This window comes from Salmo salar, chromosome 06 (assembly GCF_965601325.2).
Source record: "Salmo salar chromosome 06, fSalSal1, whole genome shotgun sequence".
NCBI lineage: Eukaryota > Metazoa > Chordata > Actinopteri > Salmoniformes > Salmonidae > Salmo > Salmo salar.
In genome coordinates, this window is record NC_138296.1 from 59,679,091 (window position 1) to 59,823,269 (window position 144,179).

General features: G+C 43.8%; 4 protein-coding genes across 4 annotated transcripts; 2 read left to right on the forward strand and 2 right to left on the reverse strand.

The window, feature by feature from the left end:
• Positions 1–4,515: 4,515 nt before the first annotated feature.
• Positions 4,516–49,243, reverse strand: cnksr3 (cnksr family member 3). Its single transcript, XM_014204872.3, has 13 exons — positions 48,994–49,243; positions 33,412–33,575; positions 29,257–29,459; positions 25,647–25,734; positions 24,713–24,754; positions 22,922–23,041; positions 22,690–22,749; positions 22,499–22,567; positions 22,082–22,228; positions 20,854–20,981; positions 20,419–20,615; positions 18,786–18,872; positions 4,516–6,413 (listed from the first exon to the last, which is right to left on the reverse strand). The coding sequence occupies exons 1-13, from the start codon at positions 49,043–49,045 to the stop codon at positions 6,091–6,093; spliced, it is 1,680 nt and encodes a 559-aa protein (XP_014060347.3). The 5' UTR covers positions 49,046–49,243; the 3' UTR covers positions 4,516–6,090.
• Positions 49,244–52,688: 3,445 nt separating this feature from the next.
• Positions 52,689–107,690, forward strand: LOC106607674 (serine/threonine-protein kinase D3). Its single transcript, XM_014204873.3, has 19 exons — positions 52,689–52,951; positions 53,410–54,236; positions 79,871–80,009; positions 82,111–82,242; positions 82,764–82,921; positions 84,190–84,382; positions 84,576–84,653; positions 85,050–85,230; positions 85,537–85,660; positions 85,902–85,979; positions 88,604–88,880; positions 99,462–99,514; positions 99,670–99,742; positions 100,232–100,338; positions 100,775–100,936; positions 101,122–101,220; positions 101,426–101,693; positions 103,644–103,729; positions 103,957–107,690. Exons 2-19 carry the CDS (start codon positions 53,934–53,936, stop codon positions 104,128–104,130), a joined length of 2,685 nt encoding a protein of 894 aa, XP_014060348.1. The 5' UTR covers positions 52,689–52,951; positions 53,410–53,933; the 3' UTR covers positions 104,131–107,690.
• A 1,589-nt stretch (positions 107,691–109,279) lies between these two features.
• On the reverse strand, positions 109,280–117,361 carry LOC106607905 (protein arginine methyltransferase NDUFAF7, mitochondrial-like). The gene is made up of 7 exons (XM_082976158.1): positions 117,281–117,361; positions 115,486–115,687; positions 115,207–115,265; positions 114,975–115,088; positions 110,751–110,894; positions 110,014–110,118; positions 109,280–109,513 (listed from the first exon to the last, which is right to left on the reverse strand). The coding sequence occupies exons 1-7, from the start codon at positions 117,359–117,361 to the stop codon at positions 109,280–109,282; spliced, it is 939 nt and encodes a 312-aa protein (XP_082832284.1).
• Positions 117,362–130,422: 13,061 nt separating this feature from the next.
• Positions 130,423–139,473, forward strand: LOC106607675 (CCAAT enhancer binding protein zeta). Its single transcript, XM_014204875.3, has 16 exons — positions 130,423–130,800; positions 131,694–133,216; positions 134,425–134,656; positions 134,876–135,029; positions 135,250–135,338; positions 135,571–135,624; positions 135,817–135,919; positions 136,092–136,160; positions 136,249–136,315; positions 136,480–136,586; positions 136,710–136,776; positions 136,938–137,128; positions 137,428–137,523; positions 137,621–137,685; positions 137,856–137,937; positions 138,329–139,473. Exons 1-16 carry the CDS (start codon positions 130,627–130,629, stop codon positions 138,487–138,489), a joined length of 3,234 nt encoding a protein of 1,077 aa, XP_014060350.3. The 5' UTR covers positions 130,423–130,626; the 3' UTR covers positions 138,490–139,473.
• The last annotated feature ends 4,706 nt before the right edge of the window (positions 139,474–144,179 follow it).

Here is a 144,179-nt window from a genome sequence, read left to right on the forward strand (position 1 = left end):
TGCCACCTATTAACCCTCATAAAAAAACACCACCCCACTCCACTATTTTAACCCCATTTAATCCTACACCAGACCGACGGCCTGGAGATGGGACACTACCATTCAGCACCCCCTGTAACTCTTCTGCAGTAAAATCTCATAATCCCAAGTACTTCTCTGCAGCTGCCACCACAACATCTATTTTTTGTGACTTTACATTCCATTTCTGTGGTACAGTTGATAACCATGGCTATGAACGCTAAGAAACCAACCTTGCTGAAGCACATATTATTCTCATCACTCTCCATTGGCCGACGTCTAGTCACAGGAATTCTCTCAGGTACCCTCGCCCTGTACCCATCTTCCTCTACTGCTCTTTTCACTGCCTCAGCATACGACAACTTCTGTACTACACTGATCTTGGCTACCTCAACCTGCCTTTCTCTCACTAGACACATCTGATCTCCAGCCCCATGGGTACCCCTACAGTTAACAAACTTTTCCCACCGATACTACACATTCCTTTGTCTCGTGCCCTCCTGCACACTTCTCGCATCTAGGAATCTCCCTCCTACACACTGCTGCAACATGACCATAAGCTTGGCACCTAAAACCCCGTAATGGGTTTGGGACAAAAGCTCTCATGGGATAACTGACACATCCTAACTTGACTTTGTCCGGTAAAGACAGCATCAAAACTCAGCAGGGCACACAGTGTCTTCTCCGTTTCATTACGCTCTCCACCAGGTCTGCGTCGCACCAGACGGCGGGCGTCACAGACACAGGGAATCAACATTTTCAGTTGATGCTCAACACTTAATGCCAGCCCAGTTCTCACTACTGTCAATGGCGCCCTGCTCCGGAGAGTAAAGCAAGTCACAGATCTTGTTCCTAGTCGCGTGGTCCTGAACTGCAGAATTACAAAACAATCATCACAAGTCCACTTCGAGTCATTTTCACCGACCCAACAGTCCCCAACATCTCCTCCACTCCACCCAACCTGACAACACATATGGATCAGCCAAAAGGCAAGGATCCGTTCTCTCCAAAAATCTCACTCCCACTGGGCCAGAATCTTCTTTATCATCATTGGGACATTGAGGCTCGACCTAGGCCGTCTTCATCACACCGGCCACCCCAAGTAATTCATACTCACTCTAGTCAGATTCAGTTTTGTCTGCCACCCATCTGTTGGGATTTATCTAATGTCCTCTCTTTGACTTCAGCATGGTTCTCCTTCCGCTTTTCACTCATCCACTCAACAATTTCAACAACCTGATCACCTAGTCAAGAGAAGGTATTTAAATATAGCCTACTAATCTACTATCTCTGCCTAGGCTACCTTTTAGCTTATGGAGTTGATCAGTAATTGTATGTGATTTATGAATAAAATGCAATTCTATAAATTCAATCACATATTATTCTTAATCTTGTATTTGGTTCAAAATTGCTCAGTTGCTGTTTTGTCATCGGCCACTGGGTGTCGCCGTAGTTCTTAAAGTCTGCATACTACCGGTAGGCTACTAGGGACATGAGAATCAAATGAATGCAGGTTGAAACACAAAGGCCTTACTCTTCAGGTATATGATCACATTACATTACTTACATTCCTCTCAAAATATACTTTATCTGGGATTTGTGCTCCATTTTGAAACTTAACCCCTTTCCAGTTGTGGGCTGCCTGTCTGACCTGTGAAGTGTATACCAGTGAGTTAGTAAGCCTAAATCCTTGATTCCAGACCAGGGGCGTTTCTAGGATTTGAAGATATTGGAGGCTTAGCCCAAAGCCATTATGGGGGTCCAGGGGCATTCTCCCCCGGCCCCCCCAAAAAAATATTTCAACAGCTAAAGGCATGAATTTGGTACACTTTGAGATGACCATTGAGAGATTAAATGTTTTACTGATAACTTTCACCTTCCCATCTGCCACAGCAGACATTGCCAGTACTCAATTACAGTAGCTACTGTAGTTCTCTGTACTCCGGAACACTCTCTACTCTGGAACACATACATCTACAGGATATTGCCAAAAACCACTCAACAACTTCACACACACACACACACAATTACTGTGCAGTAATTAGAATTCACAGAGCAGCTCAAACGGACAACTTGAAAAAGCTTGAACCAAGTTTATTCAACCCACTGGGTGCTTCAGCTGTGAACTCAACATACAAGTCACAAAAGCACATATTTATACCCTCCGACCATGAGTCACCTCCTTGTACAGTATGTCTTAGATAAACACTCCTTCTCTGTTGTTAGGCAGAAACTCAGTGGGTTCCTCTTACTGGTATTGTCATGGCCCTGCCTAAGTCTAGGACCCTCATGGGTGTGGAAGTGTGTGTGTATGGGATAGGACTGTAGTCAGATGGTCTTCGGGGTGGGCCCCTATGGCCCCCCTCCCAGCAGCGTCTTCTCTCTTCAACTGTTGACCTTATCTCAAGTTGAGTTCCACATCTCTCATTGTCCTAGTTCCACAGCAACTGGCCTGCGTTATCAGGAACTGAAACTAGACCGGAACTGAAACTAGACTGTTGCGCTTTGCCTCCTTCTTTCTATTATTCGTATTAAATATTCCGCAATAACAAGCTTGAACAGAATATTAACTTTTGTAACTTCCACTTATCTCACCCAGTAACTTTCCATAGACAAAGTTACTATTCACCCTTCATTAACCCCCAACATATACATTTCTTATACATGTAAAGTAATCAATAAGTTCCATTCTGGTAACATGAATAAGTATTTGTCAAGCCAGAATCCAACAGGTGATAGAGTCTAGTGTGTGCTCTCCCCTCCTCTGCCCCTCTCCATCGCTTTCTCTGTGTCATCTGTTGTTGTATCTCTTCTGCAGTGGTGTAAAGTACTTAAGTAAAAATACTTTAAAGTACCACTTAAGTCGTTTTTTGGGGTATCTGTACTTTACTTTACCATTTATATTTTATACTTTTATTTCACTACATTCCTAAAGAAAATATAGTATTTTTTACTCCATACATTTTCCTTGACACCCAAAAGTACTCGTTATATTTTGAATGCTTTGCAGGACAGGAAAAGTCCAATTCGCGTACATTTCACGTAGTTACCTGGTCATCCCTACTGCCTCTGATCTGGAGGACTCACTAAACACACATGCTTTGTTTGTAGATTATATCTGAATGTTGGAGCGTGCCCCTGGCGTTCCGCAAATTAAAAAAAACAAGAAAATGACGCAATCTGGTTTGGTTAATATAAGGAATTTGAAATTATTGATACTTTTACTTTAACTTTTGATACTTAAGTATATTTTAAACCAAATACTTTTAGACTTTTGACTTTTACTCAAAAATAATTTTATTTGGTGACTTGTACTTTTACTTGAGTCATTTTCTATTAAGGTATCTTTACTTTTACTCAAGTATGCCAGTTTGATACTTTTTCCACCACTGCTCTTCTGTTGCTGTCTCTTAGTATTATATATTACTTCCTCTTGTCTACCCTCGTCTCTCATCCTGTCCTGGAAATTCAAATTCTATGTGAACCATGTTTTACTTTTCCACTGTCTGTATTTCACCTCTTATAAATTATGCAAATAAATACCACTCATTTGAATCTATAGACCAGCTTGACATGATAGTCTACTGTGTGCTCAACCCACCTCTGTTCTCTCTCCATCTGCCCTCTTCTGTGTCTTTTCTGTTGCTCTCTGTGTCTTAGCTGTTGCTGTCAAAATCAAATCCAATTTTATTGGTTGCGTTCACATATTTTTCATTTCAGCGAAATGCTTATGTTTCTAGCTCCAACCGTGCAGTATACCTATCAATAGAAAACAATACACACAAATCCCCCAAAATACAAATAAAGAAATGAAGAAATATCAGAATGAGCAATGTCAGAGTCCGGAATACACTGAACAAAAATATAAACGCAACATGTAAAGTGTTGCTCCCATGGTTCGTGAGGTGAAATAAAAGATCCCAGACATTTTCCATACACAATTGTTTTTGCACAAATTTGTTTACATCCTTGTTAGTGAGCATTTCTCCTTTGCCAAGATAATCCATCCGCCTGACAGGTGTGGCATGTCAAGAAGCTGATTAAACAGCATGATCATTACACAAGTGCACCTTGTGCTGGGGACAATAAAAGGCCATTCTAAAATGTGCAGTTTTGTCACACAACACAATGCCACAGATGTCTCAAGTTTATGGGCTATTGTGTGTATATTGATGAGCTAAAACATTTTTTTTTCATCCATTTTAGAATAAGACTGTAACGTAACAAAATGAGGAAAAAGTCAAGGGGTCTGAATACTTCCGAATGCAGTTTCTATATATTTTACCATCAAAACCAAGCCCAGGCTTAATGACGCCACTGTTCCAGACTGATTGTTTAATACCGTGTATAGTCCTTTCTGTGATCAAACAGTGTCAGAGCTTTAAGCAACATCAAACTCTGTGATAATTGTGATAATTAAAGAGTAATTGCAGAACTTCAAAAATGACTTTTCTGATTATTGTTGAGAAGAACAAACAAAAAAGACGCAACCAAAAGTGAATTGCACATTTTTATTATAGTTTTGAAACTATTACAGAGGTATTCATATGGCAAAGCACTTGCAAAGTCTTGTGAGTTGCTAGACATTTATGCATAAAACTTGTCCTATGGTGCAGAAATATATTAAAGAGACCCATTTATTGGAATTACCACAGTGATTTCCTCCTTTAAGACAAGCTTCACAGCTCTTCCATATGTTTAGTATGTATGGTTACTCTTGCTAAGGCACTGTGTCTTCCTGGTCATGATATTATGTTATGGTTTCACAGTGAGTCACACCCAATGATGTATATAAACCCTGGATTGAGTTTTCTATGTATTGGCTATTGAGAGGCTTTGAAGCCACCATTCAGCCATATTGGCACTCCCCAGTAGGAGCAGTCCTCCATAAGAATTGGCGGAATTCTACAGTATTGCAATTAAAGGTTTCAAGGACCAAGGCACTGTATTTAAGTATAAAAAAATACAATGTTTTTAGATGTTTAAATGTTTTATTTCTATGTTTAGTTCTTATAATATAATTTTAAAGTATGCATTAAGGTGTCTGTAATATAATAAATGTGGTAAAAACTAAATGTAGACATTAATAAATGCATTTCTATATCTTCCTAAGTATTGTTTACAAAGGAGGAGGAATGCCAAGATGGAGGTGCGGTGGCTTCAAAACAGCGCCCCCTGTAAGTGTTTAAACACGTCAATGGTCACACCTGCTTTATTGAGGACCAGTTAGTGAGATAAAGTAGTTACAGTACACGTTTTTTTAAATGTTACCTGAACTTCACAAAAATATGCACGCACGGACGCTCACTCACACACACACTCACAGACGCATGCACGCACACACACACACAGACTGACTGTTTGTTACAGCACTGGATCAAGAGTTTTCCTCATACATACAGTAGCTTAAAAAAAGGGCAACTCTGGCAGTTATATCAGGAGCATAATAACATGGAACACTATGAAGAGAGAAGCACACTAGCTCCAATAAAAATGATAGGCATTATATCTATATCAACTTCCAACTGAAATCAAATCAACTTTTGAAAAAGATTTAAACATATTTACAAGAAATCTGTAGACAGACACAAACTAAATAACTTAACAACGTACACATAGGAGAGTTCACCTACAGACGCAAGGCAAACGTTTCCTAAACCTGAATTATAATCCTTCTCATGATAAGGAGAATGAGCAGAAACAGAAGGTCCACTCTTTTCTATAATACTTTTTCATACTTGGCATTTTCTTTAACTCCTCCACAAAAGATGGAACACTGTCAGAATCTGTCAGCATATTGAATCTAAGCGGAAAATGTGTCACCCCAAGGAGTTCAAATGAAGCAAGAGATCCAAACAAATGGTCTACCACTACATTATATGGTGTTGAAATGAAGCAAGACCTTCTGTCAGAGCTTCCAAAGGCTGCTTAGTGTTCCAAGTTCCAACAGAACGTTCCAGGTTTGGTACGTGTTAGTCAGAATACTGAGTAGAGAAGCCAGACCATTATTCGATGATAGCAAGGTAAAGGCACTGTGGGGGGGGGGCACGTTCCACAAGGTCGAGGCACTCGTCAATGACTCAGCAGCCTGAGGCGGGCTAGCCAGCCCCCCAGGATCGAAGTGGGTTCCGATGGAGGATGTTTGGGAGTAGCAGCAGCAGGGATCACAGTCGTAGCTGGGGAATTTTTGGATGATGCCTCCCGGTATGGGATGGTGGTGCTGTTATGCAGGTCAGCATTGATGAAGCACTGGGAGCCCCTAATGTGGTCAATGCCATGGATCAGCTGGCCAGACCGTCCCTCCAGGGGTCTGTAGGGTAGGGGAAAGTATGGGGCCTCCTCAGAGATGGTGGCGATCCGCTCGTTACTCAGGTATCTGTGGAGGATGTCCTCTCCTGTAGGGGTAAACAGACAGACAGACAGGCATCTCAATCAATCAAATGTATTTAATAAAGCCTTTTTTACAATCAAAAGATATTGAATAAAGCCCTTTTTACATCAGCACTTACACAACACCTGCCGAACCCTCTCTGTTCAAGGTTAAGTCAGTCTAAGAAGAAGTTGAGGCCAAAATCAACAGTGGTTATGCTGGGGCTTACCCTAAAGTTAATGAACAACGACTTAAGAATTCAAGGCACGCAGTCCGAGCCGGCCTCAGTTTGTTCTGCAGAGTAAATAAGCCTGTGAAATGGCCATTCTGATAACAGTAGATTAGCCTCAGTTAGGTTCCGTCCCAAATGGTACCCTCAGAGCTAGCACATAACGTTCTGAGAGCCATATGTTTCTTAGACGTTGATGAGAGTGTGGTTGTCCTATGGTTATTTTGCATGCAACCTTCCCACAATGTCCTGGGAATGGTGCAGGATACCCAGCTAGCACAAAACATTCTGAGAAGCATATGTTTCTACGGTGGGAATTTCAATACTTCAGCGTAACGTTTCCTAATGGTTTCCTCAGGGTTCTATTTTAAAATAATTTTCTCAAATTGTTCAGAGAATGTTAAGAAACAACGTTCTTCTGTGGGAATTTCAGTGCTTCAGCATAACGTTTTATACAGGTTTCCCCATGGTTCAAGTGGAAGTAATGTTCCCAGAACGTTCAGAGAACGTTAAGAAACAATGTTCTTCTGTGGGAATTTCAGTACTTAAGCATAACGTTTTCTGGTTCTATTTAAAGTCATGTTCTCAGAACATTAAGAAAACTTTTCATAAAAAAACCCAGGAAAACATTAGTATTGTTCAAAGAATGTTCTAAGAATGTTATTTAAAAACATATACATTCAGTTCTCAGTGCCAACAAAACCCTATCCTGTTAAGTGTGTTCAGGTGTGTTGGCCGCACCCACTAATTGGCCAGACCTGAGCTTAATGAATGCTTGTTTACTTTGAAATGGGTGAATAGACTAAAATGAACAGCTTTGTATGAGTTAAAAAAACATGTTATGATAGCTCCATCCTTGTGGCGCAGTGGCTTAATTCCATGGATCGAGAACAGAAGATCATAGGTTTGAATCTCACTGATGGTGTGCTAAAATAAATGTTACATTAAAAAAATATATATTAAAAAAATTGAATATCTGAAACATTCAATATATTTGCAGTGAAGCCGCTCAATAACTACATCATTCCAGTCATCCAACAGACTCCCATTCAGAGCGACACACAGAAGCATCCAGGGTCAATGCTCTGCTCAAGGGCACGTTGACAGATCTCCCACCAGGCCAAAAAACATGAACCTGGACCCTCCAATATCCCTCCACAGTTCCCCAATAGCTGTCCCTCAACCATTTGAGGCCCCTCCCACAGTCCCCCCCAAGAATAAATACAAATAAATAAAATAAATACAAAAATTAATACAATTAATTCCATACCCCACTCCCAAGAACCACCCAAAGCAACAACAACCAAGAGAATGAACTAAAGAGAAAAAAGAAAAAGACAGAAGAAAACAGCAAACAATGCAAAAAATATCTCTATGCTGTGATGTTTAACGTACAATTTCAATCTATCTAATTGAATAGAATCCACAGATTGCGAGTTGAAGATAAATAGTTTTACTAAGAGTATTAGTATATTAGTAATTGACTGACTCTCCAGATCTCCTAACAGTACTATTTCTAGGGTCAATTTTAGATCAATGCAATGCTTTTTCAGGCATTCCTGAACCTGAGACCAGAAACAGGCTACTCGAGGGCAATATCAAAATAAATGGTCTATTGATTCTGTATCCTCACAACAAAATCTGCAGAGCTTCGATGATTTTATGCCCCAAATATTCAACAGTTTGTTGGTGGCAAGAATTCTATATAATAATTTTAGCTGAAATGCACAAAGTCTAGAATCTTGCGTTGTTTTATATATCAACTCATACACGCTGTACCATGGAATCGGTACATCAAAAATCTCTTCCCAACTATTTTGCAATCTGTATGGCACAGTTGACAACATCCTAGTCCTCAAATGAAACTGGTATACTTTCCTATTTATGCTATTTTTATTCCTCTGCCAGTTTTGATCCTTTATATTGGACAGACAGACCAGTTCCCTACCTCCTCCCGCTGCCACCTGCCTCCTCCATTTTGGGGGTAATGCTGTAATCAATTGGTTGTACTCTTGGATTGAACAGACCTTCCCGTACAATTCTGATAACTCCATGAAGGATATAACTCCACTATTCCAATTTACAATAACATTTAAGAACAAAATACCCTTTTCAAACATCTTTCCCATAAATACAGGTATTTTATCAACCAGCACATTTGAGTTCAACCATAATATTTGTTGTAATATTTGTTCTATCTTTTAATGGGGATGAAATTGAAATTGTAGCCAGCTCTGCAATGCTTGTTTGAAAAAGAGAGATACTTTGAAAAAAGTATAATTTTCAATTAATCGAAAATGAGACATGGCAATCTGCACAAAGGCAAAAAGGCCATTTTTAATCAATGGATGAGTTTTTCTTACTTGATAACCATTTAGGGTTCAAGTAAAACTTTTGAATAAGTGAAGATTTTAGAGAGAGGTAACAGTAACAGTCAGTATATGGTGTGGCCACCAGCTGCATTAAGTACTGCAGTGCATCTCCTCCTCATGGACTGCACCAGATTTGCCAGGTCTTGCTGTGAGATGTTACCGCGCTCTTCCACCAAGGCACCTGCAAGTTCCCGGACATTTCTGGAGGGAATGGCCCTAGCCCTCACCCTCTGATCCAACAGGTCCCAGACGTGCTCAATGGCATTGAGATCCGGGCTCTTCGCTGGCCATAGCAGAACACTGACATTCCTGGCTTGCAGGAAATCATGCACAGAGCGAGCAGTATGGTTGGTGGCATTGTCATGCTGGAGGGTCATGTCAGGATGAGTCTGCAGGAAGGTTACCACATGAGGGAGGAGGATGTCTTCCCTGTAACGCACAGCGTTGAGATTGCCTGCAATGACAACAAGCTCAGTCCGATGATGCTGTGACACACTGCCCCAGAATATGATGGACCCTCCACCTCCAAATCGATCCCGCTCCAGAGAACAGGCCTCGGTGTAATGCTCATTCCTGCGACGATAAACGCAAATCCGACCATCACCCCTGGTGAGACAAAACCAGTCATTAAAGAGCACTTTTTGCCAGTCCTGTCTGGTCCAGCGACGGTGGGTTTGTGCCCATAGGCGACTTTGTTGCCAGTGATGTCTGGTGAGGACCTGCCTTACAACAAGCCCTCAGTCCAGCATCTCTCAGCATATTGCGGACAGTCTGAGCACTGATGGAGGGATTGTGTATTCCTGGTGTAACTCGGGCAGTTGTTGTTGCCATCCTGTCCCGCAGGTGTGATGTTCAGATGTACCGATCCTGTGCAGGTGTTGTTACATGTGGTCTGCCACTGCGAGGACGATCAGCTGTCCGTCCTGTCTCCCTGTAGCACTGTCTTTGGCGTCTCATAGTACGGACATTGCAAATTATTGCCCTGGCCACAGTTGCAGTACTCAAGCCTCCATGCAGCATGCTTAAGGTACGTTCACGCAGATGAGCAGGGACCCTGGGCATCTTTATTTTGATGTTTTTCAGAGTCAGTAGAAAGGCCTCTTTAGTGTCCTACGTTTTCACAACTGTGACCATAATTGCCTACCGTCTGTAAGCTGTTAGTGTCTTAACGACCGTTCCACAGGTTCATGTTCATTAATTGTTTATGGTTCATTGAACAAGCATGGGAAACAGTGTTTAAACCCTTTACAATTAAGAAATGTGAAGTTATTTGGATTTTTAAGAATTATCTTTGAATGACAGGGTCCTGAAAAAGGAACGTTTATAGATAGGCACGTTTCATTTTGTCTGGTTTAGCGTCCCAGATAAAGCAAAATATTTTTTTGCTCATATGATTTGAAAAAACGAATCATCAGGAGTAGGCAGCGCCATAAGTAAGTGAGTAAACTGAGATATGACTAAAGAGTTAATCAGGGCAATTTTTCCATAAATAGACAGGTATTTACCTCTCCATGGTTGCATGATCTTGTCTATTTGGACAAGTTTTCTATTGAAATTCATTGAGGAGAGCTTATTTATATATTTTGTGATATGAATACCAAGTATGTCTACTTCACCATCAGCCCATTTTATAGGTAAACTGCAGGGTAATGTAAAAGTCATAATTAGGTTTTAGTCCAGAGAGTGCAGAAAAGTTATCTAGATCTTCAATGAGACATTGCAGGGATCTAGCTTGCGGGCTTAATATAAAACTTGAGTTTCTAATCTAATGGCCATAACAAATAGATATGGTGACAGCGGACACTCTTGTTTAACTCCTCTTGACAATTTCAAAACTTTCTGAGAAGTAGTCGTTATGTACTATTTTACACCTGGGGTTGCTATACATTATTTTTACCCATTTTATAAGAGAATTACTGAAATTGAAAAAATCCAGGCATTTATAAATAAAATCCAGTCTTACTTTATCAAATGCCTTTTCAAAATCCTCTATAAATACCAGGCCTGGCTTCTTAGATGTTTCATGATGTTCTATTATTTCTAGTAGTTGTCGTATATTATCTCCAATGTATCGTCCATGTAAAAAAGCTGTCTGATCAGGATGAACAAAACCTGGTAAAACCCTTTTAATTCTGAGTGCTAGTATTTTTGCATCACCACATTGAAGTGTAAGGGGCCTCCAGTCTTTTAGATAGACTGGATCTTTATATTTGCCATCTGGGTCTTGTTTTAATAATAGGGAAATCAGACCTTCCTGCTGAGTGCCTGACACACTACCATTTCTATAGGAGTAGTTAAAACAATCTAACAATGGAGCTTTTAGTATATCAAAAAAGGCTTGATATATCTCTATCGGTATGCCATCAAGCCCTGGGGTTTATCCAGACTGAAAGGATTTATTGTCTCAAAAAGTTCTTCCTCTGTAATTTAGCCTTTGCACTGATCTTTCAGTACATTTGTTAATTTTCAATTTTCTATATTATTTGGAAAGAATTCCTTACCGTAATCTTCATTTAGTGTGAAAAGATGAGTAGGAAAAGAGAACATCTGCCTAAAATAATTAGCTTCCTCTTTTAAAATATAATTCGGAGAATCATAGATGACTCCGTCTTCAGTAACGAGTTTCTGCAAATTATTTTTGCTAGAGTTCCTGTATTGGAGATTCAAGAATAATTTTGTGCATTTTTCTCTATATTCCATCCAGTTAGCTTTATTTTTGTAATAGATTACATTAGATCGTTCTTGAATACGTTCCTCAAGTTCTTTTTGTTTTTCCTCTAACTTATTGTGTATCTCTGTAGTATCGTTTTTATTGCTATTTAGCTGTACTCACATTAAGCATCTTCAATACAAAATTAAATCTAGAATCGGCTTCCTATTTTGCAACAAAGCATCCTTCACTCATGCTGCCAAACATACCCTAAAACTGACTATCCTACCGATCCTTGACTTCGGCGATGTTATTTACAAAATAGCCTCCAACACTCTACTCAGCAAATTGGATGCAGTCTATCACAGTGCCATCCGTTTTGTCACCAAAGCCCCATATACTACCCACCACTGCGACCTGTATGCTCTCGTTGGCTGGCCCTCGCTTCATATTCGTCACCAAACTCATTGGCTCCAGGTCATCTATAAGTCTTTGCTAGGTAAAGCCTCGCCTTATCTCAGCTCACTGGTCACCGTAGCAGCACCCACCCGTAGCACGAGCAGCAGGTATATTTCACTGGTCACCCCCAAAGCCAATTTCTCCTTTGGCCGCCTTTCCTTCCAGTTCTCTGCTGCCAATGACTGGAATAAACTGCAAAAATCACTGAAGCTGGAGACTCATATCTCCCTCACTAGCTTTAAGCACCAGCTGTCAGAGCAGCTCACAGATCACTGCACCTGTACATAGCTCATCTGTAAATAGCCCATCCAACTACCTCATCCCCATACTGTTATTTATTTTATTTATTTTGCTCCTTTGCACACCAGTATCTCTACTTGCACACTCATCTTCTGCACATCTATCACTCCAGTGTTTAATTGCTATATTGTAATTATTTTGCCACTATGGCCTATTTATTGCCTTACCTCCCTTATCCTACCTCATTTGCACACAATCTATATAGACTTTTTCTATTGTATTATTGACTGTATGTTTGTTTATTCCATGTGTAACTCTGTGTTGTTGTTTGTGTCGCACTGCTTTGCTTTATCTTGGCCAGGTCGCAGTTGTAAATGAGAACTTGTTCTCAACTAGCCTACCTGGTTAAATAAAGGTGAAAAAAAACTATTAGGATTTCCCTTGTTAGTCTTGTCTCTTTAGCCAGAAACTGCTTTTTTATTATTGATGAATAATGAATTGAATGACATCTGAATGTACATTTAAAGGTATCCCAAACAATAAGGGGATTTTCTGAACCTATATTATACTGGAAAAATTCAGTTATAAATTATTTTGTCTTAGTTACAAATAAGTTGTCCTCCAGTAAACTTTGATTAAATTTCCAATATCCCCATCCATGTGGAAAATCTATAACAGATTTGTGAATGCCAATTAGATGATGATCCGATCGCATTCTGTCTCCTATTAAAACTTTTTTAACCTTTGTTGCAAGAGAGAAAGAGACAAGAATGTAGTCAAGACGACTAGCTTGATTAAGTCTCCTCCATGTATGTCTCACTAAGTCGGGGTTTTTTAGTCTCCAGATATCCACTATTTCTAATGTTTCCATAATATTTGTGATTTCCTTAAGAGCACGATGATGATAGTTTGTAGAGTGATTACCTTTATGGTCCATTGAGATACTTAACACTGTGTTATAGTCTCCTACCATAAGGATTTGATAATTTGTGTAAGTTCAATAAATTGGTATAAATGTTTTAGAAGAAGTGTGGATCATCCTGATTTGGACCATGTAGATTAATGAGCCAAATCTCTTTTTCGTCCACTTTCATATCAAAATTCAAAAGGCACTCACACATCTGAGCAATCTTATTGCAGGTGCATGGCAACAGTTGAAACAGGATGAAGGAAAAAGGAAACCGCACACTGCTCTTGATAGTATCACTGATATTTAATAAGCTTACGTATCGGCCTCACTGCCTTCGTCAGAGCTTTTGTGAATTTTCTGAAAACAGCACCTCTATGTAGACCTAGCCCCACCCACATCCATTCCACGCATGGAAAGGGGTTGGAGGCAAAGGAAAAATAAATAAGTGCTACCAAACATAACAATATGCATTTCACAAACACTACAAAAGTGTATAAATAAGACGCATTAAACACGTCCATAAAACCACAATGAGGACATATCAAGTTTTCATTAATCATTGGGTACATCGCACGAAAAAGGCTGTGAGGCCGATACGTAAGCTTATTAAATATCAGTGATACTATCGAGCAGTGTCCACTTTCATATCAAAAGGATCCACCTTCCTTGCGAATCACACCTTTTGAGTTCCTTTGTCCATGACAGAAAATTATTTCACCACCCCATTCCTTTTTCCATGCAACTTCATCTAAGGATGTAGAGTGAGTTTCCTGTAAACAGTATATGTTATATTCCTTTTCTTTTAGCCATGTAAAGACTGATCTTCTTTTTGTATAATCTGCTAAACCATTACAATAATAACTAGCTATAATTATTTCACCCTTTACCATAACTAGATACTATTCTCAGTCTAAATTGACCATAATTAGTGCTTGTAAAGTTACTGCCATCAGAGGTATTATGAAGGTCAAAACTAGAGCTTTCAAATGTCTGATATTTAGAATTCAAGAAATAGGTTCTAGCAATATTTGTTTTATTCCCTTGCCTGTTTGCCTGTGAGCCAATGCCACAGATGTTAGAAAATTGAGACAAGATATTATGTGTCTAGTAAATCTGAGTAGGTTGATGTGTATGATATTGGATGTGATTTAGTGAGAGTGTGTACAGTTGTGGCCAAAAGTTTTGAGAATGACACAAATATTAATTTCCACAAAGTTTGCTGCTTCAGTGTCTTTAGATATGTTTGTCAGATGTTACTATGGAATACTGAAGTATAATTACAAGCATTTCATACGTGTCAAAGGCTTTTGCTGACAATTACATGAAGTTGATGCAAAGAGTCAATATTTGCAGTGTTGGCCCTTCTTTTTCAAGACCTCTGCAATATGCCCTGGCATGCTGTCAATTAACTTCTGGGCCACATCCTGACTGATGGCAGCCCATTCTTGCATAATCAATGATTGGAGTTTGTCAGAATTTGTGGGGTTTTGTTTGTCCACCCGCCTCTTGAGGATTGACCACAAGTTCTCAATGGGATTAAGGTCTGGGGAGTTTCCTGGCCATGGACCCAAAATATCAATGTTTTGTTCCCTGAGCCACTTAGTTATCACTTTTGCCTTATGGCAAGGTGCTCCATCATGCTGGAAAAGGCATTGTTCGTCACCAAACTGTTCCTGGATGGTTGGGAGAAGTTGCTCTCGGAGGATGTGTTGGTACCATTCTTTATTCATGGCTGTGTTCTTAGGCAAAATTGTGAGTGAGCCCACTCCCTTGGCTGAGAAGCAACCCCACACATGAATGGTCTCAGGATGCTTTACTGTTGGCATGACACAGGACTGATGGTAGCGCTCACCTTGTCTTCTCCGGACAAGCTTTTTTCCGGATGCCCCAAACAATCGGAAAGGGATTCATCAGAGAAAATTACTTTACCCCAGTCCTCAGCAGTCCAATCCCTGTACCTTTTGCAGAATATCAGTCTGTCCCTGATGTTTTTCCTGGAGAGAAGTGGCTTCTTTGCTGCCCTTCTTGACACCAGGCCATCCTCGAAAAGTCTTCGCCTCACTGTGCGTGCAGATGCACTCACACCTGCCTGCTGCCATTCCTGAGCAAGCTCTGTACTGGTGGTGCCTCGATCCCGCAGCTGAATCAACTTTAGGAGATGGTCCTGGCACTTGACTTTCTTGGGTGCCCTGAAGCCTTCTTCACAACAATTGAACAGCTCTCTTTGAAATTCTTGATGATCCGATAAATGGTTGATTTAGGTGCAATCTTACTGGCAGCAATATCTCTGCCTGTGAAGCCCTTTTTGTGCAAAGCAATGGTGACGGCACGTGTTTCCTTGCGGTAACCATGGTTTACAGAGGAAGAACAATGATTCCAAGCACCACCTTCCTTTTAAAGCTTCCAGTCTGTTATTCAAATTCAATCAGCATGACAGAGTGATCTCCAGCCTTGTCCTCGTCAACACTCACACCTGTGTTAACGAGAGAATCACTGGCATGATGTCAGCTAGTCCTTTTGTGGCAGGGCTGAAATGCAGTGGAAATGTTTTGTTGAGATTCAGTTCATTTGCATGGCAAATAGGGACTTTGCAATTCATCTGATCACTCATCATAACATTCTGGAGTATATGCAAATTGCCATCATACAAACTGAGGCAGCAGACTTTGTGAAAATTAATATTTGTGTCATTCTCAAAACTTTTGGCCACGACTGTATGATGTCTGTATAAGAGTAAGACTATAATTTGCATGGATGAGTGTCTGTGTGTGTAACATGTATTGAGTATAGCCTTAATATTCATGATGATAATTGTATTCCATATTGTATCACCATCATAGTTGCATCATAATTACCTTAAACATCATTGAAAAACATATCCTAGCATTTCCATAGCAATTGACGTTTCACATGATCATGAAGGAGACCTTGCATTACTAGAGAGTTGGCTTCACTATAGTACAAATGTATTCCGTACAATATGTTATTATTCCCCAATGCCCCTATTCTGATATCTTCCCCTTGCTTGTTGTAAACATTTATAAACTTGTAGACAAATACATAAAAAAGATAGACAAACAATAAACACATTCAATCATAAAACAGTTCTCGGCAATGGAGAGAGAGGGAGAGAAGAGAAAATAGAAAAAGAGAGTGAGAGAAGAGAGTGAGATCAGGTGTGTGTGTGTGTGTATGTATAAGTCCGTATGTGTAAGTGAGCATGTAATTGAGTACGTGTGTGTTCATATCCACTTCATGATGTTCAGATATTTTTACAGTTCCCAGGTTTTCGTAACCTATAGTCCCTGTAGAATTTAGTACAGCCATGGTGTTATGGAGCTGTCTCGGAATAGCTGTCCATCTATAAAGAGACTGTCCACAATGAGAAAGGCACGCTTACCCTTCTCCCTTTGTACCGGATACAGTCTCTTACGACGACGTTCGTTTATCTCCCATGGAAATTGGTCATTGAGACTGAATTTGGTCCCTTTAACCTGTTATGGCTAGGGGGCAGTATTTTCACGGCCGGATAAAAAACGTACCCGATTTAATCTGATTATTACTCCTGCCCAGAAACTAGAATATGCATATAATTATTGGCTTTGGATAGAAAACACCCTAAAGTTTCTAAAACAGTTTGAATGGTGTCTGTGAGTATAACAGAACTCATATGGCAGGCAAAAACCTGAGAAGATTCCATACAGGAAGTGACCTGTCTGACAAGTTCTTGTTCATCTTGGCTCTTTTTATTGAAGACTCAGGATCTTTGCTGTAACGTGACACTTCCTACGGCTCCCATAGGCTCTCAGAACCCGGGAAAAAGCTGAATGATATCGAGGCAGCCTCTGGCTGAAACACATTATCGCCTTTGGTAAGTGGCCGATCAGAGGACAATGGGCTTAGGCGCGTGCACGAGTCGACCCCATGCTTTATTTTCTTTCGTCTTTTTACCTAAACGCAGATTCCCGGTCGGAATATTATCGCTTTTTTACGAGAAAAATGGCATAAAAATTGATTTTAAACAGCGGTTGACATGCTTCGAAGTACGGTAATGGAATATTTAGAATTTTTTTGTCATGAAATGCGTCGTGCTTGTCACCCTTCTTTACCATTCGGATAGTGTCTTGAACGCACAAACAAAACACCGCTATTTGGATATAACAATGGATTATTTGGGACCAAACCAACATTTGTTATTGAAGTAGAAGTCCTGGGAGTGCATTCTGACGAAGAACAGCAAAGGTAATAACATTTTTCTTATAGTAAATCTGACTTTGGTGAGTGCTAAACTTGCTGGGTGTCTAAATAGCTAGCCCTGTGATGCCGGGCTATCTACTGAGAATATTGCAAAATGTGCTTTCACCGAAAAGCTATTTTAAAATCGGACATAGCGAGTGCATAGAGGAGTTCTCTATCTATAATTCTTAAAATAATTGTTATGTTTTTTGTGAACGTTTATCGTGAGTAATTTAGTAAATTCATCGGAAGATTGCGGGGGGTCTGCTAGTTCTGAACGTCACATGCTAATGTAAAAAGCTGGTTTTTGATATAAATATGAACTTGATTGAATAAAACATGCATGTATTGTATAACATAATGTCCTAGGGGTGTCATCTGATGAAGATCATCAAAGGTTAGTGCTGCATTTAGCTGTGGTTTGGATTTATGTGACATTATATGCTAGCTTGAAAAATGGGTGTCTGATTATTTCTGGCTGGGTACTCTGTTGACATAATCTAATGTTTTGCTTTCGTTGTAAAGCCTTTTTGAAATCGGACACTGTGGTTAGATAAAGGAGAGTCTTGTCTTTAAAATGGTGTAAAATAGTCATATGTTTGAAAAATTGAAGTTTTTGTATTTTTGAGGAATTTGTAATTCGCGCCACGCCCATCATTGGCTATTGGAGCAGGTGTTCCGGTAGGGGAACGTCTAGATGCCTTCCCCTGCTTTTGATCAGCTCCTTTTGTTGGTAGTGTTCAAATTTTGCGATGTCTGCATAATTAATACCAAAGCAAATTAATATCCATGTGTCCTATCTGTGCTTGAAGTTTAAAACAGTTAACCCCAACTAAGGTAGCAGTGTTATTAACATTTTTATCGAAACATGTTCTCAGAATGTTATTAAATAACCTATCATTTCTGTTCTCAGAACGTTAATAAAACCTCCCAGGAAATCTTTCAGGGAATCATAGTAAAATGTTCTCAGAACCTCCCTTTAACCTAAAAATGAACGTTCCCAGAACAGGCAAAATGTTCACTTCCGTTCTCAAAATGTACAAAGAAACGTTCAGTTTTACCGGTCAGGAAACGTATAGCTTTGTTCCCAGAACCAAAAACATACGTTCCCACAACTTCCAAGGAACCAAATGTGCTAGCTGGGCTATTCCCTAAATAGCCAGGACCTTATGGACTCTGGTTAAATGTAGTGCACTATTTAGTGAATTGGGTGCCATTTGGGACACAGCCTGAGTTACTGCGCTGCTTTGTTTTGCCTGTGTTTTAACCAGGCAGGTGTACTGTAGCTGTAGCATGCTTACCTTTCCTCCCTTGAGGCCAGGGTCTGGAGGACGAATCCGACATGCCCAAACACGTGTCTACAGGCATGGACAGGGGCCGCTGTTTACCTGTAAAGTAGAGTTCAAATGTTCTGTAATTACTACTTATGCCAATATCGATCTCATCAATCTTTCTGAATGGGGGTGTAGGAATTGTTTCTGCTTATAATTTCCAACATTTTAGTAGGCTATTTGTTAGTCAACTATATTTAGATACAGGCAGCTTCTCTTCTGTCATTATATGTTGCCCTAGAAGACTAAATAAACACTTGCTCACCAGAATAATGTCATAAATGATAGAATGAATGCATCAATCTAGTTAACATCGGTATAGTTCTCTCTGTCATCTCTGCTTCTTTCACCTAGCAAAGACATTTAGGGACCGGGGAGAAAATGTAATAACCCCTCAAAATATGTTCTGTGCAGAATTTGGCATCAGATTGACTGGTCATAAGGAAATAGAAAGCTGTGAAAAAGACCCAGCATGTTTCTGATAAGATTTCTGAAATACTATCAGCTTTTATGATGCTGATAAAGATAGCATCTATACAGATGGTCCCTAACTGCGCATTCACATTCTCTCAAGATCCTGAAAAAGACTATGTGAGAGGTTATAGACCTACAGTCAGTGTCCAGATTTCAGTTTCCATTTAATTTAACAGTAGGCTACAGTTCCCTTGATGTGTCATAAGCCTATTTGAAATCCCAGTCATATGACTGTCCCGAGTGGCGCAGTGGTCTAAGGCACTGCATCACAGTGCTTGAGGTGTCACCACAGACCCGGGTTCGATCCCAGGCTGTGTCACAGCTGAACGCGACCGGGAAACCCATGAGGCGATGCACAATTGGCTCTGGGGAGGGTTTGGCAGGCCGGGATGTCCATGTCCTTATGCATGCGGGCCGGGCGCAGACACGCTGACTTCGGTCGCGTGTACAGTGTTTCCTCCGACACATTGGGGCTTCCGGGTTAAGCGAGCAGTGTGGCTTGGTAGGGTTGTGTTTCGGAGGACGCATGGGTCCGTACGGGAGTTGCAGCGATGGGACAAGACCGTAACTACTGATTGGATATCATGAAAACATATCTATAAAATGTGTATAGCGCCTCACAATCATCACACAGAACATAGGCACTGCTGTCTTCCTCTTTTACCACTTTCCCAAATCCTCCATTCTCTTTGTTTTCAACTCTCCATTTCACGGCTTTTCTCTTATTGAATTAAACTCCGACATTGTCATTTTTGCCTCAGTGGATTGACATAACTTTTTCTTTCAGTTCCCAAAAGCTTATGGCGATTGGCGTGTAGGCTATTTGGTGCCCGTAAAGCTAGGCATACGCACTATTGCCAGATAGCCCCAAAATAATGAAAGAAAAACCTCAATGTAGCCTATAGATATAAATTGCACCGCTACCCACCCGCCCGTCCTTCATCCACACAATATTTCATGACCCTAAACCCACCCGCAGATATAACCGTTGGGACTGCAAGTTATGAGTCAACCTACACGTCACTAGTTCCCACAACTTCCAAGGAACCAAATGTGCTAGCTGGGGTGCTTGTTTGTGTGTGTTTGTGTGTGCGAGCGAGCGTGCATGTGTGTCTGTTATGGTACTGACCCCTTGTGGAGGTCCGTTGTCTCAGGCGGGCTACTGGGGCTGGTTGGATGTTGGGCTCAGGGGGAGGACAGACTTTGATCTTGTTGTCATAGTCTGCGATGGTGAAGCGTCGTCTACCCTCATCCAGGAAGGAGTTAGGAGACTGAGAACCCTTTGGTCTCAGTTGGACCTTCACACTCACTTTAGGCTTCCCATCCCTTAGATGAGTGGCATATGAGGTGGAAAAGAAGGGAAATGTCAAGGTCAGCTAACAGAGCACTAATATGAATTCTAGAGGAGGCTGGTGAGAGGAGCTATTTATTCAATTCCAGCCATTACAATGAGCCCGTCCTCCTATAGCTCCTCTCACCAGTCTCCTGTGATAAATTCAATGATGGGTACAAAGACAGAGAGACAGACAGACTGAATAAGTGACTGACTGACTCAGACACTCACCGTGGGGTGTATGGGACAGTGGGGGGAGGAGGGATAAACAGGTCCAGATTGGTCTGCTTCTCTTTCTTCATGAGGGCTTCAGAGGGGGCATGTTTTGGAGACTGGACCTTGGGCATACTGGGGGCACTCTAATACACAAAGCAACAAAATACTTGTTTTTAGAAGAAAGATCTGACAAAAATGTTGTCATATAAAGTCACTGATAACCTGGGCAGAGATATGTGTTAAATGTGTGAGGCAGCTTAGCTGTTAAAACCAGAAAGCCTTCTCTACAAGTACACTGTATCAGCTAAATGAAACAATACCATTACGTAATATGCCGTTATTTCTAATTAAGCTAACTTTCGTTTGGTAAATCCACCAATAGTGGCCTGGTTTAGTATGACTGTGAGGACCTGAGACCTGGCGTGGACACACTACACTTAGCAGACGACTTATTACACAACAAGGGTATTTTTTCATCTTTAATTCCTTCCTGCCCACTTCAGAGGTTCTCAGCTCGTTCCCAAGGCCCAATATTGTCCCTAACGCAGGAATAAAGTCCTTTTTTAGATTACTGTAATTACACAAACAGATCTAAAAGGCTTTACAGGGTCCATTTTTTGTGTTTGTCTCTCTCAAAACCAATGTGTGACCTTTGTTAGGTCTGGGCGGAGTGTAGCCTCTAACGGTGAACTAAGAGACGAGGTGTAGACAGTCAGGGATTGGTAAGACTCTTAGACTAGAGATCTCTCTGGACTCGAAGATTAGAGGGTATTCAGGGCACCACTGACTCAGCCCACAACTGACATTTAAGCACTATGCAATCTATTTAAAACACACATCCTGAACACAGCCTATTAGGTCACATTAGACCCATTGTCTTTGTGAACATGAGTCACGTTCAAAACATGTCTGACATCAGTACATGCTCAGACTTTGTGCTATTCTTTTTCTTTTTTTTAAGAAAGAGGGGAAGAAGGCTTTCATTGTTCACCCTTACAACCCACCCAGTGGAAGACGCAGCCTGGTTGGCTGAGGAACTGAGGAATTGGTCCTCTCTTGTCAAACCCCACCAAAAAGAAACAGCTTTGGGATACCAAACACACACATTTCACACCTATGATGGCAGATGAAAATACATCCAGAATTGATTCAACACTAGGATATCAACGGGGGATAAGGGGAGATGGTCTACCTGCCTTACAGGTGTTCTTCAATCAACTGTGTGTGTGTGATGGGGCTCTACCTGCACCAGGGGGGGCCTCCAGCGCATGTTCTTCAGGGGGGCCGGGGTGAAGCTACAGGTACCCGAGGGCCTCTTCTTCACCACCAGACTAACGCCTGCGGTGTCCGCCTTCAGCTTACCCACCAGGTTCTTCAGCTGCCAGCCCACCTGGAGACACCAAAGACAGACAGATAGGACAGCTCGCCAGACACAGCCAGCATCACAACCCTCATCATAACCAACATCATCACAACTATCAACAAACCCCATCAACAACCCATTTCCATTAGCGACTGTACTCTCACGCTGCAATGAAACGAGCTGATCATCTGCCTTGCTTTCTTGTTGGGCAAGATTAAACAAAAAAACGAGATCTCTCTCTGCCCTGGGTAAGTGGTACAATTGATCAATAGGGGGTAGCGAAGAAGAACCACCTACCACTGTCTGCTTGTTGACCTGGATGACCTCGTCTCCAGCATGGATCCTGTGTGTTCTGTCTGCCGGAGACTGGAGGACAGAGGGTGATAGATAGAGGATGAGCATATAAACATCACAGGAGTTCATTCACCCTGACTGGATCCCTCCAGACCGTCTTGGACTACTACTGTCAGAATGGATGGGATACTCACATGTTCTGTGGTTCCAGTGATGACGTGAAGCCCATCGTAGGTGGATTTGATATACATCCCCTGAGAAGATCCAGGACAACATAAGGAAGAAGCAATCGATCTCGGAGACTGAGATATCAAACAGTACATCTAGCTTGGGCTGATCATGTAAGATCCCTATGGGCCCTGGTCAAAAGTAGTGCACTATATAGGGCATATGGTGCCACTTTGGACGCATGCTAACTCTTCTCACCAGTCCTTCTCCAGGTCTGATGTTGGTGATGTGGACCTCCTCCAGACAGGCCATCTGACTCTTCTGAGGGTCGGAGGTCATCCTCATTGTCTGCTCGCAGATCACGTTCAGAGCCACAGACTGGAATGGAACATATAACGGAAAGCACTCAGCTACAATGTCTCATAACACCAATAGATTTCACTGGATTGGGAAATAACCATGGTTGTTGTAATCTCGTTCACAAGACACTGCCTCCCAATGTATGCGCAATTAGCCTGGGGACAAGGTTACAGTCCTTGTAAAGAGCTATTTTGGTGAGGACTTCGGTGTAGTGGATCTCTGGTGTGTGGTCATTCATGGAGCCTAAATTCAGGAGAGGGGAGGGACAGACTGTAGTCACACACGTCCTGACTGGATTGGCTAACGGCTGATAATGACTGGGTTTCTTTCAAAAGGCATTTAAGCATGGGTGTTACTTTGCCTTGTGCTTGTATCTCTGCACACTGCCCTCATTGAATTGAAAATGATCATTTTTCACTTCTTTTGCTTTGGATTTGTCTTCTGATAAAAACGGGTCGTAGGAACTTCAATTGCACCACAAGGTGTCCTAATCTCGTCAGATGGGTAGGGTCTCCGACAAGGCATGATGCCATAACGCTGTCATTACTTGGTGTGCGAGGCTGTAGTTCGGACCGTCAAAACAAAGGGAGCTGTTTGTTCCTGGAGAACTCTACAGAACACTGAGGCCTGACACAGACCACGGAAGTCTGACAACGACTTGCATAAGCATTGTACAACTTGGCAGTAAACAGCCTAGCATGGAGGCTGAGGTGATACATCGGGTCAGGCTCTGAGGGAAACTGCAGATAATCCAAAATAATATTATCGGCTAGTTAATGAAGTTTTTAGCTGACTGTGTGAACGAACGGCCCCTTTGGCAGTGTTATCTAACACAGGATGTGGAAACAGGGCTTCTGTGGACCATCACGGAACTGGGATGCCTCCTAAATGGCACCCTATTCTCTATGTAGTGCATTACTTTTGCCCAGGGTTTATAGGGTCAAAAATAGTGCACTATATAGGGAATAGGGTGTCATTTGTATAAATAAAGCCCTACACCCATACGGGAACACAGCACACAAAACAAGGATGACTGTAAAAGGGAAGTGCTTGTTTGTTTGTGTATGTGTGTTTGTATGTGTGTGTGCTTCCCTACAAGAATAGTAAACAAACAAAAATGTTACCAATTGGGGACATTTTCTTAGGTCAAATGCTATTTCTTGGCGGTTTAGGGTTAAGGTTAGAACTAGCGTTTGGGTTAGAATTAGGTTTAGGGTTAGGAGATAGGGTTAGTTTTAGGGTTAGAGGCTAAGGTTAAGGTTAGGTTAGGTTTTGGGGTTAAGGTTAGGTTTAGGGTAAGGGTTAGAGTTAGGTTTAGGATTAGGGGTTAGGGAAAATAGGATTTTAAATGGGACTGAATTGTGTCCCCACAAGGTTAGTTATACAAGACTGTGTGTGTGTGTGTGTGTGTCTGTGTGTGTGTGTGTGTGTGTGTGTGTGTGTGTGTGTGTGTGTGTGTGTGTGTGTGTGTGTGTGTGTGTGCGTGCGTGCGTGCGTGCGTGCGTGCGTGAGCGCGTGGGTGCGTGCGCATATGTACATGCATGCCTGTGGGTACTGTATGCGTGAGTGTGCTTCCTTGCGTGTATGCCTGTGTGTAATATCTGTGTGTGTTGAGTTTATTTTGAAGCTCCAGGGCTGAACCGGTAAACAGAGTCCAAACCAGAGATAAAAAGAGGAACCATTACTTACTACTTGTAGTATCTTCTCCTCCATCTCATAAACTGTGCAGTCCTGCAAATTAAGGACAGAAGTATATGTGAGAAGATGTTAGTCAAAACACTCCAAGCTACACAATACCAGTGGTGGACAAATATTTGTGAAATAAAACACTGGGGAGTGAATGCAAACAGGAATGCAAAAGTTGCACAAATATACAGGACGATGGTTCTTGTGGGCACTTAAATAACATCTCCCTAGAAACAGTGTGACAAGATGATTGCATGACAGTTCCTGGACACTGCTCCGACTCTGTATCCTATTCCCTATTTAGTGCGCTACTTTTAACCAGGACCCTATGAGCCCTGGTCAAAGGTAGTACACTAAACAGTGAAAGGGGTGCCATTTGGGACACAGGCACTATCCTTCACTATGGGTTTTGTGGAGGACAGCAAAATTGGGCTACTAAGCACGTTTTGATCTTTCCTCCTTCCACGTGCTGCTGGTGGAGGTCTTCAGTGGAAACATATGTGCTTTAAACTGTCAGTAGTCCTGCTCTCATTGCATCCTGTGGTGTGTGTCTGAATAGGGCACACCTTCAGCTAACACTTCCTATTTGAACTCCACCTGAATGTGTAATAGAACCAATAGCCTCTCATTCAGGGTTTTTAAGGTCTTCTTTCACAGACGTTATTGTAAGATGGGCTAACTTTGAAACCACAGAGAATTTTCTCAGAGATGTTTTGCTTTTACATGACTTAAAAAAGCTGCCATTTTTGGTTCGCAGAATGTTCATGAGAGAGGCCCTGTGTGTATTTCGGTGTTGACTAGCAGCATGAAAGAAATTTACTGAGGGGGCAAGATCCATCATGCTAATTTCTCAAACCCACAAAAGTTGTTACGTTATAGTCTCCCCAAAGTCCTATGAAACCTCATGAGAGTGAATAGTGATGATTAGAGAACGAACCTTCTGAACGGTGGAGGTGAGCTCCAGACACAGCTGAATGATCCGGTTCTTAGTGGAGGTGAAGTCACTGATCCCTGTCAAAGGAGTCCTGTCATAGACACAAACCAGAGGAGAGACATGAGTCAGTCACCTCCATAAAACACACCACAGTTAGGGCTTTTACGATGGCCTTATTACATGACCGCAGTCAAATTCCACGTGACCGTTTAGTCATGGTAATTAGGCTTCTCTAAGCTCTGATGCTGCTGCTGGTCATTAGTAGTCTACCAAACTTGCTAACTTCCTGGTACTCAGCACTCTATTGTCCCTCTAATCACTCTGACATCAATGCATTTGTTTTCAATCAATCCATCAGCTTTATATAGACTAGGCCTACTATATTTATTTAATCAACTTTCCTAATTGCTATGCTTTACAACAGGAGTATAGTCTACCTGGCTGGCATGAAAATGAACCATGGGAAAAGGATCCTTCATTCGCTATATAAGTGCATCAACGACATGTATTTTCCCCCCTGCCCCTGTTTCAAGACAGGTGCATGATAATGGTCCATTCTAGATCAAAACAAATTGCACACATACATTTATATTATTTAGTATTTGTAAAGGCAAAATTACATTAAGAATAGTCTGATGGGTGACAATATTAGCCTATCACTTGTGAATGATGTATTATCACTTGTGAGTGATGCCCAGCGTGTGCAGTAAATCAACAACAAAAACATTAAGCACATTAATCCGCTTTACAACCAGTGTAGAGCCTAAGAGACAATTTATGTTTTTTTTTTCTCTCCCCAATTGGTAGTAGTTACAGTCTTGTCTCATCGCTGCAACTCCCGTACGGACTCGGGAGAGGCGAAGGTCGAGAGCCATGCGTCCTCCGATACCCAACCTAGCCACACTGCTTCTTGACACAATGCACATCCAACCCGGAAGCCAGCCGCACCAATGTGTCGGAGGAAACACCGTACACCTGGCGACCGTGTCAGCGTGCACTGCGCCCGGCTCAACACAGGAGTCGCTAGTGCGCGATGAGACAAGGACATCCCTGCCGGCCAAACCCTCCCTAACCCGGACGACACTGGGCCAATTGTGCGCCGCCCCATGGGCCTCCCGGTCGCAACCAGCTGCGACAGAGCCTGGGCTCGAACCCAGAATCTCTGGTGGCACAGCTACCAGTGCCTTAGACCACTGCGCCACCCAGGAGGCCTGACAAGTTATGCTTGATCCGAAAATGCTGTCAGATTTTCACCATAAAAATGCACCTTTATAATAAAGCATTACATGCAAAATCGCATTTGTGGTAATTTTTGAGAATAGTGTTTTCCCGCTAATTGATTGCATTTTGGAACATACGCGCGTATAGCCTACTGCCGTGTGCGCATTGCTGCGCTTATAATGTGAAGAAATAGCCTAATAGTTTATCAACCTTTTAAGCTAAACGTTCTGATCTGTTGCATCAGCCACATTGCTTTAAAACATTTTGATGTGAGTGGTTGTATTAATTTGGGATCTATCCCATCCCACAACTGTCCCAGACTTTGTTTGAAATATTTATTTATTGCACAGAAGGACAAGTTGACCTATGGGGGATAGTGGGTTGTCATAGGCTAGTGCGTTTGCTGTTCGTAAGGCCTACTCATCTTGTTGACTGACAGAAAGTAGGCTAGATGTGGACAGCTCTTCTAACATCTTCAATATGCACCTCGGAATTTGCATCCCCAAAGTGTCTGTCTTCACTTGTAGCCTACTTCTTAGCTGAGATGCCTGTGAGAATGACCCGATTCACATGAAGAGCATTTTGATATCGGAGAGAGCTATATGAGTGAGAGGTGCTTCGGGGCACGGCAGCCGGAAGAAGGGAATTATAATTATTATATTCAGCCCACGGGCACTTTAGCCGCAAAAGACATTTTACATTTACGTCACTTAGCAGACGCTCTTATCCAGAGCGACTTACAGTAGTGAATGCATACATTTCATACATATCATACATTTTTTTTTCTCCATACTGGTCCCCCGTGGGAATCGAACCCACAACCCTGGCGTTGCAAACACCATGCTCTACCAACTGAGCCACACGGGACATGGGACATGAGCTTTTTATGGGGCATTACGGTCAGACAAGGGGGATGCCGCCGGGAAATTCAGGAAATTCAAGGCCTGATGAGAATATTATCAAGTGCTTGTCAAATTGTGAATGAGACACTGATGAAATGTGCAGCCTGCAAAAGAAACAAAGCAGACATTATGCCTTTCATGTGACTTTTTTCAAATCATAATCAGAGTCACATCATTCAGCCTTGGAATGTTTTAACAATTTTAACATATAGCCCAAAGTTTGTATCACAATTAAGTTGTATAAATAACTCTAAATGAAGCATATAGGAGGACCTGTTACTTTAACCGCTCAACACAGAGTAACCGCATGTGCGCACTTCCCTTGAAATCTTTTGGAGAAAATATCCTTTCTATTTTATTCAGCTTTGTTCAATTGTATTCTTCATTCTATTAAAATCATAAAAAATTATACCACGGAATTCTAAGCCAATTTTGTCTGCTAAATGAACTAGTGTAGCCCACAGCCATATGGCATAGCAATATCAGGGCCTAACATAAGGACAACTCAGAGTACGCAATACATTTTCTTCATATCATTTTAGACCTATCTAAAATAAACAATGGATTTATTGTGAAGGTGTAGGTTATGTTACATGGATTTATTAGACTTTTTAAAATGTAGATGTTCCAAAGGTCTGCATCAGTGGCTTGTAGGCTGTGTGTTGAAGCCAGGAGATGCTAAATGTGTTTATGTTAATTTACGGTCAATTACAGTGAGACCTGCAGTTATTTGCTTGACAATCTCCGGCTGAAAACATTTCATGACAGCCAAAGCCCTAACCACAGTCAAACACAACACAGTAAACTCACTCCACTTAAACAAGTAATACAGGAATCCTCTCAATGCGTGTACAAACATAACAACGTCAGCCATACCAGAGAAGAGACAGGATGGTTACAGACAATAAAGTAAACAATGCAAATAGTATAGTAACACCCAACAGTAGGTGTTACAAACATGGCTAACAATACCAGGTGCAAATCTGGAAGTGGATATGAGAATTCTATATAATGTATCTGTATAATCATTCATGAGTGTTGCTATGTAACAGGTGCATGAAAAAGCATTTAAAAAACAACAACAACTCAGGTATGTGATTGATTTGCAATTATTGTTGTTGATCTGATGAGAAGTGTTTTTACTCATCATGTACGTAGGCTGCTCTACACACCCTCACATGTTTTGAGGGGTTACTGATCATAACTGCTGTGATCTGTCAATACAGATGTCTTATTTCTCAGCTGAGATCCTCTGGAGTGTGTCTCAAGCCGATACAAGCACAGGAAATATACCTGATGTCGACCCTACATTACTTCACTTGGAAACTCTGTCTGTTTTGACTAGCAGACAGTAAAAACCTTCCTCAAGTCAGGACTTTAACAAGATAACATGTACGTTAACTTAAGAGCCTAATAGAACGCATTCCTTCCAGGTGAAATGCTAAGCGTGTCTGTGTGTGTGTGTGCATATGCATGTGTGTTCCGTCTACCTGTCCAGCCAGGCCAGCAGACTCTTGGCGGCTCCGATGAGCTCCACCACGGCAGTGAGGAAGTCGTTGGGGGGTTTGTGGGAGTTTTTCCTCTCGTACGACGGATTCTTCCTGCGCTCAGACGCTGAGTTCTGGAGGTTGTTGGACGCCGCTCTCATACGACCCACCAGAGTCTTCAGGTTGTCTGTCTCCACCCCGTAGTTCTGAAAGAATGTTCTTAGTTTTAATGACGGTGATATGTGGTCGTATTGTTCACCCTATTTGAGTCCCTCTGGATAAGAGCATGTGCTAAATGACTAAAATATAATGTAAAATGTGTGGTAATATTCTCATAACACAACAATCATAGATAAAAAAAATACACTCAGGTATTTTGATTCAGTTTACACATAGTCGCATAGCAAAACTGTCATTAGCATGATGATCATTTGTGCTGTTATCAATTCCGTGCAAAACCACATGGCTTGGGTTCAGCCAACATTGGCCGTGTCCCAAATGGCACCCTATTCCATCTATAGTGTACTACTCTTGGCCAGAGTCTCATCCCAGCAAACCAGGTTGCGGCAAATATTCTTACAGCAAAAAAAAAAAAACTGTCCATTCGTGCTGATGATTATAGAATGTTTGCATAAAACCTTCGTCTGATGTTGCAAGGACGTTCCTAGAACACCTATAATCTGATTCTACAATATTTCATTTAGGGTGCAAAAAACAGTCACCTGATGTCGCAGGAACGTTCCCAGAACACATTATGTCTGTTCTTTAAAGATTCCCTGAATGTTTATTTACGTTGTGGGAACAGTCTGGTGGGAACATTGTGGGGACATCACGAAAGATTTACATTTACATTACATTTAAGTCATTTAGCAGATATGTTCCCAAAACACAAAACGGTCCAGTGGTGTGGATGATTTTACAATGTTTAATTATTTGAAGTAGTGCACTATAGACAGAATAGCGTGCCATTCCAAACTGATAAGTCCTCCTACATTCCTCAGGGCCAGTCACCATGGCAGCCTGTGCATGACCCATCATCTGACTACAACATATTCCCCACCATGTCTACCTCAATTACCTCAAATCACCAGTGTGTTCTGTGAGAAAGTGTGTGTGTGTGTGAGTGTGAACAAGGAAAAGATTAGAAAGAATGATGATCGACCCTTCCACCGACAATATACTTAAACGCTTGTTACACCGTTTGAACTTCCAGGATGTTATGATGTCTAAACACAGCTCTAAGGATTTATAGCAGGCTAACACCTGAAGATCACTGGCCCTGTAGCACAGCTGTGGTAGACAGAGCTAAAACGGCCTTATTTAAGTGCAAAGAATTATAGGATGGGAGAGACCAACAGCCAGTCATCGAGGTCTGATTGAGATCAAACGCTCCGATCTCTGATAATCATTAACATGATCACCAAACACACACACACACGCGCACACGCACACACTGTACACACACACTGTACACACACACAAGCCTCCAGCTAAACAGCTGTTCAGCGCGTTTGTTTCTATCCTGAAGCATAGAAGCAATGAAAACATCTGCAGCCAACGGACTGCCTGTTCCCGTCCAGGCACTGAAGAGGGGAAAAAGGGAGAGGGAAATAAGCTAGGAAGAGAGCGCGTGAGAGAGGGAGGAAAAGGAGAAAGTGTTCTGTCGACTCTGAGATGTACAGCGGTTCTGATGAATGGGACACAGTTGGAGAGGAGGTCTGCGTCCCAGATGGCATTCTATTCCCTAGTGGGCTACTTTTGACTCGGGCTCTGGTCAAAGGTAGTGCTCTATGTAGCGAATAGGGTGCCATTTTGGATGCAGTGGAGAGTTGAGGCTGGGGATGGAGCGAATTATCTGACACCACCGGACGGAAACCGCAGGAACAATGCTGTAATGGCTTTTCCTGAAAGGGGTGTGTGTGTGTGTGTGTGTGCGAGACAGGTGGGGGGTGAGGTCACATCTGTTTCCTGAGCACCAGGAGATTTCTCCCTGAGAAAATAAAGCTCTGCCCAGAGAGTCCCATGTTGCATCCCAAATAGAACCTTATTCCCTTTGTAGTGCACCACTTTTTTTTTTACCAGGGCCCATAGGATGACGGTCAAAAGTAATGCGCTATGTAGGGAATAGGGTGCCATTTGGGATGCAAACCCACCAAGCAAGCCCTCTCTCTTACTTCTATATAATGGGCGGACAATATCTATTCCATCTTACGTTGGACATGTTCAAGATCCCAGTTCATTTCCTCACCAAACCTCGCTTAAAAGATAACAGGATCCGGCACACTACCACCAAAGAATTTCACCCATCTTATGGATCACAGATGGACCATGAGGCCACAAAATGGGATCTGGCACGGCAGAATTCTGGGGGATTGATGGGACCAAACAAAAATGTACAGTAAGGTAAACGTATTGAACTGTAGGCTCATTGAACAATTGAGGGCTGAAATAGCAGCACAAAAAAACCCCACTGGACTAGCACACTGTAATCCAGCTGTTAGAGAGACACACACACACCTTCTTTGTGGCCATTGTTTGTGTTCATAATTGACAGTCACTCTTCTGTTCCGGCCCCAGTCAGTTGCCCTGTGCCAGTCGGCTACTCTCTGTCCTACTATTGAGTTAGTAAATTCTCACACTAGGAGGTATCAGGCCCCATTCTCTAGCCTGTGGGCCAGACCTATTCACCCAGACTTCACAATGAAGTAAAGCACTGATTATACTGTACTCTCCTTTTTCAATTCCCCACAGAGGGGCACTGTATCGCACACTACACACTGAATCTAGTTCAGAGAATGAAGCACTAGCATACAGCACATTGATTTCTAGCCTGGTCAGGGCAGATCTGTTTGTGTATAGCGAATAGGAGTTGACAAGATAGCCTGGTCGCCCCAGATCTGTTTGCGCTAACACACCACTTTTCCATCCGGGCCTGAAAATCCAACCCAACACAGTGTATAATTCTTACATCAGCACACTGAGAGAGAGAGAGAGAGATAGAGAGGTGGGGCAGAGAGAGAGGGGTGAATAAAGAGAGAGGGATGGGGTGGAGAGAGAGACAGAGACAGAGAGAGGAGGAGAGAGACACTTTCTTTGTGGGCATTGTTTGTGTTCATAATTGACAGTCACCATCCCTTTTCTGGTCTGGAACCAGTCATTTGCCCAGGGAGGGTAGAGAAAGAGAGAGAGAAGGGGTTATGAGAGAGAGGGGGATAGAGAGAAAGCGTGTGTGCGTGGTGCAGAGAGAGAGACAGAGAGAATGATGGAGAAAGAGAGAGGGAGGGAGGTAAAATAGAGAGAAAATAATGGAGAGAAAGAGAGAGAGAGCGAGAAAGAGAGGGAGAGAGAGAGTGAGAGGGATAGAGAGAGAGGGGGAGAGAGACAGGGGGAGGTGGGGCAGAGAGAGAGAGATATGGAGAAAGAAATATTAAGGGAGAGAGTGAGTGAGCGAGCGAGAGAGAGAGAGGCATCTGACCGGACATTCCACCCTAATCCCTGTTTCCTGGCCAATGCCAGCTTCTCTCATTTATGGGCCGCTTAGACTCGCTCAAGCTGAGCTGACTGCTGGCTAGATAACTACCCCTCTGCCTGAGGGCACAACAAGGGGTTTGTTTGCTTTTGTTTAGTGTTTATTCAAGACCCCTCGAAAACAAGATGATATTTCAAGGTACCCCCCTAAAAATGTCAAGCCAGCCACTTGATACCGAGGCTGTGGCATAATCCACTAACCAACTCACTATTAGTATTTTAACTATACTATCGTATGCACCAGAAGCAACACCTTGACTCAGTAGGACTACCTACTGCACAATCACGACCACTTCACCTACTGCACAGACGACCACTTCACCAGAGTCATTCAACATCCGAGTAGCATGAATGTTATCACACTGGAATTTGACCCTTTGTTCCAATTCCCACTTAACTTTTAGAGTGATTTATAGATTATTGCACTGCCATTTGGGACATGGTAATGGACATTTGACGCGATCAAACCATGATCAAACTACGTGATGCGCAGATATCGGATGCTTGGATATGAAGCTTGTTGATAGTTTGAGCATCTGCAGATCTTATACAGGATACGCCTAGGGGACTATCCAAAGGGTGACTAAACGGTATCCTCTGATTGGATATTGGATATTTTAGACCACTAACCAGAGCACAGAGCAGGTCGACAGCCTCCAGCACCAGTTCCTGGTGTCCGATCCTGGTCACCCCCAGCTCTAGCAGGTCCTGGTGGGAGATCTTCAACAGCTGCTCCCCGTCAATCTTCTCCCGCTCAAAGTATGGGACATACTGCTGTAGGCTGTCGTCCAGGCCTGGGAAAGAGAGATGGAGACGGATTGTGACAGAGATACCACACACGTGTCGAAGAAGTAAACATTTGTAGTGAGTCAATACAAGTCCACCACTCAGGCATTTCTCATGATAGCACTGTCTCGCAAGAACCAGAATGAAACTGATCTCTGACCACCGTTGATCACGCATCTAGCCACCCAGAATTCCACACATTGCACATAGCAGCGGTTATGACCAGTGGCTATTCGATCACATAGTGTGCTCTCATCTGTTGTTCAGACCTTCTGGCCCAAACGGCATCAGCAACTGGTCCCCAGAATGGACATGCTTGTTGTAAATAGTCAACAGAAAAGCAACTGTCGCCATATGTTGCCATTAAATTCCATGGCTCATGTTGGCTTGGAATGCCGTGCTACATGACAGATGGCTCACTCTGACACTATGTCCCAAATGGCACCTTATTCCCTATGTAGTGCACTACTTTTGACCAGGGGTATATTCATTACACTGATTCCATGGAAGCAACCAGAACAAAACGGGGCAGGACCTACATGAATTTGTCCAATAGAAACACTAGTTCAACTGTTTGGACTAATGATTACACCCCAGGGCTACAGAGCTCTGGTAAAAAAAAAATGAGTGCACTATGTAGGGAATAGGGTGCCATTTGGGCCACAGACGCAGAGTTTACAGAGACGCCTCTTAACTAGCCATTAATGTGTTGCCTCCTGCCACCTTTGTGTTAGCACAAGCTAATGACTGTATGTTGTTACACTAAAATACTCTGGTTAATCTGTACACAATCAAAGTAATGTTTCTAAGTGTTTTGACCTTTTGTGGGGATAGAGTTTGTAAATATTAGATTAAATGCACATTCTAAATGCTTGGACAATTTAATTAGCCCTGTGCCAAAGGGTGGAGATGTAGGTGGGACAGGAGTATGAAATCTTGTTGACCACTTTCTAGTGATAGGATTGAGGGAGAAGAAAACCCTTGGTGGATACTTAAAGAAATCAAAGGATGACAGTGAGAGAGGAAAGGAGTTCTAGGAGGGCAAAGGGAAAGCAAGATGTCAGGCCAATTCGGAATTTAATTCAATTTAAACCATGAATTTGAATTGGCCACACCCCATAGAAAGTAGAATTTGCCCCATAGAACCAACTTCTCTGGTTTTAAACGGCCTATGTGGCATCGACATGACTCAGAAACATTCATTCTAGTGTCAAAGTTGACTTCAAAGTTTAAGTAGGATCATTTTGGTCATAAAGTCAGTCTCGTTCAAAACAGAGTTTTGTAAGTGAGTTCATCACGACTTACTGGAGGGTTGGTTATGGATTATGATCATGCTCACTTGCCCAGTGCACACTAACAATAGAAAAAGCAGCCAGAACGTCCAGACAGTGAGACAGACCTGCCTATTATCCAGCGCCTCAGACTTGTTTGCATAAGACAACTCATTTGCATGTATCTTGAGTCACGAGCCACAACCTGATTTGTAACATGAAACACTGCCAGACAGATGCACACTATGGTAATAGATAGTGAGAAATTTGTAAAATACAAAACAGCATCGAAGCACACTTCACCACTCGCCAGTGACTTGATAAACTGATTGTGGACTGGCTGCTCAATGTGCCTCCTAGCAACTTTTTACCAGTTGTAGATAGGCACTTTAGATTGTGATTCTGGAGACAAATGTTTCCAACCCTTTTCCCATAAAACATTAACGCGCTAGAAATGATATAACAGCGACAAGGCACTGTAAAATAACTTTTGGCACACTAGAGGATTTAGATAAATTCGCTCAGACGTGGTTTAAAGTAAACTGCATTCTAACGTTGACTTTTGTTACGGGGAAACCGTGTCCAGCGAAGGTTTTTACGCATGCTCGGTTCTTGGGTCTCGAGTGCTGCGCGAGTGGAAATATGATGGGGGAAAAGTCCACAATAAAACTGACATTAAATGTGGAGAATGATACATTTGCATCAGTTGGCCATCAAGTAGGCTATTCATTTCTATGCCATTGCAGGTTACTGTAGCCTACCATTGGATACAATATGTTGAAATGACGATATCGCTGGAGTCATTGCAAATCAATTTGTGGCATTTGTGTAGCCTACCTGTGTTGCCTAAATTCAGTGTATTGTTGTAGCCTTGTGTTATTATGCAATTATTAATGGCCATGTTTGGTTAATTACATTGGAAGTTATCAATTGGGATCATGGTCACAGATCTATCGCAAATGTATTATTCTCCACATTTGATGTCAATTTCACTGTGGACCTTTCCCAGAAATTAGATGTTAACCTATCAGGGGCTATAGGGGACTAGCTCAGCAAACCATGGAAAAATTTAATTGCAATTTTAAACCCAGATTTTAGTCAGTAGCCTATGCCTATTGAAATAACAAATTCATCTCACAAATAGGCCATTTATAACAGTTTGTTGTCTTAACATCTGGCACATAATAACTTCACAGTTGCCAGAAAATAGCCTAACAATAATTTTTGTTGATGTTCGTCCAAGTGTTTTTTAAATTATTATTATTTACTTATTTTATTTTGTAGAGGGTGAAAAAAGTTTTTCTTGTACAGAGATTTAGAGATCTGCTGTCCAACTTTCATCACTCAAACTCCTGTCGGGTTTATCTATAGTTATGCACATGTGCAAAAAACACTGATTTATTTACAATTATAAACTGGATGGTTTGATCCCTGAATGCTGATTGGTTGAAAGCCATGGTATATCAGACTGTGTACATGGGTATGACACATTTTTATTTTTTTACTGTTCTAATTAAGTTGGTAACCAACCAGTTGCAATAAGTGGAGAAAATTACATTTTCCCCCTCCAAAACATGTTTCCAAGACATTTGACCAAGGTCATTAATTCCATCAACTTGGGTGTACTGACCGTGTTGACTGTTCACTTTGGGTCTGTTTTGAAGAAAGTTTGATTGATGTTTGGGTTTCTTGGTTTGAGGGTACACATGTTTCCCATAAGGGTCGTGATTAAGGGATAACTAGCATGTAGGATAACGTTTCAGATACCTGATGAGGGCAGTAATCTCTCTGAACAGCCAGAGACCACCAGCCAATGTCATGCTACAAAGCTCATCACCTGCTATTGATAACACACAATGCTCTTACATGTGTCTGTTGTTACTGGATAGAGCTAGGGATGTGTTATAGAGCTGAACTGTAGACATGTTAGCCTGTTGGGTGCATCCCAAATGGCACCCTATTCCCTTTAGAGTGATGAGAGCCCATCAAAAGGAATGCTCTATATAGGGAATAGAACAATAACCAAAAAACCCTGGAATACATAAATCTAACACCCCTCTACATACACAACCACCCCAAACCATATAAAACAAATACCCCCTGCCACGTCCTGACCAAACTCAAATAACAAATAACCCCTTTACTGGTCAGGACGTGACAATATCATTTCTTCCCCGCACCAGGAATACAAAAGATCGATTATGCTTATCTGACAGTTAAGGTTTTTAATAGTCACGTTTAATACAGTAGCACTGATATAAAGGAGTCTTCAACAATACACTCAACTGTGTATGATAAAGAAAATAGACCCTTACAGCACTAACAATGAAAGCAAACATCACCCATACGGTCTCTATGAGTATTGACATTTGATCACCTGATTAGGGGATTTCTGCAAAGAAAAAGGGGGTTACTGAGAACATCATTGAGGTCAGTAAACTCTTGTAAAGGGCTCAGGCTGCAATCGCATTCCACAGAAATATCCAGTTAATCATTTTTCAGAAAGATAAAAACAAGCAAAACCCATGTAGCTTCATCCAGAACTTTGGTGATTTCCTCCGCAAGTGTGTCACTTTCCTTGTAAGGTAAACCATCAATTCAAAAGGATTGATATACCTTGATGTGTTGTGAGTTCAAATGTTTTAACCAAGTATGGCGTGGTTAATTGTGTGTTCATTAATAGAGTCGATTGATGCACCGGTGCGTCACAAGGTGACTTAATTTTGAAGATTGACTAGCTCCCTGTGTGTTTATGCTAGAGACTGCAGCTCAATCCCCTCTTTCTGCCAATATAAAGCGCCTATTCCGTAACATGGGGCTTGTGAAAGCGACCTTTTTTCTACGCACGAGAGGATACAGACAAGAGCATCGTCAATGTTCTGCTCTACGACGCACACAAGCTTCAGCGGAGAACAAGCTGTGGCTCAGGTGTTCGAGGTACCTGATGATATACTTGGCATTCTTGTAGGTGTCCTGGAGGGCACCCAAAGGGGCATTCAGCTAAGGGTCAGTGTCGAAGGAGCTGTCGTCTGAGCCAGCAACCTTGCGAGGGGTTAACACGTTTGAATGACTTACATGCATCCTCCGTGGAGACCATCAGCGCGTAGCCCTCGTTGACCTCAGAGGCTCTCCTCAGCAGCTCAGAGTCGTTCTGCTTGAACCGTGAGAAAAAGGTGTTTAGCTCGTCCGGTAGGGCGGCGTTGGTGTCCACAACGTGGCTGGCTTTCTTTTAGTAATCCGCAATCGTTATAAGCCCCTGCCACATATGACTCGTATCTGACCCCCTGAATTGCTTCTCCACTTTGTCCCTATACTTGTGTTTTGCCATCTTGATTGATCTGCCTAGGTCATGTTTGTACTGTTTAACCATGCTATTGTCGCCGGTCACCTTGCCATGTTCATAAGCAGCATCTTTCTCCTCCTTTTTATAAATCCGGTGACTGCGTGTGAATTGATTTTATCCCGAGAGGCGACCTGGAACATATTCAAGTCCAAGTGATCAAAACAGTCGTACAGACCTGAATACCGAAACTTCCCTATTGAGTCTTTGTTTGTAGGCGGGAAGGAGCAAAATGGAATCATGGTCAGATTTGCCAAGAGGAGGACGGGAGATGGCTTTATACCTGTGTCGAAAAGACATGTAGCAGTGGTCCAGCATAGAATCTCCGCGAATTGGAGAGTCAATGTGTTCATAGTAATTCAGGAGCACTGTAGGTTTGGCAGATTGGACATTACACTGAACTGAAATGAAAGCGGCCTCTGGCTTGTTCATCACAGCACACAAAAGGCATGTGTTGTGCTGGCTGGGTTAGACAGTGCATGAATGAGTGGAGTTTGGACCTGCATTCCAGAGGCAGAATGTTTACTTCACCCCTCACAATAGAACATGGGTGGTGGTGGTCATGAATCGAAAGGAAGAGAGAGTGGTTCGAAAGCATTGAAACTATTCATAGACTCAACGCTGTCTCTGCCACTCCCATCCATCTCTCTCACACACTGGCCATTCAGACGGGGAACGAAAGAGGAAACACAGGAACACACCTCATCTCAAACAAAGGATTTCCTTGACCAGACAAAACAATTGTGCTGAACTTAAACAAAATACTGTGTTGTTGTGTGTGTGCGTATTCTGGGAAAAATCCAGAATTGGTACAATAGTAGCCTGTCCTGTGGTCTTTGAATGTATGGAGTTTAGCACAACTGGTGGCAGTGCCTAGTCTTCACAGATCTCTCCAAAACTTTGGGGACCAGCAAAGGGTTAATTCATGGCTCTGGGTAGCAGGGTTAATTCATAGAATTTTTGCTCCCATGGAAACACTTCTGACAGACATGAACTGGATGGAGACAATGAAGAGAAAGTTTCCAGGCCCTGCTATTCTGAGAAGTTATTAGACACAATAGTGAGTCATGATAGTGATAATAATATTAAATGAGTAACAGCCCCTATCTATGTTCCCACGGGTGATAGTGTACGTCAGAGAAACTAGTGGTAACATGTAGGCTAAACCAGGATGTGCTGTTCTGGATGAGTCAGTTCAGGCCCCCATTAGTGTGTATTGTGTAGTGATAATGTTGTGGCCAACCATTAGGGTGTACTGTGTAGTGATAATGTTGTGGCCAATCATTAGGGTGTACTGTGTAGTGATAATGTTGTGACCAATCATTAGGGTGTACTGTGTAGTGATAATGTTGTGACCAATCATTAGTGTGTACTGTATAGGGATAATGTTGTGGCCAATCATTAGTGTGTACTGTATAGGGATAATGTTGTGGCCAATCATTAGGGTGTACTGTATAGTGATAATGTTGTGGCCAACCATTGGTGTGCACTGCATAGTGATAACGCATCGTATCAAGACCTGTAGGCTTTCGTAAGCGTCCTTCCAATAACTCATTCAGAACACCTGCTAAATGCAGCTGCCTGTCCTAGCCTGCCAATCTTCCTTGTTTCAATCAAAATACACTGAGGAAGCGCTGGTGTCGTGCCATTAATCAGTTTAAACTACAAGTCCGTATAGGTTTATTGTTCACAGAAATCTGTCATTGGGGGGCTGGTCACACATAAATGCAACAAGCAAGTATATGTACAGTACCAGTCAAAAGTTTGGACACACCTACTCATTCAAGGGTGTTTCTTTATTTTTACTAGTTCAACATTGTAGAATAATATGACCTTCATGGTCAAATTGCTGCAAAGAAACCCCTACTAAAGGACAACAATAATAATAAGAGACTTGCTTGGGCCAAGAAACATGAGCAATGGACATTAGACAGTTGGTGAGCACTTGTTTTTCCTTTACTCTGCGGTCCAACTCATCCCCAACCATCTCAATTGGGTTGAGGTTGTGTGATTGTGGAGGCCAGTCATCTGATGCAGCACTCACTCTCCTTCTTTGTCAAATAGCCCTTACACAGCCTGGAGGTGTGTTGGGTCATTGTCCTGTTGAAAAATAAATGATAGTCCCACTAAGCGCAAACCAGAAGGGATGGCATATCACTGCAGAATGCTGTGGTAGCCATGCTAGGTAAGTGTGCCCTGAATTCTAAATAAATCACTGACAGTGTCACCAGAAAAGCAACCCCACACCATCACACCTCGTCCTCTATGCTTCACGGTGGGAACCTCACATGCCAAGATCATCCGTTCATATACTCTGTGTCGCACAAAGACACAATGGTTGCAACCAACAATCTCAAATTTGGACTCATCAGACCAAAGGACAGATTTCCACCGGTCTAATGTCCATTGCTCGTGTTTCTTGGCCCAAGCAAGTCTCTTCTTCTTATTGGTGTCCTTTTGTAGTGGTTTCTTTGCAGCAATTCGACCATGAAAGCTTGATTCACACAGTCTCCTCTGAACAGTTGATGTTGAGATGTGTCTGTTACTTGAACTCTGTGAAGCATTTATTTGGCCTGCAATTTCTGAGGCTGGTAACTCTAATGAACTTATCCTCTGCAGCAGAGGTAACTCTGGGTCTTCCTTTCCTGTGGCAGTCCTCATGAGAGACAGTTTCATCATTGCGCTTGACGATTTTTGAGACTGCACTTGACATTTTCCGTATTGACTGACCTTCATGCCTTAAAGTAATGATGGACTGTCGTTTTTCTTTGGTTATTTGAGCTGTTCTTGCCATAATATGGACTTGGTCTTTTACCAAATAGGGCTATCTTCTGTATACCACCCCTACCTTGTCACAACACAACTGATTGGCTCAAACGCATTAAGAAGGAACAACATTTCACAAATTAACTTTTAACAAGGCACACCTGTTAATTGAAATGCATTCCAAATGACTACCTCATAAGGCTGGTTGAGAGAATGCCAAGAGTGTGCAAAGCTGTCATCAAGGCAAAGGGTGGCTACTTTGAAGAATCTCAAATATAAAATACATTTTGATTTGTTTAACACTTTTTGGGTTACTACATGATTCCATATGTGTTATTTCATAGTTTTGATGTCTTCACTATTATTCTACAATGTAGAAAATAGTACAAATAAAGAAAAACCCTTGAATGAATAGGTGTGTCCAAAATGTGGACCGGTACTGTATGTGACATGTCACCCTTTTGGACTGTGGTAGTGGGTGGGCCCGTAAAAATAGGCTTGGTTTCACTCCTGATAAGCTTAGCCAATGGCAGAGGGTGGTGAGGTGAAAGAGTCTTATGACTCAGACTGAGGTGTCGCCAAGATGAAACTTGGTATATGTCCCAAATGGCACTATATTCCCTATATAGCGCACTACTTTTGACCAGGGCTTATAGAGCTCTAATCAAAAGTGGTGCACTATATTGGGACGACGGTGCCATTTGAGATTTGCCCCAAGGAGTCGTCCTCCCTCTAAACAAGTACATAAACTGGATGCTCCTGTCCTGCGGGTGTGGAAGAACCCAAGTTTAATGCAAGACATTGTGTCATGCCAAAATTAAAGATACTAAAAGTGCAGCTACATTTTGTGTTATGGGTGGATCTAATAAAATAATATTTCAAACTTTTGCAACTTATCCGACACTTTCTTCAGTCAATAACAGGATTGGGAGTTCCATTACCTATATCTATAGTCTTAAATCTTGATTTACTATCAATCACAATCTTCCTCTGTAATCACGCCTGTCAGAAGAGCGGGGAAAAATGCGGACTTGCCTGAACACTAATGCAGTATATTTATTGCTAGTGTATATGAGTTGTGTGTTTTCAAAGTTCTTCTCATAGGGGAAGGATATACAACATATAATTTCTTACTGTTCACAGTCAATCATTTATCTGTTATTATTATATTATGCTCTGTTTATTTATGTGTTTATAGCTACCTAACTGCCGGAGCCAAATACCTGCAAGAGAGCTACACAAAATGATGTCTCTCTATTTACATGCATGTGAAGGTATGCCAATTCAAATAGAAAGTATTTCAATGTAAAGGCACCTTAGGGACCACACACACACCGCACTGAATGTTGATCTGCCGTTCAGCTGCCGTTCATCTCCAACCCGCTGGTGGACGTCTGACTGACAACATTTTTTAATCGATTTGCACTCGGTTTGCAAATGACAGCTGGCACTCTGTTCAGAGGTGCTACTGTAAGTACTTTCAGCCAGCAAACACTACTCGTGTGTCCATGCAGGTTCCTTTCATGAAGGAACCTGCTGCTGTTGTCTGGCTGGTGGTGTAAACAAACTGAGCCACAGCCAAAGATTGAGGACGGCAATCCTCTTTGCCATAACAGAAAAAACCTTGTAAACACTGAACAGGAGCTACGGGACCAGTTCAAGGATCGTTCAGCACGTTTTCCACAGGGATCACAAAAGCTTGAGGCCTGATGGTGTAGGTAAGATCTGAGCTCAGATCAGTGGCGTGTGTATCAAGCCTCTCAGAATATCAGTGCTGATCTAGGATTTGGCCCCCCTGTCCATGTAATCTTATTTGTGTTGATCTAATACTGGACAAAAATATAAATGCAACATGTAAAGTGTTAGTCCCATGTTTCATGAGCTGGAACAAAAGATCCCAGAAAAGTTCCATACACACTAAAAGCTTATTTCTCTCAAATGTTGTGCATACATTTGTTGGCATCCCTTTTAGTGAGCATTTCTCCTTTGCCAAGATAATCCATCCACCTGACAGTTGTGGCATATCAAGAAGCTGATTAAACAGCATGATCATTACACAGGTGCACCTTGTGCTGGGACAATAAAAGGCCACTCTAAAATGTGTAGTTTTGTCACACAACACAATGCCACAGATGTCTCAAGTTTTGAGGGCGCGTGCAGTTGGCGTGCTGACTGCAGGAATGTCCACCAGAGCTATTGCCAGAGAATTTAATGTTTATTTCTCTACCATAAGCCGTCTCAATTTGGCAGAACGTCCAAACGGCCTCACAACCGCAGACCACATGTAAACACGCCAGCCCAGGACCTCCACATCCGGCTTCTTCACCTGCGGGATCATCTGAGACCAGCCACCCGGACAGCTGATGAAACTGTGGGTTTGCACAACCAAAGAATTTCTTCACAAACTGTTAGAAACTGTCTCAAGGAAGCTTATCTGCGTGCTCGTTGTCCTCCCCAAGCAGAAAAAATGGGACACTTTTTTTGCACTTAAGTATATTTTTTGTATATTAGATAAAGAGCAACAAATATATACTTTGAATACACCTTAAGTACATTTTATGTACATTGAGTCTTCTTGGGTAAGCTTTACACACCTGGATTGTGCAATATTAGCCCTTTTCTTTTCAGAATCATTCAAGCTCTGTCAAGATGTTGGGGATCATTGCTAGACAGCAATTTTCAAATCTTGCCATAGATTTTCAGATTTAAGTCAAAACTGTAACTTGGCCACTCAGGAACATTCACTGCCTTCTTGGTAAGCAACTCCAGTGTATATTTAGCCTTGTGTTGTAGGTTCTTGTCCTGCTAAAAGGTGAATTCCTCTCCCAGCAGACTGAACCAGGTTTCCTCTAGGAATTTTCCTGTGCTTTTCTCCATCATGTTTCTTTTTATCCTGAAAAACTCCCATTTGTCAAGCATACCCATACATGATGCAGCCACCACCATGTTTGAAAATAAAGCGGCAGTTACTCAGTGATGTGTTGTGTTGGATTTGCCCCAAACATAAGGCTTTGCATTTAATCCCAAACATGTTTTTGCAGTATTACTTTAGTGCCTTGTTGCATAGAATATGCATGTTTTGGAATATTTGTATTCTGTATATTTGTATTATTATTTTCACTCTGTCATTTAAAGCATTATTGTGGAGTCCCTACAATTTTGTTGATCCATCTTCAGTTTTCTCCCATCACAGCCATTGAACTCTATAACTGTTTTACAAACACCAATGGCCTCATGGTAACATCCCTGAGCAGTTTCATTCCTGTCCTGCAGCTCAGTTCGGAAGGATGACTATATATTTGATGTGTCTGGGTGGTTTAATACATGATTCACAGCATAATTATTAACTTGACTATGCTTAAACAGACATTCAATGTCTGATTTGATATTTTTATCGATATACCAATCACTGCCATTTTATGATGCTTTCGAAACGCTCCCTGGTCTTTGTAGTTGAACCTGTGCTTGAAATTCAATACTTGACTGAGGGACCTTACAGATTTTGTATGTATGGGGGACAGAGGAAGGGTTAGTCAAGAAAAATCATGTCAACCCCTATTATTTCGCACCGAGGCCATGAGACATATTATGTGATTTGTTAAGCCAAATTTCACTCCTGAACTCATTTAGGATTGCCTAAACAAAGGGTCTGAATACTTATGCAATGACTATATTTTAGTTATCCATTTTCTCTTTCTTTTTTTGTCTTCCACTTCAACATTACAGAGTATTTTGAGTTAATTGTTGACAACAAATTACAATTAAATTAATTGTAATCCCAGTTTGTAACACAATACATTTTGAAGAAATACAAGGGGTATGAATACCTTTGCAAGGCACTGTAGACTTATAGTATACTTGATCACTCATAAGCAGAGTTTCATAAAACAAAACCAATGTTTTAAGATATAAACAACTCCAAGTGTATTTTAAATGAATATACTACATTAATATTAAAGCGTTTGAAATTTACTCAGTTCTTTGTTGAAGCACCTTTGGCAGCGATTACAGCCTTGAATCTTCTTGGGTATGACGCTACAAGCTTGGCACACCTGTATTTGGGGAGTTTCTCCCATTCTTCTCTGCAGATCCTCTCTGTCAGGTTGGATGGGGAGCGTCACTGCACAGCTTTTTTCAGGTCTCTCTTCGACCGGGTTCAAGTCCGGGCTCTGGCTGGGCCACTCAAGGACATTCAGAGACTTGTCCCAAAGCCAGTCCTGCGCTGTCTTGGCTGTGTGCTTAGGGTTGTTGTCCTGTTGGAAGGTAAACCTTTGCCCCCAGTCTGAGGTCCTGAGTGCTCTGGAGCAGGTTTTTATCAAGGATCTCTCTGTACTTTGTTCCGTTCATCTTTCCCTCGATCCTGACTAGTCTCCCAGTCCCTGCCACTGAAAAACATCCCCACAGCATGATGCTGCCACCACCATGCTTCACCGTAGAGATGGTGTCAGGTTTCCTCCAGATGTGAAGCTTGGCATTCAGGTCAAAGAGTTCAATCTTGGTTTCATCAGACCAGATAATCTTGTTTCTCATGGTCTGAGAGTCGTTAGATGCCTTTTGGCAAACTCCAAGCGGGCTGTCATGTGCCTTTAACTTAGGAGTGGCTTCCATCTGGCCACTCTACCATTAAGGTCTGATTGATGGAGTGCTGCAAAGATGGTTGTCCTTCTGGAAAGTTATCCCATCTCCACAGAGGAACTCTGGAGCTCTGTCAGAGTGACCATTGGGTTCTTGGTCACCTCCCTGACCAAGGCCCTTCTCCCCTGATTGCTCAGCTTGGCCGGGCGGCCAGGACTAGGAAGAGTCTTGGTGGTTCCAAACTTCTTCCATTTAAGAATTATGTAGGCCACTGTGTTTCTTGATGACCTTCAATGTTGCAAAAATGTTTTGGTACCCTTCCCCAGATCTGTGCCTTGACACAATCCTGTCTCTGAACTCTACAGACAATTCCTTCAACCCCATGACTTGGTTTTTGCTCTGATATGCACTGTCAACTGTGGGACCTGATATAGCCAGGTGTGTGTCTTTCCAAATCATATCCAATCAATTGAATTTACCACAGGTGGACTACAATCAAGTTGTAGAAACAGCTCAATGATGTTGAGTCTCATAGCAAAGAGTCTGAATACTTAAGTATATATAAAGTATTTCTTTTTTTCTTTTTTTTTTAACCTGTTTTTGCTTTGCCATTATGGGGTATTGTGTGTAGATTGATGAGGAACAACTTTCAATGAATCAATTTTAGAATAAGGCTATAACGTAACAAAATGTGGAAAAAGTCAAGGGGTCTGAATACTTTCCGAATGCACTGTACATACGAGCATGGCAAGTTCCTGCAGGATGAATCTGAGCTCAGATCAGATGCCTGTTTAATACAGACAAGCATGGCTGATGAGTTCCTGCTGTAACCTTTTGACCCCGCTCACAGCATGATGCTGCGGACCTTTGTAGCAGAGCTCTTGTTCAGTCGCCCCCTTTATTGTCTGGAATTACTGCTTGGCCACTCTAAAAGGGATGGGTACGGTCAGTAATAACAGAACAAAGCAGAGGGTTTTGTGGGGTTGGGCTGCATTGTTAATCGCCTATTGACGGAACAGAGCTCAATTCTACCATGATCAGTAGAGACGAGAGGCAGAGAGTTTGTGTACAAACACAGTACTTTTTAAACAGCCCTATATACCACCCATTTTAATAAACAAGTCGTGCATCTTTGTTTATTGTGCATTGGCTGTTCAGCTGATAAGGACTCTCTGTAGCTTGGCTCCTTAGGCAGATATAGAGACTGATTCAAGATGTACAAAATCTAAATGTTATGCAACACATTAGCTTGATGGCTTGGCTCCTTTCATCGGTCCAAAACAGTTTTTCAATTCATGACAGCAGCAGTACTCTGAATAAAGATAGCTTCCTTCATTGTCATCTCCTGACTGAATGCTAGTTCATGGGTCTTTGACGGTCCACTCTTCCTAATGTGATGACCTGCTAACAGGTCAAGCGTATCCTGCTGTTATCATTCATAGCTTAACGACACATGGCAATGAATATGAATACATGCCGTTAATGCTGACACAATGGCCAGTGCTTGGTTGCATCCTATATGGTACCCTATTCCATATACAGATGTAGGATCTTAATTTGAGCCAGTTTGCCACAGCAGGAAAATAATCCTGCCACAACAGGAAATTGGAATTATTATGTGGATTATAATTAATGGATGTTTTGGTAGGGGTTGATCCATTTTTCACAAGGGTAAATCAAGTCTGAAATTTCTAAGTGGAAATTAACTTCAGAAGCCTTTTAAAAACTAAAATACACTGCAAGTGTAACATTCCCTGAATTGCAGGAAAGTTCTCCTGCAACAGGGTGATCAAGTTATGATCCTACATCTGTATAGTGCACTACTTTTGACCAGGGCCCCGGGACTCTGGTCAAAAGTAGTGCCCCACGGGACTCTGGTCAAAAATAGGGGACTATAAAGGGAATGGGGTGCCATTTGTTTGTCCTGGTAGAAATTCTACAGATCAGATGCTGTCACATCTCAAACATAATCCCATAGTTTAACTGAGAATACAGTAGGCTTATATTGTAAGGAAATAAGCAAGGTGATAGATGCTGTCACGTCTATCACAATCCCATAGTTTATAACCAATGTTTTTACCGTAAGGGCATAAGCAAGGCTTTCCCTGGTTCAGTGGTGCTGGGATATCACTTGAGGGCATTTTTTTCCACAGCATGTATTTCCATTGGAATGAATATAATCAGCCTGAGTTATATTCAAGGCAATAGAAGTGTGTCTCTGACTTTCACACTGAGATGCCACCCTGCCTCCATAAGTTTAATGATCTCTATCAGAATGGAAAAGCGGTGCAGTCTCCAATAGAATCAACTCTGCATGTTGATGCATTGGGAATTTGAGGAATTTCTTTTGTCATATATGACAGACAGGACAGGAGTAGGGGTTCATAACACCTTTTGAAACACACTGCCATGGTTATATTTTGGCACTATTCAAAGGAGCTAAGTGTGTGACATGGGTTTTGTAAATCATAGAAGCGAAAAGGAATGTGCTGTTTTAGATAAAAGTACTGTATTTGTGGAGTCATTCAAGATGACAGTTGAACTTTGGTTCTCAACAACAGAAAATAGCGAGCTTCTAATAGCCTACCGACCAATACGTAAAGGAGCTCTGTTCAGTGCGCACGTGTACTTTAAAGTAAACATAAATAAACACTACTCCCATTTGGCACACAGTTTCCTCTCCTCAAATCAAATTTTCAATGGATTTAAAGATTATACTTAATATCTCCCCTACAAAAAACAATATAACACTTGCTTGTTACAAAGTTTCAATGCAACAACCGCTTATAAGAGACACCGACAATCAACTGTAACTTTTGTGGACATTTACAACAGTTATTCAATCAACGTTCTCCAAAAACGCATTTGAAAGTTGTTGGTTACTAAAAGCAATCAAACTTAAAGCTAGAATCCTTCATTGAAAAAAGAGCAACGCTGCATCCCTGCCCCGGTTTTGCTAAAAAAAAAAGCTAAGGGATGGGACTGTAGAAATGTAACCACTCTCAAATTCATAGACAGAGCTATGGATGCATGGACTGACCATCCATTGATATCAAATGTATAGTTTTAACCATGTTTTGAGGCTGTTTCAGTGTTTGTTTTCATTTCCGTTGTTTACAGACATTTGTGTAAAACAATCTTATATTTTGGGGTTCTGATAGGTGTATGACAATTGAACTAAGCTCATGGGACAATTATAAGTTATATTCTTCAAAAAATCAATGGGTATACATAATTAATTTATAAGTAAAGAAATGCGTATAGCAATTAAGGATTCTAGCTTTAAACCTAGTTTAAATTCTTCATTCTAAACATTAAACCATAAAGTTGTATTCAAACAGGGAATTAACTAGGCTATAACAACGAAATATATAAAGTTAAACAGGATATTCATAAATACATTAGGCTACACAGACGTTATTATACTATGATTGGGAACAGTTTATGTTATAATTAGCAAGGCTCTCAACTCACCTCTCATCCAATCGACAACTTGTTTAGGGGTCCACTTCCTTATGGGATCCATTTCTTTGAAATTATGCCTGCAAAAATGTTACCGTCTTTTTCAGTAAGTCTTTGTCTTTTAAGCTAGTTGTGATGACAAATCAGCCATTCCACATAGTAATAGACATGTAACTAAAGCGACATTGCATGGAAATAGTCCTAGCACGCTGCTCCCGCTACAGCCCCCAGCACCGACTGATCGCATGTGGGAAAACAACAAGTTTACAGTGCAGTGGCGCAAACATGAGAGAAGTTAGGGGCGGGAGTATTAGATTTCAGTGCGGGTCATCAACAACGACTCAACCAAAACCGTTACTGCTTGCAAGTGAGCTTTATCAACGCATAGGCTATTTAATAAGATACATTATATTGGAGGCAAATATAAAATATTATTGTGAAAACCTTTGAATTTATTACTCAGCAGGTTTTTGTGAAAATAATAAAATACAGACTTCTAGGCCATACAATGTTTTCTTCAGTGTATCACACTTCAAATTCACACACAACGTTTGGATCTGGTGGTATCTAATTAGACCCCTCATCTTGTTCTAAGTCTCAAAGTGTGAGTCTATTCATAAGTTGGGTGTTGCCTGATATGACAATTAAAGGTCCCCAAAGTTTCCCATGGGAAGAGTGATGTGGTACCAGTAATATGGGACTTGTACGAGTTTTAAGGGGACATTTAGGGTTACATGGGTTATGAGAGGAATGTTAGGATGACAAGAGTGTAAATCAACAACAACAAAACAATTGTTTTATGCGTGTGGGTGTCATGCTTAATTCAATCAATCAATTCACATTGACATTTTGTCTTAGGTCGTTTATCCATGTCGGATACTGGATAAATGACAGGCGTTTGTTGTAATATCTATAAACGTTTGTCTGGCAATACAATCCACAACTTGTTGAACATCATGAGAACTGTTTCTTTAAGGAAAGACTGCCATCTTCTGACAACAGGACGTAAGGGTCTTTTTGCTTCTGTTATTGACTAGCTATACTAATCCCTTGACTTCAGCAGTTTGAGAACCCTTACAGGGAATTCAGCGCCAACTCCCCCAATACACCAGCTCAACAAGTAAAGAATTTCTTGAATAAACAAAACAATGACATTTTGTACAGTATATGTGAGTGCAGAATAATAAACTGGCAATGTCACGAAAGGTTTTATTTTGGTCCTTGACTTGACGTGCCTCCACAATACACAGTCTCCCTCAATGCTTTTGTAAACGCCTGTTTCTTTCAGTGCTGAACGGTTCACACCTGCAGTGTATCTCTAGATGTCCTGTGTTCAGAAATCCTGTGTGGCTGATGCTTTCTTGTTCTGCTGTGCCGTGAGCACTGGCTCAAGCAAGGCTTGACATAAGCCGGCAGAGACTCTGGATGTATCCTAAATGGCACCCTATTCCCCGTATAGTGCATTACTTTTGACCAGAGCCCTAAGGACCTGGTCAAAAGTAATGCACTATATAGGGAAAAGGGTGCCATTTTGTAAGCAGCCTCACACTGACTTTTGAACTGGATGTCTGACATAGAGTTCTGTGTGTGCACGACTCACACTAGAAAACTGTTGCAATTCACGACTTGCTGTTAAAAATAACACATTTGTCTTGACAGTCAACTTATTTTTCTGCTAACGATGGAGCTTAGGTCTAAAACGCTCTTTCTCCCTCTCCCTCTCCCTCTCTGTGAGCATGTTTGCATGAGTGTGTGTAACCTGTGTAATCAAGGTTACGTCAAAAATGGCACCCTATTCCCTATATAGTGCACTGTTTTTTTTTTACCAGGGCCCAAAGGTCTTTGTTCAAAAGTAGGGAATAGGATGCCAATTGGGATGCAGTCAATGCCTCTCAGAGGGTGGTCTGGGTCTGGCACCAAGGTAGAGGATAACTTGACTAAGAGGAACATCCATGGAGAGAGGATATTCCTTCATTTTCTAACTGAACCTGAGGTTTGGCACTGACCTGTATTTTGTATTTCGACACACACTCAGATTCAGTTCCATTATGTTTAACCATCTCAGTCTGCTCGATCTTCTCTTTCCTTTGTTTAATCTTTAACCTCCAACTACTGTGTTTCCTGAGGTATTTCCACACACACGCATGCACACACACACACACACACACACACACACACACACACACACACACACACACACACACACACACACACACACACACACACACACACACACACACACACACACACATATACACACCCACACACACGCACGCACGCACACACACACACGTCTATGGACCATTAGGCCAATCCTTTAGTATCAGGCAACCTACAGTACCATGGCAACTAACTGCCAATATTTACAATACATTCTGGCCAGGTCCAGTGGCACCGCTGTGCAAATGTATACAGATGGAGATAAAGGGGGTTGAGGTCGGAAACAATATGTATTATGCACGTAGCACAGGAAACGGTTCTACTGCAGAGTGGAAGCACAAAGGATTACATAGGCTACTGGTTTCCTTTCTTGTTGCATGAAATGCACGAATCCTGACAAAATAGATTCCTACCAGTGTCCAGGAGGGTATTATTGCACTTTAAAGAATGGAATTAAACTGAAAGCAAATAATGATAACAGGTGGATGTAATATGAAAAGTAGAATAGTGAAAAACCCAATTCAAGTTGTTTCAGCAGCACTGATGATCTCGAAGACTGAGGGCATGACTTAAGCAAACACAAGCCTGAAATATTATATTAATGCCATGCCTCCTTTTGGCAAAACTTTCACACACAAAAATCACACATTGCCACAGTCCAGTAGGCCTACATGAGTATAATTGTGTAAAACAATCTATGTAAAATCCAATAGGTCTATTGCACAACACATGCATTAGTAGCATGGTCCCTGGAGCTCAGCTGTGCTTCACATATAGCCTCCATCCATCCCTGCTGTTCTGATGTGGTGCCAGCTTGGAGGAAGAAGGTCCGTTTCCTGTCCTTAGGAGTAATAGTCCATTCGAATGATCCGTCTCCTCCTTCAACAACCTCCACCACCGCCCCAACCAGGTTGATGGTCTTCAGAAGCTTCTGGAAGAAGTGATGTTGTTTTAGATGGCAGATATGCTTTGCATTCCAATTGGCACCCTATTCCCTATATAGTGCACTACTTTTGATGAGGGCCCCATTGGCCCTGGTCAGAAGTAGTGCACTACAAAGTGAATAGGGTGCAATTTGGGACGAGTCCATGAACCTAGGCCAATATTTTTCTGCCTTGTAATGAAATGAAATGCAATGAATGAGAAGTACTGTCTCTACATGCCAAGGATACATGTAGACTAAATAACAATAGCCTATTATATTATTGACATTGTATTCTGAGAGAGTGTTCCCAACACCTAGCTGAGTGAGACCTTGCCACCTTGCTACAGTAGCAGTAAAAGGCACGCTGTTATGGTAACAGGACAACAATGTAGCAAGGAGTTTTCATTTGCACCGTTAGAGGTCGCAGATACTACAGCCATCATAGAGTTTTCAGACAAATAACGGGATAAATAGCTGAGAAAATAGCTTATACTTCAAGGGCGTCACACACCCAAAGCCTGTCGGGTAATGTCGTTCTTCTAGTCTAGCGGCACCATCAACAGCTGGCGGGTGGAACAAAAACTAGAACTTCTAGTCCCAGAAAGTCCTGTGTTCTGTTGTTACCGAATGAGTGGGGACGGGAGTTACTATGGTGCGATAATAGGATACGCATGAACTGGTTGCGATCTGGGCTACGGGAAAAAGTTTTGAGAGGAAAGTAACGGATAGTTACTAGTCGGGCTTCGCACTCAATGCCAAAATATCGAGTTTGGAGGCACACTCTGCCTTCGCGAATTCACAGTTCAAGCGTTGGAACTTCTTGGAAGATCGGAAATAAAACAAATGTTTAATCTCCAGAGAGCGAAAACCGACGTTTACGAAAAGGTAATGTACACGCCTATAGGCTTTATGGGGGAAGTTAGGCTATAGTGAACAATATCAAGCATAGCATAACAGTTACAAGCAATTGCATGAACATGTTTTACTTCTCCCATCCAAATGAGAGCACATATCCAGATGTGTCTCTTGGTTCCAGATGTGTTAGGCTAGTTGAAATTCCTTATGCAAAGGCACAACAAGTGATCATAAGAATACCACTAATAATACTGTTATTCTATTGTTGTCATTACTATATTATTATTACCCTTTAAAGGCTTTTATTAAATTATTGTGTACAGAACAAGCTGTTTCGCAGACTATTCATTTACAGTAACTGTTGGCTAATCAATGATCAATGATAATCTGACGCATTGATCCGACAGGAGTGTTTTTTCCCTCATCAATTTTGGCCACGCGTCTCCATTAGCCTACCTACTTTCATCGTTTGCTTTTTTTGTTGCCAGGTAATTTCTGGGGAATGACAAACGTTCTGCTACACAAGGAGCAATTGATGAGAGCTGCACTGTGCCTGTTTCTTCTACTCACCATAAGAACTGGCTGTTGCTGCCCTGCGGCTGAACATTCTCCAATGGTTGGGGGCTTTTGGAGTTTTGGCAGCTCGATTTTTTTCCTCCAGGTACACTTGTGCTCAGAATGGTGTGTAGATCTGAGTAGGACGAATCAACAGGCTTTCATTAAAACATGACTTACTGTTATGGGTCTCATGTGAGCTGTCGAAGAGGAAACGTGTACAGGGCGCAAGTTACACTTCAGAGTAGGCCTAATTGTTTATTTCTATAGTGGTTGTGTTCACTATGATCTATTACTTATTCAATCGACTGGATGTTCTAAACAAGATGACCAAGATGCTTCAACATACCCGATGGCGTTGAAAAGAACTTGAGAGCTGCTCTTCTAAACAATACATGTCGTTCAACTTTGCGTCTTTACCCCGTCAAGAATCCGTCAAGGAGACATAAGCTAGCCAATGTCTGCCTGCAGCAGTTCGTCCCTTCCACCCTTACCTAGACTTTACCCCCTCTCTGTGGCCCCCCACCCAGTGGCCCCACCGACTCCCTCGCCGTCGCCAAGCCCGCCGGCAACACTCTGCGGTCGGCTGTCAAATGGGAGTCTCAGCGCCCCGAGCCCCACCAACTCCCAGTGCTCTTTCCACGGGGTGTCTTTTCTCCTCCAGATCGGACTCACCAGGGAAACGGTGAACTTGGATGCCAGCGATCTGTCCGGGCTAGCTGCGGTGAAGGAGCTTGTATGTTCAATAGTCGATCAAAAGGTAAATACTGTCTCTAATCATTTCTGGGCAATAGTGTACAATAGCATAGTCCTCCTCATGATGTATGTGGGTATGCATGAAGACATGCACTTCATTTCATGTCATACTTCATTGCTTTGTAGTCTACACGCTAGACTAGGGCTCTCCAACCCTGTTGCTGGAGAGCTACCGTCCTGTAGGTTTTCGCTCCAACCCTAATCTAGCGCACATGATTCTGATAATTAGCTGGTTGATAAACTGAATCAGATTAGTTACAACTGGGGTTGCATTGAAAACCTATAGAAGTGTAGCTCTCCAGGAACATGGTTGGAGAGCCATGGTCTAGGCTATAGTGTTACTGGTTACATATTTTAAACGGAACGTTTGAAAGATCTTGTTGGTTTCTAAGGGTTTCACGGCTCACATCTGCACTGTTTTTGTAGTAATTACTGTTTTGTAGACTGTAAACATGTGTTGTATTATACCATGAAGTGTGGCATTATATTTAAGCAATAAGGCCCGAGGAGGTGTGGTATATGGCCACGGCTAAGGGCTTTTCTTACGCACGACGCAACACGGAGTGCCTGGACACAGCCTTTAGCAGTGATATATTGGCCATATACCACAACCCCCCCGAGGTGCCTTATTGCTATTATCAACTGGTTACCAATGTAATTAGAGCAGTAAAAATAAATGTTTTGGCCTACCCATGGTATACGGTCTGATATAATCCAGCTGTCAGCCAATCAGCATTCAGGGCTCGAACCACTCAGTTTATATTGTAAAATGAGCACCAGTGTGGGGAAAAAAAAGATGCATTTGAGAGAAAAAAATGAAAACAGAGCAACAGTATATAGTTGTGGTTTTCACATGTGTTATCTTGTGTTTAAGTTTCTGCTATGAACGTGACACTTGCATTTTGCACACAATTGATGCTCCAGTGGTTGTTTAGCTGGGAGGCAGTTTATCCCTCCTGTCTTTGCAATACACATACTGTGGTAGGCTATGAAAAACAGAAGACATGGTATGCACACCAGAGTACACTACATTACTCAACAACATATTCACTTTTTCCTGTAAGCTACATTTAAGTGAGTTTGTCCCAATACCTTTGGTCCCGTAAAATGGGGGGACTATGTACAAAAAGTGCTGTAATTTCTAAACGGTTCACCCGATATGGATGAAATTACCCTAAAATGAAAGCTGACAGTTCTCTGCAGCTTAACATCATAGTCATTGTATCATTTCAAATCCAGAATACTGGAGTACAGATCCAAAACAACAAAAATGGTCATTGTCCCAATACTTTTGGAGCTCACTGTAGATGGCCTTATCACACATACCATTCGCAGTTTGTCTTTGTGTAACAATTACACAGAGTAATGTAAAACAAGTTTTTTTCTTGTATGGTTCTTGAGTAAGGGCAGAAAAACAACCTTTTGTTATGATGATGGTTGACTGACGCGACAGCAATGACAACTGAAATGCATGCAGGTAAACTCACTCACTTCTTTTCTGTTTTTTTACTGGCCGTGTTAGATTTGACAAGGGAAACGTTGTAACATAACATGGTTCGTAGTAGTGCTACATCACATATTTTCTCTTCCTCAATCTAAACATACAGTATATATCATATTACTGCATAGATATGGTGAAAGAGTGGACAATGAGGTTGCTCGGCCTTCAATCTTGCACTAAACAATACCCTTACATCTAGTATAGAAGGCATGAGTAAATAAAAATAGAATGTTTCTGAACACTTCTACATTCATGTGGATGCTACCATGGTTACGGATAATCATGCATGAATCGTGAATAATGATGAGTGAGTAAGTTACAGATGCACGAAGATCCTTTCCCCGAAACATGCTAACCTCAAGGCCTCCCGAGTGGCGCAGTGGTCTAAGGCATCACTAAAGACCCGGGTTCGATCCCAGGCTGTGTCGCAGCCGGCCGCAATACTGGGAGACCCATGAGGTGGTGCACAATTGTCCCAGCGTCGTCCGGGTTAGGGGAGGGTTTTGACCTTGTCCTAGCAACTCTTTGTGGCGGGTTGGGCGCATGCATGCTGACTTCGGTCACCAGTTGTACGGTGTTTCCTCTGACACATTGGTGCGACTGGCTTCCGGGTTAAGCGAGCAGTGCGGCTTGGCAGGGTCGTGTTTCGGGGGACGCATGGCTATCCCGAATCCGTACGGGATAGCTATGCGATGGGACAAGACTGTAACTACCAATTGGATATCACGAAAAAGGGGTAAAAAGTACCAAAAACAGTCTCGCTAACCTCTCACCGTTACAAATAACAGAGGAGGTTAGCATATGATATTTATGCCTCTGTAACTTTCTCACTCATCATTACATCATTATTCACAATTCATGTTATCCGTAATCATGGTAGTAGCATCCACATTAATGTAGAAGTGTTCAGAAACTTATTCTATACTTATTTACAATAAAAGTGACTCCAAAATGACACAATACATTATTTACCATTCATTTCTATAGGGCACAACCAAAAACACAACCAAAACAAACTGCAACTGAAGTCACAAACTTGATTTAGTCATTGCGTGCTAGGAATATGGGACCAAATGTGGCGGACTAAACGTTCATTTTTTTAAACGAAAAAACCCTCAAATAAAAGGTGACACTATACTGTCGCCTCGTATAAAACATTTGATCTCATGTCCAAAATGCTGGAGTATGGAGCCAAATTTAAAATTGTAGCTTCACTGTCCAAATAAATACATAGGGGAGTGTATATCCACTATCCATATTATCTGTGTCAACAATACAACTACATCACATTAATGATGGTGGTTCATACCAGAAAGAGATGCTTATAGACTCTCTCACCACTTCACTTTCAGAGACTACGAGCCCGATGGGCCCTGGTCAAAAGTACTGAATAGGGTGCCATTTGTGACGCAACCCAGTGTGGGAGTATTGAAACTCCGGGACTATATTTACTGTAGGTCAGGGCCATGTAATATTTGTGATCCTGTAGGAGGGGTGGAGGGGAACAGGGACTGTCCCTGGGGGGTCCAGGAAGCCAGTGGGGAAGTTCCCCTCCCCTGCAAGCCGCCATACTGTCCAGGACCGCCTCTGCCTGCCCTGCTCGGCTCCGTAGTCACCCCCGGCCTCCCTGTCCTGTCACGCAACACAGCTGCAGGTTGATGTACGCTGCGGGCCGCAGACAGAGAGATGGTAGTGTGTTAAAAAAAGACCTTATGTATTTTATTGATTTATTATTTTGTCAGAAATGAGAGGGAGGGGGGGCCGACAGGTGAGAAGGGCTGAGACAGGATTTGTTCCCACGTTGCCAGAGAGTTGTGTGTTGTGGAATTTCCTTGAGGCTACAACTGTTAAAGTCAGATGATGATTGTTGCAAGAGTGGGGGAGAAGTAAATCAGATTCTGGCCATTCAATTTCACTATCAGCCATTGAAATGCTACAGTATATAAAGAGCATGAAATAGAGCGACTTACTCAGAACGAGGGGGAAATAATCTGCTTACAGCGTTTACCACTGATTATATTTTTCATTAATGTATAACAGCGTTTTAGATCTGTTTACTACGAAGTGCAATTGAGCAAAAGGAACTGAATTGCAGATTGCTGACCTATTCCTTAATGTCCAAACAAATGCACTTTGCTCGAATAAAAAGATCGGTCTGTCTTGCAAACGCTTAACCCAGTGTTGGAACTAAAGAATTAGAATGAACTAGAACTGTAATGATTCACTCCATCCCATCATTCTATTTCTATGGTTCAGAGGTCGTCATCCTTCATCATCATTTTCGTCAGTACTGGCTATGGCGATATTATTCTAGGGTCTTTTTGCGCAGCCCCCGTTAAGTGCAAGGGCTTGTAGAGTGTCAGCCCTCAGGTTGAGGCGCAAGTCTTGTTTAGCGTGAGCCAGTTAAATTGGTCCTGGAGATATGGCTCCTTGCCAATGAATGCACTAATAACGGTCACCAACGGTGTCTTTTTGTGTTCGTAGTTATCAAATGCTCAGTGAGTTCTTCCTACACCTGATTATTGTGTAGTGGACGTCCAGCAAGTCTTTGGACAAAGCTTTATTCTCTTTTAAACCTTATGACATGAGTTGTTAATATGTTATATACTAAGTAACTTCCATAATTCCGGCGTTGTTATTATGGCTGTTATTCGACTACATGCATTGTGTGACATGAATGACATGTCAAGGTGACTGGAGCCATGGAACTATGCTGTTGGTGTATGAATGACTGGCCACCCACCCCCACCCCCTCCCCCTCTCCTGCATGTGGAGCTGTGTCGTGTTGGTGGAGTGTGTGATTCCTGCTCAAAGTACCACAGGCTAATCATTTGTTTCAGCCAGTGCACAGGACAAGACTGGAACAGCAGAGAGAACAACGATTAACTACAGATGTTGGATCTTAATTTGATCACTCTTTTGTTGCCGAGAATTTTCCTGCAGAACTTGTAGTGTAATCAAGGCGTAAAAAGGCTTCTAACTTTAAAATGACAGACTTGATTTGCCCAAACGAAAAATGTATCAACCCCTACATTATGATCCACATAATAATTCACATTTCCTGTTGCTGCAGGATTATTTCCCTGCTGTAGCAAACTGGCTCAAATTAAGATCCTACATCAGATCCTGGTTTATACTTCCTTGATGAAGTTCTGTCTATACCAATTTCTCATTAGTTCTGTAACTGATGCATCTGATGGTGTGGTGTCATAGTATGAACATGACTGAGCTCCTCTCTCTTATGAATACCACCTTTTCAATAGGCTCTGGTAAAAAGTAGTGCTTTATATAGGGAATAGGTGGATTGAAGAGCAAAGATGAAAGAGAGAGAGAGGGAGAGAGAGTGGGATAGAGAGAAAGTGTGAGAGAGCTAGCGAGAGAGAGGGCGGGAGGGAGAGAAAGAGAGAGAGGGACATTTCACCTTGCAGACCATATTCAATTCAGGGATGGCCCATAGAGAATAACATGTGTCTCTTAGGGCATATTATCAACGTTAGATAAGTGCAAATGGCAGCTGATTGTGATGACTCGTTGCGACTGACCTTGTATTATTTGAGCCAGTTCACAGGCGGCAATCCGGAATCTCTCTACGCTTTAATTCATCGGTGATGCTGCTGCTCCTTGTATGTTGGAGAATAAGAATTACAATGGAATTACCTTTCTTTGAGCATTTTGTTTAGTACCATTGCATGGTTCTTAATGATTTATATAAACTTTTATGATTGCCCTTTTTATTAATAAACCAGGCCTAATACTGGCGGAGCCAGTATTATTTTATAATCTCCACAAATCCTGATATTTTTGACTAGATTTTCTTAACCTTTATATTTAACTAGGCAAGTCAGTTAAGAACAAATTCTTATTTTCAATGACGGCCTAGGAACAGTGGGTTAACTGCCTTGTTCAGGGGCAATACAGTACATATAGAGCCCTGGGGGATTTGGTGAAATCAGTTGAGCAGGTTTTCATTGTTCAGTCTTTGTGATGTTCGTTCCTGTTACTTAGAATGATCCCCAGAATGGATGACTGCGCTTGGTGGGATTCTCTGTCCGTTCTAGCTCTAGTTCAATGCGTTAGTGCGACCTGCTAACGTTCAGGAAGGTTAAGCGTTAGCCACGCTAACAGAGCTACGTCCGAAAATTTGACCTACTCCCTCTTTATTGGACAGGCAAGGGTCATTGTCACATTCCTGTAGAATGTGTTCAGCTTTAAGGGCTTCGATCTCTGTATGAGCCGTGGGCCTTGCTTAACATCCCTGGTTTGGTTGCGTCCCAAATGGTACCCTATTACCTATATAGTGCACTACTTTTGACCAGAGCTCTAGGATCTTAACTTGAGGCAGTTTGTTACAGCAGGAATATAATCCTGAAGCAACTGGAAATGTGAATTATTATGTGGATTATAATTCCCGGATCGTTTTTGTAGGGGTTGATACATTTTTCACAAGGGGAAACTCAAGTCTTACAAACTTTAGTCGTCTTTTTAAACCTCAGAAACAGAACACATTTTACATTTGCTGCATTGCAGGAAAGTTCTCCTGCAACAGGGTGATCAAATTAAGATCCTACATAGGGAAGGGGGGCTTGGAACTAGTCTGAAATCCCTATTCAGACTATGTAATGTGAACCGTGTGTGATATGTTAGACCGTGTAAGGCCAAAAGTGGGATCTCTGGTTTGGACGTCTGAGGCAGTGTCCCAAATGGCACCCTATTCCCCTATAGACCCTGCCCAAAAGTAGTGCACTATATAGAGACTAGGGTGACATTTGGGACACGGTCTAAATTAATTGTGAAGGTACTGGAGTTATGACATTTTGAAGTTCTATATACTCATCATCGAAGGTACGCAAAAGGGCCAAATAAAAGTAATGAGGTGCATAAAGCGTTTTCTAAAATGTCAGTGAGTTTTTGGGCACACTTTATTTGGATTGTCCAGATCTGCTCTTCAGATGGACATACTATCAACAAACTATCTGTTGATAAGCAACTGCTTGTTAAGAATACGGTTAGAGTTAGGGTTAGGTTTAGAATAATGGTTAGGGTAAAGGTTAGGGTTAGGGTTATTCGATAGTTAGTTGTAATGTTACTGATAGTCTGTTGAGCAACTACAGATGGACTATCCAAATAAAGTGTTGCTAAGGAATTTCCAGATAAAATACTGGTGGTATCCACACTTAATGGAACTAATTCAATGAAATGTGAACCAATGGGAATAAAGCCATCTTCTACTCTCATGAAGTCTACATTGTGTTTGATCTTCCTCTTAGTTGTTTTTGTTATCTGTGAATTCGTCTTTCGGAAATATTCTGTCTTCCACAATAAACTAAAAGAATTGCTCCATGTGAACATTATATTTTCAGTTCCTGTCTGCAAACACCACTTCCTTTTTACTGAGCTCCTTAGACGGTGCCCCAAATAGTATTTCTAGGAAGGAGAAAAGTGACATCCATGTATGTATGTCTGTATTGTGGGGACCTCTGCCTTCCACCATTGGCTGTCACATGGTGTGGACGGTGTGGATTGGGCACGCGCAATCTTTCATTCATGGGTTTAGTGACCGGCAACGCTGCGGCCCAAATGGCACCCTATTATCTTTTCAGTGCACTACTTTTGACAAGAGACAATAGGGGTCTAGGGTGCCATGTGGTTAAATATTGCCAGTGAGTCCAGCCATCTGGCCAACTCTGCACTCCTTTCCTCAGCTCAGCGCGCACTGACCTGCCTGTCTGACATCCCCCTTCGTTATTGGATAGAGGTGGAATTTATCTGTCTTTAACTAACACAGACCCTGAAGTACTGCTGTAGGATATACAGTTGAAGTTGGAAGTTTACATACACCTTAGCCAAATACATTTAAACTCAGTTTTTCACAATTCCTGACATTTAATCAGAGTAAAAATTCCCTGTCTTAGGTCAGTTAGGATCACCACTTTATTTTAAGAATTTGAAATGTCAGAATAATAGTAGAGAGAATGATTTATTTCAGCTTTTATTTCTTTCATCACATTCCCAGTGGGTCAGAAGTTTACATACACTCAATTAGTATTTGGTAGCATTGCCTTTAAAATGTTTAACTTGGGTCAAACGTTTCGGGTATCCTTCCACAAGCTTCCCACAATAAGTTGGGTGAATTCTGGCCAATTCCTCCTGACAGAGCTGGTGTAACTGAGTCAGGTTTGTAGGCCTCATTGCTCGCACACGCTTTTTCAGTTCTGCCCACAAATGTTCTATGGGATTGAGGCCAGGGCTTTGTGATGGCCACTCCAATACCTTGACTTTATTGTCCTTAAGCCATTTTGCCACAACTTTGGAAGTATGCTTGGGGTCATTGTCCATTTGGAAGACCCATTAGCGACCAAGCTTTAACTTCCTGACTGATGTCTTGAGATGTTGCTTCAATATATCCACATAATTTTCCTCCCTCATGATGCCATCTATTTTGTGAAGTGCAGCAGTCCCTCCTGCAGCAAAGCACCCCCACAACATGATGCTGCCACCCCTGTGCTTCACGGTTGGGATGGTGTTCTTCAGCTTGCAAGCATCCCCCTTTTTCCTCCAAACATAACGATGGTCATTATGGCTAAACAGTTCTATTTTTCTTTCATCAGACCAGAGGACATTTCTCCAAAAAGTACAATCTTTGTCCCCATGTGCAGTTGCAAACCGTAGTCTGGCTTTTTTATGGCGGTTTTGGAGCAGTGGTTTTTTCCTTGCTGAGCGGCCTTTCAGGTTATGTCTATATAGGACTCGTTTTACTGTGGATGTAGATACTTTTGTACCTGTTTCCTCCAGCACCTTCACAAGGTCCTTTGCTGTTGTTCTGGGATTGATTTGCACTTTTCACACCAAAGTACGTTCATCTCTACGAGACAGAACGCATCTCCTTCCTGAGCGGTATGATGGCTGCGTGGTCCCATAGTGTTTATACTTGTGCACTATTGTTTGTACAGATGAACGTGGTACCTTCAGGAGTTAGGAAATTGGTCCCAAGGATGACCCAGACTCTACAATTTTCTTTCTGAGGTCTTGGCTGATTTCTTTTGATTTTCCCATGATGTCAAGCAAAGAGGCACTGAGTTTGAAGGTAGGCCTTGAAATACATCCACAGGTACACCTCCAATTGACTCAAATGATGTCAATTAGCCTATCAGAAGCTTCTAAAGCCATGACATCATTTTCTAGAATTTTCCAAGCTTTTTAAAGGCACAGTCAACTTAGTGTATGTGAACTTCTGACCCACTGGAATTGTGATACAGTGAATTACAAGTGAAATAATCTGTCTGTAAACAATTGTTGGATAAACTACTTGTGTCAAGCACTTTGTAGATGTCCTAACCGACTAGCCAAAACCATAGTTTGTTAACAAGAAATTTGTGGAGTGGTTGCAAAACAAGTTTTAATGACTCCAACCTAAGTGTATGTAAACTTCCGACTTCGTCTGTATCTTGTCTCTTTTCAGAAAGTCCCTGTCAGACAGTGCTATTTTTTCTACGTTGAAAGCCTTTTGTCCCTCACTGCGAAAAGAAACAGGAATAGTCTTCAGTACAATACAGTGTAAAAATAGCCAAGGACTTTTGGAGTTATACAAAAGCGTGTTTCTGAGAAGTCGACTCAAACACTTGGAAATAGAATTGTGTTGTTTTAGTTGTCTCAGTAGCCTATACTATGTATCCAGTCTGACATTCCCTAAGGCGTAGCTGGCTGTCAACATCTCTATGCTTCTTATTGTGAATCATACTGATACAGCGGGGTCTGTCCAGTACGGAACTAGGAGGTGGAGACAGAGTATTTACTGATGCCCACTGATTGTGCAATAGGACATCTACAGTATGTGGATTCTGTTCAGCCCTCTGAAACAGGGCCCTAAAGGACGAGACACACCGTAACGAAACCGTGCACACTAGATCACCTGCTGGGTGTTGACGAATGGTTAGAGTCAACATGTAGAATCATCGGAATATGATCAGAAAATCATGCCCACAGTATTCTGTGGTCAGACGCGATAGGACAGCCTCCCTCTGCTTATAACAGTGTGTCGGTGCGGTCTGTTTTGTCCTTTACGGTTAAATGCAACGACCCGGCTGCCCTCACCACCTCATATGAGGAAATATCAACTCGGCTTATTGATAGCTTCCCACATGAGGAAGGAGAACATAGGATTTGACTGGCGTCAATGTCAAGCTCATTGTGAGGGCTGGAGGGACAAACGTTGACCTGGCCGATGAGGAACAGAACAGCGATGCGGGGTGTATCTTGCAGATGCTGTTCATTGATAACAGTGCATCACTTTTCATATGATCTGTTTTGCTTAAGTTTGCTTACGTATGCCCGGAAGCTTGACTGGGATTTGACCTACACTTAATGGCAGTACACTGTATGCACTGTGTGTATGCCTTAATGTACAGTATCTCCCACTGTAGAATGCCCTCACTGTTTTAGACTTATAGTCTGACAACGTCACTATTGTGGAATCAACCCCTCCCGGTCTGAAAATGATATTATTTTAAATCAATTGCTTTATACAGGACGAGCCAGGCCTTGTGTTGTCCTTATCTCTCCCTTAGAGAGAGAGAGAGAGAGAGAGAGAGCAAGACACGAGGGAGCGAGAGTGAGAGAGAGAGAGAAAGCAAGAGGGAGCGTCAGAGAGCGTGCGAGAGCAAGAGAGATAGGAAGATCGAGAGAGAGAGAGATCCAGTAGTCTAATGCATATGGCTGCAGTTTACCAGCCTCAGAGACCAGGGCTCTCATCTGGTCAATAGAACAGTCAGATGTATGATCCGTCATTGGTCAGCTTGCTTAAGGGAGAGTTATCCCTGTGCATGTGATCAGCTTTAATATAACCTTCTCTGAATGTGACTCTCCCCTAAGTGTTTAATGTCAATGGCTACGTCCCGAATGGCACCCTATTCCTTACATAGTGCACTATTTTTGACAAGAGCCCTATGGGCACCCTGGTCAAAAGTGGTGGACTGTATAGGGAATAGGGTGCCATTTGGGACACAAACATGTACTGATATGACATACTCGTTTCCTATACCATAATGCAAGTGATCATCCCTTCCGAGAGCAAAGTAATTGAGATTTGATTATACTGTGCGCAGTTTAACCTACCATTTGAGGCATGTTTTTCCAAGAGCTTCTCGTCTGCAAAGGGAGGGAGATATGGGGTTTTTGGCTTATGAATTGGAAAAACTGTCCCAAATTGCCTCAAAAAGCAGTTTAATTAAAAGCTTTATCTCGCCTCACTGGCATGTATATGCGCTCCCTCTGGGGTTGATTGTGAGCCTCTAGAAGCCCAGTGTTTGTTGATGTCTTTTGGTAGGCAGCTGTTTGAGTGTGTGACTTCCTCTACTCTCCTGGTTGATGTCATTTCCATTTAAAAAGACCCATGAGCAGCAACATATGACGTTCATAGGTCAAATCTGAGCTCTACTGTGCTGTACTGTACTGAGCTCTACTGTGCTGTACTTTAATGTCCAAACGTGTGAAACATAGACCTCTATGATTGATTCAGAGTTGCAACCAAATTTGGTCTTGTTTGGGGGCGGAGCTCATTAAAATAATAGCCAGTTTGTAGAATAATACCCCAAAATGCAAAAGAGGATATTGCATATTTATTCCTTTGTGTACCTATTTAGGATAGATCAACATGAAGAGAAGGACATTCATGTCCATAATTATGCATTTCTGTGTAATACAGATCAGGGACCCATGGTGAAATTCTGTTACCGCAATTCTGTTACCGGATGTAAATCCACTTCACTTACTGTAGTTCAATAACCAAAATAGTTTTTGTTCTAACTCAGTGTGTCATGTCATAGCTGACACCCCGTTATTTCTGCTTAATTCAGAGTAACAGAGTTTTTGGAAAACGTGGTCACATTAACATTTTACCGAAATTCTGTTACAAAAATTTGCATCTGCACAGTTCTTCCAGTAAATGTGTTTTTGTAAAATGTGCAGTGTAAATTGTTCAAAGTAGTCCTTGTGCATAGAGTTGCATGTTTTTTTAAAACTTTTAAATCGACGCTTTTTGTTTGGCATAAACAAAAACCAAAGAAACGTTACTGTGGAATTGCCCTTGGTGCACTGCACAGTAATCCACAGTCAGGCGCGGGTGAGTAATGGTTACACAGCTGTAGCCCTAATTAAATCATTTAGCCCGTGTGTCTTTTTTTTGACCTTCTGTTTTTACAATCCTTTTTCCGTTTCATGTTTGGCTCCCTCCCTGTAACGACTTTGAAGCATATTTGTAGCAGAACAACCAAGCAGTTCAGTCATTGTTTCCAAATCTACCACCAAACCACCAGATTCAGCAGTGAAAATGTCCATATTTGAATGAAAAGTAATGAAAAATGTCATAAGGTGTCTATTCTTTAAAAAATGAAATAAAAATAAGTGTGTGTATAGCAGGGTTGTGGCGTTATCCAGGGAGAAGAACGGCACGTCTTCCAATGTGAATGTGGACAGACAGGGGGACTGAGTTCTCTTCAGGGTTACGTCCCAAATGGCACCCTATTCCCCATACAGTGCACTACTTTTGACCAGGGTCCATAGGGCTCTGGTCAAAAGGAGTGCACTATCTAGGGAAAAGAGTGTCATATGGGATGGGGACTCTGTTTGTTTGTTTTCACGTCGTTTTTGCTGGTAAAAGGAAGTTATCATGGTGACCAGGGAATATGGCGCCATTTGGGACGCAACCCTGGTGTTCTGCACTGGGACGGGATTATCCCCGTGGCCAGGCGAGGGCACGCTTATACAATCCCCATTAAGAATAGCCTAGTTTCATCCACTAGGCTTTAAGTGATTGTTATATTAAAGTGCGTTCCAGTCCATTGGCAGGCAGCGTGTTAATATTGGAGAGTGTAATTGTAATTTCCTAACTGGGGGGGGTTGATGATTTCTAGCCACCTCTTATATTGTTCCTCACCTGCATCATGTATCTGCCGTGTTCTCTGGTGAAGAGGAGGAAGTGGAGAGTGCTGTATCTTGTGTGATGTTATCCTAATGGGACGGAAAAGGTTATTCCATGCTGCTGAACGTGCTGAAAAAGGCAGGGGCAACTGGAGCTTTCAAGTCTAATTTGCATCCCTACCTTTTCATTTAGCCTGCTTAACTCGTGATTACATACTCTTTGGTGTAGGAGTGGATGGTTGCATCAAGGCTGAACCCATCTGTCGCTAGATGAGACATCGACAGTTCGTTGTACTACACCTGCTGAGACAGAGGTTGTGCTAATCCGGACACCGTAGGTATTGAACGTTGTTTGTTTAACTGCATCCACAGCAACTGTTAGCGCCAGTGATGTTACTGATATTACAGAAACAACATTATAAAACTTGTTGTTTGGGATACTGGTTGCTGATTGGACAAGCAGCGTACCAAGTTGTGGTGTGTTGGCCGTCACTGGCACACTATGCCGGCTAAACAGTTCCATCTGAAAATGATCACTGGGCCTCGATAAGAATAATCGTGTTCATGTTGCTGTCCGAATCATCCCTTGTATTTATCTAAACTCGCTCCAGCCTAGCATTTAGTTTGGTATAGCGGGGGTTAATATAAGCCTGTTCTACCTCCGAAACAATATTTTCGAATTTTGAGTCTCTGTACCAGACACAGAGAGTGAATAGCGCCCAGACTAGACCCAGACCAGACCAGGCAACTTTTTCTGAGCTAGGCAAAATCACGCATCAACATCATGGACATATCCAAGTAAATGCCAATTGAAAAAAAGCTCAAACAAATGAAAATGCAGCTTGTGTCAGCTGTCCCTGTTGAAAGATGGCGCCGGAGAGGATGGCTGCCGTCTTACCGGCTCTTAACCAACCGTGCTATTTTGTTAGTTTTTTCACATTGTTTGTAACTTATTTTGTACATAATGTTGCTGCTACCGTTTCTTATGACTGAAAAGAGTTTCTGGACATCAGAACAGCGATTACTCACCTCGAATTGGACTAAGAATTTTTCTTTAATGAGTCGGACGGGAAGGATATACTCCGAACACCCGAACAGGCCTTCATCCCCGTCATTCGCTTGAGAAAGAAACTGAGATTTCGCGGAAAGAGATCGGGGTGCCTTGTGAGGATCAGGCGACGACTGGCTATTCTGCCCTTGCCGTCCGTACTGTTAGCCAACGTTCAATTGCTGGAAAATAAATGCGATGAACTGAAAGCACGTATATCCTACCAACAGGACATTAAAAACTGTAATATCTTATGTTTCACATAGTCGTGGCTGAACGACGACACTAATAACATACAGCTGGCGGGTTATACACTCTATCGGTAGGATAGAACAGCAGCCTCTGGTAAGACACGGGGCGGTGGCCTATGTATATTTGTAAACAACAGCTGGTGCACAATAGCTAAGGAAGTCTCAAGGTTTTTCTCACCTGAGGTAGAGTATCTCATGATAAGCTGTAGACCACACTATCTACCGAAAGAGTTTTCATATGTATTTTTTGTAGCTGTCTACATACCACCACAGACCGATGCTGGCACTAAGACCGCACTCAATGAACTGTATGCAAACAGGAAAACGCTCATCCAGAGGCGGCGCTCCTAGTGGCCGGGGTACTTTAATGCAGGGAAACTTAAATCAGTTTTACCTAATTTCTATCAGCATGTTAAATGTGCAGCCAGAGGGAAAACAACTCTACACCACCTTTACTCCACACACAGAGACACGTACAAAGCTCTCCCTTGCCCTCCATTTGGCAAATCTGACCATAATTCTATCCTCCTGATTCCTGCTTACAAGCAAACATTAAAGCAGGAAGCACCAGTGACTCAGTCTATAAAAAAGTGGTCAGATGAAGCAGATTCTAAACTACAGGACTGTTTTGCTAGCACAGACTGGAATATGTTCCAGGATTCTTCCGATGGCATTGTGGAGTACACCACATCAGTCACTGGCTTCATCAATAAGTGCATCGAGGACGTCGTCCCCACAGTGATTGTATGTACATACCCCAACCAGAAGACATGGATTACAGGCAACATCCGCACTGAGCTAAAGGCTAGAGCTGCCGCTTTCAAGGAGCGGGACTGAAACCCGGAAGCTTATAAGAAATCCCGCTATGCCCTCCGACGAACCATCAAACAGGCAAAGCGTCAATACAGGACTAAGATTGAATCGTATTACACTGGCTCTGACGCTTGTCAGATGTGGCAGGGCTTGCAAACAATTACAGACTACAAAGGGAGGCACAGCCGAGAGCTGCCAGTGACACACGCCTACTAGGCGAGCTAAATTACTTCTATACTCGCTTCAAGGCAAGTAAAATTGAAACATACATGAGAGCATCAGCTGTTCCAGTCAACTGTGTGACCACGCTCTCCGCAGCGGATGTGAGTAAGACCTTTAAACAGGTCAACATTCATAAGGCCGCAGGGCCAGACGGATTACCAGGATGTGTACTCCGAGTATGCGCTGACCAACTGGCAAGTGTCTTCACTGACATTTTCAACCTCTCGCTGTCTGAGTCTGTAATACCAACATGTTTCAAGCAGACCACCATAGTCCCTGTGCCCAAGAACACCAAGGTAACCCGCCTACATGACTACTGTCTGTAGACATGAAATGCTTGGAAAGGCTGGTCATGGCTCACATCAACACCATTATCCCAGAAACCCTAGACCCACTCCAGATCCACAGATGATGCAATCTATATTGCACTCCACACTGCCCTTTCACACCTGGCCAAAAGGAACACCTATGTGAGAATGCTATTCATTGCACTCAAAGATCATCACTAAGCTAAGGACCCTGGGACTAAACACTTCCCTCTGCAACTGGATCCTGGACTTCCTGACGTCCACCCCCAGGTGGTAAGGGTAGGTAACAACACAACTGCCATGCTGATCCTCAACATGGGGCCCCTCAGGCGTGCGTGCTCAGTCCCTTCCTGTACTTCCTGTTCACTCATGACTGCACGGCCAGTCACGACTCCAACACCATCATTAAGTTTGGTAGTGGTAGGCCTGATCACCGACAACGATGAGACAGCCTATATGGAGGAGGTCAGAGACCTGACCATGTGGTCCAAGGACAACAACCTCTCCCTCAACGTGATCAAGACAAAGGAGATGATTGTAGACTACAGGAAAAGGAGGACCAAGCACGTCCCCATTCTCATCGATGGGGCTGTAGTGGAGCAGGTTGAGAGCTTCAAGTTCCTTGGCGTCCACATCACCAACAAACTAACATGATCCAAGCACACCAAGACAGTCGTGAAGAGGGCACGACAAAACCTATTCCCCCTCAGGAGACTGAAAAGATTTGGCATGGGTCCTCAGATCCTCAAAAGGTTTTACAGCTGCACCATCGAGAGCATCCTGACGGGTTGCATCACTGCTCAGCCTCCGACTGCAAGACACTACAGAGGGTAGTGCGTACTGCTCAGTACATCACCGGGGCCAAGCTTCCTGCCATCCAGTACCTCTGTACCAGGCGGTGTCAGAGGAAGGCCCTAAAAATTGTCAAAGACTCCAGCCACCCTAGTCATACTGTTCTCTCTGCTACCACACGGCAAGCGGTACCGGAGCGCCAAGTCTAGGTCCAAGAGGCTTCTAAACAGCTTCTACCCCCAAGCCATAAGACTCATGAACATCTAATCAAATGGCTACCCAGACCATTTGCGTTGCACCCCCCCCCCCCCCCCCCCCCCCCCCCCCTTTACGCTGCTGCTACTCTCTGTTATTATCTATGCATAGTCACTTTAATACTCTACCTATATGTACATATTACCTCAATTACCTCGAAACCGGTGCCCCCTCACGTTGACTCTGTACCGGTACCCCCTGTATATAGCCCCGCTATTGTTATTTTACTGCGCTCTTTAATTATTTGTTATCTCTAACTTTTTGGGGGGTATTTTCTTAAAACTTCATTGTTGGTTAAGGGCTTGTAAGTAAGCATTTCACTGTAAGGTGACAAATAACATTTGATTTGTACTTTCATTCCAGGTTCAACGTTTGACGTGACTTGAGTTAGCTGAACGTTATCCAGCCTGCATAGTAACCATTTTGAGTAGAATGGACAACCAGTCCTTTTGCATAGCAACTATGCAAAAATAAATAATGACTGTGTCGCGTCTTTAGCAACATGACTAAGTAACAACAACCAGATTTTTGTCCAGATTTTTGTCAGGTGGATGAATGAAATTGTATTCATTTACTTAACAAAATACGTTTTTAATAATAATATTTAATTAGTTCTTCAGTTTCATAAAAGCAATAAGGCACACGAGGCAGTGCTATATCATGAATACAGTCACAGATAAATGGGTTGTCTGACCCTACGCTATCGCGTCAGGTAGAACAACACCATTTACCTGTGACTGTATTCATGATACAGCACTGCTTCTTGTGCCTCATTGTTCACAGTCCTCCTCCCTGATCATATGCAGTGAACGTATTGCAACACGTTTGTGGCGTGTTGATATTTGACATTATGTCAGTCAGCATGTTGACATTATTTGCATCGCATATTGACCTGCTGGAGTCATTTCCTGGGATACTGCTTGTCTCTGCGTGTGGTGTGTGTGTGTGTGTGTGTGTGTGTGTGTGTGTGTGTTAGCACTGTTTACTAACCTATCCTGATAATCAGGTAGCAAGGAAGCGTAAGGGATTGTCCAAACGAAACGTAACATCAAATGAAAGTGGATTGCTCAGTTTGATGTTTTAGGAGCTGACAGATTTGCATTCTTAGACCATTTCAGAGACACTTGATCACTGTCTGTGACTCCTATTAAAACAACTGCGTGTTTTTCTGGTGTTTTTATAGCAACGTAACTATTCACATAGCACCATCACTCTCCTGGGTTGTTCCCAAATGCCACCGTGTTCCCTACGTAGTGCACTACTTTTGACCACCATCCTATGGGCCCTGGTTAAAAGTAGTGCACTACATAGGGAATAGGGTGCCATTTGGGCCGTAGACGTGTAGTTATGTTCCAAAGAACTCCCTGGTGATGAATAGATTGTTTCTCTTCCTCCTCTGCTCTGTGGAAAGGGGGGGGGGGGGGGGGGAACTAATATCCGTTGGAGGAGAGGGGGTATAGGGTGAGTTTCTGTAGATGTTACCGGGCTATGTGCGCCCCGTCTCCTCCCCTGGTCTGAACTGTGTGTGGTTCTGTGTATGGTGTGTGTACGGCTAAGTGGGCTAAACTGCCTGCCTGCCTTGCTCTGACATAGCAGTGACTTCCTGAGTCACAACCATGACTACTGATGGCTAAGAATGAAGAGTGACAGAAGGGAACCGCTATTAAGGTAGTAGTTGCTAAGAGCTGTATGAATGCATCTTCATGTCTCCGAATGTGAGATGGGTGAAGGAAACGAATGTGGAAGATGGGGGGACTGTTGGTTTCTAAGAGAGCCTTCAAAGGCTCTGATTAAGGACACTTTCTTCTTTTCGAACATGAATTGGAGCCTTTGTAGATAAATTACATAGGGATACGACATATTCTGCAGTCACACATATCAGCGCACACACACACATCAGCACACGCATGAGTGCACACACACACACACACACACACACACACACACACACACACACACACACACACACACACACACACACACACACACACACACACACACACACACACACACACACACACACACACACACACACACACACACAGTCCCCTCCCTTAAGGGGGCAAGAAGGGCACAGGAAGAGCTCTGTCATGTGAAAAGAATGCTGGCGAGAGTCATAAACAGGTCATGGATTAGAGCTAAAACACAGGCAAATCATTGGTCTTATATGGACCCTCTTTATACACAGTTAAGTCCACCATGCAGTGTGAAATGACCAGCAGCGAGTTAAACCATGGCATTTGTTTCTGGAAGCATTTTCTGAACGCTACCTCTCAGACTCCCACATACACACAGAGCCTCATGGGCCCCGGTTCAAACGTAGTGTACTATAAAGGGAACAGGAAGCCATTTGGGACACACGGCCAAAGTCAGAATCTGCAGTCAGTGTGTTTACATATTCTCTACACATCCAACTGTCTCGAAAGGATTGGGTGAACTCTCAGTCTGCCTCTCTGAGGGCTGGCTGCTGGTGGTGCTCTCAGATGGGGGTTCTGTGTATGATTGCGATGGAGTGTGTGTGTCTGTGTGTGTGTTGTTTGTTTCTAACTTATGAGACCATCACAGATCAGAAATAATAGTAAGACCAAATGGAAGAGTAAGTACAAGACAATGTTCTTCCATTTCTGGTTCATGGCTACCATTTCAGAACAGAAGAATGGAACGCACAAACTCCCTGCCTCTGTTCCACGAAGAGCCTTTGAGAGAATCAAAACAACACTTGTATCTGTCAGTTGTTGGGCTGTGACGACTCAGAGCTATGTACCTCCTAGAAACTACAGCACTTCCTCTGCATCGGAACATGTGGTTTGTAACTTGGTAACAATGGTATTATAGGCTATGCACGGCAAACATGTAGTTTGCTCTACCAACAGTAGACATTGTCAATTCTGAAATGAATTAGCACACTTTATACCTGTCTTATTTGTTGAGATCTGAATCCATATGATCTTGAAATATGTGGGCTTAACTCACTTTCTTGCACAAATCTTCATCTTCACGATTTAGTCAGAGTTGCTAAGACTGAGATAACTTGAGAGTTCTTTATGCTAGCCTCCAGGATCAGGGCTCTCTTGCAAAATAGATGACATCTGAGTGAGTGAGACAACCCTGGATGAATAAAAGTTAGATGACTATGGTATGTGCTGTGTCCTGTATGTATAGTGTACAATATGAGAGTAACTGATGGTCATAAAGATGGGAATGCACAGCTGCCTGTTAAAGTAACTTTCCAGTGAAAATCTCACTGGTAAATGTTCCGATTTTGTTAACTCACATCCAAATAATGTTGTTGACTCGTCCTATAGCCGTATTTGTGGCCAAAGCATAAATTGGAGAATCACCCCCCCCCCCCCCCCCCCCCCCATCTCAAACAGACGGTTTCAAGAATGTTTGCTATTTCCTCATAGAGGATGATGTCATCCTTGAGGATTAGATGGCCAATCAGCGGTCTACTCGCATAAATATTTTGAATGACCGGTATACGAACACAACATTCTGTTGTTGGGGTACGCCCACCCCATTCCAACACGGAACAGCTTATTTTTTTAACATACTTAATGGAAGTAAAAGTATTTTACTCATGTTGTAATTAATTATAAGGTCATAGTTCAAAGAAATCTGGGAAACATTGGACAGTTACTGTAAACTCCAGCTGTAATGGTATTGGGACTGACTCCTGATGTTAACAGCATACAGTTTTATGTGATGCTCACATGCCTGAAAGCTTTGTCTGAATGACACACATACTGTATATATACACACACACACACACTCACACTCACACACACACACACACACACACACACACACACACACACACACACACACACACACACTCTCTCTCAGGGGTTAGAGGTCATGTTGGTGCCATGTTAAATTAAGGTAGCTGAAGACACAAGATGTTCTCGTGATGATAGACAAGAGCAGTGGTGTACAATCGAACGGCACGTGCGTCCGCAGGGAGGCTTAACTGTTGGCATTGTTATGCAGACAGATGGTACTAGCCTAATGCTAACTCTGTTCATGCGCACAGGTAAAACCAATGGAGATAAATGCCTCCGTCTGCGTCCCAAATGGCGACATATTCCCTATGTATCGCACTATACCTAAGGGTCTAAAGTAGTTTAGTACATAGCCTAAGCCTCTCTGTTTGTCTGGGCCGGGGGATTGTTTGAATGTGGCCGTGTGTGTTTTTTACGAGTACGTAGATTGGATTTGATCTGCCTCTTATAAACGTATCCATTGTAAAAAAAAAAACCTGGCTCAAGGCACCAGGGTTGGGTTAGTATCATGTATCTTAGTGGTTACTGCTGCATTCACTACCATCGTGTGCTTTGATGAAATAGCAATGAATACCGCCTGTCTACCTTTGTAGTCGACGTGAATAGACAAAGGCTCTGTTTAGCAGTAGCACGGTTACATGGTTGGATATAGTCGAGCTAGCCACCTAGTTTCATGACTACTGATGCACCGAGGTTCATTTTGAAGTTCAATTCAGCTTCAGAAGTAAATTGCTGTAATGGTGATTGAAGATGTTCTGGCACTGAGAGACAAAAACAATATTTTTCCCCTTTCAAAATAACAAAAAAAGCTCTATCATATTTTCTTTCAGAGGGGAGTGTCTCTCGTAATTATTCATTTCGCCTTGGCCATCCAAATGAATGAGGCCCACTGCTTGACGACGGGGCTCTGGACGCCATGGCGACCTTGGCCCACTCAGCCGTACTTCCTGTTGTTCTATGCTAAGTGTTCTAGTGAGGTGACAGATCAGTAGGGTGCAGAAAAACAAGCAAATAGCTGTTTACCTTTCAGTTTCCTATTGGGCTGCCCTGTCCAGAGCCTCTCTGCTCACCCAGCACACTGATATGTCGAATATTAAAGGCTTGATAAGAGGTTGGCTTATATAAGGGGGTAAAGCGGCTGTGTCTTCTTCAGACTTTAAAGAACAAGACATAACAAACGTCAGCGGTACACCGTAAAGATGTCGAACGGTGGCGATTCTTTCAACGTGTAGAATCGTTGGGAATTGTAAACTAACAGAAAATGACGGCCAGTGTTCTGTGGTGTCCTATTATGTACACTGCCCGCTGTGCAGCAGCACACCAATTTCCCTAGGGTCTGTTGCAACTTCAGCCGGTTCTGCATTTGCAGTTTCTTCTGCACGATATGTACACATAGCAGGAAATATACATCCCCTCAAACACTCATCATACGTATTCCTTTCCTGCAGTCAAATAACTGTCACACCCTGACCTTAGAGATCCTTGTTATTCTCTATATTTGGTTAGATCAGGGTGTGACACGGGTGGGGAATTCTATGTTTTCTATTTCTTTGTTTTTTGGGCCGAGTGTGGTTCCCAATCAGAGGCAGCTGTCTATCGTTGTCTCTGATTGGGAATCATACTTCGGCAGCCTGTTTTCCACCTGAGTTTGTGGGAGGTTATTTTTTGTTTAGTGTCTGTGCCTGACGGAACTGTTCGCTTTCGTTTGGTTGCCGTAGTTATTTTGTTTTAGTGTTTCTTGAATAAAAGAATCATGAACACTTACCACGCTGCGCCTTGGTCTACTTCTACCACCAACGAGAGCCGCTACAATGACCAAATCACCCTCTAATGGCCTCATTGGTGGAATGTTATTAATATTGTTTCATCATTTCATAATTAATCAACCAGAAAAAATCTAGCGACGAAAATCCGGTGTTTCTATGTCAAACGGTTTTGTTATATTTCAGTCTTCTGTGGTGTATATGAACTGTACTATTGGGATGCAAACTCTAAATTTAATATATTTTTGTTTCAAAGTAGATTTGTTTAAGACTACCAAGAAACACTCTGAGACCCTGATTTAGCCCACATGCAGGCTTGGCTTTGCGGTGTAGGATTTTTACAGATGACTGATACTGACAAGCCGGTGCATTCTCTTTCGCAACCTCTGCAACACAAAGTACCCCAACCTGACCAAAGACTCATGAGCCAGTGCTTTTGGGAGAGGGGACTCTTTTAGAGTATTGTAACACAGAGAAAATACAAACCTGACCATAAACGATACGAGGCATCGCCTTCTCTGCTCCGGATGCTCTGACGTAAACCTGCACTACATCCACCCTTGGAGTCAGATAATTTGCCCTCGATAGAGACTTACTTAGTCAATGGGCTCAGATAATGGCATACGAGCGCTGTAGAGATTAGAGGTAGTACGATGGGACGGGGCGGTGAAGCCCAGCTGTTTAGATGGACTTATATAACGCGGGCATCCTGCACGGGGACGAGGCCCCCGCTGCTGCTCAGTCTGGTCTGCTCTGACTGTGGTTCCTGGGTAGCGAGCCGAGCAGAGCGGTGGCCAGCTTGGGGACGAGGTGGAGGATGAGGGTGAGGGTTAAGACATGACCCAGACCTCTGTCTCTCCTCAGTGGTTCAATCCTGTTGAAACGTCTTACTGGCATGGCGGACTGAGTAGACGGTTGTTAGAAAAACCCCTGTCGCGCTTTTCTGCATTCAAATGACTAGTGGCCTCATGGGTGGAATGTTATTCGTATTTTTCATTGTTTTATAATGAATAAACATTTGTTTTAAAAAAGGACCTAAATCCGGTGTTTCTATGTCAAACGGTTTTGTTATATTTCATTCTTCTTTGATGTATATAAAGTGTCATATTAGGATGCAAACTCAAAATGTAGTACATTTTATCTCTATATCTGACATGGTATGGGTTTCTTCTTTTTTCCCCCGAAGCCCTTAACCATGTGTGTGAGGTGTCTACTTTTGTGTCCAAGTGGGTTTGTTTGAGACTAACAAGACAGACACACTCTGATCGACCCTGTGATTTAGCCCGCCGCAATACGAGGTTTTTAAAGACTGATGACAGTGTGATAATAGGTCGAGAGAGTGTGGATGAGGGGATCGTGTGCCTGCAAGAGTTCATCTCGGGTTAATCGTGGTTTAGCACAAAGACGGGATCAGCTGTTTCCACGTGAGTTCACATCATCGCTGCTGAGTTATTGCTGCTTAGTCACACTCTGTAAGATGTGTTCACCAATCAGACAGTGGGCCACTGTTGAAACTGGAAACGTTAACGTGGCAGCGGAAGCTCTTGATTTCTATGATATACTGTACAGTGTCTGTGGTGCTCATTCCTTATGTGAATCGAAGAATCGAACCGCTGTTGAGGGTTGTGGCGGGTGCAGTGTGTGGATTTGCAGACAGATTGATGACATACAACGACGTCATGTCGTGTTGCACCTTTATGACCACCAATCGGCTCATGGGTCTGATTAGATAGATCCTGAGATTTCTGTTGCCTTATTGGCCCAAGATAATCATCTTTCAAATTGTATAATATTGAATCGTGATTAGATCTGCTTTATCCTTAAGCCTAACATGAGGTTTGGCCCGATTGTCTGACATAAAATACGTGGGGAGCGTATCACGTTGAGGGATCAACCATAAACAGTCATCCACCCTGTTGCGCGTCCCATTTACATTATTCCCTGCAGGCTCCATCCAATAGGAGACCTCAATACTTTATTTCCGATAGGATAGACAAAGGACAGCTCACTTCCTTGTTTGTCTTGTTCGGATTGGTCTGATTTGCATGTACAGCATCTCTATTGCGGAAGGTGTCAGATTAACTGTCTGATTTAGACTCCTACAGATACAGCGTCCTGTCTTCTGGGTGGATGGCTGTCTGTTGTTGATGTGGCGATAAAGTTTTTCCTGAAATATAAATTACACTGGCTTTCACATATATATACTTTTTTGCCTTCAATACTTTTCTATCGATAGATTTTACTATAAGCGGAGGTCAACCAGAAATTGACCCTTAAAGCCACAAAGCAGCCTATTGCGTGGCGGCATACACAGGCCTATGTGGTTTTGTCTTCATGGGTAACTACTTGACTGAGGCCTGCATATGCATATTTTATGGTGATGTATAATTCGGGGTCACAGTGCCTTTGTGGTAAGTAGTTCAGTATGTCAAGTGGTGGCATATTGCTTCTGAGGTCCTCTGTTTGCGGTTGGATTGAACTTGTTTGGTTGGCTTGTGGTGTGGTGTATTGTAGTAGGACAGTGTCAGTGACAAGCTGCTTGGAATGCGATGTACTAGCTAGCACATCAGGTCAGTGGCTGCTGGCAGATTGTTTGGATCCGGAATGTGTTATGGGCTTGTCAGTTGGGTGTCATATTGTTTTGGGCTGTAGCGTAGGGTAGACAGAGCAGGACGGATGGCTAATGGCAGCAGGGTGTCAGTGGCAGGACCACAGGCATAATTCATGACTAGAGGAGATTAATTGCTGCAGCTCCGGAGCCTGTGGGTTCAATTTCCTGCTGTCACTCTCTCTGTGCTGCCTGGCTGGCTGCTGCACACACACTCCATGTAAACTGCACTTGACTCGTTTCTTGCTGGTAGTGTAGGCCTTCAAGGGCCCCATCCATAATCCCCCTCCAAAAGGTTATTTCAAATTGGAATGCCTTTATATGCTTTAACCTAATCCTGGACTAAAAAGTACTTTTAATGGAGAATCTCAGGCCTGAGTCATACATACTAGGGGTTGGAACCAGTGCAGGGAACAGAACCGAAAACCGAAAAAGAACAACAACAAAAATGTGTAGCGTAAACAGAACTGGGAACGAAAGGGATCTTTAGTGTTCCAGAATGGAACTATTCTTTTCAAATCTTGAGAACGTTTTTTTTTGGTCCAAAAATATTCCTAATGTCTAGTATATCATTCTGTAATACAGTTGTAATAGTAATAGCCTAAACCCATTCCAATTCGCTTCATGTCACGATGCTCAGCGCTTCAAGCCAAGCCCCCTCCATATCTACACTGCTCTCTCCCCACCTGTGAAATTTCAGTTGCATCTCGTGCCTGCACTTATCTGTCCATCAAACATGTAAACAAGTAGCTTACCCCTTTCCATAGCAAGCTGCTCTATCCGCACGAGTTGGTGGAGTAAATGAATGAGCTAAATGTAAAAACGAGGTTGATTTCACAGGGTACAAAAACGAACTATATGAACCGCTTCAGAACTTTATTATGTTGCTCGGAAACACTGGAACAGAACACAATAAATAGGGGTTCTGCTCGGAAACAAAATGAATTATTTTGGTCCCAAACACTGATATTGTCACAGGCGTCAGAATGAGTAGACCAAGGTGCAGCGTGGAATATGTTCATCTTGAGTTTAATGAAGAAATGAACACATTACAAATTAAAAAATGACAGCAGACAGTTCCGTCAGGTACTTTACAACAAAACGGAAAACAACTACCCACAAAAAACAAAGGAAAAACAGGCTGTCTAAGTATGGCTTCCAATCAGAGACAACGATAGACACCTGCCTCTGATTGGAAACCATACCCGGCCAAAACATAGAACACAAAACATAGAATTCCCACCCACCTATCACACCATGGCCAAGCTAAACAGAGAAAACACAGCTCTCCTAGGTCAGAGCGTGACAGATATATACATCACAGTAACACGTTGTGTAAACTAAACACACCTGTAATACCTCTTGCTGTTCTTCTCCCCAGTTCCCGGAGTGTGGATTCTTTGGCATGTACGACAAGATCCTTCTGTTCCGTCATGACCTGACTTCGGAGAACATCCTGCAGAGGCTGACGTCAGCGGAGGACATCCATGAGGGAGACCTGATCGAGGTGGTCCTCTCCGGTGAGGGTTTGAGATACTCCTTGTCACAAGAGATGAAGTTGATATCGAGGGAAGAAGTCGATATCGAGAGAAGGAGTTGATATCGAGAGAATTTGATATTTAGATGGTACTTTATGTGGTACAGCGATCGCTTTGTTTACCCTGTAACCTATTCAAATCCATGTTCTCTCCTTGTGTATCCCTAGATCTGTCCTGTGTAGCTACTATGTAGGCCCTATGTCACGTCATGTATCCCCCATGTATTCTCGGACCGACCCAAGATGCACCCGCAACATTTTCGGTGGACGTATCTAATTTCCTCTTGACAGTGTCTTGTGGTCTGTTGTTGACAGTCATACGTGTGAAACTCAACCAGCACCTGAACAGCGGCACACCCCAGAGTAGTATTCATGTTGAATTTCAACACATGAGATGAAACGTGTGAACTCGCAGCCAACCACACAAGACTCAACCCCAGACCACTTCCTTATCCTCTGCTTGTTTTTGGTGCAGCTGGGCCCCACAGTCAGTCAAAGTGCAGTAGTGTTGATGAGAGTGATGATACGCTGCTCGAGTCTTACTCCTCTTTCAGTCGCTTCATAGACATCGCCTGATACCCTGTGCGCCCCGGATAAAAGACATAACATTTTTCCCCTCTCTGGTTTTGCGCAGCCAGACAGGCCCGCTGAGTTCCTCTCAGGCAGCTCAGTTCAGCTCGGTTCAGATCCCTCTCAACTTCCTTTGACACCTCTCCTTTTGTTTCGTGGCTTGTTGGGCTCCGGTCCCAAACTCCACACAACTCTGCTCCGCTCTGCTAGGTCTGAGCAAGGTCTCTCTCAGAGGGAGGCCCTGGCAGATTTCGGTTGGCGCCCAGCTCAAAGTCACGCGCTTGTTATTTCTACGTCGATTGTGAGCTGGTGACTGCTTCTCATGCCCTTTACACACCTGTCCCCACCTAGTCATTGTCAGATTAAGGTCATGTGTAGTCTTGTGAAAATATTGTAGGTACCTGTATGACATCTAGAAAACCTTGTTCAATACCAGATCTGTGTGTTTCTCTCTAGGGGCAGAATGCTCTTTCGGGGAAAGCTGTGTGGATTGTTGTGTGCCAACTGGGAATGTGGTTGCTATGGCGCTGTTGTTCATTACAACCACTTGGTTCGAAGGTGGCCTTCATGTTCGCCTATTGATTTAAAAAAAAAAAAGAGAGATAGAGGGGCTTATGAGCAGTAAATTCATTTTCTTGGAAAGTGGACATGTAATGAATGGACGGACCGAGCAAAGAGCAAAGGTGGCAAGACTTTTTTATTTATTTTTTAAGCACATTTTTGCCCTCAGAGAAATGTTCATCGGGGAGAGAACAGGCACATCACCCAGCAGTACTTAATGCAACTACATTAATGCCCTGAAATGAACTGTCTACGTCCCAAATGACACCGTATTCCCTATAGTCAACTGTGGTCAAAAGTGTTAGTGGGGGACACAGCCTATGTCACATTAACCAAGTTGGGGGACACAGTGACATTCATGTGTCTGACCTAGCGTTTAGAGTAACGTCAAACTCAAAAGACGACCAGGTACATTGTCCAAGTCGAAACGCCGGGCCGTAGTAGATGACTTGCTAGGTGTCGACGGACGGTGGGGATTCAATGTGTAGCTACAATCGTCAGGAAAGCAACGGATAAATGACGAGAGATGTTCTGTGGTCGGAGGCAATAGGATGGACACCCGGTGCTGCTTTTAACGGTTCGTCAGCACGGCCTGTTTTGTCCTTGACATCCATCTGAAAGGCGTTAAAAGCACTCTGAATCCGAATGACTGTGGGAAAAACTTGAAAGAAAAATGAAGCATTTCCCTGAAAAATAATGACGTGAGCTGTGCTTTTAAGTGGGTTTGATTGTCATCTTCCAAGCCTTAGTGGCGGTCTTGTAGGATTGGTGCGATTTGTTCTGGCTTTCTGCTAAATCATTGCCTCCTAATGGTGCTAATGGTTTAATCATGTCTCATCTCATATCTAAATGGACTTCCTCTGTTATTCATATAAATGCATGTCTCACTTCTTTGTTAATGTGTTTTTCCCTGCAGTACAGTAATCCAGTGTGTATGTGCGTGTGTGTCTCAGCTCTGGCCACTGTTGAGGACTTCCAGATCCGTCCCCATGCCTTGTACGTGCACTCCTACAAGGCCCCGGCCTTCTGTGATGATTGTGGGGAGATGCTGTGGGGCCTGGTCCGACAGGGCCTCAAATGTGAAGGTAAGTCTGGACCCTGCCACCCGTGCCGCCCTAGCCTAGCTGCTTTGATCCCAGTCACTTCGCTCTTGACCTGGGCTTCACCTCAAATCAAGGCCCTGGCTCACATAGACCCGCATCAAAGCCTGGGGAATTGTACAGCAGGATGTCTTGATAGACTGTGGCTTCCTGCTTTTTGAGAGAGGACAGCTTTGATGTCCTGATCAGAACAGCCTTTGAGTGGATCTCATTGTGGTGATGCCAAGCAGTCGATGGGCTCTTATAATGCTTTGTGGAGCAGATGGTTGTCAGATGAGAGTTATTCACCATATGTAACCTGATAGAAGAGTGAAACAACACTGAACGATCACCTGGATACTCAATACAGGAATGCTCTGTACATGACCTAACTCTGTGTCGAGAGAGAGAGAGTGAGAGAGTGAGAGAGTGGAGAGAGAGAGAGAGAGAGAGAGAGAGAGAGAGAGAGAGAGAGAGAGAGAGAGAGAGAGGTATGGTTACTAAGTACTGTGTCACCTTCTCCATAGGATGTGGGCTGAACTACCACAAGCGCTGTGCCTTTAAGATCCCTAACAACTGCAGCGGGGTGAGGAAGAGACGGCTGTCCAACGTGTCCCTGCCTGGAACCGTGCTGTCAGTCCCCCGCCCAGCTCCCATTGAGCACGTCCCTGCACCCCAGGAAGAGGTAGGGGGACGCGCATACTGTGCAACCCAAAATGGCACCATAGGGGCTTTGTTCCAAATAAGTGCACTATATAGGGAATAGGCTGCTTTTTGGGACACTATATCTGTGCTCCTGCTGCTGTTGCTCCACTTTCCACTACTGCTGGTTGTAGCACTATGTACAGCTTCCGGCTCTTCAAGACAGACACACACACACACACACACACACACACACACACACACACACACACACACACACACACACACACACTTTCTCTATACAGACAGTCACACAAGCTAAACTCAGTCAGGAGCAATAGCTTCAGGCAAACCAAAATGTTTTCCATTCAGGCTGGCCAATTAATAGTTGGGAGCATGAAGAGAGTGTTTACGTCAAAACGCTGTGTATACATACCAAAACCCAGGGGCCAATTTACTGAAGAAACAAGGCCCTTTATATGAATCGCTTTCATAAAGCCTTTTCAATCCCTCCTCACACAGTATCGGACCATCTAAACATACTGCACAAAGGATTGTTTTTAATATCCACTTTTCTCTCGTTCAGTAAGTAGTCATTTGCTAAACAAAACCCCACTCATGATTATTTCCTTTCCCACACAATTTATGTCTGAAAATATTAAACTAACGTCCACTTTAGTTCTGGTCAGTTAAGTTTATAGTCGCGTTTAATATTACCACCAGTCCGGGATTCAATCCAGGGCGTATCATAGTGCAAGTATGGCCGACAATGTCCTGCACAATAACGAGCCTTGGATGGAATCCTGGCCACAGTTTAATAAGAGGCACAAAGCAGAGAGCATTATTGACTCTGCTGCCTCCCAGTCAAGGCTGACGAAACAAAGCCTTCTCGAAAGCTCTGTTCACTGTTGCCCAGTGAAATATTGTCCTTTATGTCCATATCTGAAGATCATTCAAAATGAAGTTTCACACCGGCTACTTCTAACCCGGTTGTGTGGCCAGTACCTTTCTAAAGGAGTCGTCACTTAAGATTCTGTACAATAAAATCCTATCAGTGCTATGAGATGCTATTCAGAACCTGACAGTTTATAAAGACCATACAACAGGCTACAGTAATGTCTGGTAGGATTTTCTTCATTTTTACGATTTTTATCTTTCTTTTTCTTGTGCTGTTATCCTTTTCCTTCCTTTTATGCCATTGTGCTACCTCCCCCTTCACTCTCTCTTTCTCTCTGTTGTCCTCATGCTCTCTCTCTCTCTCTCTCTCTCTCTCTCTCTCTCTCTCTCTCTCTCTCTCTCTCGCTCCCTCAGCTGCGCCCTCTCCTGGGGGCAGGGAAGCGTAACAGCCTGTTAAGCGGCAGACCTATCTGGATGGAGAAGATGGTGCTGGGACGGGTCAAGGTGCCTCACACCTTCTCAGTGCACACCTACACCAGACCAACCATCTGCCAGTACTGCAAACGCCTGCTCAAGGGCCTGTTCCGTCAGGGCATGCAGTGCAAAGGCGAGCTGCATATTGTGTCGGACGGATTCCATGTCGTAGCGTTTCCAATAGCTTGAAGAGTTTGTTGATACGTTCTGAAAAGAAGAATTCAACACAAATGAAGATAATGCACATCAATATGCCATCATCACAGAGCTGGTCGATTTCCAAGTGATTGAACGTGACGTTGAACGTTGAATCTTTGTGTTTTCAGATTGTAAATTTAACTGCCATAAGAGATGTGCGGCCAAGATACCAAGAGACTGCCTTGGTGAGGTTTCCTTTAATGGAGGTGAGTTTGTCTCAAGTGGTATCGCAACCTAAACTGTCCTCCGTAACTTGTCCCCACTATTTACTTAGCAGCATTTCTGCCCCCCCCCCCCCCCCCCAGTGCATTGAATGTATTGACTCCCCATGTAGTTAGCAGCTAGCCTAGTCTCATACGATATGTACTATAGGCAACTCTTCTTTCGCAAGTACAGTATTGTGTCTACAGCGCCTACAGGAAGGGCCTGGCCAATAAGCAGCACATGTCTTTATCACACCGACTACCACACTGGGAAAAAGTGCGTTTAACGCTTGAATGTTTCATCTTTGGGTATTTTTTTGTTGTACTTCTAGAGCGTTTCAATCAATCAATATCACCCCCACCACCACCCCCGCCCCGCTCCTGTGTTTCCTGTCCCAGAACCAGCCAGCCCAGGCCCCGACTCTGAGGCCACCATGGAGGTGGACAACAGTTATGTGAACAGTGAGGGCAGCCAGAGCATGGATGACCCAGAGGAGCCTTCCACCCCAGACGATAAGTTCTACATAGAGGGGCCCTGTCTGGATGGGGACAAGGACGAGGAGACAGTCAAGGCTATCAGGTACTTGCTTAGTCTTCTTCGTCCCGGGTGGGACATAATGCCTCGGCTATCCTCTGCCACAGATTGTGCAATATCCCGTGAGGGATAGGACTGGCATGTTTAATTCATTGAATCCCTGTCATGTGTGCAGATGCGTTCAATTGTGGGTCTCCTTTTGTGTGTGTTCTGTCGTGTTTTGTATATGGGAAAAGGGTTGTGAGTTTGTTGAAACAATCACATGGGGTTTATAGATGTGTGTCAGTGCTTTGGCTATTGCCGTTAGGCGCACGTTCGTTCATTCACGCAAGCTCTTGGCACTTTGTGTAGCCCCATGACGAGCACTTTCATCCCCCTAATGCGGGTGGTTCAGTCCATAAAACAAACCAAGCGGAAGAGCTCAACCATGGTTCGGGAGGGGTGGATGGTCCACTACACCAGCCGAGACAATATGGTGAGAAACCTCGTTATAACCCTGGATATTCTTATTAGCTGAATCCCAAATGGCACCCTGTTCCCTTTGTAGTGCACTGGTTTTGACTAGAGCCCGATGGGTCCTGGTCAAAAGTAGTGCACTGCATAGGGGATAGGATGCTATTTGGGATGCACACGTAGTCTTGAATCAATAGTCTGTATAGAGATGATATTAGTTTCGGAGTTCTTGATGATAACTTACTGCTTTTATCCGTTTCCAGAGGAAGAGGCATTACTGGAGGCTGGATAGCAAGTGTCTGACCCTGCTGCAGAACGAAACCGGATCCAAGTATTACAAGGTAATGCATCTCTCATTATACCTCCCTGTCCAATTATAGCAGTTACACAGACAAAATAAGACATTACTCAAATAAAAAGACAAGTTTGTAGCGTGAGGCTCTGAGACAAGCTAGAAAGTCCTGTCATACCAGTAATTGTTTTCTATTTATGAAGTGAACATTTTAGTCATGTTTTGTGGTGTTATTTTAGGACAGTAAGGTGTTGTCTTCCTCCTCCCACAGACAGACAGGCAAGGCTATATTTTTCCTCTCTATTCTCTCCTCCCTTCATGTTCTTTTTGCATGTGACCTAACCAGCCCCTCAGAATATCACTAATCCTTCGAAGATCTCGGAGGGAGACAGAGAGAGAGGTCGACAGGTAGTGAGAGAGAGAGGTAGAGAGGTAGTGAGAGAGAGAGGTAGAGAGGTAGTGAGAGAGAGGGGTAGAGAGAGAGGTAGAGAGAGAGGTAGTGAGAGAGAGAGGTAGAGAGGTAGTGAGAGAGAGGTAGAGAGAGAGAGAGGTAGAGAGAGAGGTAGAGAGAGAGGTAGAGAGACTGGTAGAGAGAGTTAGAGAGAGAGGTAGAGAGCGAGAGAGAGGTAGAGAGAGAGGTAGTGAGAGAGGTAGTGAGAGAGCGAGAGAGAGAGCTGTAGAGAGGGGTAGAGAGAGATAGAGGTAGTGAGAGAGGTAAAGAGAGAGAGAGGTAGAGAGAGAGGTAGTGAGAGAGAGAGGTAGATAGAGGTAGAGAGAGTGGTAGAGAGAGGTAGAGAGAGTGGTAGAGAGAGGTAGAGAGAGCGGTAGAGAGAGGTAGAGAGAGAGGTAGAGAGAGAGGTGTAGAGAGAGAGGTAGTGAGGTAGTGAGAGAGGTAGAGAGAGAGGTGTAGAGAGAGAGAGCGGTAGAGACAGGTAGTGAGAGAGATATATATAGAGAGAGAGGTAGTGAGAGAGAGCGGTAGAGAGAGAGAGCGGTATAGAGAGGTAGAGAGAGAGAGCGGTAGAGAGAGAGAGAGGTAGTGAGAGAGCAGTAGAGAGTTAGAGAGCTAGAGAGAGAGAGAGGTAGTGAGAGAGCAGTAGAGAGTTAGAGAGCTAGAGAGAGAGAGGTAGAGAGAGAGAGGTAGTGAGAGAGAGCGGTAGAGAGAGAGAGCGGTAGAGAGAGGTAGTGAGAGAGATATATATAGAGAGAGAGGTAGTGAGAGAGAGCGGTAGAGAGAGAGAGCGGTATAGAGAGGTAGAGAGAGAGAGCGGTAGAGAGAGAGAGAGGTAGTGAGAGAGCAGTAGAGAGTTAGAGAGCTAGAGAGAGAGAGAGGTAGTGAGAGAGCAGTGAGAGTTAGAGAGCTAGAGAGAGAGAGGTAGAGAGAGAGAGGTAGTGAGAGAGAGCGGTAGAGAGAGAGAGCGGTAGAGAGAGGTAGTGAGAGAGAGAGCGGTAGAGAGGGGTAGAGAGATGAGAGAGGGGTAGAGAGAGGTAAAGGGATAGAGAGAGAGAGAGAGAGAGAGAGAGAGAGAGGTATTGAGAGCGATAGAGAGAGGTAGAGAGAGGTAGAGAGAGAGGTAGTGAGAGAGAGGTAGAGAGAGAGAGAGGTATGGAGAGAGAGAGAGAGAGTGAGAGAGAGAGGTAGAGAGAGGTAGTGAGAGAGAGCAGTAGAGAGAGGTAGCGAGAGAGAGAGGTAGCGAGAGAGGTAGTGAGACAGAGGTGGAGTAGGAGAGAGCCCTGTGGCTAAGCCTGTAGAGAGAGAGAGGTAGAGAGAGGTAGAGAGAGAGAGGTGGAGTAGGAGAGAGCCCTGTGGCTAAGCCTGTAGAGAGAGAGAGGTAGAGAGAGGTAGAGGTAGAGAGAGAGGTGGAGTAGGAGAGAGCCCTGTGGCTAAGCCTGTAGAGAGAGGTAGAGAGAGAGAGGTGGAGTAGGAGAGAGCCCTGTGGCTAAGCCTGTAGAGAGAGAGAGAGGTAGAGAGAGAGAGGTGGAGTAGGAGAGAGCCCTGTGGCTAAGCCTGCTCCTCTTGTGGCAGACGGATAGTCAGCACCAGGACCGGGGGGCTTCCCTGTGGTGTCTCTGGCTGCTGCTCCCTCCCTGCCTGGCAGGCTGCCAGCATGCCTTGTGCCCAGATTGGGGAGGCACGTCCTGCCTTTTAATCAGGGGAGCGCTTTTCTTCCCCCCGGCCCGGCGGAGCACACTGTCATGTGGCGCACTCAGCAAACCACAAGCAGTTCTTCTGATACTGGCGACAGAGGCGTGGAGGGGCCCGGGCGGGCGCAGCAGACTGGGCTGACTGAGAGACGATTGGCTGGCCAGCAGCAGAGCAGCTCCACTCCTCTCTCTCTTCCAGATGTTTTTTTTCACCTTGTGGGTGTGTTGTCCCGCTCGGCTACAACAGAGGAAAAAAGGCAGAATGTTAAATTGGACTTCAAAAGCCCAACACACTTCATTCCTTAACGGCTGTCAAGAGAGTAAGGAGAGGCCATAGCAGAGAAAAGGAGAGAGGGAGCTAGTAAAGGTGGGAGAGTTAGGACCCTATGCTGTAGGTGTATTAGTTCCTGGAAACCCACTTTTTAGCAACTGATTGGAGGAACCTCAGCCTCACGGGTCGTTGGATTGGCTGACAATTCATTGTGACCTTTGGTGACCTTTGAGCTGCTCATCTGACCCCATCCTCAGGAGATCCCGCTGTCAGAGATCCTACAGGTGGAGCAGGTGCAGGAATTCCACAGCCTGGCCCAGGGCGGCAACCCTCACTGCTTCGAGATCATCACCGCCACCATGGTCTACTACGTTGGGGAGAATAACAGCGGTCAATTCCATAACCCTGCCCTGGCCGCCACCGGTGTGGGGCTAGAGGTGGCCCAGGGCTGGGAGAAGGCCATCCGGCAGGCACTGATGCCTGTCACTCCCCAGCCCAGCGTCTGCACTGGCCCTGGACAGGGCAAGGATCACAGTGAGTAGAGTGGTAACCCTTCTGCTAATGTGATTGAGATCTGCTGAGGAGATGAGTGAAATGTAATGTCACGTAAGGTGTGTGTGTGTGTGTGTGTGTGTGTGTGTGTGTGTGTGTGTGTGTGTGTGTGTGTGTGTGTGTGTGTGTGTGTGTGTGTGTGTGTAGAGCTTGAGTAGATTTAGGCTTTTTTGGAAAACTCAGAGGGACTCCACTGTGACCTCCCGCTGCCGGCTCAAAGTCTATTACTGGAAAATGAAATGGTGGCATTTTAAGACGATTTAAGGGATATGAGGGGATTTTTGAGCCCTTTTTGGATTTATCTCTGGCTGTGATAAGTGATATGAAAATTCCTCCCATTAATGAATGAATAGAGAGTGACAACGTACACTGAACAAAAATATAAACTGAGCTACAGTTCATATAAGGAAATCAGTCAATTGAAATAAATTCAGTAGGACCTAATCTCTGGATTTCACATGACTGGGAATACAGATATGCATCTGTTGGTCACAGACACTTAAAAAAAAAGGTAGGGGCGTGGATCAGAAAACCAGTCAGTATCTGGTGTGACCACCATTTGCCTCACGCAGCGCAACACATCTCCTTCGCATAGAGTTGATCGGGCTGTTGATTGGGGACTGTGGAATGTTGTCTCACTCCTCTTCAACGGCTGTGCGAAGTTGCTGGATTTTGGCGGGAACACGCTGTCGTACACGTCGATCCAGAGCATCCCAAACAGGCTGAATGGGTGACGTGTCGGGTGAGTATGCAGGCCACGGAAGAACTGGGACATTTTCATCTTTCAGGAATTGTGTACAGATCCTGAAACGTGAGGTGATGGCGGCGGATGAATGGCACGACAATGGGCCTCAGGATCTCGTCACGGTGTTTCTGTGCATTCAAATCGCCATCGATAAAATGCATTTGTATTCATTGTCCGTAGCTTATGCCTGCCCATACCATAACCCCCTCGCCACCATGGGGCACTCTGTTCACAACGTTGACATCAGCAAACCGCTCGCTCACACGACGCCATACACGCTGTCTGCCATCTGCCCGGTACAGATGAAACTGGGATTCATCTGTGACGAGCACACTTCTCCAGCATGCCAGTGGTCATCGGAGGTGAAGTCGGTTATGACACTGAACTGCAGTCAGGTCAAGAGCCTGGTGAGAACGACAAGCACATAGATGAGCTTCCTGAGACGGTTTCTGACACAGTTTTATCAGCTGTCCGGGTGGCTGGTCTCCAGACGATCCTGCAGGTGAAGAAGCTGGATGTGGAGGTTCTAGTCTAGCGTGGTTACACGTGGTCTGCGATTGTGAGGCCGGTTGGACATACTGCCAAATTATCTAAAACGACGTTGGAGCCAGGTTATGGTAGAGACATCACCATTCAATTCTCAGGCAACAGCTCTGGTGGACATTCCTGCAGTCAGCATGCCATTTTCACGCTCCCGCAAAAACTTGAGACATCTGTGGCATTGTGTTGTGTGACAAAACTGCACATTTTAGAGTGGTATTTTATTGTCCCCAGCACAAGGTGCACCTGTGTGATGATCATGCGATTTAATCAGCTTCTTGATATGCTAGACCTGTCAGGTGGACGGATTATCTTGGCAAAGGAGAAATGCTCACTAACAGGGATGTCAACTAATTTCTGAACAACGTGAGAGAAACAAGATTTTTGTGCGTATGGAACATTTCTGGGATCTTTTATTTCAGCTCATGGAACATGGGACCGACACTTTACATGTTGCGTTTATATTTTTGTTCAGTGTAATTGAGTTGAACTCAGCAGAACAATTCGTGGTCACACAATGGAGTACAATGTGAGTCAATTAGGGACAGATCAACATTTTCTGGGGGGGGAGGGGCTGGTCCAACTCAATGTGTCATAGAAAAATGCCCCCCTCTCCCCAATGTAAAAAATTCCTTCACATGACCCTCCCTTGTACTGTAAAATAAATTGAACACCCCCCCTCATAGAATTAACTGAAAATAATGTTTACGACCACAAATAACAATAACTGTAGCGACTTTATGTTTATAAACTTGGATATTGATTTTGTCATAAAAGCATGCTGAAGTGGCAAAGTTGATGCCACGCAGGGCTACGGGCCAGAAGGTTGAGAGTTTGCCAACGACCACAAGCTCACTCTCCCTGCCTATTTCATTACACTACATTTAGAGCCCGGCTGCAGACATTGATCAACTAGGGGGAAATCAGATTTTCAACATTTTGATGCCATATTTGTAAGTCGCTCTGGATAAGAGCGTCTGCTAAATGACGTAAATGTAAATGTAAATATTTATAATTATATACAATATATGCCAAAAAACATCCACCAATAGCTTTCTGTGCCAATGCACCACAACCAATAAACCAAGCATACCGACTTTGGGCACTTCAATATCATGGTTTGCGTTTTCAACCCCAGAATAAATAGACTATATCAATCTTGACAAACAGAAAATACATCACTCTCTACCTTGTAGGCTTACCCAGTATCGAAGCCTTGGCTTGACAATCTCCAAATGTCAACAAAAATGTCAACAAAACAAAGGAGATGATCGTGGACTTCAGGAAACAGCAGAGGGAGAAACCCCCCCATCCACATCGATGGGACAGCAGTGGAGAAGGTGGAACGTTTTAAGTTCCTCAGCGTATACATCACTGACAAACTGAAATGGTCCACCCACACAGACAGTGTGGTGAAGAAGGCGCAACAGCGCCTCTTCAACCTCAGGAGGCTGAAGAAATTTGGCTTGTCACCTAAAACCATCATAAACGTTTACAGATGCACAATTGAGAGCATCCTGTCGAGCTGTTCACCGCCTGGTACAGAAACTGCACCGCCCACAACCACAGGGCTCTCCAGAGGGTGGTGCGGTCTGCACAACGCATCACCGGGGGTAAACTACCTGCCCTCCAGGACATCTGCAGCACCCAATGTCACAGGAAGGCCAAAAAGATCATCAAGGACAACAACCACCCGAGACACTGCCTGTTCACCCCGCTATCATCCAGAAGGTGAGGTCAGTACAGGTGCATCAAAGCTGGGACCGAGAGACTGAAAAACAGCTTCTATCTCAAGGCCATCAGACTGTTAAACAGCCATCACTAACACAGAGAGGTTGCTGCCTACATACAGACTTGAAATCATTGGCCACTTTAATAAATGGAACACTAGTCACTTTAATAATGTCACTTTAATAATGTTTACATATCTTACATTACTCATTTCATATGTACAGTTGAAGTCGGAAGTTTACATACACCTTAGCCAAATACATTTAAACTCCGTTTTTCAAAATTCCTGACATTTAATCCCAGTATTTAATCCCCATTTTGCCACAACTTTGGAAGTATGCTTGGGGTCATTGTCCATTTGGAAGAACCATTTGCGACCAAGCTTTAATTTCCTGACTGATGTCTTGAGATGTTGCTTCAATATATCCACATAATGTTCCTCCCTCATGATGCCATCTATTTTGTGAAGTGTACCAGTCCCTCCTGCAGCAAAGCACCCCCCAACATAATGCTGCCACCCCCATGCTTCACGGTTGGGATGGTGTTCTTCAGCTAGCAAGCATCCCCCTTTTTCCTCCAAACATAACGATGGTCATTATGGCCAAACAGTTATTTTTTGTTTCATCAGACCAGAGGACATTTCTCCAAAAAGTACAATCTTTGTCCCCATGTGCAGTTGCAAACCGTAGTCTGGCTTTTTTATGGCGGTTTTGGAGCAGTGGCTTCTTCCTTGCTGAGCGGCCTTTCAGGTTATGTCGATATAGGACTCGTTTTACTGTGGATATAGATACTTTTGTACCTGTTTCCTCCAGCATCTTCACAAGGTCCTTTGTTGTTGTTCTGGGATTGATTTGCACTTGTCGCACCAAAGTATGTTCCTTTTCTAGGAGACAGAATGCATCTCCTTCCAGAGCGGTATGATGGCTACGTGGTCCCATGGTGTTTATACTTGTGTACTATTGTTTGTACAGATGAATGTGGAACCTTCAGGTGTTTGGAAATTGCTCCCAAGGATGAACCAGACTTGTGGAGGTCTACAATTTTTTTCCTGAGGTCTTGGCTGATTTCTTTTGATTTTCCCATGATGTCAAGCAAAGAGGCACTGAGTTTGAAGGTAGGCCTTGAAATACATCTACAGGTACACCGCCAATTGACTCAAATGATGTCAATTAGCCTATCAGAAGCTTCTAAAGCCATGACATAATTTTCTGGAATTTTCCGAGCTGTTTTAAGGCACAGTCAACTTAGTGTATGTAAACTTCTGACCCACTGGAATTGTGATACAGTGATTTATAAATGAAATAATCTATCTGTAAACAATTGTTGGGAAAATTTCTTCAGTCATGCACAAAGTAGATGTCCTAACTTGCCAAAACTACAATTTGTTAACAAGAAATTTGTGGAGTGGTTGAAAAACGAGTTTTAATGACTCCAACCTAAGTGTATGTAAACTTCCGACTTCAACTGTATATACTGTATTCTATCCTATTCTACTGTATCTTGGTCTATGCCACTCTGACATTGCTCGTCCATATATGTATATATTCTTAATTCCATTCCTTTACTCTGATTTGTGTGTACTGGGTATTTGTTGTGAAATTGTTAGATATTACTTATTAGATATTGCTGCACTGTCGGAACTAGAAGCGCAAGCATTTCGCTACACCCGCAATAACATCTGCTAAACACGTGTATGTGACCAATAAAATATCATTTGATTTGAGCTTTTTGGTGTTTTGTAACAGATGTCTCTTTCCATTCATTAATTGGTCACTGTACAGTTTGGATTGATTGATTGGCTGATTTTATTTGTTAGTTAAATAAAAACGTTTTTAAGTAACTGTGATTGCACAAAGTCGGGGACTTATTTACATGTGGTCCCTATTTTTTTTTTTTACATAAATACATTTACAATTACATAGATAGACACATTACAGAGACAAAGAAATGCTCAACCTCCAGATGAGTGTGAGGGGGAAGTTTAAGTACAATTCTTACAAGCTTGTTTGGCTGGTAGCTTATTCTTTAGATGTTTGGGGCTGCTGGTGAACCATGATGTGCACTTGCCTGAGTCTTTAGGGGGTCTATAGCTAGGTTTCCATTCAATATGTGACAGATTTTCATGTGAATATTCTAATATCTTTATAAAAAAAACAATATGCCATTTCACTTTTTTTTTTTTTGAGAATTTGGCGCCAGACAACATGAGAGGGAAGATATGAATTTACCGGACATTTGAGAAATTTAACGGGCATCCTTATGCATTCAGATCCAACTTGGCGCAGCCAGCGCCTCAATACACAAGGGATGTTGGCCAAATGAGGCACATTTACGTGTCCTTAAAAACAGCCTATAACAAATGACAAAACACTGTTCCTTGTGTTTCCATGTGTAGCATATGCAAAACTATAGCCTATTATTATAAACAAAAATGTGGCTACTTTCCTAAAACAATAATTGTCCACCTCACGGTTCAGCTGTCAGAGATTTGAGCACTAAATGTATCAAGGCACTGCATCCATAGGCCTATAAGCTTAGGTGTCCAATGTATGATATTAATATTGAAATAAATATATAGAGCCTATATAAAGGAAGAGATGTTTAATACTAACCCCAGAGATAGAGATATGGGAATATGGGAATATTTTGTATAAAGATAAGCGTTATATTGTTAGTAACAATATAACTCTGGTAGGCCTGAAACAGACTTCCTCATCGCAAGTTCAACTCTCAGAGTCAGTAGGAGCGCACTGCCTTTGTATCATAGGCCTGCAGTAGCTAAAGCTTAATAATAGCCACACCATACCAAACCTTCACAAACGTTTCTAAACTTTGTCAGGGTAACATCAAAAGTAAGTCAAGCCATTGTTTATAGAGAAAATGCCAGCAGAAGAGCGAATGTAAACCAGGGAAAAACCACGCTAACCTCCCCTATTTTGGACCACCCCTCCCCCCGTGAATTTCTATCTGTCCCTTAGCGATCTTTGGTTATTTGATGGTTACCTACTCTCACGGGTTCAAACTAGTGGCCTACCTACCTCAAGCCCAATTAAAACATAGTTTCTATTGGTCGAGGTCTTTGGGTTCAATTTTGCGTCAACATTTTGCCTGTGTCCCAAATGGCATATATTCCCAAAATATAGTGACTCAGTTCAAAAGTAGTGCACTGCATAGGCAATAGGGTGCCATTTGGGACACTACCTTTGTTCCACTGGCCTGTGCATACAGTGCAGACAGCTTGATATATTTCTATGGATTGTGTTACATAAGCCCAGTCTTTGGGTGACCCAGCTGATTGGTATTTGGTGGCCCACTTCTGGGACCGGACTGCTGGTATAGATCAGTCCGAGTTCAGAACCAATGGAAACTCCAATGGAAATGTACTGAAAGTACAGGCTTTGGTCATTCACCTAAATAGATTTTACTTATTCTTTACATACAGCATTTAAAAATATACAGTGCATTCAGAAAGTATTCAGACCCCTTCCCTTTTTCCATTTTTTTTAAAGTTACAGCCTTATTCTAAAATGGATAAAATAAAAAAAATTAAAATCCTCATCAATCTACACACAATACCCCATAATGACAAAGCGAAAACAGGTTTTTATAAATGTTTTCTCATTTATTAAAAATAAAAGACAGAAATACCTTATTTACATAAGTATTCAGACCCTTTGCTATGAGACTTGAAATTGAGTTCAGATGCATCCTGATTCCATTGATTATCCTTGAGATGTTTCTACAATTTGATTGGAGTCCACCTGTGGTAAATTCAATTGATTGGACATGACAGTGCATGTCAGAGCAAAAACTAAGCCATGAGGTCGAAGGAATTGTCTGTAGAGCTCCGAGACAGGATTGTGACAGCCCGCTTGGAGTTTGCCAGAAAGGCCCTAAAGGACTCTCAGACCATGAGAAACAAGATTCTCTGCTTTTGATGAAAACAAGATTGAACTCTTTGGCCTGAATGCCAAGCGTCACGTCTGAAGGAAACCTGGCACCATCTTTACGGTGAAGCATGTTGGTGGAAGCATCATGCTGTGGGGATATTTTTCAGGGACTGGGAGACTAGTCAGGAACGAGGGAAAGATGAACAGAGCAAAGTACAGAGAGATCCTTGATGAAAACCTTCTTCTGTGCGCTCAGGACCTCAGACTGGGGTGAAGGTTCACCTTCCAACAGGACAGCGACCCTAAGCACGCAGCACATGAGTGGCTTTGGGACAAGTCTCTGAATGTCCTTGATTGGCCCAGCCAGAGCCCAGACTTGAACCTGATCTAACATCTCTGGGGAGACCTGAAAATAGCTGTGCAGCAACGCTCCCCATTCAATCTGACAGAGCTTGAGAGGATCTGCAAAGAATGGGAGAAACTCCCCAAATACATTTACATTTTAGTAATTTAGCAGACGCTCTTATCCAGAGCGACTTACAGTAGTGAATGCATACATTTCATTTCATGCATTTTTTATTTTTTTTGTACTGGCCCCCCGTGGGAATCGAACCCACAACCCTGGCGTTGCACACACCATGCTGGCATTGCAAACACCATGCTCTACCAACTGAGCCACAGGTGTGCCAAGCTTGTAGCGTCATACCCAAGAAGCTGTAAGGCTGTAATTGCTGCAACAGGTGCTTCAACAAAGTACTAAGTTAAGGGTATGAATACTTATGTAAATGTGATATTTCCATTTTTTATTTTTAATAGACAAAAACATGTTTTTGATTTGTCATTATGGGGTATTGTTGTGTAGATTGATGGGGGAAAAAACGATTAAATACATTTTGGAGGCTGTAATGTAACAAAAGGTGGAAAAAGTCGAAGGGCCTGAATACTTTCCGAATGTACTGAATACTACAAAATGGACATTTTCTGAAGAAAAGGCGTGTGCTTGCTTTAGCTTGAATAGTTAAGCATCAAATCTACTTTAAATATACAGTACCAGTCAAAAGTTTGGACACACCTACTCAAGGGTTTTTATTTATTTTTACTATTTTATACATTGTAGAATAACAGTGAGGACATCAAAACTATGAAATAACACATATGGAATCACGTTAACCAAAAAAGGGTTAAAACAAATCAAAATATATTTAATATTTAGTTTCTTCAAAGTAGCCACCCTTTGCCTTGATGACAGCTTTGCACACGCTTGGCATTCTCTCAACCAGCTTCACCTGGAATGCCTTTCCAACAGTCTTGAAGGAGTTCCCACATATGCTGAGCACTTGTTGGCTGCTTTTCCTTCACTCTGCGGTCCAACTCATACAAAACCATCTCAATTGGGTTGAGGTCAGGTGATTGTGGAGGCCAGGTCATCTGGTGCAGCACTCCATCACTCCTTCTTTGTCAAATTGCCCTTACACAACCTAGAGGTGTGTTGGGTCATTGTCCTGTTGAAAAATAAATGATAGTCTCACTAAGCGCAGACCAGATGTGATGGCGTATCGCTGCAGAATGCTGTGGTAGCCATGCTGGTCTCCTTCCAGACTCACATTATCTCCAATCCAAAATTAAATCTAGAATCGGCTTCCTATTCCGCAACAAAGCGCCCTTCACTCATGCTGCCAAACATACCCTAGTAAAACTGACCATCCTACCGATCCTCGACTTTGGCGATGTAATTTACAAAATAGCCTCTGACACTCTACTCAACAAACTGGATGCAGTCTATCACAGTGCCATCCGTTTTGTCACCAAAGCCCCATATACTACCCACCACTGCGAACAGTACGCTCTCGTTGGCTGGCCCTCGCTTCATACTCATTGCCAAACCCACTGGCTCCAGGTCATCTACACGTCTCTGCTAGGTAAAGCCCCGCCTTATCTCAGCTCACTGGTCACCGTAGCAGCACCCACCCGTAGCACGCGCTCCAGCAGGTATATCTCACTGGTCAACCCCAAAGCCAATTCTTCCTTTGGTCGCCTCTCCTTCCAGTTCTCTGCTGCCAATGATTGGAACGAACTGCAAAAATCATTAAAGTTGGAGACTCTTACCTCCCTCACTAGCTTTAAGCACCAGCTGTCAGAGCAGCTCACAGATCACTGCACCCGCACATAGCTCATCTGTAAATAGCCCATCCAATCTACCTCATCCCCATACAGTATTTATTTATTTATGTTGCTCCTTTGCACCCCAGTATCTCTACTTGTACATTCATCTTCTGCACATTCTACCATTCCATTGTTTAATTGCTATATTGTAATTATTTTGCCACTATGGCTTATTTATTGCCTTACCTCTCTTATCCTACCTCATTTGCACATGCTGTATATAGATTTTTCTACTGTATTATTGATTGTGTTTGTTTATTCCATGTGTAACTCTGTGTTGTTGTATGTGTCGAACTGCTTTGCTTTATCTTGGCCAGGTCGCAGTTGCAAATGAGAACTTGTTCTCAACTAGCCTACCTGGTTAAATAAAAGTGAAATAAAAAATTTAAAAATAAAAAAGTGTGCCTTGAATTCTAAATAAATCGCAGTGTCACCAGCAAAGCACCCCCACAGCATCACATCTCCTCCTCCATGTTTCACGGTGGGAACCACACATGTGGAGATCATCCGTTCACCTACTCTGTCTCACAATTACACAGCGGTTGGAACCAGAAATCTCAAATTTGGACTCATCAGACCAAAGGACAGATTTCCACCGGTCTAATGTCCATTGCTTGTGTTTCTTTCACTAAGCAAGTCTCTTATTATTATTGGTGTCCTTTAGTAGTGGTTTCTTTGTGGCAATTCAATCATGAAGGCCTGATTCACAGTCTCCTCTGAACAGTTGATGTTGAGATGTGTCTGTTACTTGAACTCTGTGAAGCATTTATTTGGGCTGCAATTTCTGTGACTGGTAACTCTAATGAACTTATCCTCTGCAGCAGAGGTAACTCTGGGTCTTCCTTTCCTGTGGCGGTCCTCATGAGAGCCAGTTACATCATAGAGGTTGATGTTTTTTGCGACTGCACTTGAAGAAACTTTCAAAGTTCTTGAAACTTTCCAGATTGACTGACCTTCATGCCTTAAAGTCATGATGGACTGTCATTTCTCTTTGCTTATTTGATATGGACTTGGTCTTAGGGCTATCTTCTGTATACCACTCCATACCTTGTCACAACTCAACGGATTGTCTCAAAAACATTAAGAAGGAAAGAAATTCCACAAATGAACTTTTAACTAGGCACACCTGTTAATTGAAATGCATTCCAGGTGACTACCTCATGAAGCTGGTTGAGAGAATGCCAAGCTGTCATTAAGTCAAAGGGTGGATACTTTGAAGAATCTCAAACATAAAATATATTTAGATTTGTTTAAGACTTTCTTGGTTACTACATGATTCCACATGTGTTATTTCATTGTTTGGATGTCTTCACTATTATTCTACAATGTAGAAAATAATAAAAATAAAGAAAAACCCTGGAATGAGTAGGTGTGTCCAAACTTTTAACAATTAAGAATATAATCATGTGTCCTTTCCTTGGACCTGCTTCAAATAGAGCTTGATCATTTACTGTTTCTGAAGCCTCACAGAATATTTTTCTTCTCTTCCTTCAGAGGACCTTTCAATCAGCATATCAGTGTCTAACTCACAGATCACAGAGAACGTGGTAAGTGTATATCACATACAGCATATTAGATATGTATAACTACAGCTCCACAAGCATTCCTGATAACTGAGGAATTTAGGAATATTTAAAATTGTCTGCAAAATGTTAGATGGATTGTCTGTTTAGTGAAATATGTCTTTTCTCTTTTTTTTTAGGATATCAGTTCAGTCTACCAGATCTTTGCTGATGAGGTCCTGGGGTCGGGCCAGTTTGGGATTGTGTATGGAGGTAAGTCAGACTGACTCTACAGTAGTTCCATTGGCTTTATGTACATTGTGAAGTGGAAAGGAAACTCAGCAACTCTTCAGGACCGTGGAAGTTGAAAAGAGCTTATTATTTGCTTTTAACAATAACAAAAGCTATTTTGATCAACTTCCACAGTCTTCTGAGAGTTTCTGAATTTCCTCTTCACTTCAGTTTGCTCCTCAATTCATGCACCTTGGTTGGAGAGCGTGGTAGCAGCAGAGTTCCCTTCCCTTTGGCTTCATGTACATCCATCCAGCCATGTTTTCTTCTCTTTATAGTGGCTTTAATTCAGGAAGAGGAAGACTACTAGCTTGTTTTTCTTTGTATGCTTTGCAAATAAACTTTTATTCGTGGAATTCCTCGCCGTCGGTCTATTCTATAGTTGGAGACAGAGGAAGAAATACAGACAGTTCATTTGCAACCGTCTGCAGGGAGTAGCCTGTGATTTATCTTTTTAATGTTCATGTTTAGGTAAACACAGAAAGACTGGGAGAGACGTGGCCATCAAAATCATCGACAAGATGAGGTTCCCTACCAAGCAGGAGAGCCAGCTGAGGAACGAGGTGGCTATTCTCCAGGTAGACAAAAGACTGAGAAGCCTGGCTCTTTCACAACCAGTCCAGACCCCGATAGCCTGGGGATCTGAATCTTGTTAGCTACGTTTCACTATTGTTTCACTGAACAACGTTAGTAAAACGTAGAGATTCAGTTTGGAGTCCCGGGTTAGATCCTTGAAGGGCTATTCTGAAGAAATGATGTACTTTTTCTGATTTCAAGGTGCGTCTGTGGACCCTGGTATGTACATATCTCCATTTGTAGAGTGTGGTGTTAGTTGATTAAAAAAAACATTTAATGTGTGTGCAGCACTATCCTCTGCATAGTTGAGGTCATCTGTTACCAAAGCACATAGAGAACATGTTTCTGTATATCTAAGGTCTCCTTCTCTCTAATTGCACATCAGGGATAAATATTACATTTTGAATTGAATTAAATCCCTGTCTCCCTGCCCGTCAGAACCTTCACCATCCTGGGATCGTCAACCTGGAGTGCATGTTCGAGACTCCCGAGCGGGTCTTTGTTGTCATGGAGAAGCTCCATGGCGACATGCTGGAGATGATCCTGTCCAGTGAGAAGAGCAAGCTCCCTGAGCGTCTCACCAAGTTCCTAGTCACACAGGTCAATTACAGAAAAATATCATTTACACTAATGAACCACAGTAACACTTTACGCAAAGTGTTTTTATTACTGTGTAATTGTTCCTGTACCCTAGAGATAATTACACAATACTGGAAAGCCACTGTAATGACAAGTACCACAGCTCAGCCAATAGTAAGTCTCCCCATGTGCTTCCTGACCCACAGATCCTGGTAGCTTTGAGGCATCTCCATTTTAAGAACATCGTTCACTGTGACCTGAAGCCTGAGAATGTGCTGCTGGCTTCCGCAGAGCCCTTCCCTCAGGTGAGTACATGAGCTGTCCACCACAACAAGCGAACTGGACTATTGGGCTCATTGTGATTTGGCTTTATTTAACCAGATTGTTATTGTAAATGAGAGTTGATCAATTGCTTAGAATTACTTTGCTTATTAAAGCATTAAAAATGTAACTTACCCATAAGGAATGACAGCACAAGTATGACTTTGGTTCCTATGTGTGTTCCTATAGGTGAAGCTTTGTGACTTTGGCTTCGCTCGCATCATCGGCGAGAAGTCATTCAGGCGCTCTGTGGTGGGCACGCCCGCCTACCTGGCGCCTGAGGTCCTACGCAGTAAAGGCTACAACCGTTCCCTGGACATGTGGTCGGTGGGCGTGATCGTTTACGTCAGCCTCAGCGGAACCTTCCCCTTCAACGAGGACGAGGACATCAACGACCAGATCCACAACGCTGCCTTCATGTACCCTCCCAACCCCTGGAAGGAGATCTCTGGAGAGGGTAAGTGCGAGTGGGTGTGTGCATCCCAAATGGCACCGTATTCCCTTTATAGTGCACTATATAGCGAATACGGTGTCATTGAGGACGCACTGTTTTTTTTCTGATCAAAAATACATGTTTTTTTCCTTCTTCTTTTCAACACGTCCAATTTTGCTATAATGAATCATTTCTTTTGAGAGCCATCTATAGCACTCTTGCTTTATAAGAAGATTCTAGACAATAGACATGCACTGGCGCTTTTTACAGTCACCAACCCTGTAATCACCAAGTAATTGGCCATTACAGGATAAATACACCGTTGACTCACTCAGTGTACTTACAGTGTGATCTCTTGGGGTTACTCCCAGTCAAAACTAGACTGTGGCTCCATCCCAAATGGCACCCTATAGGGCCCATAGGGCTCTGGTCCAAAGTAGTGCACCGTAAAGGGAAAAGGGTGCCATTTGGGATGTAGCATGTGTTCCTATTGGGTTGACCAGTAGACCGCCTTAGTTTCTGTTTCCCAGGGTCGCTGTGGTTGTAATGGGTGGTCGTCACCTTTCTCGGTGTGGTCTTTTTCAGTCTCTCCCCTCAGAAAAAGAAGCCTACTGCTCAACTCTTTGGAACTGTCTTTGGAACTTTCTTTGGAACTTTGAGACTGATAATAGCATAATATTTGTGTAGTCCTAATTGACTCAACCTAGTGGTAGCCATGTACATTATAAATACCAAAGTATATGGACACCCCTGCAAATTTGTGGATTTGGCTATTTCAGCCACACCCGTTGCTGACAGGTGTAGAAAATCGAGCACACAGCCATGCATTCTCCTTAGACAAACATTGGCATTAAAATGGCCTGACTGAAAAGCTCAGTGACTTTCAATATGGCACTGTCATAGGATGCCACCTTTCCAGCAAGTCAGTTCGTCAAATTTCTGCCCTGCTAGAGCTGCCCCGGTCAACTGTAAGTGCTGTTATTGTGAAGTGGAAATATCTCGGAGCAACGACGGTTCAGCCACAAAGTGGTAGGCCACACAAACACACAGAATGGGACCACGGATGGGGTGAATTGCGGAGTGCGTAAAAATCATCTGTTCTCGGTTGCAACACTCACTACTGAGTTCCAAACTGCCTCTGGACGCAACGTCAGCACAAACACTGTTCATCGGGAGCTTCATGAAATGGGTTTTCATGGCCGAGCAGCCGCACACAAGCTTAAGATCACCATGCACAATGCCAAGCGTCGGCTGGAGTAGTGTAAAGCTCACCGCAATAGGACTTTGGAGCAGTGGAAATGCATTCCCTGGAGTGATGAATCACGCTTCACCATCTGGCAGTCTGACGGACAAATCTGGGTTTGGCGGATGCCAGGAGAACGCTACCTGCCCCAATGCATAGTGCTAACTGTAAAGTTTGGTGGAGGAGGAATAATGGTCTGGGGTTGTTTTTCATGGTTTGGGCTAGGGCCCTTAGTTCCAGTGAAGGGAAATGTTAACGTAACAGCATACAATGACATTCTAGACGATTCTGTGCTCCCGTGCACAAAGCGAGGTCCATACAGAAATGGTTTGTCGAGATCGGTGTGGAAGAACTTGACTGGCCTGCACAGAGCTCTGACCTCAACCCCATCAAACACCTTTGAGATTAATTGGAACGCTGACAGGAAGCCAGGCCTAATCGCCCAACATTAGTGCTCGACCTCACTAAGGCAATGGTCCAACATCTAGTGAAAAGCCTTCCCAGAAGAGTGGAGGCTGTTATATCAGCAAAAGGGGAGACCAACTCCATATTAATGTCCATGATTTTGGAATGAGATGTTCAACGAGCAGGTGTCCACATACTTTTGGTCATGTAGTGTTTTTGATATTAGTCTGGAGTGGCCAGACTGCAGAGAGCTTGTGCTGGATGGAAATGTAGCTCTCCCTTGTTTCTCATGTTGATGTTGTGCATGTTTGTCCATCCACTCACAGCCACAGACCTGATCAACAACCTCCTCCAGGTGAAGATGAGGAAGCGCTACAGTGTGGACAAGTCTCTCAGTCACCCCTGGCTCCAGGTAACACACCTGGACATTGACTTGGAGGAGCTACCTTCAGTCACACCATGTTCATCACATCATTTAAATGCAACGCATCTCTATGGTGTTCACAGTTCACTCTGTTGTTTTTTAAAAAAGGACTTACTCCGTCTAAGGATCTATGAAAAGCTACTTCTCCTAGGCTTCTTCCTGCAGTTTGCTAATGACAATACACTTAACCTATACGCTTCCCATCCTTCCTCCAGGACTATCAGACGTGGCTGGACCTCCGGGAGTTTGAGACACGCCGAGGGGAGCGCTACATCACCCACGAGAGCGACGACACCCGCTGGGAGGAGCACGCCGACGAGAGAAGCCTGCACTACCCCAAGCACTTCATCATGGCACCCAATCTGGACGACATGGAGGAGGACCCCTAGTGGCCGGGAGGACTGCCTGCAGGATGCACATGTTTCAGGAGGAGTTCACAGGGCATCCTGGGACTCAGAGTCTCATGGCTAGTGCTTGGGTCCCTGGAACCTGCCACTCCTGGCTGAGACTGTAAGCTTAAACAGGCAGAGATGCATATATAGCCTACATGTATGTGCTTGAAGGTGTAATCGTGCACTACTACATGGAACAGACAGGAGGCGATGCAGTGGACAGGCAGCTGTGTGGTGGTATAGTACCATGACATGGAAACACACGATGGTGTTGTGAGGGAGGGGGTGATGATCGAGTATCTTTAGGTTGTTTTGTTTTCATCACATTCCAGAGACGTGGCTTCTTTCTCCGCTGGCTGCCTTCTCTACAAGCCATAATATACAGTATGTCTCATGAGCCTGAAAGACATACATTACCTTTGGGGGTTGGTTAGATAGGGATTCCCCCAGCAGCAGTAATAAACATTTGCACTGCCTTTCAACCCAGAAAAAGGGTTTCTACTTTAGACCAAATCCAGGAGACCGAGAAACAGTCAAGCTTTTCAGCTTCAATAGCATATTGTTTTAATGTTGTTAGTTTAACATGTGTATTTGAAATCTCGTCACAACTACATTCAATTGTTAATTTACCATGAGAGTGCTATTTTTGGAAAACTTTTCTTTCTATTGGTTTTATGTAATGCTATTGAACTGGAACACTTAAAGGGATACGTCGGGACTTTGGCAATTAAGCACTTTCCTTCCCCAGAGTCAGATGATCTCGTGGGTACCATTTTTATGTCTCTTCATCTAGCATGAAGGAGGTAAGAGGTATTTTCGCAAGCCAATGCTAACTACCGTTAGCGGAATGCCTGGAAGTGTATGGAATCTACTAGCATGCTAGCAGTTACCATAGACTTCGTCATTGCGCTAACGCTAGTTAGCAATTGCACTGACACTACTTAGCAACTTCCTTCAAACTGCACGCAGAGACATAAAAATGGTACCCATGAGTTAATCTGACTGGGAAAGTAGATAAAGGGCTTAATTTCCAATATCCTGAAGTATACCTTTAATACAAAATATGCTAATGTCGTGGCTATACACTCAGTGGCCAGTTTATTAGCTACACCATCCCGTTCACGAAAATGGTTCACTCCTACAGACATTGAGTCACGTGGCCGTGGCCTGCTATATAAAGCAGGCAGACAGGCAGCGAGACATTCAGTTACTATTCGCTTGAACGTTAGAATGGGCAAGACGAGTGACCTAAGCAACTTTGAGCAGGGTATGATTGTCGGTGCCAGGCACACCTGTTCCAGTATCTCAGAAATGTCCGTTCTCCTGGGCTTTTCACGCACGACAGTGTCTGGGGTTTACTGAGAATGGTAAACAAAAAACATCTAGCCAGCAGTAGTCTTGTAGGCGAAAACAGCTCGTTGATGAGCGCTTGAAGGAGAATGGCAAGAATCGTGCAAGCTAACAGGCGGGCCATGAACAGGCAAATAACGGTGCAGTACAACAGTGGTGTGCAGAACGGCATCTCGGAACACACAAGTCGTCGGTCCTTGTCACGGATGGGCTATTGCAGCAGACAACCACACCGGGTTCAACTCCTATCAGCTAAAAACAAGAAGCGGCTCCAGTGGGCACGCCATCACCAACACTGGACAATTGATGAGTAGAAAAACATCCAACAAATCTTGGTTCCTGTTTCGTCATGTGGATGGCAGAGTCAGGATTTGGCATAAGAAGCATGAGACCATAGGCCCATCCTGCCTGGTGTCAATGGTAGAGGCTGCTCGATTGGTAACAAGGTACACGTTAGATCCCTTGTTTCCAATTGAGCAACGTTTCCATTTCCCAAACAATGTTGGCGGTTCTGGAGGCAAAGGGTGGTCCGACCCGGTACTAGATGGGTGTACCTTATAAACTGGTCATTGACCACATATATATTTATTTTGCTTATTCGGTGAGATGTTTTTTTTGCACTTTTAGTTAACTGTAATCTCTGGCTCCCTTATTGGATGCCTTGGATGGAGTTGTGAACCAATCAGCAGCTGCTCCACACGGTCTTATCTTCCCTCAGAAAAATGCCAGATAAAAAAAAAAAATGAAGCTAACCGAAGCCTGAGAATTCTAACCATAGAAATATAATTAATAGAAGTAATTATATTTTTCTGATTCTACCCTTTTTTTTATATATATAACTACGAACATTCTGGATGTCAACTAAATGGAGTTCAGTGCTAAGTGTCAGAAAAACATTGATATGATTGCTCAATGATAACCAAGCCTAGGGAATTGTAGATATTAATTCTCTGCTCTCAGCCATACCGTTAGCTTACAAATGTTATATTTTTTAATGAACTAAAGATAGTTGCTAAATGTTTTTCAAGTACCAAATGTATGCTTTTTGTTCAAGAACGGATGGGCCTTCTCAAAGCTCTGCCTCATTTCTTTCCCTTCCTTGTTTCGTTACATGACCAATACCTTGTTGTTCCTTATGTCCTTTGTCCTGTTGTGTATGTATGGTTGACTGGGTCCACCCAAGGCCAGAACTACTGCTGTACTCCGGTGAGAGAGCTGCAGGGCCAAGCAGTCCAGCAGATTCACAACGTCTGCATCCCAAATGGCACCCTATTCCCTATATAGTGCACTAATTCTGACCAGAGCCAAGGGAATAGAGCGCCATTTGGGATGTAGCCACACGTCTGAGCACAGTGAAAGCATGGGAGGATACAGAGAAAGCAGCAGAAACATTTACTCAGTACTCTGTAATAATACAATGAATGCAACATGTTTGCTGAAGAGAGAAATCCTACATTTGTCATAGAGAAGAAGAGGGATGTGGCTTACCATACCTTCAATACAGTGTGTGTGTGTGTGTGTGTGTGTGTGTGGTGTGTGTGTGTGTGTGTGTGTGTGTGTGTGTGTGTGTGTGTGTGTGTGTGTTGTGCGTGTGCTCGTGCGTGCGTGCGTGCACACGTGTTACATTTTGGCTGTGTTTAGTGTTTTTCCCATCCCAACCTAAATCATGAATTGATCATGTCTCATTGAGTGATGGCCTTACAGCATGCAACTGCTTATAGCAGTTAATAACATACAAATACATCAGAAATATAATAATAGGGCAAGCATTTGACATCACTGGAACCAAGTGCAGACTTATCATGCTCAACGCAGGATACCCAGTTAAAACATACAGTAAATGAGTAGAAAGAATGAATGCAGAATTAGTTGACTGTGCAATTGTGTGCAGGGCCAAAAATGCCGATTTTTCTTTTGTGAAAACACCAAGTGACTTAATCGAAACACCAATATGTTTTCTTCTCCCTCTCCTTACTTTGGTATTAGCCTATTCAGTCTCAACCCACCACTTTGGACTGTGAAACAACGTTCTGTTATGAACTTCGCCATACAGTATACTGTATTTTCAGTATAAAAAGCTCATGTAGAAGGGTAATGACTTAAACCTGAGATTCATTTCAAATTTGTGTTGCCACTGGATTGGCAGATGTCGGTGTTTTCTTTATTTCAATACTGACATATCTAATAAATCATTTCCTCGGACAGTACTGCAGAGAATGTACTCATTTCATTTGCAGCTCGTTTACAATTGGTCCTATTTTTTTGGTTTTTAATTTATGTAAGATTACACAGTGCTCAAAACATTAATAACACCTTCCTAATATTGAGTTGCACCCTCTTTTGCCCTCAGAACAACCTTAATTTGTCAGGGCATGGGCTCTACAAGGTGTCGAAAGTGTTCCACAGGGATGCTGGCTCATGTTCACTCCAATGCTTCTCACAGTTGTGTCAAGTTGGCTGGATGTCCTTTGGGTGGTGAACCATTCTTGATACACGTGGGAAACTGTTGAGCAAAAACAGCAGCTTTGCAGTTCTTGACCCAAACCGGTGCATCTGGCACCTACTACCATACCCTGTTCAAAGGCACTTAAAATCTTTTGTCTTACCCATTCATCCTCTTAATGGCACGTAGTAGTGCACTATATAGGGTACCATTTGGGAAACATAAGAACTGGGATAAAGTGCTCTTTTTATGGCTCTAATCTGTGTAATTAAAACCAAATGTCACAGAGTGCCAGTGGAGGCTGTCACATTTCATTGTGCCATATGTTAGATGAACAGAGCCATTTGTGGCTGGGGAAGAAAATAAATGGCTAACTACTGCTGTGTAATGATAGCGCCACATGTTGAGGCCTACAGAAAGCCCCAGAAAACAAAAACATTTCTGTTGCCTTTCTAAGAAATCGACATGTTCCTTCCAAATATAAATATACTGGATTAATACCAGAAATGTCTTGATCAAATGATCACATAAAAATGAAGAAAATACTTAGTGCATTATGTGATTCCCAGACAAAGATGGTACTGCTACATAATATACACAAGAAAAATGTTGTGGAATGACTTTTAATCATCAAGTCTTTAACATCTTAGCTTCACATTAGCCTCCCTCAGTAGGACTGGCTGGTTATTTTGGCTACGGTGATAGTCCTGTGTAATAGTCTCTTTTAATTGCTACTGGGGCAGCAAGGGCGAGCTTGTCAGAGCAAAACACAGCATGCTGCGAGTGGCTGACTTGCATCCCAAATGGCACCCTATTCCCTATGTAGTGTGCACTGCTTTTGACCAGGGCTCTGGTCAAAAGTAGTGCACCACATAGGGAACGGGGCGCCATTTGGGACATGGCTGCGATCTACTACCGCCACGCTCACCCAATTGGTTCAAGATGTTAAGGCAGCCAGGCACCATGTGGCCCATTAATTGTTTCCTTCCAAAAGACAGGAGCAGAGCGGAGCTGTATTCCTATAGCTTCAAACGCTGTGACCCGGGGTGACGTTCTCTTCTGACTGACATTCCGTACCCCTCTGAATTACATGTTGCTTTAATTAACATATATATGGCAAAGAAAGACGTCAGTTACCATCGTCCCTCAGGGTGCATCATTCTTAGATTTGATTAGCACATAAGCTCAACTTTTCAAACTAAATTCAGACCAAACCCTATTGCTTCCGGAAGGTCTTGTGTATATAATCATGGTATAGTACTAAATTCATGAGTGCGAATTTTAAGTGCCTTCACAGGCGAGTTCACATTCACAGCCTCTGCAGTGCAGTCTCTGTTGGAACCCATGGTGGGTTCACTGCTCACTGAAGCTAGCCACAGGCAGGGGCGTTAGGGCCTTCTTGGGAACCGGGGCCATCTTCTCCCCCCCCCCCTCGGACTGCTCAGCCTCGGGTCTGGTGAGGCGACTGTGGTTGAGCATGGTGAAGAACTGGAACCTCTCGCCCATCTTCTGGGGGTTGGTCAGCATGTCAAAGCCCTGGATCAGCTCGGCCTTTATAGACGGGTCTGCACAGTTCCTCAGCAGAACCTGAAGAGAAACCCAACATTGCAATTAGACAACGCTAATTGAGTAGAGGGCAAAGTAAAACGTTTATCCCAAGTGCTCTTGAAAGCCCCGATCAGCCAGTTGAAAACCATGAATGTCCACTTAATGTATTGCTTTGAAAGAAACTGATGCAAACTAATTAGTGGGTGAATTTGTCACGAAACCAGGACAAAAAAAATACACTTTTTTTTTGTCCTGGTTTTGTCAGGAATCACCCAAGTATGAAATGCTCACTTTGTAAACAAATGTGTTCACAAACAAAAAGGACAAGGAACATTTCTGGGATCTTTTATTTCAGCTCATGAAACATGGGACCAACACTTTACATGTTGCGTTTATATTTTAGTTTATACATTAGTCACCTTAGCCCCAGGAATAAATAAGTGGAATAATGCTGTGTTAACACAGGGTTCCTTCCCACCTGTAAGCGTGTATCGATGCCCATATTTTTCAGGAAGTCTCTTTGGCCCCATGCAGGCCACCGTAGCTCCAGCCATCTTCCTCAGGTAACTGAAGTCCACGACAGCAGTAAGGTCAGCAGAGCCAGGGGACGCTAGGACATCTTGGAGCTTCTGATCTTTGAAACCCTGGGGGTGGGGGACAGGAGAGACGGTCTGGTGTTATGACAACATGACGCATGACTACAATAGTTTATTTGTGTATTGTTACATTTTCATTTGACTTAATTTGTTAGTTGTTAAATATTTCCTTCTTTTTTTCAATTCCAAATCAGGTGCTTCCTTTCACGTGCAACAGCTGATAATATCTTCATGTAGTCACTTGTGACATAAGTGTGAGCCGTCCTGAACCATGGACGCCTTGTTCACAGATGGGATTGTGCAGTTCCCTGCCACATGTCTTTTGAAGGAGGGGGCCGCTTGTTTGAACCTCTCCCCCCCCCTTTTCATCACACACATTAGTGAGTCCCAGAGCCAGAGAGCCATGCGGTGAGAGCCCCCCCCCTCTTAATAGGGGCCAGATGGGGCTAGGTTAGGGTGGAGCACGAGGAACAGGACTGGAGGGCAGTTGACCCTGATTTCCGTGTGTCACCAGCAAAGGGCAAGAGAGGCATGTCGGCTTCCTGCATCGGTTTCCTTGTCGCTGAAGCTTGTTCGGCTAATCACATTACCATACATACTAAGTCAGAGACACACACAAACCGAGACGGTATTAAAACCTGCTGATAAATGGGCCAAGTTGGAGACATGATGGTACGCACTCTGAACGTGTCCGTCTTGGTCCCTCCGTGCCCGTAGTCTGCAATCAGTCCTGCGCCCCCGTCCTCTGCGATCCGATTGGCCAGTTGCTGGACGATGACCCCTCCCTCCGGGCAGACCTCCACGAGCCGTCTCACTTCATCTGCCTAGGAGGTGAGGGGTTTCAGAACAAAAACAAGAGCGGCTCTGCTTACCTCGTCTGTGTGAAGCCCAGGCCAACACACAGAGGCCTGAGAACACACATCATCAATCATACATGACTTCACTTCCAAATCATCTCCACTAAGCAGCACCGGCTCCAAGCCCCTAGGCAACACAGAACCAAAAGGAGGGGCTTGCCTGGGTGGGATAAGACGCATCCCAAACGGCACCATATTCCCTATATAGTGCACTACCCTATGGGCCCTGGTCAAAAGCAGTGCACTATATAGGGAATAGGGTGCGATTTGGGACACATACCCTTAGACTAATCGGGGAACACATGTTGAGGGGAAAAAGAGACTCAAGTGGAGTATTAAAAGCTATAAGCCTATCTACTTCTAATGGAAACTCCATTAGACCACAGTGATGAAAGAGCGGAGCAGCAGAGAAGATTATGTACAGCTTTTAACCATGGCGAGCGTAAAGAGAACAGCGTTAAGGTTAATAAACTCTACTACAATATGTGGAACCTGAGATACACATGCCTGTCAGGCACGGGCTGCAGCCATTAGTCGGGGTTTCAAACCAGTAAGGGGGTTTCACCCAAGATCACTCATGATGTCAGGCTTTGGCACGCTGTTCAAAGCCCCTGCACTCTTCCAGAGAGACCAGATGAAATAGGTTGGTACTGTATATATTGCATAAAGATGGGTAATAAAAGACAGATGCTGGAGAGTCGTCAAACTTTTAAGGAAAAAGGAGTTTGTCGAGCAATTTGTGGGTGTGTTTGTGTCTATGTACCATAAAACAAAGGCTTAAGCAAAGATATTGAACAGTTTTTTAAAAATCTTTGTAATTAAAAAAGGTTAAAGGCTCAATGCAGCCGTTTTTATCTCAATATAAAATCATTTCTGGGTCACAAAATGTTATTGGCAGAGAGGTTTGGAACTCTCATTTATTGGTCTATTAACTTATGCCGCCTGGTGATGTCACCATGCAAGCCAAAACCACACCCATGCAAAACCGGTTAAGTGTGAATTGTATTTTCAACCAGCAACTATCAGGAAATAACATTGATCACATTTCTTCACACTTTTACACTGTTAGTTTCATCAGCTGTTGTACAATATGATACAAAACTCAAGAAAAACTGAATAAAAAATGTGATTTTCCTGTGTTTTACAGTTTACATACACCTTAGCCAAATACATTTAAACTCCGTTTTTCACAATTCCTGACATTAAATCCTAGTAAAAATTCCGTCTTTGGTCAGATAGGATCACCACTTTATTTTAAGAATGGGAAATGTCAGAATAATAGTAGAGAGAATAATTTATTTCATCACATTCCCAGTGGGTCAGAAGTTTACATACACTCAATTAGTATTTGGTAGCATTGCCTTTAAATTGTTTAACTTGGGTCAAACATTTCGGGTAGCCTTCCACAAGCTTCCCACAATAAGTTGGGTGAATTTTGGCCCATTCCTCTTGACAGAGCTGGTGTAACGGAGTCAGGTTTGTAGGCCTCCTTGCTCGCACACGCGTTTTCAGTTCTGCCCACAAATTTTCTATAGGATTGAGGTCAGTGCTTTGTGATGGCCACTCCAATACCTTGACTTTGTTGTCCTTAAGCCATTTTGCCACAACTTTAGATGTATGCTTGGGGTCATTGTCTATTTGAAAGACCCATTTGCGACCAAGCTTTAACTTCCTGACTGATGTCTTGAGATGTTGCTTCAATATATCCACATAATTTTCCTACCTCATGATGCTATCTATTTTGCAAAGTGCACCAGTCCCTCCTACAGCAAAGCACCCCCACAACATGATGCTGCCACCTCCATGCTTCATGGTTGGGATGGTGTTCTTCGGCTTGCAAGCCTCCCCCTTTTCCCTCCAAACATAACGATGTTCATTATGGCCAAACAGTTCTATTTTTGTTTCATCAGACCAGAGGACATTTCTCCAAAAAGTACGATCTTTGTCCCCATGTGCAGTTGCAAACGGTAATCTGCCTTTTTTATGGTGGTTTTGGAGCAGTGGCTTCTTCCTTGCTGAGCGGCCTTTCAGGTTATGTCAATATAGGACTTGTTTTACTGTGGATATAGATACTTTTGTACCTGTTTCCTCCAGCATCTTCTTCTTTTTTTTATACCCCTTTTCTCTCCCCAATTTCGTGGTATCCAATTGGTAGTAGTTACAGTCTTGTCTCATCGCTGCAACTCCCGTACAGACTCGGAGGGGTGAAGGTTGAGAGCCATGCGTCCTCCGAAACACAATCCAACTTAGCCGCACTGCTTAACCCGAAAGCCAGCCGCACCAATGTGTCGGAGGAAACACCGTACACCAGGCGACCTGGTCAGCGTGCACTGCGCCCGGCCCGCCACAGGAGTTTCTAGTGCGAGATGAGACAAGGATATCCCTGCCGGCCAAACCCTCCCTAACCCGGACGACGCTGGGCCAATTGTGCGTCGACACATGGACCTCCCGGTCGCGGCTGGCTGCGACAGAGCCTGGGCTCGAACCCGGAGACCACTGCGCCACCCGGGAGTCCTCCAGCATCTTCATACGGTTCTTTTCTGTTGTTCTGGGATTGCTTTGCACTTTTCGCACAAAAGTACGTTCATCTCTAGGAGACAGAACGCGTCTCCTTCCTGAGCGGTATGACGGCTGTTTGGTCCCATGGTGTTTATACTTGCGTACTGTACTATTGTTTGTACAGATTAACGTGGTACATTCAGGAGTTAGGAAATTGCTCCCAATGATGAACCAGACTCTACTATTTTTTTCTGAGGTCTTGGCTGATTTCTTTTGATTTTCCCATGATGTCAAGCAAAGAGGCACTGAGTTTGAAGGTAGGCCTTGAAATACATCCACAGGTACACCTCCAATTGACTCAAATGATGTCAATTAGCCTATCAGAAGCTTCTAAAGCCATGACATCATTTTCTGGAACTTTCCAAGCTGTTTAAAGGCACAGTCAACTTAGTGTATGTAAACTTCTGACCCACTGGAATTGTGATACAGCGAATTATAAGTGAAATAATTTGTCTGTAAACAATTGTTGGAAATATTACTTGTGTCATGCACAAAGTAGATGTCCTAACCAACTTGCCAAAACTTTGTTAACAAGAAATTTGTGGAGTGGTTGAAAAACAAGTTTTAATGACTCCAACCTAAGTGTATGTAAACTTTCGACTTCAACTGTATATACACTGAGTGTACAAAACATTTGAAAACACCTGCTCTTTCCATGACAGACTGACCAGGTGAAAGCTATGATCCCTTAATTGATGTCACACGTTAAATCCACTTCAATAAGTGTAGATGAAGGGGAGGAGACAGGTTAAATAAGGATTTTTTAAGCCTTGAGACAATTGACATGAATTGGCATGGATTGTGTGCCATTCAGAGGGTGAATGGGAAAGTAAAAATATTTAAGTGTCTTTGAACGGAGTATCGTAGTAGGCACATCGGTTTGTGTCAAGAACTGCAACGCTGCTGTTTTTTTCCCCACGCTCAACAGTTTCTTGTGTCTATCAAGTATGGTCCAACTTGACACAACCATGCGAACCATTGGAGTCAACATCCGTGTGGCCAGCATCCGTGTGGAACACTTTTGACACCTCGTAGAGTCCATGTTCCGATAAATTGAGCCTGTTCTGAGGGAAAAAAGGGGAGTGCAACTCAATATTAGGAAGGTTTTAATAATGTTTTGTGCACTCAGTGTACATTTCCACACTATGAGGTTGGAATAATACTGTGAAATTGATGATAATGCACTTTTCGTGTAAGGCTTGTTTGAAAAGACCACCTGAAATTTCAGCCTGTTTTGGTGGTATGGAGTTTTGGCCTGCCTGGCGACATCCCATCCCCACTCAGACCACTCTCAGACAGTCCTACCTTTCTAGCTTGCTTCTTGCTTGAGAAATTGCTCTTTGCCAAGAAGCATTTTTGTTTCTTTTTGACCATTTTAATTGAAAACAATCACAGTAAGGTCCTTAGTTGTTACACAGAAATGATTTGATATTGACATAAAAAAAAACAGCTGCATTCGACCTTTAATCATCAACACGCAGCACTCACCTGAATGAGCTGAGGAGAGGCAAGAGTAGGAGCTGGCACTATGACAAACCTCAGCTTGCCTGGCTGATCTAGTTCAATATCCACCATCACCTCCCTCCAGCCTTTCTTTGTTCTCTGTGCCCACATCACAATGAATGCACAACGCAACGGATCAAATGGCACTTACAATTCATGTTTTTCAATTACTTGTGATCTATATGTCTAATCCAAATAGCTGGTAAAGTAAATGTACATGGAATTTGTGGATGGGTAAGGCATCAAAGAACTCATGAGCAAGGTAGATGCTGAAGCCTGTTTGAAAGAAAAAAATGCCAATCAATAACAAATTCACACCCAGTAAATGAAATGTATTAAAATCTTACCATAGCTAAATTATTAAGTATTACAGCATGCATCATTAGTCTCCAGACAAGTTTCTATACTACGTCTACCTCTAGACACGTAATCCAACATGAGATGAACTAAATTAAGATGAACTACAATTACCTCATTTAAAACTATAGATTACTACCTCTGGGGACGTCATCCAGGTTGCGGTACCAGGAGATGGGGAGGCCTGTGGTGGTGGTCCCCTGGCGGTACACATGCTCATCCTTCCTGGCCCACACCAGGCTCTGGTCCCTCGTCAGAGCCTGGACCAGTTTAGAACTCACCTCCACAAGGTGAACTGAGACAGCAGCCCCGCCCAGGGCACCACGCAGCTGACTGATGACCTGGACCAACCAACCAACCAGACCAGACCAGACCAGACCAGGACAGACAGACAGACAGACAGCGTATTGTTTAGCTTATTAGATTGATGGACTAAATGTGGAAATTGCTCCCTCCACTGGTCATATATTGAACTCACATGAATACTGTCTGTTTACAAAGCATTTGGCCATGTAGTAGGACATAGCATCACTAGACTGGGCATATAGTACCAGTCCAAAGTTTGGACACATCTACTCTTTCAAGGGTTTTTCTTTATTTTTAAAATATTTCTACATTGTAGAATAGTGAAGACATCAAAACTATGAAATAACACATATGGAATCATGTAGTAAGCAAAAAAAGTGTTAAATTAAAATATATTTGAGATTCTTCAAAGAAGCCACCCTTTGCGTTGATGACAGCTTTGCACACTCTTGGCATTCTCTCAACCATGAGGAATGATTTCCCAACTGCCTTGAAGGAGTTCCCAAATATGCTGAGCACTTGTTAGCTGCTTTTCCTTCACTCTGCGGTCCAACTCATCCCAAATCATCTCAATTGGGTTGACGTCGGGTGATTGTGGAGGCCAGGTCATCTGATGCAGCACTCCATCACTCTCCTTCTTAGTCCCATTAAGCAAAAACCTGAGGGTATGGCGTATCGCTGCAGCACAGCACCCCCACATCACCTTACCTCCTCTTCCATGCTTCACTGTGAGAACCACACATGTGGAGATCATCCGTTCACCTACTCTGCGTCTCACAAAGACATGGCGGTTGGAACTAAAAAATCTCAAATTTGGACTCATCAGACCAAAGGACAGATTTCCACAGGTCTAATATCCATTGCTCGTGTTTCTTGGCCCAAGCAAGTGTCTTATTATTATTGGTGTCCTTTAGTAGTGGTTTCTTTGTGGCAATTCAACCACGAAGGCCTGATTCCAGTCTCCTCTGAACAGTTGATGTTGAGATGTGTCCGTTACTTGAACTCTGTGAAGCATTTATTTGGGCTGCAATTTCTGAAGCTGGTAACTCTAATGAACGTATCCTCTGCAGCAGAGGTAACTCTGGGTCTTCTTTTTCATCATAGCGCTTGATGTTTTTTGCAACTGCACTTGAAGAAACTTTCAAAGCTCTTGCCATTTTCCAGATTGACTGACCTTCATGTCTTAAAGTAATGATGGACTGTCATTTCTCTTTGCTTATTTGAGCTGTTCTTGACATAATATGGACTTAGCCCTATTTGGTAAAAGACCATCTTCTGTATACCTCCCTACCTTGTCACAACACAACTGATTGGCTCAAACGCATTAAGGAAAGAAATTCCTTTTAACAAGGCACACATGTTAATTGAAATGCATTCCAGGTGACTACCTCATGAAGCTGGTTGAGAGAATGACAAGAGTGTGCAAAGCTGTCATCAAGGCTACTTTGAAGAATCTCAAGTATATTTAGATTTGTTTAACACTTTATTGGTTTTTACATAATTCCATATGTGTTATTTCATAGTTTTGATGTCTTCACTATTATTGTACAATGTAGAAAATAGTAAAAATAAAGAAAAACACTTGAATGAGTAGGTGTGTCCAAACTTGTGACAGGTACTGTACATACTCTGAGAATGTAATTGGCCAAGGAGCCTCTTCCTGGTCCAAACTCCACTAACTGGAAGTGACTGGGCTTCCCTGCTCCCATCCACTCGCTTAAACACCAGATCCCCAGCAGCTACAGACAGAGAAGGGATAAGCTGAAACCATCATCATCATCATTTAGGGCATTGGTATGGAACAACATCAAGAAACTAGAACATAGAAAGACTGTTGATCAAGCATGTGTAACAGTGTAGGTTCCGTCCCTCTCTTAGCCCCAACCTGGGCTCGAACCAGGGACCCTTGCACACATCAACAACTGACACCCCACGAAGCATCGTTACCCATCGCGTCACAAAAGCCGCGGCCCTTGCAACGCAAGGGGAAACCCTACTTCAAGTCTCAGAGCGAGTGACGTCACTGATTGAAATGCTATTAGCGCGCACCACCGCTAACTAACTAGCCATTTCACATCGGTTACACTCACCCCCCCTTTGACCTCCTTTTTCCGCAGCAACCAATGATCCGGGTCACAGCACCAATGTAACAGTGTAGGTTCCGTCCCTCTCTTCGCCCCAACCTGGGCTCGAACCAGGGACCCTTGCACACATCAACAACTGACACCCCACGAAGCATCGTTACCCATCGCGCCACAAAAGCCGCGGCCCTTGCATCGCAAGGGGAAACCCTACTTCAAGTCTCAGAGCGAGTGACGTCACTGATTGAAATGCTATTAGCGCGCACCACCGCTAACTAACTAGCCATTTCACATCGGTTACACATGTATATGTGTACATCTACAACACAGCAATCCATTTTTGTATTGATTAACATGAATTAAAATATGGTTCTGATGAAAATGCTTACCTCCCCAAAGATCTGACTAATTTCTGGCATTGTGATGAAATCTCCATCTGGCCAAAGCATATCATTCTGCACATAATAGCGCTGAAAAATAAACAGACCGCTTCATCTCTGAAACAAACATTTCTTTAAAGAATAGTGGCATTGTCTGGTTTCTTTACTGTAGTGTGTGTGTGTGTGTGTGTGTGTGTGTGTGTGTGTGTGTGTGTGTGTGTGTGTGTGTGTGTGTGTGTGTGTGTGTGTGTGTGTGTGTGTGTGTGTGTGTGTGTTAGCTAGTTACAACACTCAGACAATGTTCCACTGTAACAGTAGGCTACTAACGTTATACTTTCCCAGAAATGGACATCAAGCCTGACTGCACAGTAGCATGAGAGAGACAACTGAAAGCACACCGGCGGGGATCAGCTAACTGCGTTTCATAGGCCTACATACAATATCTTGTCAAACTTCAGCCCATCTTTACTTGACAGACTTTGGCAGAAGATGAATTAATTCCTCAGACTCCACGAGTGTAGCCAACTAGCAAGCTAGCAGATTCAAAAGTGTTTGGTCCAACCAAGATGGCGTAGCAGTCAGACGTGTGTTTTGTCTTGTCCCGTGTAAATATCGTTAATATTTTAATATCACTTTCCATCTACAGACTGAATATACTCTCCTGCAACCCGCCTCACCCAATGTGGTACGCATCTGCTATTTTTTATACTTAAGAACTAGCTAGTAGTCAGTTAGCCATTGCTAGGCCCATCTACTAGGCCCATCTCCCGGCTAGCCGAAGAGGCCCATCAGCCACTCCTTGGGCTACAATACCTATTTTGCCAATTGGCATGGACCCCCGCCGACCCATCACGACTGGACTACCGACATGATTTGCCCGAGGGGGTTTCTCAACTGTCTCCTCCGTCGCGAAGTCCCCTGAATGTCCACCCGCTAGCCTGCTAGGCGCGGCCCGCTAGCTGACTAGAGCACATCGGACTGTTAGCTTAAGAGGCCCATCGGACAAATTCTTCGACCACTATACCTATTTTGCCAATTGGCCTGGTTTACCACACGGAGCCCTGCTGATCCGTCCTCTGAACCAGAACCCCCAACAGAAGCTAGCCAGCTAACTAGCAGTCAGCTAGCCACTGTTAGCGATCATCAGCTACCTTTAGCCCGGACAACTCTCGCCAGTCTGCACAGTGCAACTCAAACCAGAGCAAATCTGACTTATTTTTCTCCATATCTCCGGATTCCTACTGCAAGCTCTGAACCTTTTTTTTCACCTGGATCATCGCAGCTAGTCAGCTGCTATCCGAGTGGCCACTCCTGGCTAACGTCTCTGTCCCGAAGCAAGAACCAATTAGCCTGGAGCTAGCCTTGCTAGGCCCATCTGCTAGGCCCATCTCCCGGCTAGCTGAAGAGGTCCATCAGCCACTCCTTGGGCTTCAATACCTATTTTGCAAACTGGCCTGGACCCCCGCCGACCCATCACAACTGCACTACCGACGTGATTCGCCCGAGGCGGTTTCTCAAATGGCTCCTCCGTCGCGACGTCCCCTGAATGCCCATCTGCTAGCCTGCTAGCCACGGCCCGCTAGCTGTCTAGAGCACATTGGACTGTTAGCTTAAGAGGCCCATCGGACAAATTCTTTGGCCACTATACATATTTTGCCAATTGGCCTGGTTTACCACACGGAGCCCTGCTGATTCGTCTGCCGACGTAACAGCACAAAGGGGCCACAACAGACTTTCTTCCGTCGCGATGTCCCTCAAAGGCCCTTCTGCTAGCTTGCTAGCTCCGGCCCGCTAGCTGCCTGAAGCCATTCACTGGACTCCTATGATCACTCGGCTACGCATGCCTCTCCCTGACGTCAATATGCCTTGTCCATTGCTGTTTTGGTTAGTAATTGTTGCCTCATTTCACTGTAGAGCCTCTAGCCCTGCTCAATACGCCTTAGTTAACACTTTAGTTCCACCTCCCACACATGCGGTGACATCACCTGGTTTAAATAATATTTCTAGAGACAATATCTCTTTCATCGTCACTCTATGCACAGGTTTACCCACACTGTATTCACATCCTACCATACCTTTGTCTGTACATTATGCCTTGAATCTATTCCACCGTGCCCAGAAATCTGCTCCTTTTACTCTCTGTTCTGAACGTACTAGACGACCAGTTCTTTTAGCCTTTAGCCGTACCGTTATCCTACTCCTCCTCTGTTCCTCTGGTGATGTGGAAGTTAATCCAGGCCTTGCAGTGCCTAGCTCCACTCCCATTCCCCAGGCACTCTCATTTGTTGACTTCTGTAACCGTAAAAGCTTTGGTTTCATGCATGTTAATATTAGAAGCCTCCTCCCTAAGTTTGTTTTATTCACTGCCCTAGCACACTCTGCCAACCCGGATGTCCTAGCCGTGTCTGAATCCTGGCTTAGGAAGACCACCAAAAACCCAGAAATTGCCATCCCTAACTATAACATTTTCCGACAAGATAGAACTGCCAAAGGGGGCGGAGGTGCAATCTACTGCAGGGATAGCCTGCAGAGTTCTGTCTTACTATCCAGGTCTGTGCCCAAACAATTTGAGCTTCTACTTTTAAAAATCCACCTCTCCAGAAAAAAGTCTCTTACTGTTGCCGCTTGCTATAGACCACCTTCTACCCCCAACTGTGTCCTGGACACCATATGTGAATTGAATGCCCCCATCTATCTTCAGAGCTCGTGCTGTTAGGTGACTTAAACAGGGACATGCTTAACACCCCAGCCATTCTACAATCTAAGCTTGATGCCCTCAATCTCACACAAATTACCAATGAACCCACCAGGTACAACCCCAAATCCGTAAACATGTGCACACTCATAGATATCATCCTAACCAACCTGCCCTCCAAATACACCTCTGCTGTCTTCAACCAGGATCTCAGCGATCCCTGCCTCATTGCCTGCATCCATAATGGGTCTGCGGTCAAGCGACCAGCCCTCATCACTGTCAAACGCTCCCTAAAAGACTTCAGCGAGCAGGCCTTTCTAATCGACCTAGCACGGGTATCCTGGAAGGATATTGACCTCATTCCGTCAGTAGAGGATGCCTGGTTATTCTTTAAAAGTGCTTTCCTCACCATCTTAAATAAGCATGCCCCACTCAAAAAATGTTGAACCAGGAACATATACAGCCCTTGGTTCACTCCAGACCTGACTGCCCTTGACCAGCACAAAACATCCTGTGGCGTACTGCATTAGCATTGAATAGCCTGGGGTTCCATGCAAGATCTCACCTCGTGGAGTTGCAATGATCATGAGAATGGTGAGGAATCAGCCCAGAACTACACGGGAGGATCTTGTCAATGATCTTAAGGCAGCTGGGACCATAGTCACCAAGAAAACAATTGGTAACACACTACGCCGTGAAGGACTGAAATCCTGCAGCGCCCGCAAGGTCCCCCTGCTCAAGAATACATATACATGCACATCTGAAGTTTGCCAATGAACATCTGAATGACTCAGAGGACAACTGGTGAAAGTGTTGTGGTCAGATGAGACCAAAATGGAGCTCTTTGACATCAACTCAACTCGCCGTGTTTGGAGGAGGAATGCTGCCTATGACCCCAAGAACACCATCTCCACCGTCAAACATGGAGGTGGAAACATTATGCTTTGGGGGTGTTTTTCTGCTAAGGGGACAGGACAACTTCACCGCATCAAAGGGACGATGGACGGGGCCATGTACCGTCAAATCTTGGGTGAGAACCTCCTTCCCTCAGCCAGGGCATTGAAAATGGGTCATGGATGGGTATTCCAGCATGACAATGACCCAAAACACACAGCCAAGGCAACAAAGGAGTGGCTCAAGAAGAAGCACATTAAGGTCCTGGAGTGGCCTAGCCAGTCTCGAGACCTTAATCCCATAAAAAAATCTGTGGAGGGAGCTGAAGGTTCGAGTTGCCAAACGTCAGCCTCGAAACCTTAATGACTTGGAGAAGATCTGCAAAGAGGAGTGGGACAAAATCCCTCCTGAGATGTGTGCAAACCTGGTGGCCAACTACAAGAAACGTCTGACCTCTGTGATTGCCAAGAAGGGTTTTGCCACCAAGTACTAAGTCATGTTTTGCAGAGGGGTTAAATACTTATTTCCCTCATTAAAATGCAAATAATTTTATAACATTTTTGACATGCGTTTTTCTGGATTTTTTTGTTCTGTCTCTCACTGTTCAAATAAACCTACTATTAAAATTATAGACTGATCATTTCTTTGTAAGTGGGCAAACGTACAAAATCAGCAGGGGATCAAATACTTTCCCCCCCCACTGTTGATAGCTGGTGTTCTGAAAGAGCTTTAAAATCTGGACCCCTACAATTCAGCAGGGCTAGACAATCTGGACCCTCTATTCCTAAAATGATTTGCCAAAATTGTTGCAACCCCTATTACTAGCTTGTTCAACCTCTCTTTCGTATCGTCTGAGATCCTCTTCAAAGGGGGAGACACTCTAGACCCAAACTGCTACAGACCTATATCTATCCTACCCAGCCTTTCTAAGGTGTTCGAAAGCCAAGTTAACAAACAGATCACCGACCATTTCGAATCCCACCATACCTTCTCCGCTATGCAATCTTGTTTCCGAGCTGGTGATGGGTGCACCTCAGCCACGCTCAAGGTCCTAAACGATATCATAACTGCCATCGATGAGAGACAATACTCTGCAGCTGTATTCATTGACCTGGCCAAGGCTTTCGACTCTGTCAATCACCACATTCTTATCGGTAGACTCAACAGCCTTGGTTTCTCAAATGACTGCCTCGCCTGGTTCACCAACTACTTCTCTGACAGAATCAGTGTGTCAAATCGGAGGGCCTGTTGTCAGGACCTCTGGCAGTCTCTATGGGGGTGCCACAGGGTTCAATCCTCGGGCCGACTCTTTTCTCTGTATACATCAATGATGCCGCTCTTGCTGCTGGCGATTCTCTGATCCACCTCTACGCAGACGACACCATTCTGTATACTTCTGGCCCTTCTTTGGACACTGTGTTAACTAACCTCCAGACGAGCGTCAATGCCATTCAACTATCCTTCCGTGGCCTCCAACTGCTCTTAAATGCAAGCAAAACTAAATGCATGCTCTTCAACCGATCGCTGCCCACACCTACCCACCCATCCAGCATCACTACTCTGGACGGTTCTGACTTAGAATATGTGGACAACTACAAATACCTAGGTGTCTGGTTAGACTGTAAACTCTCCTTCCAGACTCACATTAAGCATCTCCAATCCAAAATTAAACCTAGAATTGGCTTCCTATTTTGCAACAAAGCATCCTTCACTCATGCTGCCAAACATACCCTAGCAAAACTGACTATCCTACCGATCCTTGACTTCGGTGATGTCATTTACAAAATAGCCTCCAACACTCTACTCAGCAAATTGGATGCAGTCTATCACAGTGCCATCCGTTTTGTCACCAAAGCTCCATATACTACCCACCACTGCGACCTGTATGCTCTCGTTGGCTGGCCCTCGCTTCATATCCGTCGCCAAACCCACTGGCTCCAGGTCATCAATAAGTCGTTGCTAGGTAAAGCCCCGCCTTATCTCAGCTCACTGGTCACCATAGCAGCACCCACCCGCAGCACGCGCACCAGCAGGTATATTTCACTGGTCACCCCAAAAGCCAATTCCTCCTTTGGCCGCCTTTCCTTCCAGTTCTCTGCTGCCAATGACTGGAACGAACTGCAAAAATCACTAATGCTGGAGACTTATACATCCCTCACTAGCTTTAAGCACCAGCTGTCAGAACAGCTCACAGATCACTGCACCTGTACATAGCCAATCTGTAAATAGCCCATCCAACTACCTCATCACCATATTGTTATTTATTTTGCTCTTTTGTACCCCAGTACCGCTACTTGCACACTCATCTTCTGCACATCTATCACCCCAGTGTTTAATTTGCCATACTGTAATAATTTTGCCACTATGGCCTATTTATTGCCTTACCCCCCTTATCCTACCTCATTTGTACACACTGTATAGACTTTTTCTATTGTATTGTAGCGACCCGCACAGACAGTTGTGGGTTATGTGTTAGGCTATTAGTGGGTTGTGTCGTACTTACCAGTGTTCGCGGGGTCATGCCAATCAACCTGCTATCTGCCAATCACGGGAATGCCTGGAATGTTCTGATACCGGGCAGCCTGGTGGTTGGCGGAGTGGCGTGAAGGGGGGTTGGGCAGGGGGATGGAGCATTGGAAGTTAAGACCGGGTTTAGCCATTGTTCTCTCTCTTACGTCTGGGCTTCACAAGAGAAGGTCACGGTTGGTTTGTAGTGTACCTTTCATTTATTTGGCGTGGGCTACGGCCAAACAGTAGCCTGTGTTAAGTTGGGTTAATAAACCGTCCATTCGTTAACTCCATCCTCTGTCTGGACAATTGTTCCTTCATGATCTAGTCAGGTCATTACACTGGTGTCAGAAGTAAAAACGTGTATAAAAGTTAGCCAGCTAGCAGATTAGGGTGGCTAGCTAACGTAGGTGAGAACGGGGTTGAAAATGCTTCGTGGGAATCCAAAAGTGAAGGTGGAGGTAGGGGACGATTATGGCCAAGGAGGTGTGTGTGCATGGACGTCGGAGGATCTGGCTGAGGAGATCGCCAGGGCGTCGGATCCCAGAGGCCGCTTGAGGGAGGACGTTAGAGTGATGGCGGCTGAAGCGGGCATGAGTGCTTCGTCTAATGTGTTTCGCGCGGATTCTGGTGGGCGGACCGAAGGGGTGACGTCGACGCGGCGGGAATCTGGGGCTCAGGATGTAAACAAACATGGTGGCGCCCAGCCCCCGGCTGCGTCCGTATCCGTTAAGACCCCAAAGTATTCCGGTAAGGCGGATTGGGAAGCTTTTCATGCTCAGTTTGAACTGTTAGCTCATTTTAGGGGGTGGTCGAATGAAGATAGGGCACTGCAGTTGGCTTTATGCCTGACGGATGATGCTCTGGCCTGTTTGATATTGATTAGCCCCGAGGACAGAAGCGATTATGGTGCCTTAGTGGGAGCATTGAGGAGGCGCTATGGACAGTGTGTACACCCCGGGCTGCTGCGCTCCGAACTGAGTAATAGACGCAGGCAGCCTGGAGAGCCTCTACGGGTGCTAGCTAATGACATTGAGAGCCTCTCACGGCGGGCATATGCTCACATGCCCCCCTACGTGCAGAGCGAGCTAGCACGGGACCAGTTCATACAGGCGCTTTCTCCTACGGAGCTGCGCATACAGACCCAGCTGGCTCATCCTGAGTCATTGCAGATAGCCTTGGAGATGGCTTTGGAGAGGGAGCTGGTGTGGGCTGGGGCTTCAGCTGGGTCTTTGGTGGGGGCACAGGGAGGCAGACCCTCTGGGCGAGCTGGGGGGCAGAGCAGCCCAGAGCTGGAAAAGCCTGCATGCGTGGCTGATATGACAGAACTCATTCGTGCCGTGTCGCTACAGGTGGAACGAAACACACGCCGTGGTCCCCGGGTTTGCTGGGGTTGTGGCCAGACAGGCCATCTGCGCCGGGATTGCCCCAAGTCCCCCGGAGCTCAGGGAAACGGCTCGGGGTCCGCATTGACCGGGTAGTGCGGACCCCTGGCTTTCTATCCCAACCACCACCATCTTCTTCAGGAGGAGCCCACCGGCCCAGACGGGGAAGCAAGGCTCCACTTCCCCCAGAAGCAGACATGGGCAAGCGGACGGAGCCTGTTGTTGTGGTGGGCCGGACCTGTGTTGGGGACTTTTGTCATGTCCCTGTCACTTTGAAGGGGGTGCCCTGCTCTGCCCTGGTGGACACTGGGTCCACAGTAACCCTCGTGAGGCCAGATATTGTACCAGGTTGGATTCAGTGTGAGCCCACAACTGTGCAGCTCCGCACAGTCACAGGTGAGCAGACACCCATGAAAGGGAAGGGAATAATGACTCTGACAGTAGGGGGCAGGACTGTGCGTCATCCCGTGTGGGTGGCGGCTGTGCAGGACCCTTGTATCCTGGGGTTGGACTTTCTTAGGAGCACAGGCTGCCAGTTAGACTTAAATGGGGGCACACTGAGCTTCCAGGGAGGGCCTGCAGTCATCATGGCCCCCCCTAATATCACATACACTCAACCCAACAAACCCTTTACTCCAACAGTTAAAGCAGTAGAGACTCATGGCTGCCCCCCCTCCCCCACATCTGTGTGTGACTTTCCCTAGCCCCCCTGTCACCTACGTCTGTGTGTTACATTCCCCCAGCTACCCCCACGACACAGCCCTCCGTGAGCCCGGGCCGCACCCCCCCAGCCCAGCTACCCCAGATGGGAGAGGAGAGGACACTCTGCAGTGAGGGAGATATGGGGGAGGAACTGTGTTGGTCTTGACCCTGAGCAGCAGGAACGGTTGTGGAGGTTGCTGTTTGAATTCAGAGACAGCTTTGCGCTGAGTGAGGAAGAGGTGGGTCAGACTCATCTGGTGCAGCATGAGATCGACACAGGTGATGCTCGACCCATCAAGATGCGTCCCCGCCGTATCCCGCTGGCACGCCAGGAGGCGGCAGACAAGGCTGTGTTAGAGATGCAGCGGGCAGACTTCATCGAGCCCTCAGACAGCCCCTGGGCAGCGCCGGTTGTCATGGTTCCTAAGAAGGGGGGAAAGCTGAGGTTCTGTGCGGACTACAGGCGGCTGAATGAGGTAACCAGGAAGGACTCATACCCCATACCACGTATCGATGAGTCGCTGGACCTGGTTAGGGGGGTCCTCCTGGTTCTCCTCACTAGACCTCCGCAGTGGCTACTGGCAGGTGCCCCACTCCCCAGAGGCCAGAGCCAAAACTGCGTTCTCCACTAACAGAGGACACTGGCAGTTCAAGGTCCTGTGCTTCGGCCTGTGCAACGCTCCAGCTACTTTTGAGCGTTTGATGGACAGGGTGCTGGATGGCATCCCCCGACAGCAGTGTCTGGTATACCTCGACATCCTGGCCCATGGCAGCTCCTTCCAGTCAGCTCTGGTGGCGCTACGGAGTGTGCTGGAGCGGGTGGCTGCCGCAGGTCTGAAGCTCCACCCCGAGAAGTGCCACTTCATGAGGAGAGAGGTGTCCTTCCTGGGCCACCGAGTGGGGAAGGAGGGGATCAGCACCATGGAGGACAAGGTGGGGGCTGTCCGAGACTGGCCCACCCCCACCGACCAGCGTCAGCTGAAGAGCTTCCTGGGCCTGGCCTCGTACTACAGGAGGTTTGTACGGGGCTTCTCAAGCGTCGCTGCTCCCCTGAACCGACTGCTGCCGAAGGACAAGGCCTTCACTTGGACAGGGGAGTGTGAGGAGGCCTTCAACACCCTCAAATGTGCACTGATCGAGGCCCCTGTGCTCGCCCCCCCTGACCTCACCTTGCCCTTTATCCTGGACACAGACGCGAGCAATGTGGGCATGGGTGGGGTGCTGGCCCAGGTGGGGCCAGAGGGGGAGAGAGTGGTGGCGTACTTCAGCAGAACATTTAACAAACATGAGCGCCGCTACTGTGTCACCCGGCGGGAGCTCTTGGCTGTTGTGGCTTCCATCAAACACTTCAAGTACTACCTGGGTGGCCTGCCATTTACTGTGAGGACTGACCACTCTGCTCTCCAGTGGCTCATGTCGTTCAGAGAACCAGAGGGGCAGGTGGCACGCTGGTTGGAGGAGCTTCAGCCGTATGACTTCACAGTGGTGCACAGGGCAGGGGCACGCCACTCCAACGCCGACGCCATGTGCCGTCGGCCCTGTACTGCAGATGACTGCCGCCACTGTGAGCGGAGAGAGGGACGGGAGAGAGCGCTGAGTGCAGAGGAGGGGGTCTGTGCCACAGTGTGTCGGGCGAGCGGCCCTGTCTGCTATGAGCTGCAGACTGTCGACACGGCTGAATGGGGGCAGCAGCAGGGACGGGACACAGACCTACAGCCAGTGCTACAGTGGGTAGAGGCACAGGTGAGGCCACCATGGGAAGAGGTGACAGCGCTCTCACTCGCGACCAAAGGGTTGTGGTCGAAGTTTGAGAGACTGCGGCTGGCTGATGGTGTGCTACAGCGGGCATGGAAGGAGTCAGCTACAGGAGAGGAGAGGTGGCAGGTGGTGGTCCCAAAAGCACTGCGGGAGGCGGTGCTCCAGAGTACTCATGGGGGGGTGGGGACTGGACACTTTGGGGTCACAAAAACACTCCGCTGCTTCCGTCAGGGCTTTTACTGGGGGCAGCACAAGAGGGATGTGGAGGACTTTTGCCGCCGCTGTGACAACTGCACAGCGAGAAAGGGCCCCCCCAGGCCGCTCTCATGCTCAGCTCCAACAGTTCCCAGTGGGGGCTCCCATGGAGAGGGTGGGAGTGGATGTAGTTGGGCCGTTCCCCACCACAGACAGTGGAAACCGCTGGGTGCTCACGGCTATGGACTATTTCACAAAATGGCCTGAGGCCTATGCTCTGCCTGACCAGGAGGCAGAGACCATCGTCGACGCCCTGACAGCGGGGATGTTCAGCAGGTTTGGAGCTGCGGAGTCCATCCACAGCGACCAAGGCAGAAACTTTGAGTCCCGTGTGTTCGCCACCATGTGTGAGAGGCTGGGTATGCACAAGACCCGCACTACTCCACTCCATCCTCAAAGTGATGGCCTTGTGGAGCGCTTCAACAAAACGCTTGGACAGCAGCTGGCCATCGTCTCTGCCAAACACCAGCGTGACTGGGACAAGCACCTGCCTATGGTCCTCATGGCATGCCGTTCCGCTGTCCAAGACTCCACCTCCTGCACGCCTGCCCTCCTCATGCTGGGGAGAGAGATCCGCACCCCTGCGGAGATGGCGTTTGGTCGGCCCCTGGATAGCCCTCATGTTCCCCCGGGGCCGGAGTATGGCCGGAGACTCCAGGACCGCCTGGAGACAGCCCACAACTTCGCCAGAGAGCAGCTGGTGAATGCAGGTGTGAGGCAGAAGAGGAACTATGACGTGCACACCCGGGGAAGGCACTTTGTGGCTGGGGAGCTGGTCTGGGTCTACAGCCCCCTAAGGAAAAAAGGCAGATGCCCCAAGTTGGACAGTCACTGGGTGGGACCCTGCAGCGTCCTGGAGAGGGTAGGGGAGGTTGTTTACCGGGTGCAGCTTCCTTCCAGGGGGAGAAAGGTGGCACTGCACCGGGACAGGTTAGCCCCATACAGAGGGGCCGCTTCTCCCCAAACCCCAGGGACCCCCACAATTCCCCTCTCTGGCAAGGACATTCTCCAGGCACCCACCCCCAGGTGCCGTCGACAAGGCTCCAGACGGCCCACTCCCCCTGTCTCCCTCCCTGTGTCACCGCGTGGTTCCCCGGTGCCACGGACTGTATTCCCCGTTCCCGCTTCCTTGTCCCCCATATCCCTTCCTTCATCCCCTGGGTCCCAGAGGGGCAGCCCCCTGCCACGGATAGAGCCCCCTGTTTCACATCTGGTCACTCTGCGACCATCACGGCCACGCAGGCAAAGGAGACTTCCGGGTCGCTTCAGAGACTTTGTTTGTTCCCTCGGGGACGAGGGACTTTGTGGTGGGGGGGCTGTGTAGCGACCCGCACAGACAGTTGTGGGTTATGTGTTAGGCTATTAGTGGGTTGTGTCGTACTTACCAGTGTTCGCGGGGTCATGCCAATCAACCTGCTATCTGCCAATCACGGGAATGCCTGGAATGTTCTGATACCGGGCAGCCTGGTGGTTGGCGGAGTGGGGTGAAGGGGGGTTGGGCAGGGGGATGGAGCATTGGAAGTTAAGACCGGGTTTAGCCATTGTTCTCTCTCTTACGTCTGGGCTTCACAAGAGAAGGTCACGATTGGTTTGTAGTGTACCTTTCATTTATTTGGCGTGGGCTACGGCCAAACAGTAGCCTGTGTTAAGTTGGGTTAATAAACCGTCCATTCGTTAACTCCATCCTCTGTCTGGACAATTGTTCCTTCATGATCTAGTCAGGTCATTACAGTATTATTGACTGTATGTCTGTTTATTCCATGTGTAACTGTGTTGTTGTTTGTGTCGCACTGCTTTGCTTTATCTTGGACAGGTCACAGTTGTAAATGAGAACTTGTTCTCAACTAGCCTACCTGGTTAAATAAAGGTGAAATAAAAAAATTATAATAAAAAGTGCTAGTACATCCGCCTTACGCCAACAACACTTCTGATTTGACAATATTGGGTTAGTTTGTTTTGCATGGCGCGGTGCCCCGGGTGAGTTCACTTCAGATAAATGGAATGGTTTAGAATGTGCAAACGATCTCGCCCATTTTATGCAAAGCCGGTAACAAAACTTTTGATTGGATCAAATTTACTTGTGAACTTTGAACTTTAGTTCAAACAGTCCTGTTTGATACATACAAATCAGAAATACAATCCAGAAAATCCTATAGACTACTAATGGTTTTGGATAACAAAATAAAATACACTAATCTTCTTCTGAAATCAAGCTGGATATGAAGATCACAAATAATTGCTTTCGACGATAGTGAGGCAGTTACTGTACACACTTTCCTTCCAGGTCCTGTCGTTTTTCTACATGCTGCTTTCAGCATGGCACCGAAAGGAAAGAACCGTAAGGCATTAGCCAAAACACATTTTGTGAATGTAAAGGACGAGTTTGAAAATGACAACGATGGAGATGAGGAAGAAGAAATCAATGGAGATGGTCCTCAATCGGACGACGAATTTAATTTGGACGAGGTTTTACGTTTGGGTGGAACCCGAGTAAGTAACGTTATGAGGCTAGCACTGCATGCTAACTAGCACATTTATCCTGCTGCTAGCACTAAACACGTGCCCTTTTCTCCCAAAATATTGAATAAACTGTTTGTTGTTCAACTGTTAATGCTATCTATATTTGTTCGACTTTGTTACGCTTTATCTAGCACTGTCAGTAGTTATTGACGATGATGCTAGGTAGCTAAGTTAGCTAGCTAGTTGCCTTGAAACCCGACGATGAAATGCATTGAATTCTACGTCGTGCAAAAATGAGTGTTTGGATCTGGAAAGTTTCTTTTCACGACCTGTTTAATAAAATTACATTTAAACATACTCAACCGGTTGTTACAGGGATTGGTCTTTTGACGGTAGGAATGCAAGACAATATATCCACAGGAAAGTATAATTAAATCACCTTATCAAAGCGCTCATTTTACGTTCAGATTAATATCGCCTGAAGTTTTCGCAGAACCATGTACACAAGCTCGGCACGTATACATGTTTGGCCTGCATGTATTATCATTTTGTGGGCATGCTTCAGGTTCTAGAAATCTGGACGCACAACCGGCGTTGTAAAAAAAAAAAAAAAAGATTTAATTGTAAGTTAACGTTACCTGTGGATATATTGTATCACAGAGTACCAACTGAACGGACAACTGTAAACTAAGTTAAAATATAATTTTACTCATCATTCTGGCTTGTGGGGGTCTGTAAGATTCAAACGCACATTTCTGGTCGATGTAGAATTCAATACAATTCAACGTCGGGTTTCTAGGCAGGGTACTACAATATAACTAACGTTCGCTGCTTGCAAGTGGTTGTACTTGGTAATGTTCACAGACAAGTCATGACTGTTAAATCACCGTTTTTCTCGTGGCTTTTTTCTTGTCCTGGTGTAGGCTGACTTTGCCCTGCTTGCCGCCATCATTGATGAGAACGAGCTGATCGACGGTGGAAAGAAAGGAGCCATAGATGACCTGGAACCTGGCGAGTTGGAGACATTCATCACCAAGCTGGGCATCCGCTCATACAAAGAACATCAGATTGTCCCAGATGAGCCTACAGAGGAAGAGAAGGCAGAGGCAAGCCAAAAGGAGAGCAAAAAGGCTGATGCCAAGAAAGCCAAGTCAGATGATCAGAAGCCCAAACCAGAGCCTAAAGGCAAGGACCTGCCTACCACATCTACAGTCGAGACAAACAATAAGAAAAATAAAGAGACAGCAAAAAGCGTCCCGGCCACTGGAAAGAAAGCTAAACTAAATGCCAACGTATTTGAGTTTCAGCCGAGGCAGCTGCTTCTCATCAAACCAGGTGGCAAGTGGTTTGACTTGGAGTACACTGCAGAGGGTACCTCTAACCCACAGGATGAGTCTCAAGTCTCCCAGTACAAGGCCCTGGCTATAAAGCTGTTTGAGGCTGAGACAGGGCTCTACAAGAGCAAGAAGAACATGCAGAAGGGGGCCAACTCAGCCTGGATGAAAAATGTGGTCTCCTCAGGGACGCTGGCTGACAGGATGGCAGCCATGACAGTTCTGATCCAGGATGCCCCGGTACAGAGCATAGAGCATGTGGAGAACCTGGTCTCCATGGTGAAGAAGAAGGGTAGTCGCAGACAGGGGCTGATGGCTCTGGACACTCTCCGAGAGCTCTTCATGTCTGACCTGCTGCCAGTGAACCGCAAGCTCAGGACCTTCTCCCAACATCCCTTTGACAAGCTGGAGCAGAAGGCGAGCGGGAACAAGGACGTGCGCGACCGCCGCCTCATCCTGTGGTACTTTGAGCACCTTCTGAAGTACCACGTGGCTGAGTTCGTGGTGGCCCTGGACCAACTTGCCCACGACACGGTGGCAACCACCAAGGCCAAATCTCTGGCCACTGCCCACGAGCTGCTGCTCAACCGGCCCGAGCAGGAGAGGGCCCTTCTCATCCAGGTGGTTAACAAGCTGGGAGACCCTGAGTACAAGACGGCAGCCAAGGCCTCGTACCTGCTGGAGACCCTGCTGCACAAGCACCCCAACATGAAGGCGGTGGTGTGCAGCGAGGTGGAGCGCCTCATGTTCAGGCCCAACATCAACCTGAAGGCCCAGTACTACGCCGTGTGCTTCCTCAACCAGGTGCTGCTGAGCCACGACGAGGCCGAGCTGGCCAGCAAGCTCATCTCCATCTACTTCTCCTTCTTCCGAGCCTGCATCAAGAAGAAGGATGTGGAGTCCAAGATGCTGAGCGCCCTGCTGTCGGGCGTGAACAGGGCCTATCCCTACGCCAAGGCCGGGGACGAGAAGGTGAAGGAGCAGCTAGACACGCTGTTTAAAGTAGTGCACCTGGCGAAGTTCAACACTGCCGTCCAGGCTCTCATGCTGCTCTTCCAGGTGATGAACTCTCAGCAGATCGTCTCAGACCGCTACTACGTGGCTCTCTACAGGTAAACTGCACTTCTAGACTTGCTGGTGTGATCAAGAAGAATGGCTGTACGTTGTATCAAATCCTGTCCAAAAATATTTGACGTGTGTATTTGTTTGCTGTCTGTTTCTTAATAGTTGTCTAATTTATACTAACTTGATAGTATTTAGTCATGGGACCTCATTTTGCACTTTCTTAGTCAGTGTTATAGTAGACATACCTTTGACTGTACTGAACAAAAATATACACACAACATGCAACAATTTCAACAATTTTACTGAGTTACAGTTCATATAAGGAAATTAGTTAATTGAAGTAAATTCATGAGGCCCTAATCTATGGATTCACATGACTCGGCAGGAGCGCAGCCATGGGTGGGCCTGGGTGAGCATATGCCCACCCACTGGGGAGCAAGGCCCAGCCAATCAGAATACAGTTTCCCCTTCAAAATGGCTTCATTAGAGACAGAAATACTCCTCAGTTTCATCAGCTGTCTGGGTGACTGGTCTCAGATGATCCCGCAGGTGAAGAAGCCAGATGTGGCGGTCCTGGGCTGGCGTGGTTACACGTGGTCTGCGGTTGTAAGGCCAGTTGGACGTACTGCCAAATTCTCTAAAACAATGTTCAAGGCGGCTTATGGTAGTGAAATTAACATTCAATTCTCTGGAAACAGCTCTGGTGGACATTCCTGCAGTCAGCATGCCGATTGCATGCTCCCTCGAGACTTGAGACATCTGTGGCATTGTGTTGTGACAACTGCACACTTTAGGGTGGCCTTTTATTGTCCCTAGCACAAGGTGCACCTCTGTAGTGATCATGCTGTTTAATCATCATCTTGATATGACACACCTGTCAGGTAAATCAATTATCTTGGCAAAGGAGAAATGCTCACAGGGATGTAAACATATTTTTGCACAAAATCTGAGAGAAATAAGCTTTTCTGTGCGTATGGAACATTTCTGGTATCTTTTATTTTCCATTTGAGGTATTTATGAGACGCTCTTATCCAGAGCGACTTACAGCAGTGAGTGCTTGCGTTTTTTTGTTATATTTCGACTGGTCCCCTGTTGGAATCGAACCCACAACACTGGCGTTGCAAGCGCCATGCTCTACCAACTCAGCTCATGAAACATGGGACCAATCCTTTACATGTTGCGTTTTTATATATTTTTGTTTAGTATACAATAATCATGATGTTTCATTGATGCATCTATGTTTTCTGGCTTACAGGAAGCTCATGGACCCAGGTCTGTCTCTGTGCTCCAGGCAGAGTATGTTCCTCAACCTGCTGTACAAGTCTCTGAAGGCAGACATCGTCCTGCGGCGGGTCAAAGGCTTTGTGAAGAGGCTGCTGCAGGTCAGCTGTGAGCAGAACCCTACATTTGCCTGCGGGGCTCTCTTCCTTGTATCAGAGGTCATGAAGGCCAAACCAGGCCTCAAGCTGCTGCTGCAGGAGGGTGGGGTAAGGCCAAGCTCAATGACATCAGCATAAAGTACTAGTTATTTTCATTTTATGCACAATCACATAATGGAACTCTTGGGGAAAGTTTCCCAGGCACGGTCTAAAACTAGTCCAGGACTAGACTTAATCTATATCTGGGAAACCAGTCATTAGATTCATTTATTCTAATGATTTTTGTCGTCATGTCACTTGATCTCACATATTATGATATGATTGCAGGATGGTGAAGAGGAGGATTTCAAAGATCTTAAGGAAGAGGATGATGAGGAGAGGTTTGTAGATGCAGATAAGGTGGAGGAAGGACTGTGTGAGGTCAAACCGGAACTGCCGAAGCACACTGCATCGTCGTGGGTACATCACCAAAACATTGAAGGTGAGTTTTATTATTAAGACCACCCCCTTAACATTATTTTTCAATTCACACATTTGGGGAAATCCTACACCCAGATGCTTATAAATGCATGTATTATTGTGTTGAAATTACTGTTAACATTTGTTGTAATGTAAGTAGAATTATGTTTTGATTGTGACTCCTGCATATTCAGTGGTCACCTTTCCCCCTCTTCATGCATACTCGTTCTTTTGTTGTCCAGGTGGGAAGGGTATGGAGACCTACGACCCGTTACACAGAAACCCCCTATACTGTGGGGCTGACCACACCACGTTATGGGAGCTGCAAAGGGTGAGCCTCATGACAATGTTGGGTGCATCCCAAGTGGAACCCTTTCCCCCCATATAGTGCACTACTTTTGACCAGGACCCGTATTGCACTAGATGATAGGGCGCCATTTGGGACGCAGTCGTTGTGTGATGAGAGAAAGGTGTTCTGTGTTATGGGCTTGCTTGAGAAAAGTTACTGTACCATAGGATAATCCATTTCTGTTGTTATTTTACGTCATGTCTTTCCCCCTCAGCTCTCTGCACATTTCCACCCGTCAGTGTCACTGTTTGCCAAGACAATCCTACAGGTAAAATTAACTGTTTTTTTGTTGTTGTTTATATGCATGGGGAAACTTGGTGCTTATTACCAAAAAATTCATACAAAAGTTGCCTGTGTAACAATGGGCCCAAGTGGGTATCAGGGCTAGCCCTCACTATCCCTCTTACTACCACTGTATTTTTCCTGTGTTTAATTCATCCCCTCTGCATCATGTCCTCAGGGAGAGTTCATCAACTACACAGGAGACCCTCTCCAGGACTTCACTCTCAGCAAGTTCTTGGATCGCTTCGTCTTCAGGAATCCCAAACAACTGAAGGGCAAACGTAATATTTCCAACATTTTCAATTGCCTTTTTCTCTCAGTACACCAGAAATGCATTGCATTGCCCGATTCACATTATTAATCAACTGTCTGGTCTCAGTTCATTCCCCGAATCAGTTATTCACCCTGCCTTTTCGTCTTGGTTGAAACTGTTTTCATCTCAATCATTCACAGAAAACACAGACGCTACAGTTATGCAGCCCAAACAGAAGCTGGCTATGAATAACATCCACAATTTACCTGGTGAGTGTGCCTTTCGAATCACTATGAAGAATGATACGGGGTCCCTTTATTGAGCGGTAAGGAACGTCTCCTTTCTCCCATCTCTCAGTAAACTGTGAGGAGTTCCTGTCCAATAAAGAGAGTCAGATTCCTGTGGATGAGGTCTTCTTCTATCGGTGAGTAACAATGATTATATAGACAGACCTTTTGAGTAATACTATCAGATTTAAAAAATATATGTGTATATATTATGAATAAGGCAGCAAAGGAAATTAATGGTCCATTGTTTGAGTGATTCAAGTTCTGGACTGTCTTTAAAATGCCCTGTTCCCCACGCTAGGTACTTCAAGACACGAGAAGCGGAGAAGGCACTGCATCGGCCACGAGGAGATGGAGATAACGAAAGTGTGGATGACGTGGACGATGATGAGTTTGAGAAGCTGCTCGGTAAGTTCAAGGACTCTGAAATGAACGGTTATTGGTCAAAATTCAGGAAATGGGTCAATGTATATCAGACTTCAGGCTCATCTTTGGTTGACTCATCTTTGGTTGCCTTCTCGCCCTATCCAGATTCATACGAGGGAGACAGTTACTTCACTGACTTGCCAATTGATGAAACAGACCTGGACTTTGCTGGGTAAGTACAAGTTTGATAAAGCTTTGCATTCAGATATCATCAGTGATTCATGTGTACACCTATCAAACATGGCATTGAAATGGTTCCCAGTGATTCGTTTTTTTTTTTATATATATATACTGAATGATATATCTGACATTTTGTGTTTGTGCATGTTGCAGCAATGTTAAGACCAAATCTAAGAAGGGGAAGAAGGGTGGAGAGGATGATGATGATGAGTCAGATCTGGATGATGACTTGGATGGTGATCTGGATGATGAGGAGTTGTCCCTTGGCAGTATGGACGAGGAGGACTTTGGAGATGAACTGGAGGAGGAGGGGGGGGCCTTCATGGACCCCGCTGGGGAGGAGGGTATGTTTTATGTCCCAATTATCTCTCCTTCCTCCCAAAGTGTGCACTTGTTCACTTCCCTTCACTAGTTTGAAATGAAATGAGTGGTTTATGAAATATGGTGGAAAGTCCCACTTGCCCATCCCTCCACGAGTGCAGACTTTTTACTCTAGTTTCTTTCAGAACTTGATAATGGTGATATTGCTTTTGGTGGTAATTTAAGTCAATTTTCTTAACTTAAATTACTTTCAAAAGGGCATCATTTTGAATGGCTATTAAAAAGTTGACTCCTTCAAAAAAATATTGTTTTTCCCTTCAAGATTCAGATGATGAGATGGAGATTCCAAACCTCACTCCAGGTTCTAAAAAGAGCAAGAGGAAGGCATCACAGGATCTTAGCTGCAGTGGGTCTCTAGGTTAGTGGCTGGGCCTCTTCATACTATCGAACTGCTCCGAATCTCTTTTTAGAAGTGTAGAATCTTATCTGACAATGTTGACATTCTTCCATTGTAGGTTCCAAACCAGGGAAGAAACCCAAAGGGAAGAAGGACACGGCCATGTTTGCATCTGCTGAAGAGGTGAGACGGTCATGCCTATCACTTCTCATAACTCGCCGTGTTAACTTAGCGTGCTGATGGCTATCCTATCATGGCTATGCTATCCATCAGTTTGTTGCGTTTAGTTTCTTGTATGAAACTAAAGGATATCACCTGAATGCTAAATGTACATTACATTTCTTTCTCCCCAGTTTGGATTTATGTTGGATGAAAATGCTGGCTCAAAGTTTGACAACATCGGCATGAATGCCATGGCCAACAAAGACAAAGCAGGTAAGCCCTGGCTTAAATACAGTCTATTAAACATGTCCATGTCTTTATTGAATACTACAGTTAGTGCCACCTGACAGGGAAAAAAAGCCAAATTGTGTACGTGACTTTACTCGGTTGGCTAGATACTAGCTAAAAACGACAGCATATCCACATGGAGAGAGTCAGTAACTTCACAGAAGTTTGGAGCACACCCAGTCACTCTATTATTCCTGTCAAAGTTGCACAAAATAGATAGCTCCATCATGCTTGAGAGATGAACTGTTAACCAACCCTAAACCAATACTGAATTCAGTCCATGTCTGGGTATATTTCATATCAAACAGGTTGTTTGAATACAGTAGATGACCAAACTTTAGTAGAGGATGTAGAGTAAGTTGCTCTTCTCCCCCAGGTGTCAGGCAGCTGAAGTGGGAGGCCCAGAGAGACGATTGGGTCCGAGGTAGAGATGTCAAGACCCTACGGAAGAAGAAGGCCATGTTTAACAAGAAGAAACAGTTTGGCAAGCCACAGTTTGGCAAATCAAGGGCTGGCAAAAAGACTTTCAAGAAGTAGTAATCATTTCTGAACCTAAGATCACTTAAGTTTGTGTTCACGCACACTTCTCTACACCGCCTTGGAACAATCTTCCAAGGTCTTGCTCTCGAATCCCATAAACCCTGGCATATTCGCTGGACAGACAAAGTGATGGTATTTTAGGCTGCATAATTCAGCCTAATTCTGAAAAAAATATGTACACTAATTGGTCTTTTGACCAATCAGCTCTGAAAAAGATTTGATGTGATTGATCAAAAGGCAAATTAGTGTGGGGGGTCAGAATTAGGCTGCCTGTGTGAATGCAGCCTAACACTATTTTTTTTGTCTCCAGTTTATTACAAGTCCAACGAATATGCCAGGGTTAATGGTATTTGCGAGCAAGTGGGTGATATGCCAAGGGTGTGTTCCTTAGTGCAAACTGTATTGCCTTTATCTATACCTGTTGACAGTTCCTGGTTTGTTCTACCGATCATTGGAGAAAGTCCTTCATGGCTGTGTGAAATCAAGTAGGCTGAGTTTACACAGGCAGCCCAATTCTGATTATTTTTCCACTAATTGAACTATTGGCCAATCAGATCAGCTCTTACCCATAATTGGGCTGTCATGCTTTGAAGTTGGGCTGCCTGTGTAAACACAGCCGCATTCTCTGTATTGACATTCTTAACTCTGTTCTATATTTTGTATTGGTTTATACAAGGTAAATACAACATGAAAACATTAGCATACTATGTCTGGTCTGTAATAATTGTAACTGAAGATGAAACTTTTTATTATTTGGTGACGATTTTATTGCTGTGCGGTTTGGAATTGGAACGGCTCTTCAAGTTTGTATGTTTTGAGCTGTCTACAGCCCGTACCCTCCAGAACAGAGGGAAGCATGTTGTTCATACTGTTTCTGAAATAAAAATTTACATTTTGTTACAAAGCAAAACAGTACATAGCCCAAGATAGTCAGTGTACATGGCAAATGTCATTTCTATATAAAATGTAAATGGTACCATACCTTGACTTGTGTACATCTTGTAAAAAAAAAAAAAAGACCATAAGCACCCAGCATACCTGCCACTTCAAGTAGTACTACTCCTTTGAACAGTCTCTTTGCTAACAGTGCCAATGGTTCAGGGCCATCTAGGAAAGAATGAGTCGAATTTGGTCAACAACAAAAATGTCGGACTTGTCTGCCGCCTGAGGTTTATTTGATCGAATATAAGTTCCGAAATGTTACGTTTTTAAGAGTGTACTGATATATGTAGGACACGTGACATCCCGGTAAAAAAAACACTGTCGGATATGCATATATAGTAGCGTCTCTCCATTGAATACAGACGGTTGACGTAAACAAACCTAATCGAATTTTCTAGAACAGACTACAATAACGAGATCTATCCACCAATCCAAAGAAAGGATAGGCGGGAGCGAGACAGCCCGCCGTGCCGCTTTTTGGACAACAACTCCCATTGTTAGGGCGGAGAGACGTATCTTTTTAGTATATACATGATCTTTGATTCAATCCAAATTCATAGTCTTTATTTTTTATTTAACCTTTATTTAACTAGGCAAGTCAGTTAAGAACAAATTATTATTTACAATGACGGCCAAACCCGGAAAACGCTGGGCCAATTGTGAGCCGCCGTATGGGGACTCCCAATCACGGCCGGATGTAATACATCCTGGTTTCGAACCAGAGACTGTAGTGACGCCTCTTGCACCTTCGGCGGCTGTGCCACTTGGGAGTCCGATTAAGGAAGACAAGTGTTTATTTCAGCAGAGAAGACGCGTACGCACTGACAACCCAGACTTTTCAGTACACATATCCTAACAAAACAAATACTTGTCGTTTTACAAATTAAATAGGTTGTAATATCGGTTTTTATGTTGTTATAACAACCTACATTTCTGTGCAGTACGGAAACGCAGATGAGGCATACAGGATTTCAACTGGATAGCACAGCCACCAAGTCAAAATTGGCAAGGTCTATATTGTAAAATTCATGATAACAAAAATGTGCTTTTTGGTCTTAATTTAAGGTTAGGCAAAAGGTTAGCAGTGTGGTTAAGGTTAGGGTGAATGTTTAAAATCAATTTGTAAGAAGATAAATTGTAGAAATAGGCGGGGTTGATGACTTTGTGGCTGTGGTAACTAGTGACGACCAATATGCAGGGCGGTGTGAAAGCGTTTCTATTAACACTGCTCCCTGCTACTGCGAGGACTCACCACAAGGGGTCACTGTACTCAAGATATAAACAGGCAGGGCATGATAAATCAATTTCATACGATCAAAAAAAATGTACAGGAATGATTGGGGGAGGAAGAGAGGAATTCAATTACCGAAGTCATTTATTTAGTCTATTCCCATATCACCATAGGATCAACAGTCTATAAACGCACACCTGTGCTTCTCTTCCTCCTCAGAGCAAAGATGTCCTAGTAGGGAGGACACAAGGCATTTCCAAGTAGGCTGCATTTTTAAGGAGGAGAGGATCTTATTTTCACCGCAGATCTCCATTTCACCAGAGAGACCACACCTAAGCAACTGTGCTCACAGATAGATTAACCTCAATGCTTTTAAAAAAAACGAATGCATTATGACTGTTTAGTATTATATACTATTATGTGAAATGTTTATAAGGGGATCTACACTCCCCTCCGTATGAATTCGGACAGTGAATTAGGACTGTTTTACTGTTTATAAATGAAAGTATTTTATGTATCTAGTCCCCCTATTTCAAGTAAGTATTTGAACAAATGTATTACAGTTTTTCTTAATCGTTTTGGTTCAATTCTCAAAAGATAATTATTTCTTTCAAAACAATAAGTTCAAATCTCTGAACAATTAGTTTCTTGTTCACACCAGATTTGAATTTCTTATTCATTTAAGCAAATTGCATGTGTTTTGGCAAATGTGTGCAAAAGTGTAAGTACAATTGTCTACAATTTGCACAATAACTACATGCACATGACTTGCTGATTAAAACTGATGAGTTGACTCTCAGTGAAACTGTCATACTCTTCACGACTTCTAAACATTCTTTCATCGTGCAAAATGATCCATTCAATTATCACAATCTGTCAGACATACATGTATATGCCATAAATATCTATGACATGGAATGTTTGTGATGTCTGCTAAATTGGCAAATCACCTGCCAGTTAACATAGTAATGAAATAGGAATCACAATCTTTCCAATCAAGTTTGGAAGCATATATATGGAGCTTGCCCCACAGCACAATCACTACCATTTTTGAACATGGGGGAACGTCACAACCCTGAACAGCAGCTACATGCTGGTGGAAGAGAACTAAGAATGTGTGGTGGTGGTGTTAGGGGAAGAAAGACAAAGAGTCCCTGATGAAATCAGAGCCATGTTATAAATCATGGTCTTACAATGGAAGAGGCAGGTTAGAGAGTATATTTTTGTACCTTTATTTAACTAGGCAAAGTCAGTTAAGAACAAATTCTTATTTTCAATGACAGTCTAGGAACAGTGGTTTAAACTGCCTTGTTCAGAAAGACATCAGGGATTTGATCTTGCAACCTTTCGGTTACCAGTCCAACACTCTAACCACTAGGCTACCCTGCCGCTCCTAAAGTACAGCCTAATGTAAACAGGGCCACAGTGTCATCAATTGTGCAAACATTCCATAGGGAAAACAGGTAAATGTGTACTCGTTCTTTACTTTTGTTACAGCATTTCATTCACAACAATACAGCAACTATTGTAAAGGTAAATTGTAAAAGAAAGTCACAATGTACCGTAAGATATGTATGAGGAATATACAGTAATACAGCACAATTTGAATACAATATACCATCTGTAACATGATCTATTTGTGAATTCTACATGTCATATATAGGACTGCACAACGACCTCATGCTTGTGGCAGAGTAGCAGTATTCAGCCATCAGCAAGAACGAGAAATTTGCAACATGGTCATAGCCAACAATTCCATCAGGCTAAGAGGGATCCGAAGTGCAATCATAAATGACAACGATATCTTCGCAAATATCAATTCTGTCAGCATTTCCACTATAGACAGAGTTTTGAAAAAAAATGACTATGAAACAGCTCTACAAGGTGCCATTTGAGAGGAATCGTGACAGAGTGAAGGAGCTGTGGTACCAGTATGTCTGGGTAAACCATTGGTGTGCACCTGGTATATTGTACAGGGAGTTTTACTGTACTTCAGTGATGCCTGTATATACTTCTTGAAGTTGTTGATACCTATAAGAACAGAAAACATTTATACTTTGCTAAACTGTCTGATTCTTGAATAGTCTATGTAAAACTAACTTTATATTTTGTTTCTGTGTTACTATATAGAAAATAATGTAGCTGGAAGGACATGAAATGACCCACATTCTTGTTTTTGTGGACGAGGCTGGGTTCAATCTGGCCAAAGGCAGGAGACGTGGCCGCAATCTCATTGGACACCGAGCCACAATTGGAACACCAGGCCAACGTGGGGGCAATATTATAATGTGTGCTGCCATTTCTGAGAAAGGTGTGAGCACACATATTCCACACATTGGGCTCTATAACACCCAATTTCTCCTGGCCTTCCTAAATACACTTTACAGAGACCTAATAACAGAACACGAAAGAGGTTTAGTTAGACCAGATTTGCAAATTATGTAATTGTGTGGGATAATGTCAGCTTCCACCGAACCAACATTGTTAGGGAATGGTTTGCTGCGTATGAAAGGATAACAATGGAGTTCCTTCCACCATACTCCCCATCTCTGAATCCGAAAGAAGAGTTTTGTTCAGCATGGAGGAGGAAAATATATGACTATCGGGCACAAGATCAGATGTCTCTGTTAGATGCCATGATTGCTGCTTGTGAGGAGATCACAGGCGATCATTGCAGGGGATGGTTGCGCCACGCAAGGAGATTTTTTCCCCCCTGTGCATCGCAAGGGAAAACATCAGATGTGATGTTGACGAAACTCCTTGACCTGACCAACAAAAGCAACAGGATGTCCACCAAGAAGATGGGAATTTGTAGTGTTACGTACTGTGATGCGTACAATTTATTGTTTTTTACAGAACTACTACAGGTTTTTTTCATTGTTGCATTTTTTTTTTGGCATGGATGTCATTTTGTGGCAAATTGTTTGTTCACTATATATGATTTTATATGTAAGAAATATGTAAAAATGTGTCACAGTATCTAACGAAGGTGGCGCCCCTCCTCGGTCGGGCGGCGCTCGGCGGTCGTCGTCGCCGGCCTATTAGCTGCCACCGATCGTTGTTTCTGTGTCTTTTGGTTTTGTCTGTCTATCTCGCACCTGTTTTGTGTTTGTCATTAGTGGGGGGTTATTTAGTGTGTATTTTCAGTTGGGGTTCTCGTGCGGGATTGTTTATTGTCCACTCAGGACAGTTGTGATTGTAAATTGTCATTGTCTATTATTATTGCCGGGCTGCGCCCCGTGCGCTTTTTTTTCCAGTGCGCTTATTTTGGGAAGGTGTTTTCCCCCTGGCAGACTTCGCCACGCGCCTGGTGCCCTACGGCTATTGCGTGTTACTATTATTATTAAAACACAGTTGCTCCGGCCCTCTGTCTCCTGCTCCTGATTCCACATCTCCACTGGTCCTAGACAGTCGTGACAAAATGGACATGCAAATGTGAATTTTCTGTTTACATGTAACACATTGCTACAAAAATACATTTACTGTATACATACAAATGTGCATATCCTTTTTC

What these genes read in the sequence shown, in the direction of transcription:
- LOC106607674 (XM_014204873.3), top strand. Translation starts at nt 53,934, where the DNA reads ATGTCTGCCTGCAGCAGTTCGTCCCTTCCACCCTTACCTAGACTTTAC. An exon ending in TGGACAGGGCAAGGATCACA is followed by an intron (nt 88,881 to 99,461) that starts GTGAGTAGAGTG and finishes CTCTTCCTTCAG; the next exon opens with AGGACCTTTCAATCAGCATA. An exon ending in CCAAGTTCCTAGTCACACAG is followed by an intron (nt 100,937 to 101,121) that starts GTCAATTACAGA and finishes CCTGACCCACAG; the next exon opens with ATCCTGGTAGCTTTGAGGCA.
- LOC106607905 (XM_082976158.1), bottom strand. Translation starts at nt 117,361, where the DNA reads ATGGGAGCAGGGAAGCCCAGTCACTTCCAGTTAGTGGAGTTTGGACCA. An exon ending in TGGCCAATTACATTCTCAGA is followed by an intron (nt 115,688 to 117,280) that starts GTATGTACAGTA and finishes TGGTTGGTCCAG; the next exon opens with GTCATCAGTCAGCTGCGTGG. An exon ending in TACCCATCCACAAATTCCAT is followed by an intron (nt 115,089 to 115,206) that starts GTACATTTACTT and finishes ATGTGGGCACAG; the next exon opens with AGAACAAAGAAAGGCTGGAG.
- cnksr3 (XM_014204872.3), bottom strand. Translation starts at nt 49,045, where the DNA reads ATGGATCCCATAAGGAAGTGGACCCCTAAACAAGTTGTCGATTGGATG. An exon ending in AGTTGTCGATTGGATGAGAG is followed by an intron (nt 33,576 to 48,993) that starts GTGAGTTGAGAG and finishes TCTCTTTCCCAG; the next exon opens with GCCTGGACGACAGCCTACAG. An exon ending in TCACTGGAACCACAGAACAT is followed by an intron (nt 22,568 to 22,689) that starts GTGAGTATCCCA and finishes TCTGTCCTCCAG; the next exon opens with TCTCCGGCAGACAGAACACA.
- LOC106607675 (XM_014204875.3), top strand. Translation starts at nt 130,627, where the DNA reads ATGGCACCGAAAGGAAAGAACCGTAAGGCATTAGCCAAAACACATTTT. An exon ending in TACTACGTGGCTCTCTACAG is followed by an intron (nt 133,217 to 134,424) that starts GTAAACTGCACT and finishes TCTGGCTTACAG; the next exon opens with GAAGCTCATGGACCCAGGTC. An exon ending in ACAGACCTGGACTTTGCTGG is followed by an intron (nt 136,777 to 136,937) that starts GTAAGTACAAGT and finishes TGCATGTTGCAG; the next exon opens with CAATGTTAAGACCAAATCTA.